General features: G+C 42.8%; 2 protein-coding genes across 4 annotated transcripts; one reads left to right on the forward strand and one right to left on the reverse strand.

The window, feature by feature from the left end:
• Positions 1-20,195: 20,195 nt before the first annotated feature.
• Positions 20,196-23,176, forward strand: LOC147432031 (pentatricopeptide repeat-containing protein At3g63370, chloroplastic-like). Of its 3 annotated transcripts, none has more exons than XM_086491841.1 (2): positions 20,427-20,607; positions 20,693-23,176. In XM_086491841.1, the coding sequence occupies exons 1-2, from the start codon at positions 20,579-20,581 to the stop codon at positions 23,076-23,078; spliced, it is 2,415 nt and encodes an 804-aa protein (XP_086347967.1). In that variant the 5' UTR covers positions 20,427-20,578; the 3' UTR covers positions 23,079-23,176. The 3 variants fall into 3 exon arrangements, with proteins under 3 accessions (XP_086347966.1, XP_086347967.1, XP_086347968.1); XM_086491842.1 differs by having other exon boundaries at positions 20,744-23,176; XM_086491840.1 differs by having other exon boundaries at positions 20,196-23,176.
• A 12,381-nt stretch (positions 23,177-35,557) lies between these two features.
• On the reverse strand, positions 35,558-102,036 carry LOC147432032 (3-hydroxyacyl-[acyl-carrier-protein] dehydratase FERN, mitochondrial-like). Its single transcript, XM_086491477.1, has 3 exons — positions 101,588-102,036; positions 36,584-36,699; positions 35,558-35,861 (listed from the first exon to the last, which is right to left on the reverse strand). Exons 1-3 carry the CDS (start codon positions 101,918-101,920, stop codon positions 35,753-35,755), a joined length of 558 nt encoding a protein of 185 aa, XP_086347603.1. The 5' UTR covers positions 101,921-102,036; the 3' UTR covers positions 35,558-35,752.
• Positions 102,037-144,179: the final 42,143 nt, after the last annotated feature.

Genomic DNA, 144,179 nt, shown 5'->3' on the forward strand with positions numbered 1-144,179 from the left:
TTTGATGATTGTCGACAATAGTACAAAGAAACCTATAGTTACATTGTCGAGCATGAAAGCAGAGTATAGAGGAACATCTACAGCTACATGTGAAGCAATGTATCACTTGGGGGTTGAAGCATTGTATGACTTGGGAGTTGAAGTGAAAGGCAAGGTGGTGAATTGTTGTGATAATATGAGCAACATTATGTTGACAAGAAATTTGGTTTATCATGCACATAGATTATCTATCATAATAATCAATGTCTAATTCTCCTAAATGATTTTCTCATGTTAAACTGATCATTTAATATGGGGAAGTGCCAGGGGAGAAAAAGCTAGAATATTGGTTAAGCTAGCAGACCGGCCACAGTAGGGATCCAAAGGGGGGTCCATCTGCAAAAGAGCCATGTGCAACAATGGGCTTAAAAAACCCTAAGGTTCAGCCCATTAAGACTTCCAAAATGCTAAGGTTCCAAAATTCAAAGGTTGTGTCCAAAGGTCAAGCATGGGGGGAATTGGATGCTTAGGGTGTGTCCCAAAAGACTTTATCAATCCCTACATAGGAGGGGGCGAGCCTTGGGAGTAGGGGATGAGAGAGAAACTCTCTCTCTCTCTCACACACACACACACACACACACATGCTCCCTTTACATAAAGGGAATGAGGGACACATGTCAGCGCCCTAGCCCAGATGCCCACAAGGTGTACCCGATTCCTATTGGATGGCCTTGGAGGTGGACCAATGAGAATTAGGCTAGAGTAGATCTAGTTTAACTAATTTAAAAACACTTAATAAAAGAACCAATGAGAATTAAGCTCTCTAGAAGACTATTGGATAGTCTCCCAAGGGGACCAATGAGCATTCAACAGCCCAATGGCTTGCCTGATTCCTATTGGCCAGGAGGCAAAGGGGTCCAATGAGATTTTAGTTGCATTTATTAATTAAATAAAGCTCTCACAAAAGGGGAAAGGGGGACACATGTCAGAAGGCTATCACTTATACTGCTTAATTATCATTGGCTAGCTCTAGGGAGGTCCAATGAGACTGTAGCATGAGCAAATAGCAAGAGGGGTCGAACAAGAGAGAGAGAGAGAGGGGGCTGATTTTTGCAACGCATTATCACACAAACACTCACACAATCTCATGTGTGAAGTAAAGAAGACTCTCTCTCCTTCTTAAGCTTTAATGGAAAGCTTACCACCTACTCCAAGCTTGTGAGAAGGGAGGCCTACACCAACAACTCTTTGGCTTTGTGATCCAAATCCAACCAAGAGCCAATCTTCAATGCATGCTCATCTCCTCTACCATGCTAATTACTAAGCTAATCTATGCTAATATGAGTGATTATGTGAGGAGATGTACATCTTTCTCGTAAGAATACTCCTTATTCCTCTCAATCTACTCTCATACCCCGCTAGCTCTCACCATCTTCGAAGGTGTGTGAGGTCTTGGGTCTGAGACCGGAGAGAATTGATGTTATGTTTGATAAGTGTTTTGCTTAGTGCATGAAGCTTTCATCTCCATTGCACTAGCTAGTCTTGAAGGAACACAAAGAATTATATTGTACAATGTCTCTCTAGATGGGACAAACCATAATACAAAGCCTTTTGGAGAGGGGACCGGCTCCATGTAAATCCGGTCCTCAATTGTTTTCAATAGCTTAATTTCTCTCTTTTGAAAGTATTGTTCATGCTATCTAACTAGGTGTTATGCTTTTTGTTGCTCTCTCCACCCAAGCACTCTTGTAATTCTCATTAGGAATCTATTCTAATGAAATGCCCACTATGTTCATGCTAATTTCCGCTACACACAAGTTTTTAGGCCATTAAATGTTACATTGGTATCAGAGCATAAGGTTTCTCTTTTCTTGCTCAAGAAGGGAGGTCCTCAAGCTAGCTATAAATGGTTGGTATCATTAATTGCCTCTGAGTAAGTAGAATAGGGATTTTTCAGCCTTGCAATGCGCCTGCCTTCGTGCAATTAACGGGGCATCACCGGGTCTTAATAGTGGAGTCCTATGGGGCTTGCCTATGGCTTAACCACTATTGAGCTATTAGAAGCTTGACAAGAGCCGATGCTGTTTTGGTGTTGAACGACCCTCTCTTCTATTCCTTGCAATTAATGTTATTCGAGCCACGGGTACAATAGCTTGAGTGCTTTTTCTAAAGGGGTAAAGAGGAGTAGCAACTAGGGCTTGAAGTGCCAAAGTACACCTAAAAAGTTTACACCTAAAAGTTGTTAGAATGGATGACAATAGTAAAGAGAGTGAAATTAATGTTAATAACTTTGATTTTGCTAATGAGCAAGCTACTAATGATGCCCCCATGCTTGTTAACTATCTTGCTTCTAGGCTTCAACAAGCCATGGGCAATCCATCTCTCCAAAGTGAAGTGCAACGGCAGCTCCGTGCTCATGGGATTCTCCAAGCTCACCACCACGAGAGAACACCTAGGAAGCCTCCTTGTGAGACTTCCAAAAGAGGCCTCTCTCCGATTTGGGAAGAAGAAGAGACTCCATATGAAGGGCTCAAGAATTTACCTCTTGATGATGCATCTCCTTCCCAAAGGAGAACTCAAGAGCCTCCACCGAAGGAACGAGAAAGAAGTGAGTCTCCCGCCACCTCGGCGGAGATGGCTCCACGAAGACGGCGGGCTAAACGCTCTCCATCACCTCCAAAACGGAGAAGACCATCGCACCCTTCTCCACACCATAATTCAAAGAGGGATGACAAAAAGCAAGAGAAGAAAAAGGCAAGAAAGAGGACACCCTCTTCTCCATCCTCTTCATCCTCTTCCTCTTATGAAAGTGATGGTGAAGACGATGAAGATCAAGACAAGAAAAAGGCGAGAAAGAGGTCACCCTCTTCTCCACCTTCCTCAAATTCTTCACCTTCTGAAGAAAGTGATGGTGCAACCTTTGAACCATAAAAAAGAAGAGGCCATAGGAAATCCTATGCCGCGTGGAAGAGGTCGTCCAAGCTCAAGAAGTTCAAAGAGGGAGGGAAGAGCATCTCTTTCCTTATCTATGATGGCACCTTTGGTGCTACGGACAAAGTCTTGGCCTTTATCCAACAATTTGATGCGGCATTTGGAGATGAGGGCTTCACGGAGTCCTCTAAGCTACGCCATGTAGCTATGCACTTTCAAAAGTCCGCCAGGCAATGGTGGTCTAGCCTACAAGCCAACGGTGAAGCTCCACGAACATGGAAAGCTTTAAGAGCTTCCATTATGAAGCAGTTTTTGGCCACCGATGCCAAAGACAAAGTACTCAACGAATGGCAAAGGTTAAAGCTCTCTCCGTATGAATCCATCCACAAATATGTAGACTAGTTTTGGGACCTACAACTCAAAGCCACTGTCTTCAAAAAGTTGGATTTTGGAGAGCAAAAGCAACAATTTTGTGCGGGCTTAACCAAAGAAATGGCGGAGTATGTCAACTCCCAAAGGCCACGTACCATATTGGCGGTAATACACCATACTATGGTGGCCTCTCGAATCAATTTCTAAACGGGGGCTAAAAGAAATAATAAGCCCACGGAAAACAAGGGTTCCAACGAGCCTAAGGGGAAGGACAATGTCCAAAAGTCTCCTAAGGGCAGCTCCAACAAAGCTAAAGAGAAGGGAGTTTACAAAGGTAAAAACAAACTCTCTTCTGAAGAGCTTGAGCGTTATCGCAAGGATAACCGGTGTTTCAAGTGCGGCGAACAAGGACATGCGTACCGCGCTTGTGCCCAAAAGAACACCCACCATGATCCTCCTAGAGCTACCTTGGTTGAAATCCAAGAGGAGGAGACTCACCAAACTCACCAGAAAGGATCTCCTCTATGCCATGCTTGGAGAAAGGTAAGAGAACATGATGCTTTTATTCTCTTTGCCATGTCGCTAGGCATACAAGCCTACGAGATGGGAGATGTTCTATCCGTAGACTGTGCTTTCAAGGGGCAAGAAGCTTCAGTCACTCCCTTAATCGGGAAATTGAGGCTCCATGTCCAAAGCTATGTGGACAAAGAGGACTTCTTTATCTCTCCTCTCAAGCATGAGGATGTAATCCTAGGGGCACCATGGTTTGATCACCTGGCTGCCAATGTTAAATTCCCTGAAAGGAGACTGTGTACATGATTTTTGTTAAAGATTCTCAAAATGAACCTAATGCTTTAGCAAAAGAAAATAAAAGCAACCAAGAGGAATTAGAGTTATCCAATTTTCTCAAGGGGTTTCAAGATGTTTTTATTGACGACATCCCTTGTGAGCTACCTCCTCAACGAGGTAATGATGACCATGCAATTGAACTTCTAACAGGAAGTTCACCGCCTAACAAACCTCCTTATAGAGTTTCTCAAGCTCAACAAGAGGAGATTATGCGCAAGTGCATGAGTTAGTTGAGAAGGGCATGGTTAGGCCTAGCTCATCTCCATTTTTCTCGCATGTGCTATTTGTGCAAAAGAAAGATGGCACATATCGTATGTGTGTCGACTATAGAGCACTAAATAGGATCACTATCAAGAATAGGTTTCCCGTTCCACGGGTAGAAGACCTATTTGATAAGCTACAAGGATCAACCTACTTCAGTAGGATTGACCTAAAAAGTGGCTATAATCAAATAAGGATAGTTGATCAAGACATTGTAAAGACCGCATTTCGTACCACGTTTGGTCTTTACAAATACATTGTCATGCCTTTTGCCTTGACCAATGCACCAGCCACATTCAACCGATTGATGGAGAAGCTGTTCAGGCCTCATCGAACCTTCACTGGAGTGTTCTTTGATGATATTATCATCTACTCTAATTCATTAGACGAACACAAGCAACACCTCCAGGTAATATTTAGTGAATTTTTCTTGCAAGAGATTCAATATTTAGGTCACATTATCTCTCAAGATGGCATCCAAATGGATCCATCAAAATTAGAGCTAATAAAAGGATGGCCTAAACCAAAGAATCTTCATGAACTAAGAAGCTTTATAGGTATGTGTGCATACTATAGGCGCTTCATAGAAAAGTTCTCACAAATTGCGGGACCATTACATGACCTAACAAAGAAAGCGTTAGGTATACATGGTCTGCTAAGGAGAACAATGCTTTTGAAAAGCTTATCTCTCAACCTGTGCTTACACTACCGGATCTCTCAAACATTTGAGGTCCAATGTGATGCTTGTGGTGATTGCCTTGGAGCTGTTTTGCTCCAAGAAGGGCACGCCATAGGCTATGAGAGCCGAAGGCTCGACCCTGTTGAGCAAGCTCTAGGCATATACGAAAAAGAACTCCTTGCAGTTCTACATGCCTTAGACTCATGGAAGCACTATTTATTGGGGACTCCTTTCATTCTGCGAACAGATCAACAAAGTCTTAAGTACTTCATGACGCAGACCAAGCTCTCCGACAAACAAATGAGGTGGGCAAATTTCCTTTCACAATTTCATTTTCATATTGCTCACATTGCTGGCAAGCATAATCAAGTAGCAGATGCACTCTCAAGACGGCCGAGAGTGAATGAGGTTTCCATAGAAACTCATAATGATCTATCTTCAATGATAGATGAGTATGCTATTGATCCCGATTTTAGAGATGCGATTTCAGCCCTTGCATTAGGGAAGAAAGAAGAACCATTTACTTTACAAGATGATTATCTTCTCTATGGCAATAGACTATGCGTTACTAACTCACTACGTGAGAAAGTAATGTATGAATCTCATGCTCCTCCTTATGTGGGGCATAGAGGGATTCAATCTACCCTAAAGGGAATTGAAACATATTTCTATTGGCCTACCATGAAAATGAACATACAAGAGTATGTCTCTAAATGTGTGGTATACCAAAAGACAAAATTTGATAGAGGGAAGCAACCTGGATTGCTTTAACCCTTGCCAATCCCTAATTCACCATGGGAGAGCATATCCATGAATTTTATCTTTGGATTGCGTAAGTCTATCCATGGGAATACGGGAATATGGATGATAGTAGACAGATTCAGTAAACAAGCTCAGTTTATACGTGTCAAAAAGACTATCAAAGCCCATCAAATGGCAACCCTCTTCATTTCACAAATTTTCAAGTACCATCCATGGCTTGCCAATGTCCATAGTGTCGGATAGAGAATGACCAGTAATTTCTGGAAGGGTCTCTTTGAGAATTTAGGGACAAGGCTAAACTTCTCTTCGGCCTATCATCCACAAACGGATGGCCAAAGTGAATAGCTAACCTAACAATTCTCGATCTACTAAAAGCCTATGTAACGGAAGTAGATTAAAGATCCCAATGGGAGAAGTACTTACCCTTAGTGGAGTATGCTTACAATAACACTGTACATACTTCCACAGGAAAAGCACCTTTCGAGGTAATTGAGGGAAGATCAAAAAGTCCCTTGCTACTTAAGGTACATGGGAAGATCTTTGCTGCAGATGAGTATAGCCGAGACCTACAAGAATCTTTTCAAAAGATTTAGGATGCTATCTCTATCTCATAAGAAAGGCGAAAGGCTGCTGCTGACAAGCACAAAAGATCCCAAGCCTTTACAGAAAACGATTGGGTCTTGTTAAAGTTTCCCAAGGCTCGATTAAGGCTCACGACGGTCAAGAATCCTACGGGACACCAAAAGTACTATGCTAAACTAGCAAAAAGGTACTATGGTCCCTTCCAAATTCTTAGGCCAATCAATGAGATGGCCTATCAACTCAAGTTGCTCAATCACTAGCTCATACACAATGCTTTCCATGTGAGCCTATTAAAGCCTTACAAATGAGAGACACCTTAAGAACCAACTACTGAAGACCCACCGGAGATCGAGGACCAAGAAGAGGTGTTGCAGCTCGAGTCCATTCTCCGACATGAAGACAAGGTACTAAGAGGCAGTAAGACTATCCGAGGATATCTTATTAAGTTTAAGAATTATCCTTTTGAAGATGCTAGATGGATGCAAGGCATACAATCAAAGGATAACCTAAACCTTGTCAATGCTTACAATGCTTCCCAAGAGTAAGCAAATGTACAAAAGAGTAATGCTTCCCAAGAGTAAGCAAATGTACAAAATGTAAAAAATGAACAAAGCTTTTGTCTTATAAGACTCTCTTTTTCTTTATTGTGCACAAAAATGAAGTAGTATGCATGCTTAGATCAAGTTTGTGGAGACGACGTCTCCCAAACACCAAGTAGAGCTTGTCACTCCACTAAGGAAGATTGATAGGACTAATGTGCATACATGCTTGCGGCAACCTCAGGCTCTCAAGCGCCAAATGGACTAGTCATCCATTGTGGAATGATGTCGTAGGGTAACATAGGGATCCTCTACCCACTAAGAAAAGGACTCATGAATATGCTTTATCTTCTCTACACCATAGTCGAGGACGACTATGATTTCAAGAGAGAGGTAATGTCATAATAATCAATATCTAATTCTCCTAAATGATTTTCTCATGTTAAACCGATCATTTAATATGGGGAAGTACCAGGGGAGAAAAAGCTAGAATATTGGTTAAGCTAGCAGACCAGCCACAGTAGGAATCCAAAGGAGGGAAAATAGGGATCCAAAGGGGGGGGCATATGCAAAAGATCCATGTGCAACAATGGGCTTAAAAAAACCTAAGGTTCAGCCCATTAAGACTTCCAAAATGCTAAGGTTCCAAATTTCAAAGGTTGTGTCCAAAGGTCAAGCATGGGGGTAATTGGATGCTTTGTGTGTGTCCCAAAAGTCTTTATCAATCCCTACATAGGAGGGGGCGAGCCTTGGGAGTAGGAGATGAGAGAGAAACTCACACACACACACACACACACACACACACACACACACACACAAGCTCCCTTTACACAAAGGGAATGAGGGACACAAGTGAGCTCCCTAGCCCAGATGCCCACAAGGTGTACCCAATTCCTATTGGATGGCCTTGGAGGTGGACCAATGAGAATTAGGCTAGAGTCAATCTAGTTTAATTAAATTAAAAACACTTAATGAAAGAATCAATGAGAATTAATCTCTCTAGAAGACTATTGGACAGTCTCCCAAGGGGACCAATGAGCATTCAACAACCCAATGGCTTGCCTGATTCCTATTGGCCAGGAGGCAAAGGGGTCCAATGAGAGTTTAGTTGCATTTTATTAATTACATAAAGCTCTCACAAAATGGGAAAGGGGGACACATGTCAGAAGGCTATCACTTATACTGCTTAATTATCATTGGCTAGCTCTAGGGAGGTCCAATGAGACTGTAGCATGAGCAAATAGCAAGAGGGGTCGACCAAGAGAGAGAGGGGGCTGATTTTTGCAACGCATTATCACACACACACACACACACACACACACACACACACACACAATCTCATGTGTGAAGTAAAGAATACTCTCTCTCCTTCTCAAGCTTTAATGGAAAGCTTACCACCTACTCCAAGCTTGTGAGAAGGGAGGCCTACACCAACAACTCTTGGCTTTGTGATGCAAATCCAACCAAGAGCCAAGCTTCAATGCATGCTCATCTCCTCTACCATGCTAATTACTAAGCTAAGCTATGCTAATATGAGTGATTATGTGAGGAGATGTACATCTTTCTCGTAAGAATACTCCTTCTTCCTCTCAATCTACTCTCATACCCCGCTAGCTCTCACCATCTTCGAAGGTGTGTGAGGTCTTGGGTCTGAGACCGGAGAGAATTGATGTTGTGTTTGATAAGTGTTTTGCTTAGTGCATGAAGCTTTCATCTTCATTGCACTAGCTAGTCTTGAAGGAACACAAATAATTGTATTGTACAATGTCTCTCTTGATGGGAGAAACCATAATACAAAGCATTTTGGAGGGGGGACCGGCTCCATGTAAATCTGGTCCTCAACTGTTGTCAATAGCTTAATTTGTCTCTCTTTTGAAAGTATTATTCATGCTATCTAACTAGGTGTTATGCTTTTTGTTGCTCTCTCTGTTGGGGTATAAAGCCAATCTGGTCGCCCAGGTAAGTGGGCGGGTCGCCGGTATGTACACATATTCTTTTGTAAAAACCTAATAAGAACTCACTATGCTATACACATTACAATAGAGCGAGTTCACCATATCGTCGTGCTCTTCTTCTCGCACTCTCTCTCGCGTCGCACTTCCGCTCGTACTCCTTCAACTGGTATCAGAGCTCAGATCGAGGCTCGGGGCAGCATTTGCAGGCAACTAGAGTCACCTGCTCAGATTGGAGTGAGATTCGACAGGCGAAGACACGGTCCCAAATCTTGTGGTCATCTAAATTTCATTATGAGGTCATCTCGGCCACCGTTCGGCTTCGACAAAGTTCTGCGCAAGCCATGTTTGACTACGTGGTACCGGCGGGTGCAGATTCGACTCTACAAATTTAAGGTTTCGGCCTACGACTGTAGGTGCTGAGGATATCGGCACTCCCAGAGGGTTGATTTGTGGTTGTCTACACATCGAAGGACGGCTCATAGTTCTTGGAGGCGTGTCACATACGACACGGGCGCATCTACACACAGACTGGAGGCGACATCCACTAGTTCATCAGGTAGCTTGTGTTTGCTGCTTGATATTCCAGATTTCATCCTGACATTGCAGGTACTTCCACATGGGATGTATTGTCAGAGATGATGTATGTCTGTTGAGGGTTTGATGGCTGTGAGTCACGCAGCAAACAACCGTCGCAGCGGTTGCAGCATATAGTGGGAAATTTGTGGATGTATGACTTTGTGGGAAGTCTATGTATTGTCAGATTTACTGCAACCTTTGTTGAGGGTCGAGTGAGGTTTTATTGAGCTGGGGGATTCTCGAATGTTGAGATCCTTTCGGTGATATAGGTCTTGGAGCGATCCCTCGAGCACCCTTAGATAGGCAGCTAGGATGTATTGATTGTGAGTTAGACAGTTGGGATTGCATCTTTGCTTTACTGTCGTTGAGGCATTGTCGAAGTCTATGCTTACAGGACAATGACAGGATAGTGAGAGACAGTACAGGTGCAGGACAGGTTTACCCACAACTTACAATGTCAGAGAGATAGTGGATTTTTGAGCTGTTTTTGGTCTGTTTTTTAGTACACCAGAGCCATTTTACAAAGGAGACTCTGCCAAAATTTTTGCAGAATCTGAAGCTTTCTTGGTTCATTTGACAGGTTGATATTGGTTCAGAGGTCAGTTTACAGGGGAAACTCTGCCGAATTTTTCCCAGGAAAGTAAACTACTGTGAAGCGTAGCTATGGCTGGATCACAGGACACTGCTCTTTACAATATCAAGAAGCTGGATGGAACCAATTTCCCATTGTGGAAGAAGCAGATTTGACACGTGTTGGTACAAAAGAAGCAGATAAAACCTATAAAGCTCAAGGGGATAAAAACACAAGATATGGACGAAGATGAATGGAGTGAAATGGATGAATTGGCACTACCATTATGCTGACTTTGGCAGAAAGCGTTTACTTCAATGTAGCAGATGAGATGTCGGCTTATGAAGCATGGACAAAGTTGAGTGATCTTTATGAGAAGCAGAGTGCAGCTTCACAGGTATACTGGCTTAAGAAGCTTGTTGACTTGAAGATGAAAGAAGGGACACCTATGTCCAATCATCTGAATGAATTCAACACCATCTACAATTAGTTGTCAGCTCAAGGTGTCAAGTTTGATGAACCTGTTAGAGCTATGTTCGTGTTGATCACATTGCCAGAAAGTTGGGACACTTTTCGCACAGCTTTGAGTAATTCTACACCTCCAGATGGTTTGACCATAGCAGGTGTAGAAGGCAGTCTGCTTACTGAAGAAACCAATAGAAAGACAATGGACAAAGGCAAAGGAACAGCCTTAGTTGTCAGGGGAAGGACCAAAGAAGTACAAAGGTGGAAAGAGGAATCAATCTCGTAGCAAGTCCCGCAGTGCTAAAGGCAAGAGTGACATAGAATGCTACCATTGTGGCAAGAAGGGTCACACGAAAAGAGACTGCAGAGAATGGAAAGCAGAAAAAGGCAAAGTGAAAGCTGAAGACCATGGTGAGAAGAACAAGTCCTCAGTGAAGATTCAAGAAATAAATGTGACAAACATTGTTGCAGAGGATGACAGTCTAGTGTCAGGAGACATCTACTTCTTGAAGAATACAATGGACTCAACTCTTCTTACAACATCTGATGGAAATGCACTGAGTGACTAGATTATAGACTCAGGGGCATCACTTCATGTGTCTCCAAACAAGGAGTGGTTTATCTCTTATGTGACCACTAAAGATCATGTTCGGCTAGGCAATGGGCAGACATGTGAGATCTTAGGTGTTGGAGATGTTCGATTGAAGTTTCAGAATGGCTCTTCTTTCACGCTGAAGAATGTGAGACATGTTCCCGCAATTACAAAGAGCTTGATCAGCACATGTTTACTTGATGATACTGGCTACATCACCACTTTTGGACAAAACATGTGGAAGATATCCAAGGGTTCTATGACAGTAGCACATGGAGTAAAGTCTGGAGGACTTTACATGATTTATGTATCAAATGTCTCTAAAAAGGTAATCAATGTAACCGAGCAGCCGAATGTTTCTTTGTGGCATAGCCGGTTAGGACATATCTCCAAGAAGGGAATGGAAATCTTGTCTCATTCTGGTTATTTGCCTGGCTTTTCATTTAATAATTTTGAATTCTGTGAACATTATCTGTATGGTAAGCAAACACAGCAGCCACATAAGCATAGAAGCAGTAGAAGAGATACACAATTGGCACTTGTTCATAGTGATTTGTGTGGACCTATGCCTAACCTATCTCTAGGGGGAGCTTCTTACTTTATGACATTTATAGATGATTACTCGAGGAAAGTATGGGTTTACTTTCTCAAGCACAAGGATGAAGCGTTCAGTGTTTTCAAAACATTTGTGACACTTGTGGAGAATCAGAGTGGCAAGAAGCTTAAATGCTTACGCACTGACAATGGTGGAGAGTATGTTTCAAAGGCCTTTCAGGACTTTTGTGAGTCAAAAGGTATAAAACATGAACTTACTGCTCCTTACAATCCTCCTCAAAATGGTGTTGCTGAGAGGATGAATAGGACCATACAAGAGAAGGTCAGAAGTACGTTGTCTAATGCACAGCTGCCAAATGGGTTTTGGGCTGAAGCTGTATCAACAGTTGTTCATCTTATAAATAGATCTCCTAGCAAGGTTTTGCAGAAGGATTCAGTGCCAGAGATGGTATGGTCAGGCAAAATGCCCTCATACAAGCATCTCAGAGTCTTTGGCTGTGAGGCATATACTCACGTTCCAAAGGAATTTAGGAACAAACTTGAGCCAAAGAGTAGAAAGTGCATCTTTCTAGGCTATGGTAATTCTGGTGAGATGGGGTACAGACTTTGGGATCCCAAATCCAGAAAGGTTATCCACAGCAATGATGTTCACTTTAATGAATCCAAATATCGTTCTAAATGATGTTCACTTTAATGAATCCAAATATCATTCTAAACCAGAGAGGGTTGAGGAGATTAGAAGAGTTGTCTTCCAAGAAGATGGACCTGCACGTGCAAGACCAAATGTCAGGGCTCAAGAGGAGCCAGGACAGGATAGATTGGAACCACAGGTTGTGGTTGAGCCTGAGCCACCTATTTTGCGTAGATCTGGACGTATCACGCGACCTCCTGATCGGTTTGTTCCATCTATGAACTATGTCATGCTGACTGATTGCAATGAGCCTTCATGTTACAAGGAAGCAGTGCAAATGAAGGACTCTGGGAATTGGCAATTGGCCATGCAGTCAGAGATGACAGCTCTACATAAAAACCAGACATGGAAGCTAGTTAAATTACCACAGGGCAAAAAGGCTCTACCTTGTAAATGGGTTTATAGGTATAAGATCACCACTCATGATAGTCAGCCAAAGTACAAAGCAAGGCTTGTTGCCAAGGGCTTTAATCAAGAACAAGGCATTGACTTTGATGAAGTCTTCTCTCCGGTGGTCAAGATGACTACATTGAGATGCTTTCTTGCATTGGTTGCCATATTAGATTTGGTGTTGCACCAAATGGATGTCAAGACAGCGTTCTTGCATGGTGATTTAGATGTGGAAATTTACATGCAGAAGCCAGAAGGGTTTGTTGAGAAAGGCAAGGAAGATTTGGTATGCCAGTTGTTAAAGAGTCTTTATGGCTTAAAACAATCACCGAGGGCATGGTACCATAAATTCCACAAGTTTATGCTTTCTCAAGGCTACAAACGTAGTGAGTTCGATCACTGTCTATATACAAAGAAGGCTAAGGATGGTAGTTGGCTGATCCTTATTTTGTATGTGGATGACATGTTGATTGCCGGCAAGCACTTGGAAGAAATTTCAGCTTTGAAGTCAAAGATGGAAAAATCGTTTGACATGAAAGACATGGGTGAGGCAAGTCATATACTTGGTAGGCGCATTGAGAGAGATAGATCAAAGAAGTTGATTTGGTTATCTCAAACAGAGTATATTGACAAGGTTTTGCAACGTTTCAATATGGAGAAGGGAAAGGCATTGAGTGTTGCATTGCCACCATATGTAAAACTTAGCAAACAAGATTGTCCTGTGTATGAGGGAGAATAGGCTGAAATGGATAAGATTCCATATGTGTCTGCAATGGGTAGTTTGATGTATGCAATGATTGCTACTCGCCCAGACATTGCATTTGCAGTGGGAGTAGTAAGTCGATACATGTCAAACCCAGGCAAGAAACATTGGGAGGCAGTGAAAGGAATATTGAGATACCTGAAAGCTACAAAGACTATGTGTATATGCTATGGGATTCAGGAGCTAAGTGTAAAGGGTTTTACAGACTCAGATTATGCACGTGACTTAGACAACCGAAGGTCTACGTCAGGGTATGTCTTTACATTGGCTGGTGGAGCAGTATCATGGTGTTCTAGATTACAAGATTGTGTTACTCAGTCTACTACAGAGGCTGAATATGTTGTAGCATCAGAGACATGAAAAGAATCAATTTGGCTTAATCAACTAGTAACAGATTTGGGAATCAAAGAAGAAATGCCTGTGTTATATTGTGATAGTCAGAGTGCTATACAATTGGCTCGTAATCCGGTTTATCACTCAAAGACAAAGCATGTGGATGTGAAGTATCATTTCATCAGGGAAATGCTCGAGGATAAGCAAATTCAGCTTGTCAAAGTTCACACCATAGAAAATGCTGCTGATCTACTTACAAAAGGACTTCCCTCAAAGAGCTTTGCGCATTTTCGCAAGCAGTTAGGTGTAGGGTAGTACATCACTTCTCTACATCTCTTGTATATTAGCTTGTATAGTAGCTTCTCTCACACTTAAAGTACCACATTGGACTTTAAGTGGGAGGTTGTTGGGGTATAAAGCCAATGTGGTCGCCCAGGTAAGTGGTGGGGCCGCCAGGTATGTACACATATTCTTTTGTAAAAACCTAATAAGAACTCACTATGCTCTACACATTACAGTAGAGCGAGTTCACCATATCGTAGTGCTCTTCTTCTCGCACTCTCTCTCGCGTCGCACTTCCACTCGTACTCCTTCACTCTCCACCCAAGCACTTTTGTAATTCTCATTAGGAATCTATTCTAATGAAGTGCCCACTATGTTCATGCTAATTTCCGCTACACACAAGTTTTTAGGCCATTAAATGTTACATTATCATTATGTACGTGAGAAGCTGATTGATGGTGAGATTGGCTTGGTTTATGTGAAGACGGATAGTCAAGTTGCAGATATCTTTACAAAGGCAGTTAAAAGAGAGAAGTTTGCATACTTTCGAGAAGCCTTAGGTTTGCATGATATACAATATCATTCTCAGCTTGAGGGGAAGAAATGAAGAACGGATTCTATGTGATACACTATGATCGATTCGACAAGCGACGGTGATGGATTGACAAAGATATAGGCTATAGTGGAGAGATTTCTACTTCAGCCATTGTGTATACTTGAAGGTCACTTAAATCAGTCATACAAGTAACATAAGTGATTCACATACTATGACTAACTTTAAATCTACCAACTAATCCACTATTAAGTGAAGAGTGTCTATTCTCTACTATCTTAATGATAAAGAAGTGAGTGCAACGTATGATTGATCTTCTTAGGTGTGTGTATGAGTGCATGGGCTCGCTTATTCTCTACATCTCTAACATCATGTTTCTCATGTCTACTGCGATATCCATTATCATCCTCATCATGTCTGCCGGTGCAATCTCCATTATCATATCTTTTACAAATTTTGCCAACATGTTGATTGTCATCATCATGTTCCTCAAGTTTACTGTGATGTTCATCTTCATGTCATCTGAGACCTCCGCCATCTTGTCAACTCTCGCATTCACATACGCAATCATCGTGCTCTTTGAGATCCCTTTAGTGGCCATCCCTAAATCCCTTGATATATATATTCCTCTATCATGGTCTCTTCATCTTTCATGCGTTCTCTCATGCCTACTTTGTCTATTGCGATTTCCATCATCATGTCAGTCGTGTTACTATGATGTCCATCCTGATCATCATCATGTCTATTGTGATCTCCAATATAACATCTTCTTCGATTTCTTCCAAAATGTCAATTACCATTGTCATGTCACTCATATCTACAGTGATGTCCATCTTCATCTCATTTGCGATCACTCCACCATCATGTCAGTTGTCACATTTGCCATTCCCTTTTCCTTTCATGTTCGCCATGTCTATTGCGGTTCCCATCAATGCAGCGATTGGTTGCAACATTCACTTCTGCTTTCATGTTGGCCATGTCTATCACGATTCCCATCAACGTGTCAATAATCTCTGCTATGAACTCCATCATCTTCTCTTTTGTGACTTTTGCTAGAATGTTGATTGACAACGACTCCATCATCATGTGTCAATCGAAAGGCTCACACATAGACACAAAGTCACACTCTTTGGGGGACTAGCAGGGTTGGCTATCGCATTCACTTCTGCTTTCATTTTTGTTATGTCTATCGCGATTCCCATCAACATGTCGATCATGTCTACTACGATCTCCATCATCTTATCTTCAACAACTTTTGCCAACATGTCGATTGACGTCTCCATCATCCTTTGTCAATCTAGACTCTCTCTCTCTCTCTCTCTCTCTCTCTCTCTCTCTCTCTCTCTCTCTCTCTCTCTCTCTCTCTCTCTCTCTCTCTCTCTCTCTCTCTCTCTCTCTCTCTCTCTATTAGGGCCAAGGCCTCAATACCACATGACATTGTTAGGGCGGAGCTCGCTGCTCCTCCATTGGTAGTGGAAGCACTCACTCGATCAATTTCATTTATGCATAGCACTTGGGATCTCCCTAGAGACAAATATGCTCGATTAGCACTAGAGTCTTCACGACAGCTAGCATTGCAGGGAGATAGATCATGTTGGTATGTAGAGATGGCATCTTGGTTTTAGTTACATGGCTTTAGTATGGACCGGCTACCCCCATTTCAGTACTCTCTAAATGCACCCTCCATCCCCCTCACAAGGGCAGAGATTACCAGGCTCATTAGATAGGACTTGATTCAGTTGGATACGAAGAGGACATGGATACAACTTACTCATGAGCTAGGTACGAAGATGAATTTCTATAGAGAGCATCTTCTCCAACTCCTGGAGGATGGTTTTGTGATCAAACCAGGATACATGGATACTCATCTATCTCACGGGATACGATGTGCTATTGGTCAGATACGGACATCCTCACATCAGTTAGAGATCGAGACATGCAGATTTAGAGGAGTACCCGCTGAGTCCAGGATTTTTTAGGTGTGCCAAATAGAGCCAGAGACAGAGCTACATACATATGTCACTGCCCAGTATACTATGAGATACGAGGCCACTTTCACTGTCTATTCAGAGAGGGTTTTGGGCCCGTTTTGAGCCACTTTCTAGAGTCATGAGATACCAGGATCAGAGATGCCTCGGATTATACTACCAGGACCTCTTGAAGAGGGGCACGATGAGAGAGATCCAGCGACAGCGGAAGATCACATATTTCTTTCAGTCACATACAGAGGAGTTCGAGCAGTCCCCATAGCATAACAACACCAGAGGCACCAGAGGCATACTGCTTGACTGGGCGATAGAGTTGGGGCGGTCTCGTCGCCCACGGATGAGAGGGCCCTCTCGATATCGACGCAGATTGCGAAAGAGGATCCATACCATACTGGCGCGACATAGGAGCCGTCCCGGATACTGATGATGCCTCAACTGTCAAAGAGCTCCATTGTATCAACTCACCCTTTGTCTTCCCTTTGTATCAGCTTTCACCCCACCCTACCCACTATTTTCTTTTCAGTTCTTTGTACTTTTTGTACCCATACCTGGTATTAGAATCACCACATGTAACCTTTTGGTCTCATAGGTCATTTTGGCCTTTTGAACACGTTAATATTACATTTCATTTCTTTTCATTTCTCTCTCTCTCTCTCTCTCTCTCTATATATATATATATATATATATATATATATATATATATATATATATATATATATATATATATATATATATATATATATATATATATATATATAAAACACATATTACCTGGCTGGATGTTTTCGCTGCTTTTTGCTACAATGTTGCGCTTCAATTTTCGCTGCTTTTTATTCCCAAGTTTGAGTTGCATTTTCCACCTTCAATAGAAGCCAATCTATTGCTGCCAGGTGGCATTGCTCTCTCCTTACAACATTTCAAAAATCGCTTTTACACAATCAAGGTAATAGTGCAGCCACATCATGGAGTAGAGTTTATGTGGAATCTGAGGTAATCCTCAGCTGAGAAATCCGTTTGAGTTTGCAAAATTGAAAGGGGAGAGAAGTTTCTATATTTTGCAAAAATAGAAGGCCGGGGAAAACTTAACCGCCCCCCAAACTGTTTTCCTCCTCTCTCTCTCTCTCTCTCCACAATACGCGCCCTCATGTTCCTGTGTCGAAGGCTCTCTTTCTCCCTCTCTCTCACACAGAGCAACGATGGAGAACGTGAGGAGCCTCTCTCTCTCTCTCTCTCTCTCTCTCTCTCTCTCTCTCTCTCTCTCTCTCTCTCTCTCTCTCTCTCTCTCTCTCTCTCTCTCTCGCTCTCGCAAGCGCGCGCGCGCGCACAGGCGTGCAAAATGTCGACAGCTGGTTGTTTGTCACGTGTTGACGCGCGCATGGTGGTGCCATCGACTATTGCTGGACCAGGACGACGAGTGGAAGCATTTAAAAAGGGCCACGACAGTGGCGCTTTTTAAATATATTGAACTTTAATATTAACCTCATGGTCTGCAACTACAAGTAATAAAAATGAGTCAACCCGCCATTAGACAATACAGACCATGAGGTTAATATATCAAGGTAATCGGAATGCAGGAATGGTTGATTGACATTCATATTCGATGCCCGTATGTTAACACTTAGAATTGCAGAATATCTCATGAAAATGTGGAGAATAAAATGGTGAAAAACTTCAGCGCAACAAAAACCACCTTTAATTTAAGAACAAAGTTTGCACCAATGTCTTTTTCGATGGCACCTATGAATCGTTGCTCAAGAATAAAAAAGGATTCCCCAATGAATAGGTACAAATCTCAACCCTTCCTGGATTTGGATGGACAAAGACGCGTTCAGTAGGCTACATTGAGAAGACATGTTTCATGGAAACCATAAGCACCTACAAAGACAGTTTCATATTTGATTATTGTTCAAAATTACAAAGTTTTATCACCTTCATAAGGTCAGCAAAATGCAATTATTAAGAATAAATAAATAAAAGAGTAAAGCAGGAAAAGTTAATCACTAAAATGGAGGATAGATTTACATGATTAAGTGAAACCAAGGAAGACACAACCTTGGGAACGAAAAAATGACTTCTTCCACATGGTCGGCATTAGAGTGCCGCGTGGAGAACTTCTTGAGCAGATAATGACAAGATTTGAAGCTATCTCTCGTTTGCCGCATATTGTTGGGGCACTTGATGAGACTCACATCCGTCTGCAAAGAAAGCCAGCACGAGAGTTCTATCCAACACAATACATCAACATGCATGGTTTTCCCAGCATCCTCCTACAGGGTATTGTCGACTCTAACAACTTTTTGGAGTGCAGTTTGTAGGGCTGCAGGAGCGGTGCATGATTCTTCTCACTTCAAAGAATGCGACTTGTATGGTCAGTTCAAACGAGGAGAAGCACTTGATCATCCACTATTGTACATTCAAGGAGCGATAGTACAAGCTTATTTGAGTGCAGACTCAACCTACAAAGCGAGGATATTCTTGGTAAAGCCATATCAATGAAGGCAGGGCGATTTTTACGTGAAAAGTGAGATTTTGACAGGAAAGTCTCAAAGGGGAGAGCAAAAGTGGACAATGCCTTTGGTCTTTTGAAGAATAGGTGGCGGATTTTGCGAGATCTCAATGTCAATCTTGCTTTCGCGTCGACTATGATAGGAGCATGTTGTTTCTTGCACAACTTTGTGTAAATCCGAGGCGAGACGGAGCCTCATGATCAGCGAGATCCACATCCCAACTTCCAAGAGCCACTTCCTAATGATGGCGGTAATCCTGCTCATCGTGAGATGGTCTTGCAGATAAGGGAAACCTTATTCCGCCATAGCAGCTTGAGGGTTCAAAACGCAGCAGGTCTAGGTGTAGCAGGTTGTGGATTTAGTAGTTATTCTTAGTTTTCAAAGTGATCTTGTCTTTTGTTTCAATCAAGGTTTTGAATATGTAACCACAAAGCTTATTTCTAATTTTGTGAAGTTGTGTTTTGCAGGGTTTGATGATGATTCGGACTTTGAGGATTGAGTCATGTCCTACATGGTTGTAGATTTTTTCACGTGAATTGCTTTATGGCTACAATGAGCAACACCTCTATTTATGTACTGCTACAGGGTTTTCATTATGGTTCTCAAGCATTTGCATTATGGCTGCCAATGAGTAGCAATGCTACGCGCTTATGTATCACATTCAATGATCCATTTTGATCTACTTAGAACAACTTATTTTATGGCTATCAATCTCTTGTTTATGTGGTTGTCAAACATTGAAATCTTTTTTTGTCATGTGTTTTTTCATGCATTCAGTGCAATGTTATTAGGCATGTTTTGTTGGAAAAGGCTATCTTTGTGATGTTGGTAATGCGTGGTTTGTTGGTTTGCACGTCAACTCCAACAACGAACAGACGTGAACGGACGACCACATGTGCGTACAAAACGTGACTGAACGGAACAAGTGGTTTTCTTTGATCGGACGGATGCATGTGCACAAAATGGCGAAAAGTTAGCATCCGTTTGTTACACTTTTCTAAGAAGGAATGGCCAAACGAAGGGCCTCATGTGGGCTTTACATCTCTCTCTCTCTCTCTCTCTCTCTGCATCTCCTAGTGTCTGCTGACATGGAGAGCAACGCTGTGTGGCATGACAGCAGGCAGGCTACGTCGCCCCGGCAGAATGCTTCCAGAAGAGCAGCTTCCTTGTCGACGACAGACATCTGTTGGCGCCCACCTTGATGTGGCTGAGGAGAATGAGCTCGATGTGCTAAGAGATATCTTCCCCCTGCCTGGACACCACGCGGAAGCCCCCTCATACACACCTCATATTGCGGCTTGCACCTCTTCCTCCAGATTGCGCATGCGTTCCCAAGAGTATCCCTCCTCCGCATTGTGCATCCATTCGCAAGAGGACTCACTTCTGAGTTTCCAGTTGGAATCATGTGCACTTGCGCGAAATGTCTCCACAGGTATGCTGCTTCATCATCATATAGTCGTTTCTGGGCTGGATAACAGCTCTTCTTTACGTGATGGCCTTGCACACATGTATGGCAGATGTGATTCCTGTAGTGATGCATACTACTGCTTTGATAACATGGGTGACAGGAGTGCTTCCATGTGGACCTTTATGATTAGCCTGCAATTTGAACAGAAGAGAGATGAGAGAACAGTGGTTCAGTTTTTTCAACAGTCGCTCCACTGTAATGCTCTTCCCAGTATTCCCATCTTTCTTATCCTCCTCTCTTCTTGCAAGACTAAAGAAGCCCTTCCCCGAGGCAAGCAAGTGCATGTTCTAGTCAAGAGTATGGCCTGCGAGACGAATGTAGCCGCAGGAACTGCATTGCTGAGCATGTACAGCAGATGCGATAATTTTCATGAGGCATGGACCCTGTTCGATAAGATCCTTGAAAAGAGTGTTGTTACCTGGAATGCTATGATTGCTGCATGTGTTCAACATGGGAATGCAAGGCTGCCCATTCAGCTGTTCTTGCAAATGCAACAAGAATCAGCAATACCAAATATTGTCACCTTTGTAAGTGCAGCTTCTTCTTGTGCTAGAGAGTTAGATTTGTCAATGGGCAAATCATTACACGTACAAGCTTTAAACAGAGGCCTTGAATCAAATGTTTCACTATCAGCTGCTTTTGTAAGTATGTACGGTAAATGTGGTAGCATAGAGAATGCCAGCAATGTTTTTCATCAGGTGCATGTGCCTTGTGTTGTTTTGTGGACAGGGATGCTAACAGTGTATTGCCAACTTGGTTGTACAGAAGAAGTGGTTTACATTTACAAGCAGATGCAAGAGATGGGGATTCTGCCTAATGAGGTAACTTTTCTGTGTGTACTCTCTGCTTGCAATACTAATGATCTTGTGACAACAGGCAGAAGGGTACATGCACAAATCAATTCTAGGAACATTGTCTCGAATACTGCCATGTCCACAGCGCTGGCAACTATGTACGGTAAGTTTGGCTTGACAGAAGAGTCAAACCAATTATTTAGTTCACTAACTGAAAAGAGCAACATTGCTTGGAACACAATGATACACATGTTTGCAGATAGTGGCAAAAGCGGTAAAGGCATTCAACTCTTCAATGATATGCTGCAGCAAGGTGTAGGCCCTGATAAGTTCACCTTTGTCAACGTTCTTCATGTTTGCGCATGCTCTCTGTCTGCATTTGAAGGGAAAAAAGTTCATATGCATGTGTCGTGGACCAAGTTCAAGCTTGATGTTGTTATATGCAATGTCCTCATTGACATGTACAGCAAGTGCAAGCTATTATGTCTAGCACAAATGGTGTTTGACGGAATGCATTTGAGGAATACCCTGTCTTGGAATACTTTGATTGCTGCATATGCACAAAGTGGCTATCATGAGAAGGCATTGATTTTGTTTAGTCAGATGCAATTAGAGAGAATGTGTCCTGATGCCATTACTTTTGCGAGTGTTCTTCCTGCATCGGCTCAAAGGGGTCAACTTTTCGATTGTTGGAGAATGCATACTGAAATCATTTGCAAGGGCTTCGACTTGGACCTTGTGGTTGCGACAGCAGTTATGACTAGTTACGGCAGGCATGGACATTTGCGGTCAGCAGAGCATGTATTCCATAGAAGCCACGAGAGAGATGATAACCTGTGGAATGCTTTCATAACATTGCTTGGCCAGCATGATAGTTCGCAGGCTTGTCAGCTTTTATATGACATGAAAAATCAAGGGTTTATTCCAAGCAGCATGACCTTAGCCTTCAGCCTTTCTGCGTGTCCTAGTTCTTACCCATTGGCAAGAGTTAGGCAGCTACATGTTAGCGTTCTACACTCAGGTATGGAGGTTAATGAGATAGAATTGTGCATTCTAGTTTGTGCATATGCAGAGTGTGGCGACTTACAGAAGGCATGTAGTCTCTTCAGTGTTCCTAATTGCAGCCGGATGTTATGCAACTGCATGGTTGGAGCTTTTGCAGGACATGGTAAGGGAAGACAAGTGCTCAGGTTTTTCAAAGAGATGAAACGGTGGGGAGTCTCACCGGATGAGGTAACTCTTCTAAACCTTTTGTCTGGTTGTAATCATTCGGGTTTGGGTTTGGTGGAAGATGCATTTGATGCTGTAATGTCGATGGAATATCTTAGCAGGAGCAGGTCACTACTAGCCATGTTTCATTGGGATTGTATAATAGACCTTCTTGGGAGGGTAGGGCAACTCAATGAGGCCATGTGTTTAACAAGCATCATGCCTTTCCAACCTACACTTGTGACTTGGACAAGCTTACTTGGTGCTTGTACAAATATGTTTGACATACAACGTGGAGAGTGCGCAGCAAACTATCTGTTTGAATTAAGCCAAGAACGTTTTGTGCCTCAATTTTCTTTTTATAGGAAACTTAAACACTCGGGGGACATGTGCGGCCGACCATGTTTCATGGCTAATATTTGGAAGGGATAAGCACCTCCCCTTGGGCCCTCTGGTGCGCCGAAAAAATAAATTCCAGCTGAATACATTGCCAGTAGAGTTTTGTTTGCAAAGCTCTTTTTTGTGCAGCTTCCTCAGTGTGTCAATTCGGTTTCTTGTATGCTCCCGGTTGAAGCTACCTCTAATCTCCCGATTTAGAGCAAAGACCAAATCTTCCCAATCTTTAGGGTGAAAAGAGTCGCAGGATAGTATACGTGCTTTTGTCATCCCATATAACTGGCGTTTCTCTCTGGCGCTTCATCCCTTTTGTGCTTGTGTTTGCATTGGTAATATTAGTATTGAATATGCAATGAAATTTTGGACTAGTTATGCCGATCCCATTTGTATACACACGTGAGGCCATGACCCAATTTGCCACTCAAAACCATGTCATGGCGAATGAGACGCTTTAAAGGATGATCGTATTTTGACAAACAAGAGCTTAGGAATGAAAAACATATTGCTATGTGTGTATAAAAGAAAAGGCAATGCAATTGCTCGTGTTTGTTCAGCATGTATGTGCGTGTGTGTAGCTGTTTTAACTAATATAATAAGATATAAATAAACTTTTATATTCAAAAGATAGTTGGCTTTAGAAAAAATGCAAAAATTAATACAAAAACAATTCAATCTTAGAATTATCTTTGTACATGACATATGAGAATGAAGCTACATTTTAGTATACAATGATAGTGATACAATAAAGAATTACTTATGTGGTAGGAGTAAGTACTATTTGACAAACAATAACTAGGCAAAAAAAAATCCAAGAAAGGATAGAGTTCTCTCCGGCATCCATCCAAACAAAACAACAAATACGTTAGTTTTGGATGTGTTTTACAGGTGTCAGTGGACTATATGAGGAGTTATCTATGTTCAACTTACAAAAAAAAAAAAAACAAACTTAAAACCACTGTTCAAAGTGTTCATGTATTTCAATCCTTTGTTTTTTGCAACCCCAAAGATTTTAAAGGAAGTTTTTATAAGTATGGTATTTATAAATTCTCATTTTCTTAATAAAATTAAGACCTTAAATAGATATTAGCATATATATTATTTAGATAAAAAAGGCCACCAACCTGCTAAACCAAGTGTCTTAATCTCCATAACATCTCTTAGATCATCTTTCAATACCAAAATAACTTTGTCAATTTTGTCAGCTCCAATTTCACTAGTCATAAAGTATCCAAAACACTAGCTACAGACACCTCCCAAAACTTATTTTAATTTAAAAAACTCGGCTTATGTTAACAAGCTAATTTAAATTTCTCATGCCCATTGTGCTTACGGAATTCATCTTACCTGAGTTGGTAAGCTAAATGAGAAAAAACACACTAAATGAGCCAAAGCCAAGAAGTTTAGTAAAAAGAATCTATTGATATCTTATCTATCAAAAAAGTAAAAACCTATATATGTTAACGGCTCTGTCAGCGTCATGCTATATAAGATAAGAAGCGAGATCCTTAGCAAGTATAACCATCCCATAAATGGCATAAGGAAAGAAAAAACCCCATTTACATTACGCAATAGTATGCAGATATTTTCAAGCGTCAAACAAAGAGGAAAACAATCCTGACTTTAGGTTGCGTATTATCCAGACACACAAGACAAACGATAGTACCAAGTACCAAAAGATCCCCTATTTTTTACTGTTCGAATATTGCCATACCAAGAACCACTACTTTGGTTATGCCTGGGATACTAAAAATCCTTATCTAAAATGAATTTAAGGCGCTATACAAGTTATCAAAAACCTTTTGTTACAAGAAACTAATCAACCTACCATAAAAAAACCAAAAAAACCCAACAGTCAACATAATTAGTTTCAACTATCACCATCTAAAATTGGGTACTGCAAGCTATATTTTTTCACCATCCATCCTATAAACAATTAGTTCTTGCATAGTTATGCAGTCGCGACATATTGACAACAAAAACCAGGTAAAGCCAGTTGATAATTGCGCGTAATAGCAGAAAATAACATAACCTCCTCATAGTAACAAAAAAAAAAAAACCTTATTGTATGTCATCAAGGTACTAGTATCAAGGTGAGTATCAACCTGAGATGGTAGTTCAACAATCTCCATAGCTGCACAGTATCTCACATCTCTCCTTGAAATACACATGCAGAGAAAAAATACCCACAAACTAAGTGAGGGGCCAAAGTACCCTCACCTTATATAGCGCATCCGGCTTGTTCAGGGTGGGAAGACGCCCCACTATCGATTACTCAGCGGCTACGATCTCCCAAGCCACCTTTATGGCCACTCATGCTTGCATACGGAGAGTTGAGAGGGAGAGGAAGCAAGTGTAGCATAGGCTACTGCGTGTTGTAGTGTAGGCAAGGGGGACAGAGAGAGCCAGCGAGCGTGAAGCTTAGGGTAATGAAGGCCACTATTTTTACAAAATCTCCTAAGGGGTGGGTACCCATGAGATATTATAACGAGGAGGGTTACCCCCCATTTTTTCCAAAAAAAACACACCGATTAGTTCAATAGTTTAGGTTTTTAAGGTAAATAGGGATCCGTGTATGAAAGGAAAAATATGTTTTAGTTTTTTATTTATAAAATAAAACTGTTGTATAGATATACATGTGTGTGTGTGTGTCCGCCCTGTCCCAGGCACCATACACAATGGGTCGATAGTAGGCCCATTGTGAATGGGCCTACTACCTAATCAGAGAAATGAGTTTAATGTGGTTGAAATGTAAGCCAGGCCAATCGTATTGAGAAAGGGATTGTGTGATTTTGTTAATTATGTCTTTTGTTTTGAAACCATTGAGGCAAAAATTTATGTATAAGAATCCTAATATCTTTCCAATCCAAGAAGCAGTTGGAAGGAGAGTATACTATAAGGTATAGGAGGCTGATATACGTACTAAGAGCAGCTTTATGTGGACAGCTATTGTTCTTTTTGAAGAATTCAATAGGTGGGATATCTAAAAGGCCTCTTTTCCAAGAGAACTTCTGGTCATAGTCTCCTAGACAAGGGTTATGTAGTCCAATTGAAAAGTTAAGGCATTGGATAGTAGTGGCAAAAAAGCCAGATGGTGAAGTAAACCCATGTTTAAAGGTTGGTTCAATCTTTAAGCAGTTGGGATAAACATGATTAATCTCATCCGAGAATAACCTATTGTTAATCCTTAATAAGTCATCCATATATTTGTAAGTATGATTAAAAAGTGAAAGTTTATGATAATTCCTTTTATCGCTCATGTTTTCTAGAAACCATTTGTATTCAAAGAAGGCTAAGTATAGATTACACATTACATATGAGCAGGAAAATCCCATGGGAATAACCTAGCTTTGATTAAAGCACTGTTCTCCGAAGAGAATGATACAGTTATCAAGTACCCAAGATATGTTATTGAATAGTTTTACTTCATTGAAGTGAAGGAGATGAGAAGATTGTAATTTTTTAATCCATCTAGGTTTTCTGGGGAGCGATATGTATAAGAAGCCATTAATCCTAGCATTCTCGAAGGCCAGCTTAATCATCTGGGATAGAACATCTTTAAGACCTAATTCACCTTCCAAAGGTATTTTCTCATAGCACTGAGTAATATCAATTGTGAAGAGATGAAAATTTGTTTAGAGAGGTTTAGAGTAACCTCATTGGCATTTTTTACCAACTAGAATGGGTTATAGTGAATTTGAAGAAAGTTAGAGCAAATTTTTGTTTAGAGACATATACATTTTCAAATTCTCAAAGAATAAGATCAAGGCAAAGGGTAATATCTTTGGTACTGTTAGAAAAAATACTATTTGAGGCATTAGATGGCCATCTAAACTTATGCTTGTGTAACTTATAGGTAGAAAAAAGTACAATAAGTTTGGTATTCTGAATAAAATACCCTATACTTTCAAGATGTTTTGACTTCGTAGGGGGAAGTATTAAGTGGTGTGAATTCCTTCCCAGAAATCCTAGTGAGCTGCATTCCAAGCCAAGTTTTTGCATATAAGAGTGGGACAATTGGAGTTTTTATCAAGTCCAACAATAAACCAATTATATGAAAGTTTTTGAAAATCTTCAGTTAGTTATGGTGTGATCCAAGAGCTGTTAGTAGACAACCATTGAAAAGGAATATGTGAGATCTTTTTAGAGAAGCATTTTTCAACCAATTTAACTAAGTCCAGGAGGATTGTCTTCTCCAGTCAGAGAGTACTGACAAAGTCAGTTAAACAACTAAACAAAGCTGTTAAAGCAAGATATGGGTTTTTAGGAAAAATGGATATGTGATTAAGCCTTAGCAAGGATTTTCCGGATTGTGATATTTTCAATGAGATCCAGATTTCAAGTGCAGACAGGTAAGCCATAAGTATCAAAAACTTTGCAGTATGGAATAAATTTATCATAGTCACAATTAGGCATAGTGTTGTGTCGTAAGAAATTATTACTGTAGACTACATTCTTAATGGGTTGTTGATATTTCTAACCAATAAGAACATTATCAAGTATCTCATGGTTTTCAAATAACAAGTCAAAACATTCACAAAAAGTGTTTTAGGGTGTACCCAATCCAAAAGTACATTTTGAAAAAGACAGTGTTTGTAAATATACTTTTTGTCAGATATCTTTTTCGTGAGAGACAATCTTCCACAAGGGCCAACAGTAACTAGCACAATCATAAGTGATCATAAGTCAAGAAGGTGCCTGATAGGGGTGTTTCTACCTCTTCCCCTAGTGAAGCTACGAGATTTTCCTCTAGTAAAATTAGAGGAGGAACTGGGTGTCAGGAATGAAGTGAAAGAATTAGGGGTGGCAAGAGAGTTGGGTCTTTTCAATGAGGGGAAATCATCATCATCAATACAAGGCTTGAGAAGACTGGTGATAATCTTAACACCCTTCTAATTTGCATAGGTAGTTAAATAAGTCCCTGGTTCATCAACTTTCAATTCTTTGAGGATATCTAGCATAAGCCCACGAAAAATGTTGAAAGCAATTTGAGTAATAACTAATTTTTTGGCATGGCCACCTAGCCAAGAGCAGATGAGAGACAGATAAAAGTTCATTGATTTTTCAAGAAAGAGCTGGTCCAAATGATTGAGGATAAACCAGATAGCATGGTCAAACAACATAATGTTGGATTCGCATGAAGCTTTAGGATCAAGAAATTTATAAACACATTTAACATAAGGTCGAAAAACATTCCAAATGGATTCTGTGTACAAATCACGATTACTTTTAGCAAACTCCATGTTTCCGTTTGTTCATATGTATAGATCTGTATTTGAGGAGCACTTGGAGTGGTCTATCAGGTTGAGATTGAAGGGGGCTTTAATGAGGTCTCCTTTGTCTAAGAACTGGTCTCCTTTCAAAGTTTTGAGTATATAATCCTCAATAGTGACAGTTGGGAGGTTAGCCAGATATACCCAAGTTTCACTAAGAATAGGTGCCAGAAAAGCTTTGTTAGGTAGAACCCAAAGCTGATGGTCCACATCAAAGGATTCAGTTTCAATTTGTCTAACAGGAAGGAAAGGAAAAACCTTTGGAAACCTTGGGTACCTTAAGGAGTAAAAATTGTTTTGGAATTCCTTCACAACCTCAAGTGCTGCACTATCTCTACAAAATATTCCGCTAGTTTAAGGAATAGATGGGGCAGCAAGGACCCTGATAAAAGATGGATTAAGCCCACATAATTTTTTCAAAAAGTTAGATAATTCTGCTCCAAAAGAAGAAAAGAAGGCAAGCTCTTGCTGATATTGTATACAAAGTATAGGCAATTGGGCTATGTAGTGGGAAATCATATTCACCCCATCGTTGGAGTCCTTGTCCAAGGTAGCCAAAATCTTGACCCATTACAGGACAACATGTGTAAGATAGACATATTTTTGTCAGAAGATAGAGTCGATTCATATATTAATTGAGAAGCATCCAAACTGCCAATACATATGAGGACAAGAGAGGTAGCCACAGAAAGGGGCTCAGAAGATAGTTCCAGGCGTTGCGAGAGAGCAAGGGTTTGCAATAGACAAAATTAGATAGTAAGTCATGGATTATTTGGGGTAATAAGTAACACAATATTTGGCCCATCTAGCCAAAAAAGGTCTAGTTCTAACAGTCAGGGCAGTTTTAAGAGATTGGTCCTTTAGGTAAAATCTAATTTGTTCTAAAATCCTTGTATGTTTCTTCGGGTCGTGGTTTACCCTCATGCGGGATGTCAACTTAAAATGTTTGTGATCCTGAAAGAAAGTATATATAAGATTAGTCCAGTAGTTTGGGCATGCAATCCTTAAACCGGCAAGGTCAAAGACCATAAAGCCGTGAGTAGGAAACCAAAATCTTAGCCTATGTAGGACCACCTAACACCAGCCAACCAATCAAGGATTTAAAGGCAGTGGATCCAAACATAAAACCAAGATTCAAGAAAGTTTCTAAAGCCAGTGTCCCGGTTTTTTTAAAAATGCAATGAATTTTTTTTATGTATAGGACGTGTGTGTAGTTGTTTTAACTTATATAAAAAGACATAAATGAACTTTTACATTCAAATTAGTATAAAAACAATTCAATCTTAGAATTATCTTTGTACATGGCATATGAGAATGAAGCCACATTCTAGTATACAATGATAGTGATACAATAAAGAATTACTTCCCAAATGTACTATCTGACAGACAATAGCTTTAAGCCAAAAAAAAAAATCCAAGAAAGGATAGAGTCCTTTCTTGCAAATGTACTATCTGACAGACAATAGCTTTAAGCCAAAAAAAAATCCAAGAAAGGATAGAGTCCTCTCTTGCATCCATCCAAACAAGACAACAAATATGTTAGTTTTTGGATGTGTTTTACAGGTGTCAATGGACTATATCAGTTGTTATCCATGTCCAACTTACAACTTTAAAAAAAAAAACTTAAAACCATTGTCCAAAGTGTTCATGTATTTCAGTCCTTTGTATTTTGCAACCCCAAAGATTTTAAAGGAAGTACTTATAAGTATGGTATTTATAAATCCCCATTTTTTTTTAAATTTAGACCTTAAATAGATATTAGCATATATATTATTTTAATAAAAGAAGCCACCAACCCACTGAACCAAGTGTCTTAATCCCCATAACATCTCTTAGATCAGTCTTTCAATACCAGAATAACTTTGCCAGTTTTGTCAAGCTCCAATTTCACTTTGGCTTTTTTAAGTACCATGAAGTCATAAAGTATCCAAAACACCAGTTACAGAACCTCCCAAAAAATATTCCAATTTCAAAAACTCGGCTTATGTTAATAAGCTAATTCAAATTTCTCATGCCCATTTGGGCTTACAGAATTCATCTTACCTGAGTTTGTAAGCTAAATGAGGAAAAACACGCTAAATGAGCCAAAGCCAAGAAGTGTAGTGAAAAGAATCTATTGATATCTTGTCTATCAAAAAAGAAAAAACCCATATATGTTAACGGCTCTGTTAGCGTCATGCTATATAAGATAATAAGCAAGATCCTTAGCAAGTATAACCATCCCATAAATGGCATAAGGGAAGAAAAAACCCCATTTACACTATGCAATAGTATGCGATTTTTCCAAGCGTCAGACAAAGAGTAAAACAAACCCGAATTTAGGTTGCGTATTATTAAGACAGACCAGACAAATGCCAGTACCAAGTACCAAAAGATCTCCCATTTTTTACTGTCCGAATACTGCCATATCGAGCACCACTACTTTGGTTATGCGTGGGATACCAAAAATCCTCATCTAAAATGAATTTAAGGCACTGTACAAGTTATCAAAACCCTTTTGTTACAAGAAACTAATCAACCTACCATAAAAAATCCAAAAAAAACCCAACAGTAATCAACATAATTAGTTCCAACTATCACCATCTAAAAATGGGTATTGCAAGCCATATTTTTTCACCATCCATCCTATAAACGATAAGTTCCTTCATAGTTATGCAGTCGCGGCATACTGACAACAAAAACCAAGTAAAGCCAGTTGATAATTGCGCATAATAGCAGAAAATAACCTAACCTCCTCATAGTTACAAAAAAACAAAACCTTATTGTATGTCATCAAGGTACTCTTATCAAGGTGAGTACTGACCTGAGACCGTAGTTCAACAACCTCCATAATTGCACATATATAAGTGAATGCTCTTCTTATTATGTATGCCCAGTGTGAGTTCCTAAGCTGGAGTGAGTGCTTTAGGTTTAGTTGGTGTCCGCCAGGTGTCTTTGGATGTTTGAAGAGAGGAGTGGAATACACCTTTGATAGGTAGCACCTTTGTTTTGTTTTATAACTTGATGCGTTTTGTTTACAACATTTAATCGTTTCTCGAAAAGTGGAGCTGAAAACAAGAAGGAGACTCCTGATACAAGCGCCCTTCAGAAATGTGCAAATGTGCAAAAGCGCCCTTGAGAACTATGGTTAGCAGGTTGGCCGAGAGATATTAATGGTTATGCATAGTGATTGCAAATGCCTTGTGTTATTTTCAATGGTTTTGTAAGCTACTGAGTTACTGGCGACTCTTATGTGGTATGACAACATGAGAATGCTTAAAGAAGAAAAAAAACAGGGGAGGCTGGTATGTTTAGGGGAAAGTGCATGAGTTGAGAGGTGGCATGTTCAAACCCTAATCTCTAATCCCCTTGCCATGTCAACATGCATCCAAGAAATAATGTTTATTAAATAACTTGTAACTCTCTTCTTACGTAAATAATTGACACGATCTCCCCATTATTATAGTGATTAAATAAATAGTTTTCATTAGCTCCTTTTCTCTCATACAGGTTTTCAATTGAAGACCAATCCATTTCTTTGCAATTTGTCTTTTTAAACCTTATGGTGTGATTTATTTTGGTCGAGTGAAACAACACCTTAGGCAAGGAGGAGATCTCGTTTTAGTGTATTCTTAGTCGAGTATATTTGAAATGCAAAGCATTCAAACTTTTCTTGTTCAGAAGGCTAAAGTGAATCTCATTATTTATATCGGACATAGTAATAGACCTCTCAAATTGTCGAGACATTTTCCATCACTTTCGCAAAAGCATGTGCAATTACATAGGTATAGAAAATACCACTGTAGGAATGAAATCTTAACAATCATTCCCCCAAAAAAACCAATGAAGTTTTCAAGCCATAACAATGATTTATCCACATTGCATGCCACAATTTATGCTACTAATTCAATCATGCCCTTTCCACAAACTAAGCAGCGAAGCCTTACAATCTTCCCCCCATTTGTCAACAAGAGAAATGCCCCTATTTTTTGCTACATATTGTTATAAACTACTACGCCTTTGCATATACATATTGTAACCTTGTCTCTTAACCTGCACCCTATTCACAAATGCTTACACTGGCTATATTTACTTACAACTTTTTGGCAAACCTTGCAATCAATGACATTCCATTTCCCTAAGCCATACCTTGCAATGCCTTAGCAATCGCTTGCATTGCCAATTACATGCACTGCTAGCTTCTATTTAGCATCAAGGCTTTAGTGTCCTTAAGGCACCCCGTCAAGATAACAATTGCTAATATGTCCTTGATTGTTTGTGCACAAAGAAATATTAAGCATGAGCAACGTGAGAATGAAATTCATTGGAGCCAAAAAATTAAATATCTATGTACAAGTCATTGTCATTCAATTGTGTGAACTAGAAGTAGATTTTGTATAATGGTGAGATAGGCAAATGCATATATGTGTGTGTGTGTGTGTGTGTGTGTGTGTGTGTGTGTGTGTGTGTGTGAGAGAGAGAGAGAGAGAGAGAGAGAGAGAGAGAGAGAGAGAGGATCAGTATAGTGTCACATACTATGTCTACACTACAATGCAAGAACATTGTATACTAGATCATGAGTGTTACATGTTTATGTAGCATCCACCAATAGTAAAGGTCATTAGTATCCAAACCTGTTACTAAGAAAGCATTCAACAAGAGGAGTAGAGGTCTCTTCACAATATATAGCTCCAGAGTGGAAACCATCAAACCTAGGGCTAACAATCACAGGTGTTATCTACTACATTGATCCATGAAGAGCAACACTAAACATAATTCAACAAGGTGAAAATTCACTATGGCCTACATAAGGCTATTGAGAAGAATTCTATAATAAGAGGCTTCTTTGCGAGAGAAAAATAGAAAGTGACATTTGTATTTTAAAACATGTGATATTGCTATAAAATATTACTTTTTATTGAAAAAAGTAACAATGAACTATTTGGAATACAATATATTCCAAAAGCATAAAAATAATGATTGAAAAACACTTGAAGCATTATAAGAAATTGAAAAGAAAACAAAGTGAAAGAGGATGTGTTTGACACAATACTCAATGCCCCTCTTTATAAGAGAAGTACACAAATCTCAGCACCCTCTCACAAAAGCCTAAAAAAAATAACTTTAAAAAAGTTTATTATCATTAGCTTGCCATGTGGCACTAATCCGCAAGCTTTATCCAATGGTCTAGATATGCACCCAAAATCCAACCCTTTACTAAGGACTACATATGTACTCCAGCAAATATTTAAAACCACTACACTTCAATACTTTCCAAAGTAAAATTGGTCAGTGACTAGTCACCATTTTGTACGTGTAGGGATCAGGGAGGTGGTTATCATACAAAAGAGGTTTAAAAGCAACACTGCTCATGTCATCCTAACTTTTATCAGACAATTGCAAAGGTTCACTCCTCTAATTGACCAAAAAGGATCCTAAGTTTTGTCTAAGTGTGAAAGGCTCGCTACTTTCCTCCAATTGACCAAAAAGAATATTACAGTTCCAAGTACAGAAATCTACCAAACCAAACCAGCTATGTGAGCTAAGAGCTGAAGTAGTTTTTTGTGTACAAGCTTATACCCCTTAGTTGACTTGATATTCTCACAAAAATTTTGCATGGAAAACCCTTCAGAAACCAACCGCAAGATGTCAAATTCCACGGTGCCTTGATAGTTTCCACGTGATTATACATCCTTGGTAGTTCCTTGATAAAGAATTGGTTCCCCTTTAGCTCTTGGCCCCCTTTCTTCTCCCATGTTTCAAAGTTTTGAGGATTGTTGCTCATTGTAACAAGATCCTCTTACAAGAATGTAGTTTTTCTCATGGAAAATAGCATGAATAATGATTTTTAAAATTAAGGTCATGGGGACACCAATGGACCTGATTATGAGCCGTGGAAAAGGGTCCCCATCAGCTGACAGGAACTCAGAACACACAAAAAAAAAACCAATCACATCAGAGTAATTCATATCTATTGCCTGAAAAATGAAATGAAAATAAATGATATATTAACATCTTCAACAGGCCAAAAATGACCTAACGAGACCAGTCCGTTACAAACTGGTGAATCTGATACCATGTCTGGGTACAAAAAAAGAAGAGATACTAAAGTGAATCTAAAAGTGCTACTAGCTGGAACTGTATCTGTGTGGGGTATGTGTGACCACTGATACAATATATGAATACAAGAGGGTGATATAATGGGTGATGAATCCGTACATTGAGAGAGAGAGAGAGAGAGAGAGAGAGAGAGAGAGAGAGATGAAATTCTATAGTAACGTCTTCAGAAGGCCAAAATGACCTATGAGACCACAAAGTTACACGGAGGAATCTAGTACAACGTCTAGTACAAAAAGATTAAAAGTGGAGTGCTGAAAAAAATATCAAAAATCCCTACCTACTAGATGAATATCTGATACACAAACTGATACATGACAGAGACAGAAGTGATACAAAGCCATACACAAGAGTGAGCATGATATACAATCCTCATCAGGATCACAGGAAGTCCATCATCAGTTGTTTCCGTCTTTGAGACTGGCTAGCCTCTCCTCTCAACAAGCTCTCTCTGTGTCTTCGTAGCTCCAGCAAGAACAATCCTAGACTCTATAAAGCGGTCCAAAACCCTCTCTGAACAAGCAATGGAAGCGACCTCGTATATCATAGTAAACTGGGCAATGACATACATAGTGCAGCTGTCTCAGCCTCCGTATGACATAGGGGACATGTCCTTGTCCTGGCCTCTATTGACACTCCGATGTATTTGCCTCTCCACCTGAAGCTGGTGTGAAGATGTGCATATCTGGCCAATAGCACACCGTATCCCGTGAGATAAGTGGGTGTCCATGTATCTGGGCCTCACACAAAACCGTCCCCAGTGAGTTGGAGAAAATGCTCCCTATAGAAAGCCATCTTCGTGCCCAACTCCTGTGCCAACGAAGTCATGTCCAAGCGAATGAGCGTGTTGATCTCGGACTTTGTAAGAGTCTGAGGGGGCATCCTATGAGAACTGGAAGGGGGGTAGTCTGTCCATGTTGAATCCATGTAGCTCAAACCATGATGTCATCTCTCCGTACCAGCATGAGAGAGAGAGAGAGAGAGAGAGAGAGAGGGAAAAGCAGTTTAGACAAACAATAAATTTTAGAGAGGCCAATAACACATCCAGAGAGACTTTCACCGAGAGAGAGAGAGAGAGAGAGAGAGAGAGAGAGAGAGAGGAGAAAACAGTTCCCAATTTCTATAGGGAAAAAATTGTAGAATCGGGTGTAGAGAGAAATCAACACTCTTAAAGAAGAAGGGAAAATCTAGAGAAAGAAAGTTCCTTATTTCATCGTCCAACACATCGAAACATGATCAAAAGAAGTTGAATCGACCACAGACATTCCTGGAACTCTATGTCTTTCGGTTTCCGTTCTATAAACTATTATTACAGAGAGTGTTTTTTGCATCCTCGTTTCACATTTAACACCTGCTCACTTTGCCCATTAGGCTTGGCAGCAAAGCAACTGCAACTCCCTCGACTGCAACAATGTTATTCTCCTCCTTCCAGCACGAGGTTGCAAATTCTACCCTGCACGGAAAAACTTCATTTCATAAGGAGCATTGCATAAAACATGACCGCAGATTGTTAGTCAACAACCAGGTTCTGGATCTACGAGTGAAAATATACAGAGTAACAAGCGACCTTGGATAGCAGTAATTTAAGCACATAACTACAAATCTCTACCAAACACGTTCTGTATTTCAAATTGAAAACATACATCTGAAGTGCAACCTTGCCAAAGAGAAACAAGCGACCTTGGATAGCATCAATTTAAACACACAACTACAAAATTCTAGAAAGACATTTCAAATTGGAACCCTTTGCCATAATCGCACTCAGAATACTCTCACCTCAGAATTAAAGACAGCTGGTGTACGTTATAGAGCGCTAAAAAAGAGGCACTTACAATACTAGGAGGACATGTTATGGGTGGTGTGGGTCAAACACTTTTAATGCACCAGCAAAGTGGAGGCAGAGTCACCATCTGTCACTTTTAATCAGCGAAAATATGCAGGCCAGCAGCTAACATCGCTTCTTTCAAGTAAAAACCCTACTCAACACATAGCTCATTCAGTTCATGCTAAATTCACCTACTTGGAACCCCCACCTTAGCTTTCCATTCCCTTAACATTCAAGGGATCAAAGTGGTGACCATGCAAAGAACTCCCCTTCCCTCCCCCACCCCCCAATGGGGGTAGACTGATTCATAAATTAATCAATTAACTTTTATTGAAAACAGAAAATTTCACCTGTGTTTATCCCGGAAATTTCTCAGATGAATTGCTTTGACTTGAGCCCGGAGGTTTTCTTCAACAAAAACCGGATTCCTGAAGTGTAGCGTCTGTGATATGTAAATTGACCCAGGCTGTTGCAAATGGACAGGAAGAACACAATTAAGCAAGCGTGTACAACTGCAGGAACAGATACTGAATGACTTATTAGTTGTACCAAAGCCAGATTTAAAATGACGTGCCTACAACATACAAAGAATTTATCTGGTCTGAGATGCACAAATGCACAGTTTTCCAGCAGTCCCTGACCCCATTCAGCTCCCAGTAAACACCTCTCTTCTGCTCTGCTGAGTCCACTTGCTTGTCAGTCCACCTCCTTCCTCGTCTCTTGATTTTCTAGACTCCTCATCTTCTTTCTTCCCCCTTTTCTTTCATCTCTTTCCTTGTCGACACCCCTCTTTCTCGCCGCCGCCACCCGTCTGCTTGCCCGCCCACACACACACAGGTTTGTCCACGTCCAGCGGAGTAGCGGACGCACCCTCGTGTGCTGGAGAAATGCCATTTGGGCCTTTCAATTTTGGTATCCTAAGCTCATTTCTAAACCCCCTCTTTCCTTCATCGTATATGTCGTACTAGCTTTGGCTTAGTTCATTTCGTACCGTACTAACATCAACCTGTACCAGCATCCGATGCTCGGACTTGTCAACCCTACACACACGTGCACCCCTCAACTCATTTGGCTCTCTTTCTGTCATGTACACAATGGCTGTGTGCCACGCACATGCTACACCTACATCCAGAGCCAAACTGTTCTATGCAAACCAGGGGATTGTGTACCTGCATCTTTGACCTCGCTCATAGGACCTGCATATTGGGGCACATCCATTCGAGTAGTGATGACTCCTACATAACCCTCTTTGCTCAAAGAGAAACAAGACGCTCGCTGCTGCTGCACCTCACGCCATCCATGCTCACTTCTCTCCCCTTGTGCTCCTCTTTCGCTCCCTCTCTACTCTTGCCTCTTTCGCCTCCACCTTCCCTCTTCCAGTGCTTTCCCCCTTTTTACACAACCGCCTGCACCCCCATCTCTCCCTAGACCCTCTCTAATTACTTTTCTCACTTCCTTACTCTCCCATCGCCTCCTTGCTTTCGAGCACCAGAAGCGATTGATGGTGAATGATAAGGATGAGTGCTCAATGCGCACTCACGGTTCCTTTTACTTCATGAGAGATATGTGCAATAGACTAGATAGAGAGAAGAGAATGGTACTTTGGGTGAAGGTTCTGTGAGTAATAGAGAGAGAAGAAGACTAACACCGGATGGGGTTCCAAACCTCCCTCCAACGGCCCCCTTCTCTATCGCTAGAGAGGTATTTGCTTTGGCTTGCACAAATGTTGATACAATGGTCCTAGATGTTGAGATGTTGATAAGATCTTGCGGTGAATGCTTGGATCTGCGAGGCTAAAGGCTGAAAACGCAAATCGCTAATCCTATAAATAAGACTTAAACTTCATATTTAAGATCAAACTGAGACTCAAGAGACTCAAGAGACTGAATGTGTGTTTGATTGATTGAATGAATGCTTGAAAACTGAGTACAATAGGCTACTTATATAGGAGACGAAGAGACACAAATGAAAAGACACATCTCATGGTGAAGAGACACGACTTTAGACGTAAAGACACATCCTTTCGGCGAAGAGCTACAACCATTGGACGAAGAGTCGCAACCGTAGAGCGAAGGGGTGTGAAGAGACAAACTGAGTACGATAGGCTACTTATATAGGAGATGAAAAGACACAAATGAAAAGACACGTCTCATGGTGAAGAGCGCAACTTTAGACGTAAAGACACATCCTTTCAGTGAAGAGCTACAACCATCGGACGAAGAGTCGCAACCGTAGAGCGAAGGGGTGTGACCAGTCGTCGAAGGAGTGTGGCTTTTGGAGAAGAGGCACATCTCTTGAGCGAAGGGTCATGACCATTCAAGCGTAGGGGTTCTCCTTGGCATGGCACTTTGTGTATCTCCAACTAGGAGTAGATGTAATACTGTAAGATAGTCACAATCGTGACATTCCCTCCCATTTAAAATGAGAGCCCGTGTCAAAGAAATGACTTTTGATGTTGATAGAACTTTGGAAAAACATTGAATCTCCGAAAATCTTCAATCTTTGAGTTATCTGAAACCTTTGTCTTGAACCTTTGCTTCTTGCAAAACCTTTTTGCTTTGACTGCTAAATCCCATGTCATTGCATTGTTCAAAGACTTTTTAGAGGAATCTGGCATAATGAGGTTGACTGCAACAAGGGATTGATCTTTCAAAATCCTTCACGTGATGTAAGATTTTTGGTTTAAGATCTTCCAATAACTGCGAAATATTTGGCGAAGAGGAATTTTTCTCAAGCCACTCTTCAGATGGAGTAACTTCAACTTTGTGAATCACTGAAGAGGATTTTAGATTGAGACTGCAATCGTCTTCCCGTAATAAATCCCAAAACTCTTCAGAATCGTCTTCAGAAACTGCCACTTCATGACTTGCAATTGGTATATCATCATCCAACAAAGAATCAAAGAAAGCATAATCATCTTCTAACTCAGAATCTACAATTATGTCCTTATCTTTTTCTGGTAGCGAAGTATCACTTGGAAAAACTTCTTGCTTAAAATCATCTTTGTCTTCATCAATTGGTTCAGGACAAGTTAATGAACAAAAATTCATCAATAATAATTTCTGCATCTGCTCGGAATTTTTTTTTCTACTTTTTACTTTTTTGGGCTAGAGCCGGCAAGCCAGCAAGGAACTGCCTTTGCTTCGCGTGCACGCAAACGAGTCAAAGACAAATTACCTTGCGGACTTGCCGACAAAGGGAAAAGCGCCTCCATGCCGTATCGTGGCATGTCAACGGGGAATGGAAGCAAGTTTCCCCCTCGGGGGAGTAAAAAGTCTTTTCATGCCATGTTAGTCAGTCCATGTTCCCTTGTTAGTCACGCCACCCGAGGGTAACGTCGGGAAATCACCAAACGAATTCAGTGATGCACTTAAGGACCAAGGCTGAGAGAGAGGGACAAACCCTTGTAACTCACAGACCGTACTGAATCATGCCCAGGTACTCCAGGATTTTCGCCTGGTAGAAAAAGGCCCCCGTCCAGCGGATGTCCGGTAGGACTGCCATACCCAAGGTGGGCGTCGGCTCAAAGGAGGCATCCCGATCCGGCCAACCATGATCACCAAGGCCCGCTCGGAAAGCCCCAGGACCATGTTAGGCGGGACCGCACCGTACGCAATAACTACAAGCCCTACGAGCTTTCAACACCCTCACGGGCCAGAGCATTGTAGTATCGCGGTACGGCCCCGCAGAGGAATGCTGCAACGTTATCCGCATAGGCACTCCTCAGCTGCGGTCCACGACGACCATTATGGGCCCCACGGGGGACAACCCATCCTGGCAATCGCTTTCCGCTAATCTCCCCTCCCAAGAGTAACACTTCGGTATCTTCACCGCTCGGATTGTTTAACAGCCATCTAGCATGTTCCAAACAGGGTCGTATTGTGCTTCTGAGATTGTCCAGTTCAGGGCACTGTACCAACAGGTGCGTAAGTGACCTTGAACCTTCTTTCATTCCGCATAACGGGCAAGTCCTCGACTGTGCCCGTTCAATCTTATCCTTAAGCCTTAAGCCATCCACTCTTGCTAGTAACAAGACTTTCTCCTCCATCCCACCGGGGTTCTTCCCAATGCTCTGCCTATAGAGGTATCCACGCGTGTCCTCATACTTCCTCTCGATATAAGGATCAAGGGAGACACATTGATGTGAGTGTTCCCAGAGCTTCCAGCTCTCCTGTCTTGCGGTTTCAACAGAAGCGCCGTTGATATACCTCTGCCCCCAAAACTTTGTCCTTTTACACCAGGTCCACTTCTTGAATTGGTTCCATTCTGGTATATTATTAACCAAATCTGCAATCCAAGTCTTTAGACCTGCGTACTTGGTAAAAGCTCGTACCCTCTGTCCTGCACAGTAAGCTGGTACGGGGGGGAGCCCTAACTCCCGGTGAAGAGTTGCTGCTGCCACAGAACTCGACTTCGCGGCCTTACCGACTACCCACCTCATTCCAGTTGCTATAAGCGTCTCTAATGGGTTCAACTTCCTCATGTCATGTGAGCCCATAATCTCCGCTCCATAAGTCGCCACTGGGAAGACGCACGCCTTGAGAAAGGCCAACCTTGACCACATCGGAATTTTCTTAGAGCATAGAAGATGTTTATGGGCATACAAAGACTTACGTGCGCTTTCAATCCTATCCTTAAGGATAGTATCGATCGAGACTTCGCTGTCTATTAAGATGCCCAAGTACCTATACTCCGAAGCTACCTGAATCTCCTCAGGTCCGATGTGGGGTTTGAAGGCAATAAGTTCCTCAAGGTCCCCGTTGAACACGGTCGCCTGGCATTTCTTTATGCCGAACTTCATCCCCCACTTCTCCGCCCAACTATGCAATCTATCTAAACTAGCCTGCAACTCCTCCTTAGACTCCGCAAATAAAACTAAATCATCTGCAAAAAGCAGGCCCTGGATCTTCAGGAGTAGGCCTGGAATAGCCACCCCAAGGTCAGTCGCACTCTCATCCAAGATGTCATTAATGAATATATTAAAGAGAGTAGGCGACGCGGGACACCCTTGACGCACGCCACGGGCGATTTGGACCTCCTCACTCAACTTCGCTCCCACCCGCACTCTGACCTTGGAAGATTGGTACAAGGCTCGAAAGAAATTCAAGCAACGACCTCCAATCCCTATGGCTTCCATCTTTAAAAAGAGCGCCTCGTGTGGCACTGTATCGTACGCCTTTTCAAAGTCAATATATGCCGCAAACGTCGGTTTCTTAACAACCTTTCGTCTGAGCACAATCTCTTTCAAGGCAATCACCTGTGCCACACACTCCTCCTGAGTCCGAAATCCGGCTTGACCACGCAAGAAGAAGTTTCTTTCCTCAAGTTTCACTGAGATCCTATTGATCACGAGTGAGGTCAAGAGCTTCAGAGAGATAGGAATTAGAGAAATCCCTCTGTAGTTGTCCGGATTAGAAAGATCACCCTTCTTCGGGATATACACCACTACCGAGGTAGATGATGCCTCCGGCAACTTCCCTGAATCAAACCAAGTACATAGCAGTTTGAAGACTGCTCTTCCCATGTCTATATTTGGTTTAAATCGATCCGATCTAGTTCCCTTGTCTTGCATAAGGATCTTGAAAAATTCAGGGGGAATGCCATCTATCCCAGCTGCTTTATGCCGCTTGATCTTGCAGCATACCTCTCGAACTTCAGTCCATCTAATAGAGTCATTGATGTCCTCTATTCTAGGCCAAAGTCGCACAGCATGGTTTTGCCAGTGTTCTGGGTCCTTGCTGTGCCCGGAGGGATCGGCGAAGACGCGAGAAGCATGATCCTTCCAAATGTCTCGGATCTTCTCTTCGTCCGCCTGCAGCTCGCCGTTCTGGTCTCTTAGGGGTTGAGCGGGCCCTCCTTTTCTGCTCCCCCCTAGAACGGCTTTCATATGCTTCCACCAAGCATACCATTCCTTGCGTCTTGCCAATTCGACGCTCTTGAGCATGAATCGTTTGAGAGCCTCTCTCTCGCTTCTCTTCGTTTCAGCTCGCGCCTCTTTTCGGCATTCAACAAACTTCCTCCACGCCCTATCTTCACTAGAGGAATCACTCTCTGCATCCCGCAGAGACTTCCACGCTTCCCGTCTTCGGTTGATGGATCTCCGGGCTCTCGGGTCTAGCCTAAAGCCTCTATTAGGCCTCTTGGGGGGCCTTACGGAGAACGCACCAACATCTCGAGAGACTCTTTCAGCTGCCTCCTCAAAGCTCTTCGACTGACGGTTCACCGCCGCCTGCGTGACTTCCCCCTCCTCCGCTGCTTCTGGTAGGGAATCCCAGAAGTTGTGGTGTAAAAAGAGTTGATCTGCTGGCTCAATTCTAGTCGCATCAATGGAGGGGGGGGGTGGTGGGGGAGGCTCCGCACACACCACATCACACACCAACTTCACCTTAACAGGCCAGTGGTCCGACACATCCACCGATCTCTGGACACTGGCATGGCCGAGGAATTGAAGGGCCAGATCATTGGCCAAAAAGAAGTCAATGTCTGATCGTCCTTTACCACGGGAAGAGTGATACGAGAGTCCAGAGCCTCTCGTTTGGACAATCTTAAAATCAAGGTCTTCATTCCCCAGCCATCTCTTCATCGGGCGCCGTCTAAGATTCCAATCCCCTCCGATCAAGAGAGGAAGGCCCTTTCTGCCCAACCTACGAAGCTTCGAAGCTAACGCGCTTAAGACATCTGCTCGTTCATCCACTAACTGCCTCTGCGGGACATAAACATTTCCATAAATCCAACCATCCTTCATATTCAAAGGGAAGAGTTGAACAAACAAGGAGTTTACGTCCGACATTCCCAACTCAAAGGCTCTGAGCTCCTGGGAGACCAAGGTCACAAGTCCCCCGGCACCTGGTTTATCAGACCCTGGCACTTGGAATGTCGAATACCCCGCCATTCTAAGGGGCCATGCACCCTGAAATAGTCGAGTCTCTTGGAGACCCACCACATTCCAAGTCTTTTGTAACATTATGTACTCCAACTCCCCCCGCTTCGACCGGAGTCCATTAATGTTAAGCTTGGCAAAGATCGGCGATTTCAGCACTTCCATCGCCGGCCTCAAACGGTTCCTATCTCTCCTAGCGAAAGGAAGCGAGATCTTAGCAAACCACCTAAGCCTACTCTCCGATTGGATGACCTGGAGGACATCTAGGGCTGCTTGTTTACTAGAAGTGAAAACATCAAAGCGGGTGCTCCCCGTCCGATTGTTAAGGAATCGATCCAAAAGCTCAATACTTGCAAACAGGGAGGTTGATCTCAGTGCGCGTTTCAAGGCCTTGCTGAATGACACTTCGGTGTGTTCATTAGCGCCCCAAATGCACAGCTTGCCAACCGTCCCTTCTGAAACACCCCTCCCAAGCCTGCCTCTCATCATTACCCGTTCCTCTCTAGCCGGTCTGCTTGGGGCGGCGACCGGGTCAATCTCGGGTATCGACAAGGATCTTAGCCTGGTGTTTTGAAGTTGATCGGCATTCATGACCTCAATGTACCGTACTTCCCTTGTTGAGTTCGTTCCATCTTGGTCTATGCCCCCGCCCTCCAGCTCCTCAGATGGTTGCCCTTCCGAGTTAACTGTGAGGCGTCCAGTCTCAGCCATAGTTAATGAGTTTTGCTGCCCCGCTACGCACTGGTTCATCCCGTCCTTCCCGGTTTCTGTGAGTTCAGGTTCACCGTAGCAGCGACCAGCGGGGCCCCACTCCCCATTTTCTGGGGTGCTGTCGCTCGCAATACTCGGGGAAGCTCCCAGCGCCCGCCTCCCCGAGGATACCTGGTAGCAGCCCTCTTCCACGTCAGCCCAGGTACCCTTAACTGGTGCTCTTGGATCGTTTATATAATATGGTTGTGAATTCATAGAAAATGTACGACTATACTTAATGAACAGGTTGTTCACCTTTAATTTGGAGGGGTCCGGGTTAGGTATGTCATTCCCGGGGGATCGACAACCCACTTTCCGGACTATGGTTATCCTGCATGTAAGATTTCATGGTCACAACTGCCAACGTGTTGACGAATCAACTCCATCCTCTAAGTTCGTGGATTCACGTGAAGTATCGGCACAATACGCACAGCGTTTTGCTTCTCAATCGGTGGGCGAGACCGAGGGACAAGCGGGTCCTTGATCTGGGTGTGGTCCATAACGGTCCCGTGTTTAGCAAGACTTTAGAATCCACACCCTACTGTAACTCATCACGTAGTTGGTACACTTGTGGGTGGATCACCAAGCCCGAGGGTCCATGGTTTTGGCTCGAAGTAGAGGGTGTTCCGTGAAATGGGATGGATCAGGGGAACTCGGCGCCTCACCTCACCCGTCTCCCGTTTCATGGCGCACCCACCCTTCCACAAGCATTGACTGTTCCGTGGAGGGTGACATTGGCACCGCCCCGAGGGAGGATGGATCGTGAAATGGAGTGGGTCAGGGGAACTCGTCGCCTCACCTCACCCGTCCCCCGTTTCACAACCCACCAGTCTGTCTCAGGACGTCACCGCCACCCCTTTAGTTTGGAGTTTACTCTCTCCGTGAGTCAAGGGGGGGACCAGCGGAAAGGTTACACAAGGAGCGCTTTCAACCCACCAACCTCAGCTGTATGAAACACCCATCCGCTGGTGGGTCGTGAAATGAAGTGGGTCAAGGGAACTCGTCGCCTCACCTCACCCGTCCCTCGTTTCACAGTCCACCAGTCTAGGTTCTGGTCTCAAGCCGTCACCGTCCCCCCTTCCACTGGGTAAGTGTTTCATACTGCTGGTGCGGAATTACGGCCAAAAGCCTCTCCCCCCAAGCGGTCCTCCAGGGATTGTGTCCCTCTTGGCTGCCACCGGTTGTGTCATGAGGTACATTCCTTCTCCCCTTGCATTCAAATATGAGAAGCCGAGCCTCTACACCTAGGGGGGTTGGTTGTAAACCGACGGAAAGTATCTGGGCGTTCAAGGTGTTCCCCCCTCGAGTCCGCTCGACATCCTTGTATGATTTTTACAGAACTTTCCCTGGGTGGGTCCGTTCGACATCCTCGGATGATTTTTACAGGGCTTTCCCTAGGTCCGACCATCCTTCTTGCCTTCCATACTCTCCCAGTCTCAACCCCACCCCGATCTAGCTTTGCAGCTCATACTCGTCTTTAAGGCATTATGATCCCTAATGTCCTCCCCCCTCCCCTTTGGGATTTTACTCCTACACACGGAGAGGGTTTTCCAACCGTACGTGGTCCCCCCATTGAGGTTTTGGAAAGCACTTAGTCGACATCCAGTCCCGCCACGTGGAGGCGGCTTCCCGTTGGGACCCTGCTCGGAAATCATATTCGCTTCATAATCCATTGTATCATGCCACTTGACTAGAACACGTGAGGCTTGAATCACTCGTTCCGTGCGATAAAGCCCGTGTAAAATCAGTTCACATCCATCTTTGAACAAATTGATAGTATGTCCTCGAAAGCTAATTGTTGGATCGTACTGGAATAACCAATGCTGACCAAGAATCATGTCGTAATAAGATAAAGGCATGACCTCAAAATCCAATTGATCTGCATAATCTTGAATACCGAACTGCAACTGTCGAACTATCTCATCACGAGTTAAAATTGATCCATCTGCTAATTCCACATCATATAAGTGAGATGTCTTCTGAGTTGGTAAGCCAAGTTGTCGAACTATTCGAGTGCTAACGAAATTATTAGAGCATCCGCTATCCACCAAAACATTGATACAGCGACCATTGAGAGTTCCAAGAAGGCTTAAAACTTGCTTTGAGAGAGGCTCCAAAATTGAAGAATTGCACTGAGCATGCTTTATAAGAATAGTCGTATCTTTTGAAACATGAATTGTATTGACCACAGAGTGTCCTTTATCTTGAGTAAAAGTTGGTTGTTCAACATTCGATGACGTTTCCCTGTCGGAATTTCTTTTCAAATTAGACAGATTTGGTTTCTTTGGACATTGATACCATCTATGGTCACCACCGCATTGTACATAAACCATCTTTCTTTGAAGTTGAAGAAGTGTTTGACGAAGAGCCTTGTTGAGTATTAGAATGCCGATCTTGAGAAAAATCACGTCCTTTACCACGATCAAGTGCAGCATTTGAAGAAGATATGCTTTGAGATTGTCGATCTTGAGAATAGAACCTTAAAGTTGAATAAGGCTCCGTTGCTTGCTGTGTGAACTGAGATTGTTGTTGTTGACTTTGGCTATAGCTTTCTTTGCGATCGCATTGTGAAAAGCGAGTGCTATTTGAAGATCTGGTACTAGGGGACAAAATTCCGTATAGGGCACCGATTATCGCCAAGACGCTCCACGTAGACAATTGCAGCATCCAAGGTGGTAGGGTTGTATTTGTACACATCGTCCTTCAAGTTGGATTCGAGTCCGTCGATAAAGCTGTGAAGTTTATCAGAGGACTAAGGGTCTCCATCTCTAGAGTTAGCCTTTGGAACTCTGTGATGTACGCGGCCAAGGAACTTGTCTGGCTCAGGCGGCGAAGAGAGGATCGGGTATGAAAATCTGCATTGGCAAGTTCGAACACCTTGCGCATAGCGCGCCGGAATTTATCCCAAGAAGATGTGTGTTTACCATCAGCGTTCCGTCGTTGCCACCAAAGAAATGCCGTGTCCTTAAGCAGAGAACTAGCAAGAGCAACTTTTTTACTCTCGACTAAGTCCGTGTTTGACGAGTAGACCTCCGTTTTAAATAGCCATTGGTCCAGCACGCGCTTGTCGCAGCGACCATTATGCGGTTCCGGCAGTTTAATATCAAGCTTCTTCTTCTTTGCATCATTAAAAATTTTATAAAGTAATTGAAGTTCGCGATTGTCTACCTCTTCAGTTGGATCTGGTTCGTTCGGTTCGTCGATGGTGGAGAAGCAGCATTAGTCGTCCGAGAAGTCGTAGGACGACTTCGAGAAGTGTTTTGCGTCTGCATCTCATCCAAGCGAGTGTGAAGTGATACGAGACTTGTGGAAAGTGTGGACATCTGCTCTTTGATAAGAGTAAGGGCATCCTCAGATTGGCCACCTCCGTCCTGAGAATTCGGCATGGTTACGCCTCAAAAGGAATAACGAACAGGTGCAGGTTTTGGGTCGAAAACAGGTTCTGTGTTGGGTGCTCTGTTATGTCCCGCTCACACGAGAGGGGATCTAGCCCAGATGCCGTCGGGATGGGCGTCCAGTGTTCGGGTGGACGTAGTGTGAACACAGCCAGTGTGGCCAGCCATTATTATAAAAGGGAGGCCAAGGCCTCGTTTGCAGTTATCGACCCCCATTGGCAGAGTGCCAGTGGTTAGCCCGCGAGGCTAGGAGTGCGCGAGGTCACCTCGAGGAGGTGAGGCCGGGTGGTATGGGACACCGGGTCTTACAGATGCACGCCTACGTCCTCGGACGCTAGCCCAATACGGGGGAGCTGCCGGATGGTGGCTATGGTCGGGTGGTTCGTCCGACGCGTGTCTGTAGGCGGTCCGTGTAGCAGGGAGATCCTCCCTCTTCGTTCGTTTCATGGTATCAGAGCCGGCTTGGCTGCACGAGGGACTGTGTGCACACCTACAGATCGGTTCGAGTCGGGGAACCTCAAGTTCGCGTATTTTTAGTAATTAACCGCTGAAATTGTGCATTTTTCTTCTCATGAGCATGTTTGCAGATGAAACTTAATGTACTTTTCGCTGATTTTTTATAAAATTCAGCAATTTAACAGGTGGAAGTGCTGAAAATCAGAGGATTTTTACTGAATTTACTGGTTTTCAATGAAAATCAGTGTATTTATCATTAACTTGCTCGTTTTAGATTAAAATTCATCATATAGTATTCTTTCAAATCTCTCTGTCAAGTTCTCTATGCGAAGCAGAGAGAGAGAGAGAGAGAGAGAGAGAGAGAGAGAGAGGGTTTTACCTCTCCCGGTTTACTGTGGGGTTCTGAGAGGAGTGGCAGGGAAGCCTTGCGCTGGTTGCACACAGAGGAAGGGAAGTGGAAGAGCAGCTTCTGGCGTGGCAAAAATTGCAACGCTGGCTCCTACGTGGGTAGCCTTCCGTAAGACGGACACAAGCAGCCACGAGCCTTAGCGCATCCTCTTTCACTCCATGCGTCTACTGCGCACTTCTCCAAGCGTTCGATTTTTTTAACGCTACCTCTCTCTATGCGTTGAGTTTTTTAACTCACTTAAGAGCTCTTTTATCAAGTACCCCTTTTATTTTTTTTAAGTGGCCAAGACCTTTTTTAAGGTACAGTTTGAAACCTATGCTTTATTAAAAACTCACTTACAGAGACTTGTAAGTTGCAGAGAATTGAGTTTTTAGACTCTCTTGCTTCTCTCTAGAGCCTGCTCTCCCTCACTTGCTCGTGCTTCCGCGCTCCCGCCATCACCTGCTCGCCTTCGGACGCTCATGCCGACGCGTAGAGCTCCTCTAAGTTCAACTTTTCGCGATCGAAAAGTGCAGAAAAGGCCCAGTTTCGCGTGAAACTTCCAGTTTTTCACGCACTTTGCCATGGATTCCTCCAGCTCGGATGTGCAGCGTGACGACGCGCCACGTAATGTTCAAATTCCATTCACGCATGCTCTCTACACATGGATTACAAGTACTTTCCAGAGTTTCGACCAGCGTGTTACCGCTATGGAAAACGCGAACGTTCAGATGAACCTTCGCTTGGCCTCTCTCGAAGGGGTCGTGCAAGGGCTTAGTTCCCGGCTTACTGCTTTAGAAAATACGGCGTGGCCAGCGACAGCCGATTTGCACGGAGGAGCGCCTACGGCAGCCCCTCGTCTGGAACCCCATGGTTAGCACTCAGAGAGGCCACTTGGTTGGTAGTCGACCTCATGTTTCCTGGGGTCCAATGGCAACAGGTCCAGCGCGCTCTCTAGGTGACTGGCTAGAGTTCACAGGTTTGTCAGAGGAGGTACAGGGTTTCCAGCTGCAGGGCATGAGAGGGGTACAGAGCATGTGTCGGGACATCTCAGAGTCAGTTCCAGCTGAGTGGCTCACGTCTCTCGAGCCAGTAGCACCCCGGTGGATGGGAGCCTTCACACGACTGGAGGTTCTCATTTCAGTCAGGGCCTGCTCAGAGACTGTCCCAGCCCTGTTCTTCGAGCTTCAAGGTGGGGGACGATTACAGCGAGTTGCAGTAGAGGCCCCGCAGGTAGCAGAGTGCTTTTTTCGGAGGATCCGAGTTGTGGGCATCTGTGGGAGGACTTGCGTCATAGACCCTGACCCAACAGCTCCTGAGACTGGACACTGGAGGCTTTGGGCTTGGGAGTGCTGTCCACTGGCACGAGTACAGTGGGATCCTGGTGAGTGGCTATGGAGGGATCGCTTCTCTTTTGCAGACCACCCAGGAGTCCCCTTCTTTCAGTACACTGTTCGGCTTGGACGGCATATACTAGCAGCACAGAGAGAGGCCCTCCCCGCTGCAGCACGTCATTGGCAGGAGAAGGGTCTCACACTCGAGTTCTTGGCAGACTTTTGGGAGAGGTTGTGGGACTCTAGACAGCTGAGGCGAGTCACCTTGTTTCAGTGGCTGGTCGCACATAGAGCCACAGCAGTAGGGAGCTGGCTAGTGCATAGTGGTCTCTCGGCCACATGTGCAGCTTGTGACCATTTGGTGGAGAGTCAGCGTCACTGTCTTTGGGACTGTCCCTCGGCCCAGCAGGTGTGGCTACGAGTTCTTCGGCCGATGCATGCTCTCTCCACGGCTCGACAGTACACTTGGGGGGCAGTGGCTTGGTCCACCCTCACGGGCCCGGCACTTCAGTTTGAGCTATCTTCCACCAGCACGATGATAGTGATGCAGGGGGGGCGTCCTACACTTCAGCCTGCTATAGAGCTTACTCCACACGAGTGGTGCAGTGAGAGAGAGGAGTGTTGGGAGCTCATCAGTGGCATGACAATTTGGTTCATCTGGCGGGCCTGCTGTTTCCGCATCTTTGAGGCTCGCCCTATGCCACCAGCAGAGACTGTTCGTGACTTCTGGCTAGAGCTGATCCATACTCTCAGAGGACAGCTTGAGGGACTACAGGGCAGCTCCGACCGCATGCAGGAGCACCGCGAGGCTTTCCTTCGACTCTGGCGCCCTGGGCCTTTCTACACCATAGTCCAGGGGGTGCTCAGATGGCACTACTGTCCACCTGTGTGGCTCTTCCCTCCTCCCATCTCTTGATTTAGCCTCATTGTATATATGTTGTTTTTTCATTGGGAGAGTCTCCCCATCATGCTTGTTGTAGCCCTCTCTTGTAGAGGTGGTTGTAGCCCTATGGGCAGTTTTCATTAACTAATAGAAGGATCTTTTTCTTGGAAAAAAAAAAAATACGGCCCAGTTGACGACTGCGCGCATTTTTGAGGGCGAAACCCATCTTCAGCAATTGCGGACACAGATTGCTGCTTTTGGGCGTTCACAGGGTGGTCCAACTGCCACGATTCCGTACAAAACTACAAATTTCTCAGGAGAAGAGAAGAGGAGTGTACGGAATTGGCGGTAAATAACTGGCTGCACCAGTGGACCACGTATTTTGATCTCCATGGGGAGCATGATGAACGGAGGATTCAGACGATTTTTTTTTTCTCTACTTGGGTAGTAAGGCGCTTACTTGGTGGCGCGACATGACAGAGAAGCCTACGACGTGGGCTGATTTTTGTGTGAAATTCAAGAGGAATTTCGCCAAAATGGACCCTTTGAAAGCTTATGCCAAACTGCAGAGTCTTTTCGATGAAAACTCTGTCTTTTGATAAGTATACGACAGCTTTCAAAGAGGCGCTCACCTTCTGCAAGGTGGATTCTACGCATGTTGTGCACATGTACTTGATGGGATCACATGAGGATTACGTTGGGCCTTAATCAAGGACAAAGCCCCGACTGACGTTGAGGATGCAGTGGCAAAGGCCAGGACGTTCCATTTGATAAATGGAGCAAACTATGAGAAGAAAAGAATTGCACACCATTAATCCGGTGACGGTGCTTCGAGGAAGTGACCCCGATTCCAGCATAAGTCCAAATCACCGCCGAGATCTTCTCAGGAGAAGAAGAAAGCCAAAAATGCTTCAATTGTTGATGCAGTGAAGAAGGGGGCTTGCTTCGGATGTGGTCAGACGGGTCACCAATTAAGGATTGCCCCAAGAAGAAGACAAAGAAACCGCAAGGTCGTCCTTCGGTTCAGATTCACAAGATCTCGGGTAACTCTGATGTTGTTCAAGTTGAAATCCATCATTTATAGCGCAGTTCATGCACTAACTGTACTTTTAGCACCAAAGTGTTTGATAAGCACGATCTTCTCTGTTCCCCCGGGAAGATCAATGGTCACGACGTGACCGTACTCCTTGATAATGGAAGCTCACACAATTTTGTGGATGCAAAATTGGTGTAGAAACTGAGCCTGCGGACGCGGGACAGTGACCATGAGTATCACATGAAGATGGCTCGTGGCGAGGATATGGATGTATGGAATCGGATGGTTCCAAACTTGTCGCTCGAGCTAGCTGATTACAAAGAGAACCTGGATTTCCACATCATGCGTCTCGACAGAGCAGATGTTATTTTAGAAATTCCATGGCTTTATGATAAACAAGACTCATTGTATATAGACTATGTACATCACTCTCTTGTTTTTGTTAAGCAAGACATGTTTCATGTATTTGTGTCGCTTTGTAATAAGAAGTCTGTAAATAATGGTTATGCAATACCAGTTGTTACTGCTTTGGAAATGTATAAAGAAATAAAGTCTTCTGATGTTGATTGTTATCAATGTGTACCATCTGCTTGGTTTGATTCATTAGTGCTTGGTACTTCTGTCACTGAATTTCGTAAAAATGTTTCATGTTCTTCTGTGGAACTTGGGATTCCGACGAATCCAACCTTATCCGAGAAATCATGACTGATTTCGCGGATATTTTTCCTGATGATCTACCTCCTCGCTTGCCGCCTTCAAGAGGAGTAGATCATGGCATTGAGTTGGTGGCTGGTAGCCAGCCCTTCTCAAAGCAACCCAATGGGTTTGGTAAAACCGAGGAGGGTGTCGCTGAAAGATTATCTCGACAAGGGTTTTGTTCGGCCAAGTAAATCTCCGTGGGGAGCGCCTGTGTTACTTTCCCGAAAGAAGGATAACACTATGTGCTTCTGCGTCAATTATAAAGGGTTGAACAAGCTCACTGTCAAGAACAAGTATCCGCTCCCGCGCATGGACGATCTGATAGATCGGCTCCACTGAACGTTATATTTTACGAAGATAGACCTACGATCAGGCTATCCACCAGAAACGGTGTATTTCTCGATGATATCTTGATCTACAGCCGAAGTTTGTCTGAGCACCTAGCCCATATACGCACTGTTCTCGAAGTCCCGAGAACTGAAAAGCTTTACGCTAAGGCTTCTAAGTGTGAATTCTTTAGGAAAAAGCTTCTGTACTTGGGTCACATCATTACTCGCGATGGAGTTCGCGTTGACCCTGAAAAGTTGGATAAAGTGCGAAATTGGCCCAATCTGAAGAATGTACGCCAAGTAAAGTCCTTTTTAGGCTTTACTGGATTCTTTCGCAAGTTTATCAAGGATTACTCTAAAGTTGATGCTCCACTTACGCAACTTTTAAAAGGAGGGGTGAAAGGGCCAAAGACTTCGGGTCCTCATCGTAAAGGTAATCCCCCTGTTGTCTGGAATGAGCGTCTCGACGAGAGCTTTTGGACACTAAAGCACTTGGTGACTACTGCGCCGATATTGCACATTGTGGATCCTACCAAACCGTTTCTGGTTGAAACGGATGCTAGTAATTATGCGATTGGTGCGGCATTATACCAGGATGGGCGTCCTGTTGCGTTTGAAAGTAGGAAGCTTTCTGACGCTGAGATGCGTTATCCAACGTATGAAAAGGAGCTTTACGCCGGTCCACGCCTCGAGGAAATGGCGGCACTACTTATATGGCTCTACGTTTGTTGCATGGACAGATCATCACTCCTTGCGCTATATCTGTGATCAGGGTGATCTCAGAGGCCGGAAGACTAGATGGGTTGAGCTTATGCAAGAGTTTGACTTTGAGATCCGTTATAGAAAAGGATCCAGCAATCGAGTTGCCGATGCGCTCAGCGGGATTCCTGAGGTCAATGCCTTGTCTATGGCTGAAATCTTGACGGATTTCTATCTCTCTCTCCGAGGGCTATGTCGTTCCGATGGCCATTTTGGCAAGATATGGAACGAGGTCGAAGCGGGGCATGACTCGCATACAGGCTTGAGTGGTCCGGAGACCCAAGTGAGTCGTGCTCGAGAGACGAGACAGCGACAATATTCCATTAGAGGTGGACTATTGTTCAGAAATGGTAAAGTCTGCGTGCCGGAAATCGATGAGATTCGACAAAGGATTTTGTGTGAATGCCACGATGTTCCTAGCGCTGGGCACCCAAGCATCCAGAGAACTTTGGCTTTGGTCAAGCGATCTTTCTATTGGCCAAGAATGCGCTCTTACATAGAGAGCTATGTGAAGAGATGCGCTCAGTGTCAGGTCAATAAGGCAGAGCGCCTTAGGAAAGCTTGCCTGCTACATCCATTGGAAATCCCAGATGCCAAGTGGCAGAGTATTTCCATGGACTTCATCGTTGGTTTGCCAAATACTAGTCGGGGCAATGACGCTATTTGGGTTGTGGTCGATAGACTCACAAAAATGGCGAAGTTTATACCAACAAAGTCGACAGTAAAAAGCCATGAGTTGGCGGTTTTATTTGTCGATCAGCTTTATAAGCTGTATGGTCTCCCTGAAGATATCGTCAGTGATCGAGATACTAAGTTGACTGGCCGATTTTGGCAAGATGTCTTTGCTCACCTTCAGACGAAGTTGAGTATGTCGTCTTCTGACCATCCTAAGTCCGACGGACAAACTGAGAGGATGAATTAGACGTTAGAGGACATGTTGAGAGCCTATGTCTCTCATAGGCAGTCTGACTGGGAAAGGTATCTTCCACAGTTAGAGTTTACCTATATTAGTAGCAAGCATTCTGCTACTGGATTTAGCCCATTCATGTTGATGTATGGATTCAAATCTAAATCCCCAATTGCTATTGGCTTAGAGAAAGTCAAGGAACGACAAGCTCGTGATTTCCTGTATGACATGTAAGAAATGCTCGAATTGGCTAAGGATAGTATAAGGACGGCTCGTGATCGAGTCACTAATTATGCTAATCAAAAGAGGTCTCCAAGGACTCTAGATGTGGGACAATGGGTCTATCTTTCACGTCAGCCGCCTTAAAGTGAAATTGGGTGAAGCCGATGTTGTTGTGCCTATCGAGGAAAATGTATGGCAAGATATGCAAACTGAGTATATTCCTCAAGAACCAGAAGCAGTCTTAGATCATTGTACCCGTCATTCACGTCAAAAGGCTTATGACGAGTACTTAATTAAATGGAAGGGTCGATCTGAAAGGTTTGCTACTTGGGAACCCGTTAGAGCTTTGAGGGCTCAATATCCCAATGGTTCTTAAGGGGAGAAGTATGTTATGTCCCGCTCACAGGAGAGGGGATCTAGCCCAGATGCCGTCGGGATGGGCGTCCAATGTCTGGGCGGACGTAGTGTGAACACGGCCAGTGTGGCCGGCCATTATTATGAAAGGGAGGCCAAGGCCTCATTTGCAGTTATCGACCCCCATTGGCAGAGTGCCACTAGTTAGCCCGCGAGGCTAGGAGTGTGCGATATCACCTCGAGGAGGTGAGGCCGGGTGGTATTACAGGTGCACGCCTACGTCCTCGGATGCTGGCCCCAACACGGGGGAGCTGCCGGATGGTGGCTATGGTCAGGTGGTTCGTCCGACGCGTGTCTGTAGGCACTTCGTGTAGCCAGGAGATACTCCCTCTTCGTTCGTTTCATGCTCCGAGAGCGAAAAGTCCTTTTGGAATAAGTTTGCGCTCTGGAGCTTGGGGAATCGAGAATAATTATAACGTCAGGATAATTATAACGTCCGGGCAATTACTGCATATCACTTTCATGCAAAGTATCCATCCCGCTTCTGGTGATGACCATACACTAAGTACTGGGGTACTTGAGGTACTTGGGTTCATTGGTATTGGGATGCTTGGGGTTCTTGGGTACTTGGGCTACTCTAGCACTTAGGGTGCTTCGGGTTCTTAAGAACTTGGTAGCAATCTACGTTGAAGAAAGCTTTTTTCTTACTCAAGCTCAACTCCTTTTTGCGGGTATATCCCTTGGCGGCCTTGCACTTACACCAAAGTTACTTTTTTCCACCTCACGTCGATTAGCCTGCCGCAATGTGCAAGGTCCGCTCTCGATGAGTGGAAAAGAGGAACGAGGGGAAGTTGGACAAGCCCTTCTTTTCCGGATGCGCCATTGACTAAGGGTAGGAGTTGCTAATAAGTTTGGGAGAAAAACTCGAAGATTCTTTAAGAAATAAATCTGCGAGAGGTACTTTACGTTCTTCTCTTGAGTGATGATACCGAACACTGCCAAAGAGCTCTGATATCAATGTAATGTGCAGCTGAAGTGATTGATGGTGAATGCTCAAGATGAGTACTCAGTGAGTATCAAGCATGAGAAAGATGTGCAACAGACTCGAGAGGAGATAGAATGGTATTGTGAGTGAAAGTTCTGTGAGTAATAGAGAGAGAAGAAGACTAACATTGGATGGGGTCCCAAAACCCCCTTCAAGGGCCCCCTCTCTATCGCTGAAGAGGTATTTGCTTTAGATTGCACAAATGCTAATACAATGGTCCTAGATGCTGAGATGCTGATGGGATCTTACCGTGGATGCTTGGATCCGCGAGGCTAAAGGCTGAAAATGCAACACGCTAGAGGAACTGCTAGAGATTTGCAAATTTGACGAGGCTATGGGCTGATCTGCTATTGCTGCTGTCGAGGGTGTTGATGATGATCATGGGAATGCGCTAAAATCTGAAAAGGCTGGCTGATCTGGACTGAATCTGCAAATTGCAGAAACGCTGGCTAATCTGCTGCCTAAAGCTGGAAAATGCTAACCCTATGGCTGATTTGGTACCGTGGGATGATGCTAAGCAAAAACGCCATGGTATTGGGGATGTTGGTGCTTGTACTGCGAGTCCTCGACTTATGCTTGAGAAGTGACCCTAAGGGTGTAACAAACTCAGACACCCCAAGTCTAAATTCTACCGCAACACAGTAGAGATTCACTTCAAAACAGATCACAAAAGACGACACGGCCCGACATAGTTCCGTGCCAAGAGGTATTGGCCCCAAAGACTGGCGCCCCTTTCGGTATTTCTTTTTATATTTATCTGTGTGCAAAGTACAAGAGCCCGCGGGTGCTCACTCTCAGTCTCTGCGTCTAAATGCCCAGAGAAGTGAGCCCCTGCAGCTTATTTATTCTTAGAAGGGATGCCCAATAGCACAGCCCCAAAAGTTAAACTCAAAAGCAATTGTAATCAAAAGATGCCCCAAATTCAGCCAGTGTAATTTTCGGAAATCTGTATGTACCGCCACGTCAGCCAGTCAACGCATTTTGAGGAAATCTGCCACGTCAGCATGTTAGCGGAAATTGTGGGCATCCATTCAAACCTTGCCACGTCAGCCTGTCGCCGCAATTCACGGGACTGCCAGCAGGGTGTGTGTGTGTGTCCGAGGGCCTGCCACGTCACCAATTTGTGACATACCCCCCTCTTGAAATAATTGTAATCGCCCTCGATTACACCTGCAAAACAGACACAGGCCATAAACTGTCTTAGTAGACACTGACTATTAGTACCGACGCACTAGGCACGACACATCTAGCACTTGTACAAGACAACAGTCACATCACCGCACATCACAGAACATCACTTGACATCACATGACAAATCACAAACAAATTCATTCCAAATCTCAGACCATGACCAATCGGCAACATATTTAGTAATCGCATCTAGATCCATTCCGGACCTCACGGATGCCCGATTATCTAATCCTTATTGTAATCATGTCTATAGAGATTTATGAGACCGAAACGCTGCAGTCATTTCTGTTAGACTTACACCACTCTGTTGCTTCACAGGTCTAGGGCATACATGTACGACTAGTATGTCTCCGGGCTAGCCACCCATAGTCTATGTTGCTCCTGGTCCGCCGGCCGCCCGAGTTTGGGGCCGGCCACCCACTTTGTCCGGGCACCCTCATATATTTCCATATATCATTTATGTTCGGTCGTGGGGATTTTTATCAGGCCTTGCCCTACCTCCCCTTGGGCACCTATTTATGGAGCCAGGGGGGTACCCACTTCCATTATATTAATTGTACTAAAGGTCTTCTGCTCATGGTAGTCATGGGGGGCTGATTGCCCCCTCTACACCATATCTTGCATTTGTGGTCTACTCTCTCTCTCTCTCTCTCTCTCTCTCTCTCTCTCTCTCTCTCTCGCACACACGCGCGCTTTTCCGCACACGCGTGCTCTCACATGGTATCAGATGCCAGTTCACACGGTATCAGCAGCTTCGGCTTTCCATGGCCTGGGACAGCGCTTCATCAACGTCAAGTACCCCTCCCAAGAAGCAGATCACCTTGCGTTTTTGGATCAGCTAGGGCAGCGTTTTTGCAGCTGGAGCCAGATCTGCCAGAGTTTTTTACATCAGCCTCAACCTGTGTTTTTTACAAGAAACATCAAATCTGCTGATTTCCCTGCTAGCGCTACCTTTTTTGGACATCTTTGTCGCAGAAAACCCCTCTAGATCCATTTGCATTTTTTACCTTCATCTGCGTTTTTGGGTTTTCAGCCCATTTTTGGCGGTTTTATTGGGGTCACTTGTGTCGTTGACACCATTCCACAAGTTGTTGGGCACCTAGGGTACCCATTAAGCCTTTGTTTTTTCAGCAAACAGAAGGTTTTTGGTGCCAAAAAGTGTAGCAAAAGAGGGCTGCAAATTGACCTGCGTTTTTGCAGAGCAGGAGAAAGCACTCAGCTTCTGGACCCCGGATCTTGCCACCACCTACCCGGCCTTGGCATCCGATGCCTTGCCGGCGAAGTTCCTCTTCAAATCTACAGATTTCAGCCATTACCCCTTGCTGTTTTCTCTGTTTTCAGCCCATCTGGCTTAGTGACAGTGATTCACCACCCCTCCCTACACCCTTTGCACCGCTCCGGACCCTGCCGGGAGCGTACGAGCATGTTGAAAATCGCTGGACAGCAGCATTTTCATCACCTCCCAGTTGCGTTTTTGGGTGGACAGCAGCCACATGGCTTGTGTTTTTCACAAAGGATGAAGTTACCTCTTGCCAGGACACCATTCGGTGGTGGTCCGTGCGGTCTCTCTGTGACTGCTATAGTACACGATATCTTCGACATCGGCTTGATCATCTACGGGCGTACGATCCTTGGGAGATCCATTCATTCCAGCCATCATTCGGCAGTTGCACACTCCAGAGGGGGTGGTGACTTGTGGTTTGCTATGGACACACCTATGCACTCATCAGAGGAGTTCACACGAGATATGGCCATGCTCATGGCATATGGGATTCCGACATTTCCAAAGAAGACACCACCATCTTGCGTGGACAGACACTCACCACTTGACCTCGACACGTCAGATCACTTGCTTACACAGGAGCATGGACTTAGGGAGAGGATCTTGGATCTCTTCTTGGACAGGTTCATTGCTTGGATCTACAAACTGGAGAGGGACTTCAGGCTTTGGACTCTCTTGGAGAGTTTACCCGCGAGATACAGGAAATCAGGCATCATTCCACGACTACATCCGGAGTCACCCGGAGCTTGGCTTGGATGGTAGTGCAGTTGCTCTCCTACACTCTTGATCATTTGGATTGCTACCTTCAGAGTTGCTTACACTCACCTTGGTAACCTTACAACAGACTTATCCCCCGACCTGGGCAGTAGGCCACTCCCAGCTCATTCACATTGAGAGCCACACCGAGTTGTGGTTTGGTGGCATTGTTGGCGTGGATTATGTTTTGGTTGACACCGAAGGATTGGAGGTAGGAGATACAGGCAAGATGGCGTAGACAGATTGGTCTGGCCTTTCCTCTTCTCAGAGAACCTTCACAGCGCAGACTCCTCATTTTGGCTTCCCTTCTTCATAGAGGATGATTACGATGCAGACAGCTTGGTCTGACCACACCTCTTCTCAGAGACCCTTCACAACGCAAACTGTTGAGTCTGGCTTTCTCCTCATCTTGGATTACCCTACCTACTGAACAGGACACCATCCGGTGGTGGTCCGTGCGGTCTCTCGGTTACTGTTACAACTTACGGTAGCTTCTACAGTGCACACTGCTCAGTCTGGCTTTCCTTGATTCGGAGGAGTTTATGGCGCAGATTACTACATCTTGCCTTCCTAGAGTTTTACACAGCTTAGCCACCTGGCCACACTAAGTTGCAGGTTCATGCATTGACACGCTTCCGTGCATTCTCATGACGGTTCATGGGCTTCTCCAATTTCTCCAGACGTTTTGACTACGGACACCACAGATCCTATTGGGCAGGACACTTGCAAGGTCTATTGGCTACGGCTTAACCACTATTGAGCTATTAGAAGCTTGACAGGAGCCGGTGTTGTTTTGGTGGTGAAAAAACCTCTCTTCTATTCCTTGCAATTAATGATATTCGAGCCACAAGTACAGGAGCTTGAGTGCTTTTCTAAAGGGGTTAAGAGGAGTAGCAACTAGGGCTTGAAGACTTCTTTTATCACCAAGGAGTTGTTTTCACACTCAGTTCGGGACCTTCACACAGTATCTTCACACTCTATCGGCGGAGTACAGCAATTGCTACACTGCTCGTGATGGCATCTTTCCACAGAGATTTCCTGGCGGTTGGGGCACCCTAGACTGCTACAGACATCGCAGCAGACATCTTCATCATTCGCCTCACATCTTCGGCTTCACGCGGTTTGTTCAGCATCAGTTGCTAAGAGGGGGTGTTAGACTTACACCACTCTGTTCCTTCACAGGTCTAGGGCATACATGTACGGCTAGTATGTCTCCGGGCTGGCCACCCATAGTCTATGTTGCTCCTAATCCGGCCGCCCAAGTTTGGGGCCGGCTTTGTCCAGGTGCCCTTATATATTTCCATACATCATTTTCTGTTGGGTCGTGGGGATTTTTATCAGACCTTGCCCTACCTCCCCTTGGGCACCTATTTATGGAGCAAGGGGGGTGCCCACTTCCATCATACTGATTGTACTGAGGGTCTTCTGCTCATGGTAGTCATGGGGGGTTGATCGCCCCCTCTTCACCATATCTTGCTTTTATGGTCCTCTCTCTCTCTCTCTCTCTCTCTCTCTCTCTCTCTCTCTCTCTCTCTCTCTCTCTCTCTCTTCCTCTCTTCCGCACACGCATTCTCTGACAATTTCGTCTTTCAATTCCTGCATTCAAACAAGTCAAGTACAAATCAATCATTTTCATTTTCCGAAATACCAGTTATGAAGTCATACAGCAAAATACTACTCAGCCCTTTAGTATCCTTGAAACCCAAAGGGGACATCATTGACTCTATTCAAAATCGGGGTAATCCGTTGACAAAGGAGAGGAGTGACTCCCCTCTTGTGCAAACCCGCTGCACTAGATTCACCCTCGCAAGTTAGGGTTCTATCGGAGTAGACTATGCTAAACCGAATGCTTCAAGGTAAAGTTCCAAAATCTGAGGAGTCTCTACTAGGTCCTTCTTCTCCATCCACTTTGCATCCAATGCATGATAGTTCTTGAACTTAACCAAGAACCGCCTAATCACTTTACCTTTTATTTTTCTGTCCTTGTGTGCCAAAATCTGTTTTGAAACGAGTATTTCCTCGCTTTCCACCAATTTGGGTTGCTCATCTGGCTCCCCGTCATCGGTCACATCGCCTTTTAAGGCTTCAATATACTCACATGAAAGGCATTGTGAATCTTCCAAGTATCGGGCAGCTTCATTCTAAAGGAGACATCATTTATCTTTTCTTTTATCTGGAAAGGGCCATAATACCTCATGTTAAGCTTTGGAAAAAGCCGCTTCTTTCCCCTTTTTCTTTCTTAGGCGTGTCTTCTCAAAATGTAAGAGCACCCAATCGTCTTCCTTTAATTTCAAATCGGGACGGTGTCGATTTACTGCCTTTTTGTGTCGTTCCTGAGATTTCACTAAAGCCTCCCGTACCTTGGCAAATGTAGTGTCCAAGTCCCTCGTGTACTCGTCGGCTTCAAAAATCTTATCTTTCGTGCTAAGGAAGGGTGGAACCTTTGGAGCACCTTCAATCATCTCAAGTGGCGCCTTCCCCGTCGAAGAGTTGATGGATCGTGTTATTGTTGGCAAATTCCACCAAGGGCAAAAAGTTTTCCCATTGAGTCTTTTGATCAGAAATGTAATACTTCAATAAATCCAGTACGACTGAATTTGCAATCTCAAATTGCCCATCTGTCTGCGGGTGGAAAGATGAGGAGAATTGCAACCGTGTACCAATGTTCTTCCAAATAGCCCTCCAAAACAAACTCATGAATCAGGGATCTCTGTCGGAGACTATTGTCTCAGGCATGCCATGTAGTCTGAAAATCTGAGCAATGAACAGTCTCGCTAAATGATCTGGCTTGACTGTTTTCTTCACTGGAATGAGCTTGCTTGCTAAATCTGTCGATGACATTCCAAATGCCATCATGCCCACTCTATGTCTTCGGGAGATAAAAAATGAAATCCATAGCAATACTTTCCCAGGGGCGGGTAGGAATGGGTAAAGGTTGTAACAATCCATGTGCCTTATGCCTGTCAAACTTGACCTTCTGGCATACTAAACAACTGCGTACAAAGTCGTCTACATCCTTCTTGAGTCTCGGCCAAAAGAAGTAACACTCCACACCTTTCAAGGTGGTGTGGATGCCGCCGTGACCTGTAAAAGGTGGACAATGGCACTCAATCAGAACCTTTTCCCACAAAGGCTGTGTAACACACAACATCGTTTTCTTCATCAAGTAGCCATCCCGTATGGAATATCCTGCTACTATATCCCCATTCATGTATTCAAGTGAATACATCCGAAATATCCGGATCTGTGGTGTACTGATCGACCATGTCTTCAAAGCTTCTATGATGGATCGCGAAAATAGCCAAGGCTAGCGGCTTCCGAGACAAAGCATCTACCACCAAGTTCTTTTGTCCCTGAACATGGACAATCTGGAAGTGAAACTGTGACAAGATGTTAGCCCACCGCATCTGCTTTTCCGAAAGCTGCTTCTGTGACAAGAACTAGCGTAAACTCTAATGAGCAGTGAAGACTGTGAAGTCGGCTCCAAGTAGGTAATGCCGCCACTGAGTAAGAGCATGGATCATTGCCAAAAGCTCTTTTTCATAAAACTGGCCTTGAAAACGATCGGCTTTCATAGGTAATCACATGGCCTTCTTGCATTAAGACCGCTCCCAGACTACGACCACAAGCATCACGATATAATTCAAATAAATTTTGCAAATCCGGCAAAGTCAATACTCGTTCAATAGTCAATTTCTCTTTCAGTGTCTGAAAGGAAGTCACCTCTGTGGGTCCCCACAAGAAAGGGACTCCTTTCTGTGTCCGAATGTGCAAAGGGGAAGCTACCTCTGCAAACTTTCGAATGAACTGCCAGTAATAAGAACACAAGCCCAAGAAGCTTCTAGCTTCATGAACATTCTTCAAATCGGGCCAATCGCGGATAGTCTCAATCTTGGTCGAGTCTATCTATACTCAAGCTGTTGAGACGATGTGTCCCAAGAAGTGTATCTCCGGCAAGAAAAATTCACTATTTTTGGCATTTATAACTAACTTGTGATCTCGAATGCTTGAAAGATCTGTAGCAGATGGTGTCTATGTTCTGCTCATCCTTGAAGAAGACTATAATGTCATCAAAGAAAGTGTCGACAAATGATCTATACTCTCTGAAAATCCTATCCATCATTCGGTTGAAAGTTGCTGGAGCATTGGTAAGGCCAAAAGGCATTACCAAAAATTCATACAAACCAAAGCTCGTTCGAAAGGCTGTCTTGTAGACATATCCCAAAGCGATTCGGATATGATGATATCCGCTTTTCAAATCAATCCTGCTAAAACAAGAGAATCCCTGAAGTCTGTCAAGAATATCATCGATCCTTGGAATCGAAAATCTGTTCTTTATGGTAATTTTATTGAGAGCTCTGTAATCAATGCACATTCTCCAAGATCCATCTTTCTTTAAGACCAACAACACGGGAGAGTAGTAGGGTGAAGTACTCGGCTGGATAAGACCCTTTTCTAGAAGGTCTTTCACTTGGTTCATGATCTCTTCATTCTGGGCTCAGCTAACACGGTAAGGTGGCCGGTTCGGTGACGTGCTTCCAGGAATCAGATCAATGGTGTGATCCTCAGGACGAGATGGGGGCAACTCGCCTAGCAGGCCCTCAGAGAAGTAATCGGCATGAGTGTGGAGAAAACCTTGGCGTTCTCTATCAAGTTCAGACATGTTCGATCTGTGTTCATTATTTAACTCTTTCAAGTAGATTGATGTAAGGTGCAGCAGAAGTGAATGTTGAACTTTGCTCAAGATGAGTGCTCTGAACTGTGCTCAAGGGTTCCTTTTACTTACGGAAGGGAGAGCCTTCCATTCCTTTAGTGAGAGAGTGCAAATGATCACAAACAAAGTGGTAAACACTGTGAATGAAGGTGTTGAGACTGAGAGATAGAGAGAGAAGAATACGACACCAGAAAAGTTGTCAAACCCTCCTCCAAGGGCCCCTCTCTCGATGGCGAGAGAAGTCTTTGCTATTGATTGCACAAATCTCTACAATGGCCTAAATGCAATGGTCTTGCCGACGATGTCGACGACGACGAGACGGGCTGAAAACTGAAAACGCTAGGGGCTGAATTCTGCAAATATGCTATCTAGTAAATTATGACTCTATGTCAGTGACGACGGCGATGACAATGATGCGACGATGACGTGCTGAAAACGCAAATGCTGAAATCTGCGAATAGCAGGCTGAATCTGCATTTCATCCTACAAAGTCTGCATCAAACTAGTGGTATATCATAGAGGTAGCCCCTTGTAGTGCACAGATGCTGGCTGATTTGACCGTGCGGCAAGGATCTGCTGCTGCGGGAAGGTGAGATCTGCGAGGTTTGGGGGCTACGATACGGAGTCGGATTGCTGAAAATTGAAAACGTTGATGCAAAAATGGGTCTTGTCGCCAAGGAATTGCAGAGGGTAGGGCTGATCTGCTGTTAATAAAACGCTAGGGCTGATGAGGCATCTGCTGCAAAAACGCTATGGAATCTGCTATCGCCACGCTGATCTGCAACTTGCAAAATGCTGGGCTTGTTCTGCAGTTGATGAAAAACACTGGCTGGTCTTGGTAGCTGAAAACGCTAGGTTCCCTTGCCGGTCTTGCTGAGAAGGTGCACTGCCAGATGCTATCTGCTGCCTCTTCTCCAAGATACTGCTAGCACTAGCTTTCTTATATATCTGCTTAGCCAATTTGCCCTACCCAGTTTCCCAACAAAGTCACTTATTAATAATAAGTGAAAAATGGCTAAAATAGGGAAAATGGGTTTTGTGCACTGTAAAATGCCCTTGATGGGTACTGACTGTAATCTGATGATCATGCTGTGTGCAACCAAAGGAAATGCAACTACTCCAAGTGCCTAGACATGCACGGCCTACGAACAACCTGTACGATTTACGCTGATAGCTTTTGAACGCCTGCTTTTGGACCAGATACTTTTGAGTTTACTGCTTTTCATGTAATTACTTTTGAGGCCAAGGGCCTTTAAATGTGTAGAGGGCTCATTCCCTGGCATGCTTCTTGGAGAAGCTACGGAAGATGGAGTAAAGGCGTTGTACAGAGTTCAAGTAATATAAAGAAAAACCGAAAGCGGCGCCAAGGTTTGGGGCTAGTACTTTCTGGGGTGGAATTCCGCCACTTCGTATCGCGGTGCTCTCTCTGTTTCAATTCAGTTATTGAAGTGCTAAAAGTTTGTTCAGTCTGTTCTTCTCTAGTGGCACCTTGTAATAGGACTAATCTTTTAAGTTCTTAAAGTCGAAAAGAATATAGTAGGGCATATCTTTCGTTTAGCGCGATTTGAAAGATTGTTGAATAGTCTATTAAATAGAGCTTATATGAATGAGTTGAGATATTAAGAGAGAACATATATTCTTTTTTTTAAATAATACACTAAAGACGGATTTGATAAAGATTAATGAATAACAGATAGTCTGTCTATGAACAGTAAAATTGAGATTTTTATTAATATCAATGTTTTATATTTATGTGTTTTAGTTCAAAATGCATAATAGTCTTAAAATAAGTTGAAAAATTAGTGGAGACCCAAAAATAGAGCTTTTAAGAGTCGCGACCTAAAAGTTGCGTTTTTAGCCAAACAAAGACGTTTTTCGCAATTCTGTCCGCGTTGCCTTATAGACCAGACCTATTCCCGTCGTTTTGAGTACCTGGATTGCTCTGTTCTGAGTTCGTTTGTAAAAGTTATGATCAAAACAAACAGAAGGCAGCAGCAATGTAGTATACACAGGGACAGGCAGACATACAACATCATACAGCTCTCCTTGCTATCAACCAAGAAGTGGATTGTTTCTACATGGTAGAGTATTGCAATTGAGATTATGAAGGTATATAATTATGTTTTTTTACTTTGATTATCATGTTGAATTGATTGCACGAGTATGTTCTTTTGGCTATTTTGTAGGCGATGCAGAAATCAATGTGTGAAACAGGATCTGTGCAAAGTTTCATGATAAAAATCTAACCTTCACGGATCGCTTAGCGATCACGTTCTTATATTATTCTCGCAGGTATACTTGGTGCGAAAATCGTTGTAGGCTTTTCGAGGAAAAGAAGAATAGAAGGACGGGTGGTGCGTTTTGGGGATCATTCACCGATCTCTCTTCTGCGAGTGCGAGTGCGAGTGAGACACTGCATGCAAGCGAATTGAAGCTCAAGGGTGGTCGGGAGGTTCGAGCTCCGTACAACGGAGTGCGCCCATATATTTTATTGCTCCTCTGTTGTATCAAAACTCTGCAAAAGAAATTCATCAATACAAAGATCTCTTTCTCTACCTTCTGGTGCCTATCTCTATTATTCCGTTCCCGTGACAAGTATTAAACAAACAGACCATTAAGAAAAAATATCCTCTTCCTCACATAGATGAATTGCTTAGCCAATTGAGTGATGCCACAATATTTTCAAAGATTGACCTTCGTTCTGGCTACCATCAAATCCGCATTAAGGCCGAGGACATTCCAAAGACTGCTCTCCGTACACGTTATGGGCATTATGAATTTACAGTTCTTGCTTTTGGTTTGACTAATGCACCAGCAACTTTCATGTGCTTAATGAATAATATTTTTCACCCGTATCTTGATGACTCTGGTATTCTTGGATGATATTTTTGTGTATTCTAAGAATGAAGAAGATCATGCATTGCATTTAAAGAAAAAAATTGAGGTTTTGCGTGAACATAAATTGTATGCCAAAGCAAGTAAGTGTTCTTTCGCAAAGGATCAGATTGTGTATTTGGGAAGAGTGATTTCTAAAGAGGGGATTCACATTGATCTTGACAAAGTTAAGACTATTGTGGAGTGGCCAACACCTAAGTCATTAAGGGATGTGAGAAGCTTTATGAGTCTAGCACAATATGAGAGAGTACACATTAAAGATTTCTCTAAGATAGCAAGTCCTTTGACCGAATTGACCAAGAAAGACAAGGGTTTTGTGTGGACTTCTAGCTGTGAGATTGCTTTTGAGACCTTGAAGGCTAACATAGCGGAAAATTGTGTTTTAAAAGTTCCTGAGATGGGCAAACCATTTGTTGTGTCCTATGACGCTAGTGGTGAACAATTAGGTTGTGTTTTGACACAAGAAGGAAAAGTGGTTGCATATGAGTCTAAGAAATTAAGATAACATGAATTGAACTATGCAACACATGATCTAGAATTGCTTGCTATTGTTCATGCATTGAAGCATTGGCGTCATCTTTTGCTTGGTGTAAAATTTGAATTGCGTACTAATCATCAAAGCTTGAAGTATATTTTCACTCAGCCATTGTTAAATAACAGACAAAGAAGATGGATTGATTTGATGGCTGAGTATGACTTTGATTTAAAGTATTTGTGTGCAAAAGAATATAAAGTTGCAGATGCATTGAGTCGTAGGCCTATGTGTAATTTGTTGACTGTTGTGCAGTCTAATTTGATTGATGATATACATGTTGAAGTTGAAAATGATTCATTTTATATGTCTATTTTGAAATTCTTGCGTGAAAATATTGGTGAGATGTATGAGAACAGATATCACTTGTATAAGGGAAATCTGTATTATTATGACCGCTTGTGTATTCCTGCAAATTCTGCTTTTAAGAGTCAAATGCTGCATGAGTGTCATAATTCACCTCTTTCTGGTCATCCTAGATTGAATAAGACATATGAAAAGATTAAAAGTTAATTCTTTTGGCCGTGTATGAAATTGGATGTTAAGAATTATGTGCGTGACTGCTTTCAATGTCAACAAGTTAAAATTGAACATAAGAGGATGCCTGGTGACCTTCAACCCTTAGACATTCCTTTACATAAGTGGGAGTCTATATCCATGGACTTTATCATTAGACTTCCTACTACTCGTGGAGGGTATGACTCAATCTTTGTGGTGGTAGATAGACTCACAAAACAAGCTCACTTCTTTCCTGTAAAAATAACTGATACTGCTTTGACCATTGCACGCTTGTTTGTGAAAGAGATATTTCGTTTGCATGGCATGCCCAAGAGCATAGTGTCTGACAGAGATTCTAAGTTCACTTCTCGTTTCTGGAGATCGACTTTTGACTCTATAAGTACACAGTTACGCATGTCTACTGCTTTTCATCCTCAAACAGATGGGAAAACGGAGAGAGTCAATCGTATTTTAGAAAATATGTTACGAATGTATGTCAATGAAAACCAATCTAATTGGAATGAATATTTGCCTTTAGTTGAATTTGCATACAACAGTTCATATCATTCATCTATTAGGATGACTCCGTTTGAGGCAATGTATGGCTATAACTGTCCCACACCTATTCATTTCCTTAACTCGAGGAATAAGGTAGAACTGTCACGTGAGATGCTTGAGGAAAGGGATAGCGAGTTCGTCAAAATCAGGGGGAATATTAGAGAAGCTCAAAAGAGACATAAATTGTATTATGACAAAAAAACATCGTGTTGTGGAGTATAAAACTGGTGATATGGTTTTTTTTTAAGGTTATTACTGAGAAGTCTCATTTGATTCTTGGAAAGGATAGAAGATTGTCTCCACGATTTGCTAGGCCATTTAAAATTTTGAAGCGCATTGATTCATTAGATTACAAATCGGAATTGCCTTCTCATGTTAAAGTGCATCCTGTATTTCATGTGAGTTAATTAAAAAAAGTATATTCGTAATGTGCATCATGTTTTACAGGACAACTCTAAGCTGAAAGATGACGGAACATTGACTGTAGAACCAGACTTAGTGCTAGATAGGAGTGTTAAATATCTAAGAAATAGAGACATTGTGGAAGTTTTGGTTAAGTGGCAGAACTATCCAGTAGAGGACGCATCATGGGTTGATCTTAGTGTTTTGCAAAGAGAATTTCCCTCTTTCCAACTCTGAGGACAGAGTTAATTTTGATAAGGGGAGAATGTAATAGGACTAATCTTTTAAGTTCTTAAAGTCGAAAAGAATATAGTAGGGCATATCTTTCATTTAGCGCGATTTAAAAGATTGTTGAATAGTCTATTAAATAGAGCTTATATGCATGAGTTGAGATATTAAGAGAGAACATATATTCTTTTTTTTAAATAATACACTAAAGACGGATTTGATAAAGATTAATGAATAACAGATAGTCTGTCTATGAACAGTAAAATTGAGATTTTTATTAATATCAATGTTTTATATTTATGTGTTTTAGTTCAAAATGCATAATAGTCTTAAAATAAGTTGAAAAATTAGTGGAGACCCAAAAATAGAGCTTTTAAGAGTCGCGACCTAAAAGTTGCGTTTTTAGCCAAACAAAGACGTTTTTCGCAATTCTGTCCGCGTTGCCTTATAGACCAGACCTATTCCCGTCGTTTTGAGTACCTGGATTGCTCTGTTCTGAGTTCGTTTGTAAAAGTTATGATCAAAACAAACAGAAGGCAGCAGCAATGTAGTATACACAAGGACAGGCAGACATACAACATCATACAGCTCTCCTTGCTATCAACCAAGAAGTGGATTGTTTCTTCATGGTAGAGTATTGTAATTGAGATTATGAAGGTATATAATTCTGTTTTTTTACTTTGATTATCATGTTGAATTGGTTGCATGAGTATAAGCTTTGGCTATTTTGTAGGCGATGCAGAAATCAATGTGTGAAACAGGATCTGTGCAAAGTTTCATGATAAAAATCTAACCTTCACGGATCGCTTAGCGATCACGTTCTTATATTATTCTCGCAGGTATACTTGGTGCGAAAATCGTTGTAGGCTTTTCGAGGAAAAGAAGAATAGAAGGACGGGTGGTGCGTTTTGGGGATCATTTACCGATCTCTCTTCTGCGAGTGCGAGTGAGAGTGCGAGTGAGAGTGCAAGTGCGAGTGCGAGTGAGATGTTGCATACAAGCAAATTGAAGCTCGAGGGTGGTCGGGAGGTTCGAGCTCCGTACAACGGAGTGCGCCCATATATTTTATTGCTCCTCTGTTGTATCAAAACTCTGCAAAAGAAATTCATCAATACAAAGATCTCTTTCTCTACCTTCTGGTGCCTATCTCTATTATTCCGTTCCCGTGACACACCTGGTGTCCGTCTTGTGACAGGGTACTAATGCAATTGCATGGGAACACTCCCTAGTGCCTATATCTAGCAAAAAGACACCAGTTGTGCTCATGTGCAATCAAAGTGTATGCAACTACTCTAATGTGCCTAGACATGCACGTCCTGTGTACAGGCTCACAAGGGTGCTAGAACACTGCCTAGGTTGTCCTAAACCCTAGAGGTAGGAGTTAGCTTGTCCACGTGCACATAGGGTTAAATGTACACGTGACATTTTTCTTGGCAACAACAAATCACAAATTCAGCTCCAGCCCCACAGAGGGACTCTGACATAGCGACCTCAACTATAATCACTGCCAGCGAAGGATTGAACGGAAACACAAAGACAACTAAAATATGCAACACTTTGGAACACTATCACGTTAAACAACTTGAAACAAATGAACTAGAACAGAGAGCAAAAGAAGAGAGAGAAGATGTTGGAGCGGGATGCCTCTGTACACAGTTGGTGGCCCAAAACTGTCACTATCCGTGCCGCCGTTCGGGTATCTTGTTATTAATTGGACTCTTCTCGTACATTGAGTTAGAGGGCTTAAATCCGAGAGTGGCGTCAATCTGCAAGTGCTTTGTGTGCAAGTGAGGTCCTAGAGGGTTGCTTTTATAGGTCCAGAGGACCCACAACAACAACAGGTCCTCCCAAAAAGCTGGGCGCTCCAAATCAGCCCCCCTCCGGCCCTTCTTGTTTTTTCAGCGCTAAAGTTTTTCCCTAAAAAAGAAGAAAAAGTGTTTTTTTTTAAAACTTGTGCACCTGTACAAAAACTCCATGCCAATCTATGGATAAGGGAAATAGGTGTGCCTTGAAGGCAAGTGCTTTGTGTGCAAGTGAGGCCCCAAAGAATTGCTTTTATAGGCCCAAAGGACCCGCAACAATAGCAGGTCCTCCAAAAGAGTTGGGTGCTCCAAACTAGATTCCCCCCCCCACCCGCGCGGCCCTTCTTGTTTTTTCAACACTCTGGTTTTTCCCTAAAAAGAGAAGAAAAAGTTCTTTTTAAGAAAACTTGTATACCTATACAAAAACTCCATGTTAATCTACGGATAAGGGAAATAGGCGTGTCTTGAAGGGTACAGCTTACAGTGATCAAACTGGAAGACAAAACATAAGTTTTGCTCGGATGCACTAGGAAGAGCAACTGACACACCACAAATCCAAAGCCCAAGCAACCACCAAAGTGGCTCAAGAAGACATCCACAATGATACTAACTACAATCTGCGTAAAGTACACAATCCACAAGCCACAAGAAGCGGGCAAGGAAACCAAGGATGAGAAGGACCGTGCATGGTACTTTGTTGAAAGAGGAGTATCCTCAAGAGTACACTGCGGTAAACACCACCTCAACCCCACGTCGGAATGGACCAACCACTGCCACTAGAAGTTTCCAAAGCCAGCCAGAAGCCCCCCTTTGAAGATAGGAAGCCCCCTTCCCGCTCAATCTTGGGAAAAGAGAATAAGTACCACCAAAAAGAAATCTGAAACAACCTTTTTTCTTTGTAATTAAATAGCAAAACCTCAGTCGCATAAAACTTAGACTTGAAGAGGATATCACCATCGGTAAACCCGATATGCTAAGAAAGTAAAGACCACAAAGGTCGCCACCTGAGGATCATGTTTGCCAAAGACAGATCCCACACGTGCTACTAAAGGAAACTCCCTACGATAACTTCATATGTCCACCACTCTTCGACATCTGTCAAGATCAAGCTTGTAGGGACAATCCAACATAATACGCTGCACTCCATACAGACTTGGAAGAGCTCATATACTCCCACTGTTATAACTTGCTCCCTTGGAATCTTCATCAAAACTATGTCCTTTCTACTTGTGCTTCAGAGAATATACCCACTCGAGTAACCACCTAGGGGACCTAAAACATGCCCATAAAGATTTGAATGGGCTGCCCCAAGGTTGAGCTCTCAAAAGGGAGAAGCCTCCATATGTTGCTAGCTGCAAAAGTAGGAACTATGTGCCCACCAGCTGTTGACATTGCGCACAATGTAGGCACCCCGTGCTGAAAAGAACAAAACTAGAACATTCAAGTTTCAACAGACTTTCGCACTTCAACAAAGTTGAAACACACACAAAGAGAGAGAGAGAGAGAGAGAGAGAGAGAGAGAGAGAGAGCGAGAGAGATTCCACACAATAGACACGGAGTGGCAGAGTTCCACTCCCAATTGCTTTGGCCGCAAAACCTTGGTGCCCCTTTCGGTATTTCTTTTTTATTGATCTTCAGAATGTACGACTGCTTGGGAGAGAGCGCTCTGCAAATCTGCAATTGTCTGAATGCCAAAAAACTCCGCCAAGGCTCATATTTAAAGACCCTTGGCTTGAAAAGCATCAAATACAAAAAAGGTTGGCAGTATTCTAAAGCTAATGCCAAACTTGCTGCTCAATTTTACATTCTAGGAGATTCAGTTATTCAAATGTAACAACCTATATTCAAGAGATTGAAGAAGAACACTTGGTGTTAGTACCAGAATTTATACTTGATGTTCATCATAAGGAGACAAGACTGAAAATTAAAAATAATTATGGAGTTCCTAATCAAGTGGATGGATCTTGATGAGTCAAATTCTACTTGGCAAACGGACAAAGAAATGCAACAGTAGCCTGACAACCTTCAAGAGTTTTTGATAAACAAATGTCTATAATTTCACACATAGGGTTTTATTTTAAATGGGAGGGAATGTCACAAGTGTGACGTATTCTTTGTCTTTGTATCACCTTCCCTGCTTGTTCCTATTGCAAATACATTGACACACCAGATTAGAGACCCCTATTCTTGAATGTGTCTCTTCGCTCAAGGGTCGTATACATTCAGTAAAAACCATGCCTCTTCAACGAATGGCTGCATCTCTACGCCGAATGGTCGTGACTAAAGCGGTGGAAGAAGACAACTAAATGGTCTAGAGTCATGTCTCTCGACCTATGGTGATGTCTATTCACATGTGTCTCTTCGTCTCCTATATAAGGTGCCTCTTGTAATAGTTTGAAGCAATCAACACACATTCAGTATCTTGAGTCTCTTGTCTTCAAGTTCTGTTCAGAGTTCAGTTTTTATTTAAGTCTGTATGAATAAACACGCACAGTAAAAAGCGCGTTCTTCACAAATACCATCGACTTGATTCTAGGGAGTACCCTGCCAAACCGACCACCATACAAAGTGGGTAGAGCCCAACAAAAAAATCATCGAACAAGTCAACGACAACTTAATGGAAAAGTGCTTCATCCAACCAAGTTCGTCACCTTTTTGTTCACCAATGCTACATGTGCTCAAGAAAGACGGATCTTGGGGATGTGTATAGACTACATGGCTCTTCATAAGATTAGAGTTTATCAACTCTACGGCTCGTCCTTGCGGAGCAGCAAATGCCCCAATATCTACCAGGGGCTAATCATAGGGAGTGAGGGATGTTTTGTGGCTTGTGAGATAATTTGCTTCTTATCGGCATGTTCCCCCTATGGTTTTGCATGCCTTGTACTATTGGAACTTTCATACAATTTGCCTCTTAGTGGGCCAGTGAAACCGGCCCATGGGGCAGTAGGCTTTGGCTTTCACCCGAAATTCTTTACTTAGACGTACACAGAGAGAACGTGCAAAGGAAACCTGCGACGGGAATTAACACTTAAGCACACACACGGCTCGGCGAGCAGACGCCGACGACCTGTATGCCCCAAAATTGGCACCCCTTTCGGTAGGTATTTCTTTATTCTTTAGGAGGGTAAATTACAAAGAAGAGTCCTGGGAATCCTTTATCTGTATCGAGCTAGATAGCACCTCTTTTGACCAAATTTTGGCAACATAACAACCCCAAAACTTACTCGAAATCAATTCCCCTGATGGAACTCTCTTCCACCGGCATAAACCCTCTCATTCCTGCCCAAAAACAGTAAATTCAGCACGCTGTATTTACTGGTTTTTGCACTGTTTTCAGTCCCAAACAGTCTCCTATCTGTCCCAAACTATTCCCAAGGGTTCTGTCGTCCGTATGGCTGAAAAACAGTCAATTTACAGCGCATACACAGCACTGAAAACATGTCACGTGACACATCCAAACCTATGTGTCCGTGGACAAGCTACAGCACGACCAGGGTTCAGTCAGTCTAGAATAGGAAGTGATCTGGCACTTTTGTGAGTCTGTTCGCAAACCGTGCATGACCAGTCACTTAGATTAGATTCGTATCCTCTGGTTGCACACAGCATGACTGTCATGAGGACGTGGCAGTTATTAACTATGTCACAAAGATGTGGCAATTGCTAACCTTGGTTGTTGGTTTCTTTCCAATGGGGTTTATTTTATTTGTTTTGAGACCCTCTTTTTGAAGTAGCAAACGGTCGGACATTGTATGGCCAATGTGAACGGTAGTTTCACCCGCAGACAGAAAGTGGTCGGCACTGGAATTCATATGGAAGAGGATGTCTAGGCTCAGAGCAAGATCAAATAGGTTCCCCCGTCGCACTTAGCAAGTTGGTGGATACTAGGAAGTGAACTCAATTAAGGCGTAAAGTCAAGGTGGGACTACCAACAAAAAGTATCCGACATTTGGGCCACATTGCACTTTTGGATGCGGTCCCAATGAGGATAGATGGTCAGAAGACTAGTGGGAGCCCAACGGAAGCATCTCCTAAAATTTAGGTAACTGCTATTTTGGGCCGTGAAATGTGTTCGCGTCATTACCTCCGGTATGACTAGGGGAACATTTTACAACTCTGCCGCGAAGTCAACTGGGCAACCAGTCAGGATATTTTTAAGCGGCGAACCTGAATCGGGGAAATGCTTGTAAATGCGCCAAGTGTCACATTTTCATAGACTTTCCTCTTGCAGAAGAATTGGCGTTGAATTTAGAGAAGGGAGAGGCTTCATTTGCAAATTGTCACAGGTTAAGAGCTATGGAGTGCTTCCTTTCCCTCTCATGTACAATGTGGTGCTAGGAGTGATGCCCTGCACACTACACACTGCTCTCTCTCTCCTACGTGCAGTTATGTGATGCCACACAAGAGGGCTCCTCATTTGACTGATGTACAGCTGTGTGGGTTCATGCTTTTGTGTTGAGGCAAGAGTCTCCTTGAGCAGGAACAGGGGTAGCTAGCTGCTACTCCAAAGCAGGCACTGGTGAGGGTCATAACCTCACCATACAGGTGCAAAATCAACGTTGTGTATGCGCTGTAAGTTTATTGTTTTGTAGCCATACGGACGCTAGAACCTTTGGGAATCGTGCCCCACTGGCAGAGGACAGTTAAGGGACTGTTTGGGGCTGAAAACAGGGCAAAAACCAGTAAATACAGCGTGCAGGAATCAAAGGGCAGGAATCAAAGGATATACGCCAGTGCAAGTGAGTTCTCGCAGGGGAATTGGTTTCGCGCAAGTTTTGGGGCTGTTATGCTGCCGAAATTTGGCCAAATCAAATGGTATCTAGGTGGATACACGTGAAGGATTCCCAGGACCTTACCTTGTAATTTACCCTCCTAAAGAATAAAGAAATACCGAAAGGGGCGCCAATTTTGGGGCCTACAGGTTGTCGGCGTCTGCTCGGAGCATTTTAGCTTTCGAGCCGTGTGTGTGATTAAGTGTTAATTCTCGTTACAGGTCTCCTTTGCAAAGTGCTCTGTGTGTGTGTCTAAAGTAAAGAATTTTTGGGTGAAAGCCAACGCCTACCGCCCTACGGGTCGGTTTCAATGACCATCAGATTCCAATCAAAAACCATCAGTAGCATTTTTAATGTGCATAGACCTATTTCCCCTATTTTTGACATTTTTCACTTATTATTTTTAAGTGACTTTTGTTGGAAAGTAGGTAGGGCAATTTTGCTAAGTTGTATATAAGAAAACCTAGCGCTAGCACTTTTTGGCAGAAGAGGCAGCAGGAGCTTCGATTCAACAGGCACCTTCTCAGCAGGAACCCCAGCAAGGCCTAGCGTTTTTGCTACACAACAGCGAGGCTAGCGTTTTGCATCAAGAACCCAGATCAGCCAGCGTTTTTGCACTTGCAGATTCCCGACGATAGTAGAACCACACCTAGACTTGCATCAGTCACATGCATTCAGTTTGTACCAGTTTGTGCAATCAATAGAAGACCACTCTTGCCGACGAGAGTGGGGCCTTCGGAGGAGGGTTTTACAACGTCTCTGGTGTCGTATCTCTCTTCTCTCTCTATCTCTCATCTCATTCACTTGCACGCACAGTGTCCATTCACTTTGTTTGTGATCATAGCATTCTCTCATTAAGAACAAAAGGTTCTCCCTTCCATAAGAACAAAAAGAACCTTGAGCATAGTTCGGAGCACTCATCTTGAGCAAAGCGCAAACATTCATTCCGCTGCACCTAACAAGCAAGGCCTAGCGTTTTTGCTACACAGCAACGAGGCTAGCGGTTTGCATCAAGAACCCAGATCAGCCAACGTTTTTGCACTTGCAGATTCCCGGTGATAGTAGAACCACAGATCAGCCTAGCGTTTTGCATTTGCAACACATCCGGCAACAGCAGAACCAGCAAAAGCCCTAGCGTTTTTGCAAGAAGACTTCAAATCCGCAAATCGAGTCCCGAACCTTGCAGATCTTACCTTCCTGCAACAGACACTCACCGCACGGTCAGATCCAGTGAAGTTTGCAGATTTAGCCCGGAAAACGCAGATTTCAGCATCTGCGTTTTCAGCGCGTCATCGTCGCATCGTCGCCATCAACATCGTCATCGACATAGAGTCAGAATTCAGCAGATAAAGATTTGCAGATTTCAGCCATTAGCATTTTCAGATTTCAGCCCGTCTCGTTGTCGTCCTCATCGTCGTCGACATCGTTGGCAAGTCCAAGCATTGTAGAGATTTGTGCAATCATAAGTAGACCGCTCTCGCCATAGAGAGTGGGACCTTCGGAGGAGGGTTTTACAACGTCTCTGGTGTCGTATTCTCTTCTCTCTCTATCTCTCAATCTCATGCACTTTCACGCACAGTGTCCATTCACTTTGTTTGTGTTCAATGCACTCTCTCATTAAGAACGGAAGGCTCTCCCCTCCATAAGAACAAAAGGAACCTTGAGCACAGTTCGGAGCACTCATCTTGAGCAAAGTTCAAACATTCATTCCGCTGCACCTTACAAAACGCACCTATACGGTGAGGTTATGACCCTCGCCGGTGCCTGCTTTGGAGTAGCAGTTAGCTACCCTTGTTCCTGCTCAAGGAGGCTCTTGCCTCAGCACAAAAGCATGAACCCACACGGCTGTACATCAGTCAAATGAAGAGCCCTCTTGTGGGGCATCATATAACTGCACGTAGGGAAGAGAGAGAGCAGTGTGTAGTATGCAGGGCATCCCTCCTAGCACCACATTGTACATGAGAGGGAAAGAAAGCACTCCATAGCTCTTAACCTGTGATAGTTGCATAATGAGGCCTCTCCCAGCTTAAATTTCAGCGCCACCTCTTGATGGAGGAGGAAAGTGCACAGAAATGTGCCACTTGGCGCATTTACAAGCATTTGCCCATTTCGGGGTTGCCGCCTAAAAATCTCCCGATTGGTTGCCCAATTAACTTCACGGCAGAGTTGTGAAATGTTCCCCTTGCCATACCGGAGATAATGACGCGAACACATTTCACGGCCCAAAATAGCAGTTCCCTAATTTTTAGAAGATGCTTCCGTTGGGCTCCCACTGGTCATCTGACCATCTATCCTCATTGGGACCGCATCCAAAAGTGCAATGTGGCCCAACTGTCGGATACTTTCTGTTGGTAGTCCCACCTTGACTTTATGCCTTTATTGAGTTCACTTCCTAGTATCCACCAACTTGCTAAGTGCAACGGGGGGACCTACATGATCTTGCTTTGAGCCTAGACATCCTCTTACTATATGAATTCAAGTGCCGACCACTTCCCGTCTGCGGGTGAAACTACCGTTCACATTGGCCATACAATGTCCGACCGTTTGCTACTTCAAAAAGAGGGTCTCAAAAATAAAACAAAAATCATTGTAAAGAAACCAACAACTAAGGTTAGCAGTTGCCACGTCCTCGTGACATAGTTAATAGTTGCCACGTCCTCGTGACATACCCCCTCTTGAAATAGCAAACGTCCTCGATTGCATACCATAAATACACGCCACGGATGATCTTGTGCCACCAACACTCTTTTATCATCGCATGTATCCGCAAGAAAGGTATTACACATAGATACAAATGACTTAATGAGACCTTCATACTTATGTCATTTCCATCTATTACACTAAATTCATATATACATTTGATGTGCTAGCTCTATCATTACCCCTCCTTTGCACACGTTTGGTTGGGACATAAGTAGGTTGTAACCCAAAGGCTTCAAGGTAAAGCTGCAATATATTTGGTGACTCTGAGAGTTCATGCTCTTCCATCCACTTTGCATCCATATAGTTCTAGAACTTCACCAAATAGCATCTTGTAACCTGTCCTTTAACTTTTCTATCCTTATGTGCCAAAACTTGCTCAGGTACCAGGATCTCATCAAGTTCCTCAACTTTTGGTTGATCCTCATCTGGCATATCTTCTGGCACGAAGGGTCTTAGAAGACTCACGTGAAACGCATTATGAATCTTCCACGCATCAGGCATTTTCAGCCCATAAGCCACATCGCTGATCTTGTCAAGCACTTGAAAAGGCCCATAGTAAGGCATGCTGAGCTTAGGAAACAGCCGTTCCTTGCCCTTCATCTTCTTTAACCTTGCCTTTTCGCACCTTAACAGAACCCAATCACCAGGTGACAATAGCAATTCACGACGGTGACCATCAGCAACCTTTTCTGCTTTGCCCGAGTCTTCTCCAAGGCAACTTTAATTTTCTTATATATTTCATCCATGTTCTCAACATATCAATCTGCCTCAAAGATCTTGTCCTTTGTATGCAAAATGGGAGGAACTTTTTTGCCGCCTTCAACAATCTCAAAAGGTCTTTTGCTAGTTGACGAATGCACCGTATTATTGTACGCATACTCAAGCATAGGCAAATATTGTTCCCACTTGCCCTTATTATCTGACACATAGCATTTCAACATATCTAGGACAGTAGGATTAGCCTCTTCTGACTGTCCATCAGTTTGTGGATGAAACGAAGACGAGAACTTGAGCGTAGAGCCCATGTTCTCAAACAATCCTCTCCTGAACAAACTGGTCATGCGAGGATCGCGATCACTGACAATCGATTGTGGCATACCATGGTACTTAAACACATTGTACATGAACAAGCATGCCATCTGATCAGATTTTATCTTCTTCCTCTTCCTGACAGGGATAAAATGGGCCTGCTTGCTGAACCTACAGATAATGGTCCATATACCATCATTCCCTATTGGCGTTCTTGGAAGATCAAAGATAAAGTCCATAGCAATGCTTTTCCATGGCTTATCCGGAATCAGGAGTGGTTGTAACAACCCTGGTGCCTTTTGCCTGTCAAACTTGACCTTTTGGCAAATTATGCATGCTCGCACAAAGGCATCCACATCTCTCCTCAAGGTAGGCCAATAGAAGAATATCTCTACCACTTTAACTGTCGCATCAATACCATGATGCCCTGCATACGGTGGGACATGACTCTCTTCCATGACCTTATGTCACAATGGCCTAGTGACACAAAGTTTGCCATGCATCATCATAAAACCATCTTTGAGAGGAAGTGCTCATGATGTTGCCACTCTTGCAACTGTTCAAAGATCCTTGCAAAATCTTCACTAGTAGCATAGTGTTCCTTCATGTCATCTAACTCATGATGATAAGGAATTGGCACAGCTGAAATCTGTGCGTTTCTTGATAACGCATCAGCCACAACATTCTTCTTGCCTTCCACATGCATAATCTGGAAGTGGAACATAGAAAGAATGTTTGTCCATCGCATATGCGTTTCGGATAGCTTTGACTGTGTCAAGAAGTCTCGCAAGGTCGGATTATCTGTTTGGACAACAAAATCAGCACCTAAGAGGTAGTGCTTCCAGCTAGACAGCGCATGAATCACGGCCAAGAGCTCTTTCTCATAGACTTGCATAGTCCTCTCTCGCCCTTGCAAAATTCGGCTTTTATAAGCTACTACCCGTCCATCTTGCATTAGCACTGCTCCGATGCTACTGCCACACGCGTCACACTGAACCACAAATGACTTCCTGAGATATGGCAAAACAATTACTGGATCTGAAGTCAAGTTTTCTTTTAAGAGACTAAAAGCTGAAATCTCTTTTTGGGTCCATCTGAAAGTGACCTCTTTCTTTTGCAATGCGTAAAGAGGTGATGCTATCTCAACAAAATTCTTGACCTTCTATAGTAGGAACACAATCCCAAGAAGCTTCTGACATCGTGCACAGTCTTCAAGTCTGGCCATCTCTTAATAGCTTCTACCTTTGCGGGATCCATTCTGACACCATCCTTTGAGACTATGTGGCCAAGAAAGTGGATCTCTTCCAGGAAGAATTCACTTTTCTTAGGATTGACAAGTAGCCTGTGACTGTGCAGCTCTTCGAACACAATGGTGAAGTGACGCCTATGCTCCTCTTCATTCTTCGAATAGACTATCATGTCATCGAATAACATCCCAACAAGCTGTTGATGCGAGCGGAAAATCCAATCCATCATTTTGTTGAATGTGGCAGGAGCATTTATTAGCCCAAACGGCATCACTAGAAACTCACAGAGACCAAATGTCGTTCTAAACGCAGTCTTGTGCACATCCTCGGGCCTTATACGAATCTGATGGTACCCACTCTTAAGGTCTATCCTACTGAAAATTGCAGCACCCTCTAAACGATCGAGAATATCATCAATTTGAGGATAGGAAACCTATTCTTGATGGTATTCTTATTCAACGCACGGTAATCAATACACATGCGCCATGGGCCACCCTTCTTCTGCACTAGGAGCACTGGGGAGCAAAAGGATGAAGAACTAGGCTGAATCAGCCCCTTCTCTAATAACTCCTGAACCTGGCCCATAATCTCTTTCTGTTGCGCCGCACTAACCCTATAGGGAGGTCTATTTGGTGGGCTACACCTTGGCACCAAATCTATTTCGATGGTCCTCAGGTCTCTCTGGCGGAAATTGCGACAGTAATGAATCAGAAAAATAGTCACTAAACTTTTGCAAAAATGCTGACCTTTCTTTATCTAACACGGATAAATTGACTGATCATTATATGAGACATCACGTGCAAAAATCAAGTACACAGAAAGATGATCCTTTATTACAGAAGTGATAGCAGAAGCAGATACAATAGGGACAGACTCCCCTTTGAGCTTTGCATCCAAAACATGAGTTTTGCCCCTATGTTGAAGGGTGGTCGTCTTGCCAAAGACATCCAGCATGCCATGTACTTTGAACATCCAGGGAATCCCAAGTAGCGCATCGCACCCTTCCAATGGCATGATATAGAACTCTTCTGTGTCCACATACGACTGAATATGCAGACGCGGCTTTCCAATAATGGGAGTAACACTCTGAGTGGCCAGGACATGCCAACCCTGCCTCTGCTGTGTACCCCATCTCTTCAGCTCTGATGCCCAGCTTCATAGCTAACTCTGGTGAGATAAAGTTGGCTTTGGCACCTGGATCAAAGAAGATGAGTGTTGTTTGACCCCTAACATTATCCCATGCCCTACATAGTCACTGGTATCTGTGCTGGGCCTGTCACCCACCATATCTGACACCAAACCTGCCGTGGATTTAGGCTTCTTGCCTTTCTGGTCCTCTTTATCATCTGAGTCAGCTGGTCTTTTCCTTTGTGGACAATTGGTAGCAAAGTGACTAGGTTGCTCGCATATGAAGCGTTTATTTTCAATCATTAGGACCTTCTTTTCCTCAAGCGACTTGAGCACAAAAGGCTTCCTTTTCTGTTTCTTTGTATGCGCTCTAGGAGTCCCGGCTGAATCCTTCTCTTTGGTGGCCTTTTCTGACCCCTGTGACGCTTCAAGAGCTGTTTTCACAAAGGGCTTCTTCGCTGAATTTTTCTTTTGCTTCCCTCCTTTCTCATTGCTCGGAAACCCACTGGCCTCTCCTTTCAACAAGGCAAGACCAATGTTAGCAACTTCCATAAGCTGAGTGAGGGTAGCCACTCTGTTCTTGGTATAGTAATCGCGAAGTTCTTTAGGCAGCCCACAACAGTAGTACTCTATCTGCTCTGTCAGTGGCATAAATCTGTAGGAGGTCACTGAGAGTAACGCTTTACAAAACCTCCGGTTGTACTCCAGCAAGCTCTTGCATGTAGCCGAAGCAAGCTGCTGCCAATCTGTCATGACGTCGGCTTCAAATTCATTTGACAGCCAAGCAGATGCAAACATTTTCTTGAAGTAAACCCAAGTGGCGGGTGCATGTCCTTGCATTAACAATGTCGTCCACCATGTAAGCGCATTGTCCTTTAAGAAAGTGGCAGCTTTCCTTACTTTAGAGGCCTCTGTAAAATTCCCTCCTGCATAAGCTATATCAACCTATGAAGGAAAGTGAGAGCCTTTGCTTTATCCTCGAAGCCACTACAGGTGCTGAACTTCACAACTGCACCACCCTCTTTGTAAGCTTTCGGCTTATCTAGTGCCCCCAAGTTGTCATAAGGAATGGTTTGCAACATGGGCACTGTAGTAGGCATGATCGGCACATATTGGCCATTAACATTTTGTGTCGGAGGTGCAATATCTGGCTGCTGTCCAGAAAAACCAGCCATGCCAAAATGCCCCTGTGGCACCCCAAACTAGCCCTAATTGCAGTGAAAACCTTGTTGCATGCCGATACTACCATACATGGGGTTTGGCACCATGCCTTGCATAGCCCCAAACACTGTTCCTGGCATGTACGGCTGACTTTGAAACCGGCCTGTTCAATCCAAAAAGGGCGGTAGACTTTACTTCAAACCTTGATTTAGCTTTCACCCATTATTAGTCGTCTATTCTACCTGTACTTTCAAGACACAACAAAGGGGAAAGGGATATAGGCTGCTAGATTGCACCTGTATGAAAAGACCGACACCACATTGGCCCCTAACTTAGGCGCCCCTTTCGGTATTTCTTTATTGCTTAAAAGAGGGAATAAACGTTGTGATTCCCTATAAGTCGTCTATTCTACCTGTACTTTCAAGACACAACAAAGGGGAAAGGGATATAGGCTGCTAGATTGCACCTGTATGAAAAGACCGACACCAGATTGGCCCCTAACTTAGGCGCCCCTTTCGGTATTTCTTTATTGCTTAAAAGAGGGAATAAACGTTGTGATTCCCTATAAGCTGCCCCGCACAAGCTTGGCTGAATTTCAACTGTTCCGGCCCGATTTCAGCAGCATAACTGTACTAGGACCCTTCACAGTCAGTATTCCCACGCATTGAACGACTTTCCCGACGCATACGGGCACTTTGCAAAACCTGGCGAGAATCTGCAGCACACTGAATTCTCTGTTTTCAGCCCCGAAAATGCGCCAGATCACCTGTACAGCGGTCCCCTCGCGTCCCCGAACCTCCTGGGGGTATTAGGGACCGTTTAGGGCCAAAACCCTAAACCTGCAAAAATACACAGCAGGCTGTGATTTACTGTTTCGGGCTCCGTTTTGCGTGCCAGTCGCATCCATAGCAAGTCCTCGAGCTCCCGCACCTGTAGGGCTACTTGCCCTTTGAATCGGACGAGATTTCTGGCGTGAAACCTCTCCGAATTCACCTGTACCTGCGGGGGATTAGCCGCTAGCTAATCCAGTACCTGTGCAAGAGGCTCTTGCCTCGGCAATCGCGCATGAACCCACACAAATGTACATTGGTCAAATGAAAAGCCCACTAAAGGGGCATAACATACTGCCATAGGGGAGAGAGAGTGCAGTGCGTAGCGTGAAGGGCATCACTCCTGCAACCGCACTGTACATAGGAGGGAAAGCAAGCACTCCATAGCTCTTAACCTGTGACAAAATCTGAAAATGAGCGCCTCCCAGCTTAAAATTCAGCGCCACCTTCTCTTGCATGAGGAAAGTGCACCAGAATGTGCCACTAGGCGCATTTACAAGTATTTTCCCGTTTCGGGGTTGCCGCCTAAAAATCTCCCAACCGGTTGCCAAGTTGACTTCACGGCAGAGTAAGAAAATGTTCTCCTTGTCATTCCGGAGGTAATGACGCCAACACATTTTCAGGTCCCAAAATAGCAGTTCCCTAAATTTTAGGAGATGCTGCCATTGTATCTTTCTAGGTCATCTGACCCCCTTTGTACACTGCAGCCACACCCACAACTGAAATGTAGCCTCTGTAGCAAAGGATTCCACTTTGGCTAGTCAATGACCCCACTTTGGCTAACCATAGTCTTTGTCCAACCTTAGCGCTCTCTTGCCCTCAGGCCTGGACTCCCTCTGGACAGTTCCACACTAGCTATGCAATGCAGGGCAGTTAGATTTCCCGAGGGGTGTTTCCAAAAAGTGAAAGTAAATAAATAATAAGAAAGAAATCAACAAAAAGGTAGATAGTAGTCACACGCTGGTGACATACCCCCCTCTTGAAATTTCAAATGTCCTCGTTTGCATCTATGTCGTACATGCTCACAGTCAACACTGATGTATTCAACACTTGTCGACACATGTACGACACATACATGCTCATTGTCAACCCTGGTGTATTCAACACTTCGTCGACACATGTATTGCCTGCGTGTGAACCCTGTCCCAATGACATAGTGGTAGCTTCGCACTCTGCCATTGCTTTGAGTCACTAACTTTCCAATGACAAAATGGTAGCTACGCATTTTGCCACTGTCTTATAGTACACGTTGGGCCCAATAACACTTTCGAGCATACCCAAACCGACAGTTTAAGAATGTAGTTACACATGTACCCTTTAATAGAAGCAATTAGTGTATCCTCGACAAACTGACAAGAAATACTCACTTCTATAGCACTAACCAAACTTTTGGACATTCCATAAGAGCAATTGCCAAACTGACAATCTGTACAGCTCTAAGCGAAATTTCGGATAAACCGTTTGTAATAGGAGCATAATCCCAAGAAACTTCGGACATCGTGCATCGTCTTCAAATCTGGCCAGGACTTGATCGCTTCAACTATAGCAGGATCCATTCTGACACCATCCTTTGACACAATGTGTCCGAGAAAATGAATCTCTTCCAGAAAAAATTCACTTTTCTTTGCATTGATGAGCAACCTATGACTGCGTAGCTCTTTGAACACAATGGCCAAGTGATGCCTATGCTCCTCTTCATTCTTTGAGTAGACTATCATGTCATCAAAGAATGTACCAACAAACTGCTGGTGTAAACGGAAAATTCTGTCCATCATCCTATTGAACGTAGCAGGAGCATTTGTGAGACCAAAGGGCATCACTAAAAATTCGTAAAGGCCAAACGTCGTTCTAAAAGCAGTCTTGTGCACATCCTCTGATCTAATGCGAATCTGATGGTACCCACTCTTTAGATCTATCCTGCTAAACATAGCTGCTCCTTCTAATTTGTCCAGAATATCATCAATTCTAGGTATAGGGAACCTATTCTTGATGGTATTCTTGTTCAGTGCACGGTAGTCGATGCACATACGCCATGAGCCATCCTTTTTCTGCACCACCAACACTGGAGAACAGAATGGAGATGAACTCGGCTGAATCAGCCCCTTTTCTAACAGCTCCTGTACTTGGCCCATTATCTCTTTCTGCTGAGCCGCACTAACCCTGTACGGAGGCTTATTTGGTGGGCTACTGCCTGGCACCTAATCTATCGCATGGTCCTCGGGTCTCTCTGGCGGTAATTGAGACGGTAATGAATTGGAGAAACAGTCACTATACTATTGTAAAAACATTGACCTTTCTTTATCTAGCACAGATAAATTTGATTCATCATAATCTGACACTTCACGTGCAAAAACCAAGTACGCAGAAAGATGTTTTTTCATTACAGAAGTAATAGCAGAAGCTGATACAGTGGGAATAGACTCCCCTTTAAGCTTTACGTCCAGAATGTGAGTCTTTCCCCTGCTCTGTACAGTGATCTTTTTGTTGTAGGCATCCATGATTCCCTGTACACGAAATAACCAAGGAATACCTAACAACACATCACATCCGTCCAGTGGCATGATGTAAAATTCTTCAGCATCTACATAGGACTGGATATGTAGGCGCAACTTTCCAATGATGGGTATCACAGCCTCTGTATGGCCAGGACATGTCAAACCTGCCTCTGCTGTATACCCGATCTCTTCAGGTCTGATTCCCAACTTTGAAGCCAATTCTGGGGAAATGAAATTGGCTTTGGCACCTGGATCAAAGAAGATAAGCATTGTTTGATCCTTGACCTTTCCCCATGCTCTGCAAAGCTCACTTGCATCTGAATTTGGCTTGTCGCCCACCATATCTGGCACTAGACCAGCCATGGGCTTCTTTCCTTTCTTGTCCTCCTTGTCTTCAGAATCAGCTGGCCTTTTCTTTGTGGGACAATTGTAAGCATTGTGGCCAGGTTGCTCACAAATGAAGCATTTGTTCTCTGACCTCAGGACCTTCTTTTGCTCTTCCGATTTGCGAGGAAAACGTCTTTTCCATTTCTTCGTTGGTCCCTTTTCTGATTCAGCCATAGCTTTGTCTTTCCCTGCGTTGGCTGGCTCCTGAGTCCCTTTCGGAGCCTCCTTGGGAACATACTTCTTCGCTGAATTTTTCTTGGCTGATCCTTCCTTGACGCCAGTATTGAATTCACAATCTTCTCCCTTGAGCAAACCATTGCTAGTGTTTGCTACCTCGATGAGCTGCGTCAAAGTAGTGACTTTAGTCTTTGTACAGTACTTTCTCAATCCTTTGGGTAGGCCACAACAGTATTTTTCAATCTGTTCTGTCAGTGGCACAAACCTATAGGAAGTTACTGGAAGTAGAGCTTTCCAAAACTTCCGATTGTAGTCATCGAGATTCTTGCAAGTGACAGCATTAAGCTGGTGCCATTTTGTCATGACATCTGCTTCAAAGTCATCAGATAACCATGCTGCTGCAAAATAAAGTTGTCCACCATTGTCCCGCATTCCCTATCAAGAAAGTGACTGCCTTGCGGACCTTTGAAGCCTCTGTAAAGTTTCCCCCTGCATAGGCCTTGTCAAACTGCTGGAAAAATGAGAGAGCCTTCTTCCTGTCATCAAACCCTGTAAAGGTCGTGAATGTCACACCTTTGCCACCTTCTTTGTACGGAGTTGGCCTCTCCAGCGGCGTTAAGTTGTCATATGGAAGTGACTGAAACATGGGAACACTGTTAGGGTTCATTTGTGTTCCTTGACCGCAATTAAGTTGACCTAGAAATGCCATATTTGGCTGCTGATTTGTAATTCCAACCATACCAAAATTTGCCTGTGGCATCCCAAATTGGCCCTGAGTACTTTGAAATCCTGGTAGCATGCCCGTGACACCATACATAGGGTTAGGCATCATCGTTTGAGCACCCCCGAACATTGTTCCTGGCGTGTAAAACTGATTTCCAGGTGCATGACCAGCCATGCTCTGGAATACCGATTCACCTCCAAAATAGCCAAGGTGTACTGAAGGTGGTGGGAAGACTTGTTGCATAGCCTATAGGTTGCTTCCCTGCCCATTAGAACCAGCTATAGGCTGCTGAAAAGTGGCTGGCTGAACTGGTACAGCTTGAAAGACTGGCATCTCAGCCACCTGTTCTTGCACCTTAGGCACAGGTTGTGGAGACTGCATGTTCTCCGTCAAGTGTACAGGTGTTTCCATTGACTGTGCACTATGAATCACCTGTGCTCGAACCTTAACAGGCTTTTGAATATGATCCAGTGACCCAACTTGCTGAGACGGAACAGGAGGTTGCAGAAAGGCTAAAAACCTCGGGTTCTGCATTACTTGTGTGAACATAGCCACAGTAGTAGCCAACTAGGTCCTGAATATATCATCATCCGTCTATGGTGGTCTTGAAGACTCACCCTGTCTGTTTACCCTGTGAAGAGAAAACCTCTTCAGTCACATCATCTGGTCTGTCAGCCATAATTACAATTTCTTGTGTCTGGTCTATAATCCCCTCTGTCTTCAAGCCCAACCTGACCAAGGCTCACTTCTATGGGAAAAAAGTGATTTAATCCCGTCGATGGAACCATGAAACCGGCCTGTTCAATCCAAAAAGGGCGGTAGACTTTACTTCAAACCTTGATTTAGCTTTCACCCATTATTAGTCGTCTATTCTACCTGTACTTTCAAGACACAACAAAGGGGAAAGGGATACAGGCTGCTAGATTGCACCTGTATGAAAAGACCGACACCAGATTGGCCCCTAACTTAGACGCCCCTTTCGGTATTTCTTTATTGCTTAAAAGAGGGAATAAACGCTGTGGTTCCCTATAAGCTGCCCCGCACAAGCTTGGCTGAATTTCAACTGTTCCGGCCTGATTTCAGCAACATCACTGTACTAGGACCCTTCACAGTCAGTATTCCCACGCATTGAACGACTTTCCCGACGCATACGGGCACTTTGCAAAACCTGGCGAGAATCTGCAGCACGCTGAATTCTCTGTTTTGAGCCCCGAAAATGCGCCAGATCACTTGTACAGCGGTCCCCTCGCGTCCCCGAACCTCTTGGGGGTATTAGGGACCGTTTAGGGCCAAAACCCTAAACCTGCAAAAATACACAGCAGGCTGTAATTTACTGTTTCGGGCTCCGTTTCGCGTGCCGATCGCATCCGTAGCAAGTCCTCGAGCTCCCGCACCTGTAGGGCTACTTGCCCTTTGAATCGGACGAGATTTCTAGCATGAAACCTCTCCGAATTCACCTGTACCTGCGGGGGATTAGCCGCTAGCTAATCCAGTACCTGTGCAAGAGGAGGCTCTTGCCTCGGCAATCGCGCATGAACCCACACAAATGTACATTGATCAAATGAAAAGCCCACTAGAGGGGCATAACATACTGCCATAGGGGAGAGAGAGGGCAGTGCGTAGCGAGCAGGGCATCACTCCTGGCACCGCACTGTACATAGGAGGGAAAGCAAGCACTCCATAGCTCTTAACCTGTGACAAAATCTGAAAATGAGCCTCTCCCAGCTTAGAATTCAGCGCCACCTTCTCTTGCATGAGGAAAGTGCACCAGAATGTGCCACTAGGCGCATTTACAAGTATTTTCCCGTTTCGGGGTTGCCGCCTAAAAATCTCCCAACCGATTGCCCAGTTGACTTCACGGCAGAGTAAGAAAATGTTCTCCTTGTCATTCCGGAGGTAATGACGCCAACACATTTTCAGGTCCCAAAATAGCAGTTCCCTAAATTTTAGGAGATGCTGCCATTGTATCTTTCTAGGTCATCTGACCCCCTTTGTACACTGCAGCCACACCCACAACTGAAATGTAGCCTCTGTAGCAAAGGATTCCACTTTGGCTAGTCAATGACCCCACTTTGGCTAACCATAGTCTTTGTCCAACCTTAGTGCTCTCTTGCCCTCAGGCCTGGACTCCCTCTGGACAGTTCCACACTAGCTATGCAATGCAGGGCAGTTAGATTTCCAGAGGGGTGTTTCCAAAAAGTGAAAGTAAATAAATAATAAGAAAGAAATCAACAAAAAGGATAGATAGTAGTCACACGCTGGTGACAGACTTCCAGGCGCATAACCAGCCATACTTCAGAACACTGATCCACCCCCGAAATACCAAGAATGTACCGTGGGTGGTGGAAAAACTGGGTGCATTGCCTGGTAACCAGTTCCCTCAGCCCTGTCCATTCAAGACAGCATGCGGGCTCTGAAAGGTGGTGGGCTGAACTGGCATAACCTGTGGAATAGACGTTCTAGCCACATGTTCAAGCACGGGAGGAACCTATTTTGGAGCCCCTGACTCCGCAACATGCGAGTGTTCCCTGTCCTACTGAGTCGCATGAAGTATCTGGGCTTGAGCCTAAACGAGCTTTGTACGCGGTGTAGGTTGCCTATTTTGCTGTTGCACCGATGGCGCTTGCAAGAACTCCATAAACCTTGGATTCTGCACCAATTGCGAAAAGACATTCACCGCGGCAACTAACTGAGTCCTGAACGCATCATCCTCAAGTTGCCCAGTCATAAAGCCCTATACTACTAGAGGGACATTCACATCGATAGGAGATATAGACTGACGGGGCCGTGAGCTCTCGCCAATCTCAAAAACCATAGGGATTTCCTGTCTGTCCTTTGAAGAGGAACCCTCTTCCATAATGCCTTTCCCTTTGTCAGCCATAGTGTAATCCCGCATTCCTGTACTCTGTGTCTTTACCCAAAACAACCGAGGCTCACTTCTTGAGGAAAAAGTGATTGATGTCCCAGCAACGGAACCTTGAAACCTGCCCGTGGGGCGGTAGGCTTTGACTTTCACCCAAAAATTCTTTACTTTAGACACACACACAGAGAACGTGAAAAGGAAACCTACGACGGGAATTAATACTTGAGCGCACACACGGCTCGGAAGCTAGAATGCTCCGATCAGACGCCGACAACCTATAGGTCCCAAAATTGGCGTCCCTTTTGGTATTTCTTTATTCTTTAGGAGGGTAAATTACAAACTAGAGTCCTAGGAATCCCTTTACTTGTATCCCGCTAGATACCATATGTTTTGGCCAAATTTCGGTATCATAACAACCCCAAAACTTGCACGAAAACAATTCCCCTGCTAGAACTCACTTCCACTAGCGTATACCCTCGAATTCCTGCCCAAAAACAGTAAATTCAGCACGCTGTATTTACTAATTTTTGTCATGTTTTCAGCCCCAAACAGTCCCCTAGCTGTCCTCTACCAGTGGGGCACGATTCCCAAGGGTTCTGGCGTCCGTATGGCTGAAAAACAGTCAATTTACAGTGCATACACAGCGCTGAATTCGCACCTGTACGGTGAGGTTATGACCCTCCCCGGTGCCTGCTTTGGAGTAGCAGCTAGCTACCCCTGTTCTTGCTCAAGGAGGCTCTTGCCTTAGCACAAAAGCATGAAACCACACAGTTGTACATCAGTCAAATGAAGAGCCCTCTTGTGGGGCATCACATAACAGCACGTAGGGGAGAGAGAGCAATGTGTGGCGTGCAGGGCATCACTCCTAGCACCACACTGTACATGAGAGGGAAAGAAAGCACTCCATAGCTCTTAACCTGTGACAAATTGCAAATGAGGCCTCTCCCAGCTTAAAATTCAGCACCCTTTTTCCTTTAGGAGGCAAGTGCATGAAAAAGTGTCACTTGGCGCGATTACAAGCCATTTTCCGTTACGGGGTTGCCGCCTAAAAATCTCCCGACTGGTTGCCCAGTTGACTTCGCGGCAGAGTTGTTAACTGTTCCCCTAGTTATACCGAAGGTAATGACGCGAACACATTTCATGGCCCAAAATAGCAGTTCCCTAATTTTTAGGAGATGCTTCCGTTGGGCTCTCACTTGCCATCTGACCATCTATCTTCATTGGGACCACATCCAAAAGTGCAATGTGGCCCAACTATCGGATACTTTCTGTTGGTAGCCTCACCTTGACTTTATGCCTTTATTGAGTTCACTTCCTAGTATCCACCAACTTGCTAAGTGCGACAGGGGGACCTACATGATCTTGCTCTGAGCCTAGACATCCTCTTACTATACGAATTCCAGTGCCGACCACTTCCCGTCTGCGGGTGAAACTACCGTTCACATTGGCCATACAATGTCCCACCGTTTGCTACTTCAAAAAGAGGGTCTCAAAAATAAAACAAAAATCATTCGAAAGAAACCAACAACTAAGGTTAGCAGTTGCCACGTCCTCGTGACATAGTTAACAGCTGCCACGTCCTCGTGACAGCCAATGGATCTCAGATCTATTGTGACAGATCTCCTCGTAAATGACCTCCTACCGCGTACCGCCCACCGAATGGGCAGATCGCTAGCAGATAGGTAGAGAGAGAAAACGTTGGTGCCAAAAACGCTAGAGAGAGGAGAGAGAAACGTTAGACTCACGACAGAGCACTAGACAAAAAACGCTAGAGAGAGAATGGCCCAAATGCTAGAAGCTCTACTCATTGATCACGTGCCTTATAGTACAAGGGAAGAGGGGGGGGGCGGTTGTTGCATATATAGGAAAATCTCACATTTTCCCTACTCAACCTGAAACCCTACAACTTGCATAAAAAATGGATCCTACTGCTAATAAATATGAACACACTGAAAGTGACGTAGTACACACAATTAGTAGTGGAACTACAGAACACTGAAGACTCTCACCCTAAGAAACCCTAGGATCGGGGTCCCGCCTCATGCCAGCCTATTGGGTGGGCAACACCATGGAATGCACCGCCGAGAAAGTATGTCTACCTCAGGTATGGTCAGGCACAATCACAAAACAGTCCTCACTTCCTAATCTGCTCCTGGCAGATACTAGAGCCACCATTGGAATCTGTCTCTATTGCTTGGTTCGGGCATGAAAAATTGGGTTCTTCACAATGGCTATAGAACTCTGGTTGTCAAAGTAGATCGTGGTTGTTTGTTGTGGCAACCCAACCTCTGAAAGTCGCCTCCATAACCACATTGACTCACATATAGCATTGCAAACAACCCTATATTCCGCCTCTGTGGATGATAAGGCAACTGTAGGTTGTTTCTTATTGCTCCTAAGCCAAAAGAAAGGTGTGACCTATAGTCGATCGTTGTCTATCTGGATCTCCACCCCAATCTAAATCACTCCATCCTTAAGAATGATCTTGGAGTCCGTACCTCCACCCACATAGAAAATGCCTAATGATTTGGCCGCCTTTAAATGCCGCAAAGTCCAAAGAGCCTACTCCATATGTGGCTCGGTAGGTCTCTGCATGAAAGAGCTGAGAAGTCCCACCGAGAAACTTACATCAAACCGGGTGTTGAGTACCCAAATAAGAGAACCAACCAGCTTCCGATACTTTGTAGCACTTGCTACATCTAAGCGGTCATACTGTGACAGCTTTCGATTGGAATCCATAGGGAATGAGATGGGTTTGCACTCAGTCGTACCAAATGCTTCTAACATAGCATTGTTGAGAGAGAAGATACCCCCATCTATGTGCCATACCTCCAATCCTAGAAAGTAATAAAGCAAGCCCAGATTTGTCATCTCAAACTCCTTAGCCTAGGTCTCCATAGTACTATGGATGTACTCACCATGGCTACTTGCAATCACAAGATCGTCCACATAGAGGATGATAAGAGTCACCAATCCTGCCTCGCTGTAAATATACAAATCTGGGTCTGCAGAAGAACGTCATAAGAAGGCAGAGTCTACCTTCTAGTACCACCCTCGAGACGCTTGCTTCAGGCCATCCTGCAAACCATGTCATTGAAATCTGAATCCAAGAACCCTAGAGGTTACTTTACATAAACCTCCTCCTGCAAGTCGCCGTTGAGAAAAGCCGACACTACATCCATCTGGTAAACGAGCCACCCCAAAAAGGCAACAAAGGCAAAAATTGTTTGTATGGTCGCCAATCTCACAGTCGAAGCAGAGGTCTCGTCATAGTCCATACCACATAGTTACCAAGAACGGGGAACACAGAACCGCAACGAGCATGAAATGCCATTCCCTGTTACACATACTCGATTCTGGATCACGAAAAGGGAATTCGAAACGGGAACCTAGAATGGGAACAGGGAATGGAGACCTCAAAATGGCCATCTCGTGTATCTATGCTAGACCATCTCTTTCAGAAAATCCCTTGGCAACAAGTTGTGCCTTGTGCTTAAATAAGAACCATCAGATTTTTACTTGGTCTTGTAGACCTATTTGACACCAATCACCTTCTACTTAGTAGGCCGCGGAACCAACTCCTAAGCGTTGTTCTTCTTAATGGAATCAAGCTCTTTCTGCATGGCCAACTTCCACTTCAGTTGTGAAAGTGTCTCCTCAACTGTCAAAGGATCTCAATCACTGTAGACATCAAAGCACAGTTCACTTGTAATAAAGTCCTAGCAATCTGAAGTCGTTGAGATTGTCGCGTCGTATCGCTTCAAAAATTTGAAGTAGTTGTGTCTCGCAAGGTCTCCAATAGCCTCTTCAGTAACTTTTTTGACTTACTCTTCGTGGGGGAACTACTGTTACATCTGGCTCTACCTCAGCACTATGGTGAGAACCCCAGTAATTTACATCATCTAGAATGGATGCAATCTCCTCCGTGGCCTAAGGGACAAGAACAAGAGAAGAGGGTTCATCGACCTCAAGAGGAACATCACTATCAAGATCTCGTAGTATCGGCAAATTTGGGGTTGTCGTGGAAAACTTGGGAGCGGAAGCCCTTCTCGAGGAATATGCTCGTCGAAGACCACATCACAGTTGAGTACAACGTTGTAAGGTGCAGCGGAATGAATGTTGCTCTTTCTCAAGATGAGTGATCCATATTTGCTCAAGGTTCCTTTTAGTTCTTATGGAAGGGAGAGCCTTCCGTTCTTAATGGAGAGTGCTATAATCACGAACAAAGTGAGTGGACACTGTGCGTGCAAGTGTATGAGACTGAGAGATAGAGAGAAGAGAGATACGACACCAGAGACGTAAAACCCTCCTCCGAAGGCCCCACTCTCGTTGGCAAGAGTGGTCTACGATTGATTGCACAAACGGGTACAATGATGATGCATAAAACTAATGCAGATCTAGGCTATGTCGGCGTCGACAACCGGGATGGCGATGACGACAATAGGGCTGAAAATGGGATGGTTCTAACTGCTGTCCAAAAACGCTAACTACTGAAATCTGTTGCGGGTGATTTGCTGATTTTTCAGGGCTGTTTTGGGCTGCTGAAAAACGCTGCAGTAGCCTGATAAAAACGTTGATGACTGCTGTGATCTATGGCTGAAAACGCTACTATACTGCTGCGATTTGATGCTGATAACGCCAGGGAACAAGGCCTTCTCGCGATCATGAAAAACGCTAGGTGCAAGGAGGGGCTGCGGTCAAGTATCTGCTGAAAACGCCAAGGCAGAAGGGGACTGCTGGCGATGATGCAAAACGCTAGGTCTTGGGTGAGGAAAAACGCCAAGAGGTTCTTGGAGAGTCTTGTTGAGAGAGGAGGGAACCTGTCGCCGATGGCCTGCTGTTCTCCTTGCTCATCTGCCATTTAGTGCTAACTTTGGTTTGCTTATATATTTTCTTACCCAAATTGCCCTACCTACTTTTGTTGGAAAGTCACTTAAATTAATAAGTGAAAAATGTCAAAAATAGGGAAAATAGGCTAAATGCACTGAAAGATTCCCCTGATGGAATCTTCCCCTGATGGAATCTGATGGATTTTGATGGGAATACTGATGATCATGCTGTGTGCAACCAAAGGATATGCATCTATACTAAGTGACTAAGCATGCAGGGTCTACGAATATACTCACAAAAGTGTCAGATCACTTCTAATCTAGATTGACTGGACTGACTGAACCCTGTTATGTTGTAGCTTGTCCACGGACACAGGGTTGAATATGTCACGTGACATCCCCTCCTTTTCAAAGTGAGGTACTGGTACCGAACTGTATGGCGTCGAGGGAGATCGCCAATAGCATCCGGAATCCTAGAAGGGACTCTTCGCTGGCCCACTCTGATATGTGGGTCGTGCGGTACTTGAACTTCATAAAGGTCTGCAACGCTTGCTTCTTTGGGCCGCGAGCGACAAAGTCTTCTGTGGCTCCTTCAATGCTTCAACTTCGTCTAGAGTCGTGCTTCGTCCTTCTTCAAGAATCTCCATGGCTGAAAATTCCTGAAACCATTTCCAACACAAAACCATGAACATACCCATTCCATGTAAAGTGAGTGGAAAAAATCTTGTCTTCTCTAAAGACTGTGCATGCAATGTAAATGAACCAATAGACGGAATGCCAAAGCGTTCACCACATACACGCAAACAATGAGATCGAATCTTTCTCTTATGATCTACAGCAATCAACTGTGGCAATTCACAACGGACATGCCCATGCTTAGTGCTCATACTTTCATGTGCTCATTCTACGAACGTGTCATGCCAAGGAAGAGACAGGGAATGTGACTTCCTTACATACATACTTTTCAGCTTTTCATGAGAAATCCGCATATATTCGTGCACATCCATGAGAGAAACGTGCTCAACGTACAATATGTCATGCCTAGAAAAAGGCATCACATAAAGATGCTGACTAAAATACAGGAAACGATAACGAATGAAACACTCGAACAATGCGTGCGTATCAATCATGCGAACACATAATACTTCCTATGAGGATTCTGTGAACCTAAGCTCGAAAGCCAAGATCGGTTCTTCGTGATTGATCGAATCTACAACGAGGTTAGCTTCGCTAGAAAAAGCATCAACTAACACATCATCCTTGTGAACAATCACATCTTCTTCATGCAACTCATCATGCTTGTGAGAAATCACATCTTGATCATGCAAATCATCATGCTCGTGAGAAATCACATCTTGATTATGCAAATCATCATGCTTGTCTTTATCATCCAAATCATCATGTTAATCATTGTCAATCAAATCATCATGCTGCTCACAATCATGCAAATCCTGTGTGTCATGATTTGGAGAAAAAGAGACTGAGAGAGTCTCCTTCACATAAATCCGTTCAATCTTGTCCTGCATATTAGCAATGAGAGATGATCAATGGGAGGGTCATGAGAAACTTGGGGCACACTCGTGTTATCATTAATTGCATGGACAGAGGAAGTGGGTTCTGTGGATTTTTTAGATTCATTCGATTCAAGCTTAGGACATGTTCTTTTTATGTGACCCTTAATGTGACAATGAAAACAACGACCTTCCTTAGAATAAGTGCTTTGCTCTTCCAACGTGATGTATCCTCCTACAATTCCTTGTGCTACCTTTTCATCTGGAGTAAGCTTAGGTTTAGCAATTGTGTTAGCCTTACCCTTAGATTCATTGGAAGAATCCTTTTCTGAGAGACTGTTGTAAGATTGGTTAGAAGAGTTACCATTCTTAACGTTCTGAGGGTTCTGAGAAATCTGCGAGGTACTTGTGGACGTCTTGTTCTTCTTAGGCTTTCCCTTGTTGTGCTTCATCTCCTGTGCGAGAGCAATCGCTACCGCCTTGTTGAGATCGATTGAATCGAGCACCTCGACGTCGTACTTGATATACTCGTCCAATCCATAAAGGAATGCCTCTTTGCGTTCATCATCCGACTTGCGTAATTGGATACCTAGCTGCAAAACACGATTAGAAAAAGACATAACTGGCATACCATTTTGCTTGAGAGCGCGCCAATCATCCTTCAATCGTGCGAGATACTAAGGTGGCATAAACCGCGCCTTGAGCTTGTCTTGGAAATCAACCCAATTGAAGGAAAGGGGAGTGAGTTCGTCGGCTTCCTCTAGGTGCGCAGCTAACTGTGCCTCTTGCCATGCGTGGTACCAATTAATGGCATCACCGGCAAGGTACATGACTGCCGTCAAAACTTTGCTATTTCCTGTCTTCTTAGTTGTCGCAAAATAAGCATTAAATTGATGCAACCAAGAATGAATAACCGTAGCATCCATCTTACCATCATACTTACTGAAAATCAACTTCTCTGTGATTGGGTAGTTGGAATCCGCATCGTGGCTTGCGCCACTTGAGGAACTCCCACGATCTTTGGCAGGTTCGGATTTCGAGGCAAGTACTTGTCGAATCAACTCTTGAGTGCGTAGTTCTCTTTGAGCCTCTCACTCGATCTCCAAGGCCACTCTTTGAGTGGCACGCTCAGCCTCCAAGGTAGCGCTTCGTGCTACCGCTTCCTCCTTTCTTTGTTCTTTTCTTTCTTTCCGTCGCGCTCGCATTCTAAAGCAATGCGATTTGCTTCTTGTTGTGCAGCAATTCTTTCGGTTCTTTCGTCGCGCTCGCGGTCCTTAGCTTCCTGTTGTTCTGCTTTGCTTGCCAGTTGTGCCAACGCAACTCGATTTGTTTCTTGTTGTTGTGCCATCATGTCCAACATCGACTTGACCATCGCCTCCATAGAAGTTGGTACAACTCGTTGCGTAGATGGCGAAGGGGGAGGGTCGAAAAAATATCTTGGTGGGGAGAACTCTTCGTTGCCTCGCTCATCACCTGTATACGAAGTATCCATTCCGCTTCGGGTGACGACCATGCACTATGATCTTTGGTTCTTAAGTTCACGAGGAACTTGGGTTCTTGAGGGTCTTGGGTTCTTGGGTTCTTAAGGTTCTTGAGTTCCTGAGGGTCTTGAGGTTCTTGAGGTTCTTGAGGTTTTCTTTCGCTTGCAAACCGTGTTTGAGAAGAATCTTCTCTTCACCCGAGTTCTACTCCTTTCCGCGGGCGCACCCCTTGGCGGCCTTGCGCTCGCACCAAGGTTGCTTTTTCCCACCTCACGTCGATTGGCTGGCCACTAAGTGCATGGTCCGCTCTCAATGAGTGAAAAGAGACACATGGGGAGACTGGACAAGTCCTTCTTTCCTGGGATTCCTGTCACTCTTCAAATACACGATTAGGAATCGACACGCCCAAGCGAACTTGGATTCGTGCGACCACAACAAGCAAAAAAAAATTCTTGTGATTCTTGTGGTTCTTTCCTTGAGTGATACAAAACACTGTCAAAGCTCTGATACCAATGTAAGGTGCAGCGGAATGAATGTTGTTCTTTCTCAAGATGAGTGATCCATATTTGCTCGAGGTTCCTTTTAGTTCTTATGGAAGGGAGAGCCTTCCGTTCTTAACGAGGAGTGCTATGATCACGAACAAAGTGAGTGGACACTGTGCGTGCAAGTGTATGAGACTAAGAGATAGAGAAAGAGAGATACGACACCAGAGACATCGTAAAACCCTCCTCCGAAGGCCCCACTCTCGTTGGCGAGAGTGGTCTACGATTAATTGCACAAACGGATACAATGATGATGCATAAAACTGATGCAGATCTAGGCTATGTCGGCGACGACAACCGGGATGGCGATGACGACAATAGGGCTGAAATGGGATGGTTCTAACTGCTGTCCAAAAACGCTAATTGCTGAAATCTGCTACGGGTGATTTGCTGATTTTTCGGGGCTGTTTTGGGCTGCTGAAAAACGCTGCAATAGCCTGATAAAAACGCTGATGACTGCTGTGATCTATGGCTGAAAACGCTGTTGTACTGCTGCGATCTGATGCTGAAAACGCCAGGGAACAAGGCCTTCTCGCGATCATGAAAAACGCTAGGTGCAAGGGGGGGCTGCGGTCAAGTATCTGCTGAAAACGCCAAGGCAGGAGGGGGCTGCTGGCGATGATGCAAAATGCTAGGTCTTGGGTGAGGAAAAACACCAAGAGGTTCTTGAAGAGTCTTGCTGAGAGAGGGGGGAACCTGTCGCCAATGGCCTGCTGTTCTCCTTGCTCATCTGCCATTTAGTGCTAGCTTTGGTTTGCTTATATATTTTCTTACCCAAATTGCCCTACCTACTTTTGTTGGAAAGTCACTTAAATTAATAAGTGAAAAATGTCAAAAATAGGGAAAATAGGCTAAATGCACTGAAAAATTCCCCTGATGGAATCTGATGGATTCTGATGGGAATACTGATGATCATGCTGTGTGCAACCAGAGGATATGCATCTATACTAAGTGACTGGGCATGCACGGTCTACGAATATACTCACAAAAGTGCCAGATCACTTCTAATCTAGATTGACTGGACTGACTGAACCCTGTTATGCTGTAGCTTATCCACAGATACATAGGGTTGGATGTGTCATGTGACAAACGTCCTTCTTCACTAGATTATAGAGTCGATATCCCGAAAAGACTTGTAGCGGACAAAAAACATTCTTTTGGACTTGAAGTCAAACTTCCTCCGCTCCTTCGATACATGGACGTATACGTCGCTCCCAAATATCTGAAAATGAGAGACATCGGGCTTTCTACCAAAGTAAGCCTCCTTCCGCCCATGATGACTTTGGCAAATCTCAATGCTCAAGCGTAGTCAACGCCATCTCAACCACTATCCTATTCTTTCACTCCACAACTCCATTCTCTAAGGGCGATCCGGCAATCCCAACCTCCCACTTGATGCCAAGGTCCGCACAAAACTAAATAAATGCTTTACTCTCCCACTTTGTCTGATCGAATTGTCTTCAACACTTCATTGCTCTCCTTCTCCACAAGAGCACGCCAATTCTTGAAAGAATCACATGCCTTTGACTTGTGCTGTAGAAAATATACTCAAGTAAAGCCGTTGAAATCATTCACTAGCAACATGAAATAAAGAGCTCTACCTAGGGAAGGATTCTGCATAGGTCCACAAAGGTCGGTGTGGACCAACTCCAAAGCGGCGTTAGCTCGGCGCATAAAGTACTTCTGAAGAACCTCTCTATGTTGCTTCCCATGAATGTAAGTGAAGCATTTCCCATGCTTACTCCCAACATCTGGTAAGCCTTCAATCATTTGATCACAAAAAGCACGAAGAAGTGTGATAGACTTGGACACTCCAAGTCAAAGATCTACAGCAACACACATGAGAAAACTACAAACAACTGACTCTCTCTCTCTCTCTCTCTCTCTCTCTCTCTCTCTCTCTCTCTCTCTCAGACGTCCTGTCTCTTCCTATCTCAGTGATCTCTCTTCTACACAGGTGTGCCTTGTTCATGTGTTTGGCATTGCAGGTGTTCTAGATCGGAGTCGAGGTGTCCACCGAATCACAAGCCAATTCTTGTCTTCATTGCATCTTCCGCTGCCACCTTTGACAACTCCTCGGTAGTTGTACTCTATGACTATCAATATAAAAAGGAGCACCGTGTGAGACACCTGACTTGGAGCTAGTGCATCTCGGTAGAGAACTGCGGTCTACCATGTCTTGTCTCGAGTGCGCTTTTCACCTAAAGTGTAAAAATTTTCAAGTTCGATTGTGTGTCTGCTGCTGTTTCACTGCCTCAAGCAGCTAGCTGAGAGATCCAAGCACCACATCAGCTGGATAAGACAGAAGTGGTGATGGGATCCTCAATCCCTATCCACCCATGCATGATATCCCACATCCCCAATCCGATACTGGATGGAGCTAGCAAGATACATTAATATCATGCTTGCACTACTTGACCATATAGTTTCGTACCCCGTCCTCATCATTCTCCTCCACACACATGTATGTACCACCTCGCACTGTTTTACATCGCTTTTATTTGGCACCTTTTGTCTTTTTTTTTTGGATAGCGAGGACACACTCCTAACTACATACATACTGGTAGCTTCTCATTTATATTGTTATAGAATCTCCAGAGATTCGTCAACATTCTCTTCTCCCAAGACGGCGCACAATAAGCAAAATTCAAGATGACGACTTGATTTGAACTCTGGTGCTCGCACTCGCAGTCAGACGATCTTGCTAACCAACTCGACCAACTGGTCACAACGTCAGAACTTAAGCCCCTTTTATATATAAAAAAAACATCTTCCGTCCTTTACCCCCTCATCCAGCGGCGTGGATTCCCTCTGTCGATGCATACTTACGCAGTCAAAGCTCCCTTCTCCTGTTGTCCTGCGCCCCTGCTCCTGCCGCCGCTGTGTAATAGCAGAGGGCGCATCTCTCGAGATTCCTGTAATGAAATGAATTTTTAAGGATCGTAGGGACATACTCATGTATATTGATTTTCTCATAGGTCGACTTTGTCCTCTAGCAGAGGATGATAAAGCCTTCTTTCTTTCTTTCTTGTCTCTCGTAGCCCAATTTTATTTGGCCTCTACAGGACAAAATGACCTTCCTTTTTTCCCCTCTCATAAAACGCTTGCTTTTTGTTTCAAAGTTGAATGTGTCTAGATAACAATGTACATGCGTACCTATCGAAAAACTGGACAACTTACAAAATGTGTGCCGATAATTGCAGGGAAGAGCCCGGCATAGAGCAATTCAGGCACCCGGCAAGCACGCAGTCCATGTCTATGGGCCTCTTGGAGGTCCAAGTGAATAGGGTCTGACACATTGCAGAGCTGGCAGCAAGAAAGCATGTCACTGAGCGAAAAGCAACGTTTCAAGGAGAAGACGTTTCCCAGGAAGACCTTGTTGGCTTCATCTTCAAAAGATGTGTGAGAGCGACAGTGGACTGGGGCTTTCAGAGGAAGGCGGGGCTCCAAAGAAATGGGTTGCTGAAGATTAACATGGCTCTGGCTCACCCTTCTGAACCCTGAAGAAAGCATAACATCCACAACCAATCACATCCTCAGGAATGTGCAGGCAGCTAGGCCGCTCCACAAACGGCAAATGAGCAATTATAACCTTTAGCCTAGTAGTCTATAGCAGTCCAAAGATTTGGTATTGGCGGCACGAGCTAAATGGTTAGTAGACGCCGCACGCACGTACTTTTTGGCCCCCCTCTCTCTCTCTCTCTCTCTCTCACGCCGTCACACACCACAAAAGTTCCATAGTCCAAATCATACGTTGAGAGAGGGGAAATGAAAAATTTGACATCTCACACGTCCCAATGCACCTCTTTTGGAGTTGGGTATTTTGTTGTATCAGCTAACTTCCGCGTACCTCTTATGGAATTAGATATTTAATTTTTTTATTGATTAAATAGAGACCCTTCTTTACACTTGAGTTCATGGGTGGTACGTATCACTTATTGAGTGAACCTTCATAGATAAAAGTTCCCCACTAAATTTGTACACGAACCATATAGACTTATTAGAAAACTAACTACAACACTTTGAAAAAGTAGATGACCAATAAGCATTATTGGTTATATGACTAACGTCTTCTCTTCAGTTTCGAGAATTCCAATCTACCCAACATCAACTCACTATTAGTGAAAAATAAAGACCACACCAATTGATCATTACACGTCAGCTATCCGATTGTAATGCTAACCACATACAACAGAAGAATACCCAATATCATGACAAACATTTTCTTGTGTCCATCAACAAGGTAAAGTAAAATTGTGATGAGATTATGAGGCGGAGTTTTTTGAAGCATATTGTTGTTTTAGGTGGGACTCTTTTATGGATATATATGCCAAGTATAGTTTTGTTTTCAAGATGCAAAGTGTCCTTGTAAAGTAAGGCCAACAAGCCGTGGATACAAGACAAGGCCATTGTAGTGATGTTTATTTGCCATACAACTTTGTGTACTCATAGTTGTGAGTGCGCGAATGCAGTGCGTTTGTGGAGAGTGAGAAGAGGAGAGAGAGCAAGAACACAGGATGTGGGTGAAGCAACCTCAGGAATTAGTGAGTGAGGTGCTCCTTATTCATATATGTATAATGAATAAAGACATGTACATATGTGGGCAGGCGATCGGACACCGAACGTTTGGCCCCGGACAAAGGTGTAGCGCATTTACCTCAACAATCTCCCACTTAAAAGCGATGCGTCGATAAGTGAGACCTACTAGGTAAACTACTAATATGTACAAGAAACTAAGTGAGAAACTCTCTCAACCTATGCCCACTTGCTCACTCTATCGCTCTACACACAGTCGTATTGGCTCTGGTAGTAGGCGAGTGTGTTTACCCACGCTATAGCTTGCATGTAAATCCCGCAGATAACTCTGTATGGTCTGCAAAGCTCTAGAAAGCGTCATGCTAGCGTCAGCCACTGTACGATTGACTATCGTTGCTACAAATGCTCCCACTGCAGACAGCTACTAGATCGAGCCTTGACACTAACAAGTCGAACATGAGACACCCAAACGCTGACAAAATCTACACAAACCTGGTTGTACTCGCCTCCCCTGCACTATCTACAATCACTACATCATTAAGACTATCCATCATGTATGGATGTGTCAACACCGACACTGGGGAAGCTATGTCCCTCACACCCATAGGCAAAAGTGTGTGTCCCGGTACCAACTCATCAGCCTCTAACATGAGCATATCAAAGAACTTCATATATATCAGTTATGTCTATGTCTCTAGGGAGCAGACCTACTCTACCTCTGCCTGCACAAAGTCTGACAACACCTGCTATGTCTCACTAGAGCACTGCCGCTCTATCTTTGTCTCTACAAAATCTATTGGCACGTCATGCACAGTGAAATGCTCTGTCTCGTGAGCATGGTGGAGCTCACCTGCGAAAGAGACACGTCTGGTCTCTCACTCAAAGCATGTCAGCAACAAAACCGAGACTATGTTGTCTCGAACCTCAAACACATGCATAGGATATACCAGGCCGCTGCGGGCTCCTCTCACAATCACTAGTGAACCGCAATGCATCTGGAAAGACTGCTCTCTAAGTAGTACCTGACAACCAAAAGTTGCCAACTGTCTCACTGAGATCAAGCTATGTCTCAGCTGAGGAACATAGCGCACATGTTGTAGCGTGTATGATGCACCACTGGGAAAAGACAAACAAACGTCTCATGCACCCTCTATGTCACATGTCGAACCATCGGCCAAGTGCAAACAGCCAAGTCTCCCACTAGAAAAAGTGTTAAACCAGTCACGATACGATGTAACATGGAAAGCAACATCGCTATCTAGTAACCACTATGGAAAAAGTGTGTTATCTATAAACAAATTTACAAGAGGTACATTGGAGGCAAGGGTGACATCACCGTCATTGGCATAGACTGCCATTGGAACTGCCTCTCTAACATGTGTCAAAGCCGTATCTGCATCTCGCATACATCTCCGCTACTATCTCATACGTCTGAAACAACAACGCCTAATGTGCCATGTGTGAGCACAATGCCAACAACGCAAGTATTAGCAAGATCGAGACCTTCGTCTCTCATGAGTCGTTACTGTAGAGTCAATTGTGCCACACATCATGTCAATGCATACACGTCAAAAGTGGGAGATCACTTGACCACTGCGCTAATCAAGCATAAACCAACCAATAGCTCAATAGTGAAAACCTATAACCTTCATGATGTAGTCTCACGCTCATAATATGAGTTGATGTGAGAACATGAAGCAAAATCAAAGGAAACATGTAACCACTACAAGCATACCATAAATGCACTCCTGCGAGAGTGGATACAAGAACACTAAACCTGTGTCCAAGTGTCAACGTGAGAGTAAATACTTGATATATTCCCACTTTGATCACTATCAAATTGGGAATATATCAATTACTATACAAAATGGCATAGCACTGCAAACTTTTATGGCAAGAAGACGGGGGAAAACGGACAGAGTTTCCTTTGCAAATGAGTCAAAACTCGACACAAACCGCAAGCCAAAAAATTGCAGATAACTGCCAGAGTGGGAATCAACTTGACCACTAAACCATCGGAGAGTAAATTGCGAATACGCATAAACCATGGCGAGAATCTAAGAAAAATTCGAGAGAGTTTCCCCTGAAAACTGAGCAAAAACTCAAGGTATAATCTCTACCGTAAACCATAACGCTACTCAATGCCAATGAGTAGAAATGCCAAAATGGCTCCACATTTTTACATACAATGGTAATCCGCACTCAACGTACATTGCGAAAACAATGCTCTCAAGAGAGCTCACCCGCACTTGAAAGTGCTCACCAAAATGCATGTACAATGGGCACCAACTATGTGCCATCACCATATGCAAACCATCCGCAAAGACCATGAATCCAAGCACAAAATCGTTGCCAAAGTATCCTATGAAAACCTGTGAAAGAAGCTCCACCTGTGTGCTCCAAAAATCGTGTCTCTCAAGAGAACGTTTCGATGGTATGTAAACGCCTTCGTGACTCTTTGTCCAAGTCTACAACCATCAAACCACAAGCTCTACACAAGCTGAAATTGCATCTTCAGCTCAGAATTTATGCACCTAACTTCTAGCACCTGCCGTGCTTCCAAAAGTGCATCAAACTCGCACACTATGCGAAAAACAGAAAACCTGCAATTTCTGTATAAAGTCAGTCTGAGCTGAATATCAGCAAAACGGTGAGGAATTTGCAAAAACTTTCTTCTGCAAAGTTGTAGACCGCGTCGAAATAGGTGGGCAACCATTGGGCAGAATTCTCAGATCAACATTCTAAAAGGAGAAAATTGAATCTGAAAACAATGCTACTGCACACTCAATTTTTAGGGCAGCACACACAATCTTCCACACTCCTTTCTGAGCTTCCACAAGAGCATACATCACTCTCAACTGATCTCACAAGCTCCCATCGCATTCTCACAAAGCTTTCAAGCTTTCTTAATCTCTCCAATGCCGAGAGAGAGCGAGTTATCGCCTCGAAGCTCTCAACGCCATCATGCTCTCCGCGATCACCATGAGCTCTTATACCAATTGTGAGTGCGCGAATGCGGTGCGTGTGCGCACAGAGAGAGAGAGAGAGAGAGAGAGAGAGAGAGAGAGAGAACACAGGATGTGGGTGGAGCAACCTCAGGAACTAGTGAGTGAGGTGCTCGTTATTCATATATGTATAACGAATAAGGGCATGTACACATGTGGGCAGGCGGTCGGACACTCGACCGCGGGCAAAGGTGTAGCACCTCTACCCCAACAATAGCCTTAACATAGAGTCTTGCACATTGCAAAAATAAATAAAAAATTATTGGCCTTGCCTTTTAAAGGCAAACTAGTTGACTGACAGCCGGGATTATGTTGAAATGTAGGGTATTTGTTACGGTTTATAACTTAAATGCCAAATTTTTTGCCTTGAAAATCAAGGTACAATTGAATTACTATCGGGATTTTTCATCTTCAACCAAGAAATTTATGATACATGCCACATTATGAGCATTGTTTCTCTTGTGTGCTCTCCTTGGACGTGTTGTGGGCACCTAATGAAAGTCTCTACATAAGAGATGCCCTTTTTTGCGAATTTTATCAATATTAACATCTCTCTCTCTCTCCCTCTGTGTGTGTGTGTGTGTCTCTCTCTCTCTCTCTATCTATCTATCTCTATCTCTATCTCTCTCTCTCTCTCTCTCTCTCTCTCTCTCTCTCTCTCTCTCTCTCTCTCTCTCTCTCATGGATCTGTGAGGTCTCTTAGGTTGTCTCTACTAGGTTAAAAGTTCTCTCCTCTTTATTCTTCTTCTTCTTCTCTCTTTTCTCTATCTCTCTCTCTTGCTCGCTCATTGGCTAGGTTATTGAGGTCTCTTAAATTTGCTCTCTTGTTTGAAAGATCTTTGAGTTTTCTTTGGTTCTCCTTATAATTATAATTTTATTTTCTCTCTATATATAAACGGTACAAGTTGTACGCACACACACACACACACACCATAGAGAGAGAGAGAGAGAAGAAGAAGAAGAAGCAACAATTCGGGGGGGGGAGAGAGAGAGAGGAGAAGAAAAAGACAACTTCTAACATGGTAGGAACCAAGGCTCACCAAAAACTTTTTCCAAACAGGGAGAAAAAGGGCACACTTGAAACTCTTTCGGTTTTTTGGTCAAAGTTTGAAGGATTTCTCGATTTTAACACAAACTTGTAAAAATTTATTTGTTTTCTTCAAGGAAAGCTCACACCCTAGCTAGGGTTCTAGAATTTTAATGGCTAAGAATACTAAAGACCAGTTTTTTTTCGAAGAGTGGTAGGGACAATCCACACACACACACAGGCCAAGCCTTCTGTAGCTTTGCAACCATCTAAAACCTTGAGATTGAGACCGCTCTAGAAATTACCAGACGATGGTCAAAAAGATGCATGACTTTTTAGCAAATGGCAGTTGCCCAAAACAAGCATTCGTAGAATTCTTGCATCAATACATCTCAACATTAATAATGAGGGAAGTAGAATGACCAAATCTACCGCGTTTTGAAATGCGATATGTTTGAGGTAGAGATTCTCTAGTTAGCAAACTTGTGAGGCGTACACAAATAGTTGACATATCTCATGCCCACAACAAAAGGATGGAGGACTATCAATCCCCACTCTGATGAAGCGTTGTTGCATGTGTGAAAAATAATAAAATAGTGGATGCAAACTATGGCCGGTGCCTGCTTTTGCCCATCTTGGCCTCCAGGGTTTCCTACATCATAGAACAAGTTCCCCTTTAGAGAAGCAAAACAACATGAGTGTCACGCCATCTATAGCATTGGTCCTCCTAGGACCAAGCCATTCCTAAAGAAGAGTACCTTCCACATCCTTTGCACCCATTTGTAGATTAGCTACAAGTCACCGTAAGGAAGGGCAATCTTTCAACAAATGCAAGAGATCGTCTATGGCAAGAATCTTATTCCCAATAGGGATAGCCCCCCATGACACCTTCCAATATCTTCATTGAGCTTGGCCATTTAAGTTCCCAAATGTTGTTTGTACTTTTTAGTTACTTCTCTTCTAACCAATTCACCCTCCACAATTTGATGAGCGGAGTAAATCATTCCACTTTATAAATCAGTTGGTTCTATGTTATCATTGTTTTTGGAAGTTCAAAAATTCTATGTTTGGGCCAATGCCAAGCTTTCCAATCAAGCTCTGTTCTGGCAACTCGCATTGGACAATTGTAGAGAACTTATGAGACTCTATTGATCAATAGCCTTTCATTTGGATTCAAACTATGTTGTACCACCAATAGGTCCATCTCCTTCCAACCGAAGTGTGCATCATCCCAAAAATGTGCCAACTTCGAGACCCCTTTTTTATTCACCTTTTTGGCAACTTCCCTCCAAAAGTTATTCAAGGATCCTCCTTCTAGCTTAGAAAGCCAAGGGGACCAATGTAAGATGGAGCACTTGAAGCATCTAAAGGTCTCCCCCATTCCAATGACTATGCCACTATGATGCACTTTCTTACAATGTCCTTCATGCAGCCCCCAAGCTTAAAAAAAGTCGATGAAAAAAAGACATATAAAAGAGACATTATAGCAAACTAAAAAAAAGATGACCAAAAGGTAGAAAACGTTGCATTTTTTACAAGGTGTTTATGTTTTTTGTAACTAACATCCTTTTGTTGCATTACTTCTTTAGGAGGGATCAAAGGTGCACAATCATCAAACATATATGGACCATTTGATTGATCTTGAGGAAAAAAGAAAATGGGCGATCAATTGTGCCCTTGGGCCTTGAACCCACCACATCGCACTCACAAGGCACTTAACCTATCACTAAGCTATCATGCATTTGTTGAGATGTTAGTGATAGGATCAAATGGTGAAAAGGTTGGGATGGAGTTTGCATGGTATGCACATGGTGTTCACTTTGCAATCAATGTGTTCACCGGGGAATAAGTGTGTTCACGTGGTATTTCACAGCTCATAAGGTGTTCACAAGGGTTTCACACGGTGCTTATATTAAGTTTATTGGACACTCGCTTTAATGGGGTTCACTTGGTGTACTTTGGGTTACATTCTGAAGCAAATGGTAGAGAACCAATCCCACCATCCCCAACTCTTGGGAACCATTGATCCCACTTGAAAAATGGGGTATCAAATTACTCATGAGATCTTTTCTTGGAGGGTGCCAAAATAACCTCCATTAAGCATACTCATTTGTAATATCTAAACTACATAGAGAGTACCCATGGCAAGGAGCTTAACTTTGAGTGAAACCATAATAGTGAGCAATATGATGTTGGCAGTCAATCAAGGTGGGAGTCCTCCTAGTCGGCCCCTTCTTCATGAGCCCTTAAATTTTGAATATCCATCATAATTTTTATGGAAATCCTTGTAATTATGAGAGAGCCTTTGATCTTAATCAAATATTTGATGAGTCTGTCTATGCAAAATCTGAGTTGTAAAGTTTATAATTGGGTATGAGCCTTGTAAAGCCGGCCATTGGCCAAGAAGCCTTAGGTATAAAGCTCATTTTTGTAAGTGGAAAAAGGACTAATCATTATCACAAGGTTTTGAGTTTTGAGTGTACGACTGAGAGCGGCTACTCTCACGCGCTTTGTAATCATCATATCTTGAGCTCTAGTAATCACATGTTGATTCTGAAACTTGCATTGTGTTCCTTGTTTAATGCTCTTTCATTTAAGTGTAATCATTGTCAATCCTGTTATGAATTGTGAGTACATGTTAACAAGCTAAATCGGATGTTTTGAGTGCGTTAATGATTGTTTTTTTATGTTTCAACCATAGGGTGACCTTTCTGGTATGTTTTGTTGCATTTTTCAGGACCTTGATCATGATGGATCCTGATTTTGGTACCTCATACGATTGCAACCAAACTTGGTAGGATTGTGCCAGATAGCTATGCTACAGATGTCTGATCATGAAAATCCACTAACATTGTGTCATTTTCAAAGATAGTGATCCTTAGGTGGTGAATGACATAGTCGTAGCTTTTTACTTAAAGACCTTTGATTCGAGGACTTGCTAGGTCTATTCTTGAGAGGTATTGGGAGTTGTGAGTGAGATCTGAGAGCATTTCATTTTGCATCTTTTTCTATGCTTTGAAAGTACTGTTCCATATTTTGTATCTCTTCCAGTTTTGCACCATTGTTGGTTTTTTAGTCATAGGATTCACTTCAATACTTAGGAGTAGCTTAGTAACATTTACAACCATCAAATTGAGCAAAAAAGGTCAGGGGAAAAACTATCAAGACCTTGTTTTGGTAGCCGAGACTATAAACTCTGAAATTTAGAAAATTTGATGGTCAGAGCTCAAAAGCAAATACAAACCCAAACATAAGTGCAAAAAGGGGTAAACTAAGCAAGGGATAACTGACCTGGAAAGTTTGAAGCTAGAATGTGTAGGAACATGGATCGTGATCCATGACCCCCTGAGTCATTTTGGGTAGAAACTTATACCAAAAGATCTTATGAGGTTCCGGATCACTAGACATATACTTTTGGTGGAAAATTGACATGTCAAATCTATCCAAATCAAGAAATTGGGCAAAAATCACAAATACCTTAGAAATAGACCAAAGATTGGGCCTTTTTGACTTTTTGGTGTCCAAACTCAAAAATAAGTGGAGATCTAACACCTACAGGGTACATGCATACAGTTGACCAAATTTCATGTCCAGATGAGGTGGAACATGGATCGCGATCCATGACCCCCAGAGACATCTGGAGTTGAGATTGGGGCAGTGAGTAGCTGACACTAGTTGGGACAACTTTTGTAAAGGGGATCATAGCAAAAAACAACAAAAAGTTGGCCAAATCACCAAAATACCAATTGCAAGTCAAAAAACCCACAAGACAGACACAAAAACTTGTTTTTGATAACGAAAAAGTTTTTCAAATCCAAAAATAAGTGGTGGGGTAGACTCCATAGAGTGCACGTAATCACCCAATTAAGTTTGGGGTTCAAATTTAATGGAACATGGATCGTGATCAATGTCTCCCCGCTAAATTTTTAAGTAGAGACCATACAGCCTTGTAGCAGAGACCAACACAAACAACTTATCCAAAAGCAAGGGTACCAAAAACCTCCAAGAAGTGGGTCAAAACAGGGCAAGAGTCATTCAAAGCTAAAAACTACCAAACATACCTAGAAAGTGACTTTTGGGTGATCTAAGGGGAATCAAATCACATAACAAAGAGCAAGAGACTGATAGAGATGTGTGTGCCAAGTTTCAAAAGATTCTGACACTGGGGTACATGGATCGCAATCCATGACCCCCTGTCACAAAGTGAACTCTGAAAGATACCAGGCTAGCAGTAGGCCTTAGGAGCATAGTGGTCTTCTCAAAATTTAATTTGGACTTAATTTGTGCATATTACAAGTAAAATAGGATTTTGTGTCGAAAGTGCAATAAATATGATTCGAGCAGATTTTGACTAATTGAACAGCTCTAAAGTTATAGCCACCAAGGTATTTTTGTACAGGTTGTGGAAATCATAGTCCAACACCATTTGCTATTGATCGGAGGGATGGATGCATCATAAAAAGTAATAGGTCATGCAAGTGTAACTTTCTTGATGTATTTGCAATCAGGCAAGTTTTATCAGAATAGAGACCCTACTACTAGAGACCAGTCAAGTCACATTTCTACAAAGGAAAGTGTGAACCAAGGAACTTTACCGGCCTTAAAGACAATTTTGGAGGAAAGTCTTTTCTATACTTCTTTGGAGAGTCTTATACCTATATGGTCAAGGTTTCCAAAAGTGTGAGTTTAAAGGAGGAAACCAAAATAGGAGAGGGACCATCACATTCAACACCAACCATGAAACTTTTGCACTTACAGGAAGAGTTTGATAATGAACAGGGTGCCAAAATCTACGACGACGGTATGGATCGTTATTGCATTAAAATAGAAGAGAGACCTAGTGACCTGAAGCTCATAGTGCCAGTAAATTACATTGGTGATTGATACCTTGATGAGGAAGGAAAGATGTATTTAGTTGTGCATAATCCCCTTATTGCAGACGAGTGGGGATTAACAAGCACAAAGGAGAAGGTTGATGTCCAACCTGAGGAATGAAGCCACCAAAGCTAAACATTCATAATGCCAAGCTTATGCGAGTAAATGTGGCTACTCATGTCAACACAGACAATATGCATGTGGGTTTATATAGGTATGATAATGGAGAGAAAATGCTTTATTACAGGTGTGATGAACCCAATGTAAGGGAGTTAAAAGAACAAAAATGTTTATATGTGTTTGTGTATGAAGTGGGAAGAGATACACAGATAATCTTGCTAGACAAGTATGGTCAGGGATATTCGGTGGTGAGCCGCAACGAGCTTGAAGGATATACGTATTTTGGAGGGCCACTCCATTCGTACTATGTCACCCCTAGCACGCACAGACCTTCTGTTTTTGTAACAACAACTTGACTTGAAACTACAAGAGTGAGTCCTTTGAGAATTCATGTGGATGATTCTTTCAGTTGACCACATCAATTTGAGCCGAGACCGATGGGATCCTTGAGTTCTAGGGTTCCTATGTCCACGCATCGAGGGAGTGATATTCCAGACACAATTTTCAGCACAAGGGTGTGTGATATCAGAACTGAGAGTAGAGATGCAAGACCGAAGGAGAGGGTAACTGACCGAATTTCCTCGAGAGCACCTATTAGTGGGTATGAGACGAGAGATGTTATGGTAGGAGAACCTAGAATGATGAGAATGGTATCAAAAACTCAAAGATGAGACCTTATCAAGTGGCTAAATGTGTACAAAAGAAGTATACATTTAGTGGATCGAGAGATTCATACGCACATGTTTCCATATTAAAGAAAGTCTAACTGTTAAGTATGGAGCTTGATTTACCCCTTGTAATTTTTTGTTTAAAAAATGTACATTTGTAAGGCCCCCATTATAAGAAGAAGCCATCATGCATAAAGAAAAACCACTCGTCGAAATATTCCTTTTTTGCAGAAATATTATGGCCGGACGACGGTCAGAAAGTGGTCAAAAAACGGCCGGTCGTTTGGCCTGTTGGCTGGTGGCCGGTTAGTCAATGGTGGCCGGTGGCCGATTTCAAATTCGAACTTGTCTTCTCAAGGGCGACCACACATGGGCGGATTTAGGGGTCCAATTTGGACTTGTCTACACAAGGACGGCTACACACGGCTGCCTCTCATGAGAGAGGACAACCCTTTTGGCCTATAAAAGGAAGCCATTTGCAACAAGGTGGGTGTGAGGTGGTGAGAGTGAAGCAAGGTGGGAGCTCTATTAAGGGTATAATCCCTTTGTAACCTACTTCTTATTTGAAGTACTAAAGCCATTAAGTGGCTGCTTTCCCGTGGATGTAGATCACATTGTGTGAACCACGTATATAGTGTGTGCTCTCTCTCTTTCTCTACTCTATAATCTCTCACATGTGAAAATTTCTCTCTCTCCATTAAGTAAGCTACTCAAATATCTATTTAGCTACGTCATATTTCCTAACAGGAACAAGTCCTGGATTTTCATACCCAATATGAAGGCTTTGGGTTGACCTTGGAAGGGGCGGTGTTGACTTGGTTCTAGCCACTAAACAATAAATATTTCCTAAATATTGATCAACTCTTGTGAGAATTTTTTGGGGAACTCTCTAAGAGGGGAATCAAACACAACAAGGTTTTTTGAATCTATGCTTTTAAGCAGAAGGAGAATGAAAAGGTAAAGGAAGCTTTGCTTTGCTTCTAGCAATACATTGAAAGATGTCCAGTGCAAGAGTTATCACAGGATGACGCTTATGAGTTCTCTTTATAGAGGGCTTGAGAAATGAAACTCTAAAAAAGGACTTACACATGAAAGCATGCACTTCATTTGAGCAAGTCACTAAGGAAGCATTGTATTAATCAATAACTATAAGACGTACAGGGAGGTAACGGAGGACGTAGAAACAAACACCAATAGTGCCTCTTCTACAACCATCGAGTCAACTACAAAATGTAGTGCTCCTACTTCAATCACACAAAACGTGGATCAAGTCATTGACGAAGTGGTCCGCAAAATGAATCAAACGTACCAACAACAAAATCCCAATATGAGACCGTAGCAGCCACAAGTTGTCAAATGCTCCAAGAGTATTGAAGTGGTGTACCATTGAGAAAAAATACACCGATCATGATACTAATGAGTGCTTTTATATTTGGAATTATGTGAGGGAAAGGCCATATGGACCTCTAGTGGCGCAACAATTGCCACCACCTTCGAGGTACCAGATTGGATCCAATAATGTAGCGCAAGGTGGAGACAAACTGCAACCTGTGTTGGGCCAGCAACCACCTTTTCCTCATGACAATAGGGCCATCATGCGGTACACACAACCAGTCAAGTCACTCATAATTTAGCCAATGATGACACCCAATGTTTACTATGAGGAACATGCAAAAATCCATGTGAGAGAAATTGAGGGTGCAACTTATGCTAATGAGGATAGTCCATTTGGGATAGCACTCATAAAGCTATTGAACCTCCTTATGTGGCTCAAACTGCTAGAGATCAATTCACAATGGATGAAAGTACGCTTATGTTCATAGAAAACCAGAACTATAAACGTAGAGGATATCCGTCTAGGATAGGATAGCCAGTGGGGGCACCATCAACTGCTCAACCAGAAGGCCCATGCTTTGAATGTTGAGGTAACCATTGGGCATGAGGTTGTCCACACAAGGGTCAACGAATGAAGATTTTTGGATTAAACCCCCTAATTTCACTAATTTCATACTAACCATTACTAATTTTGCTTCATCTTCATTCTAATTTTGACTAATTCCATGCTAACAATCACTAATTTCTACTAACATTTGATTAATTTTGCTAACCTAACCACTCAACTTTGATGTGTAATGTATGTTTAATCCCCTTATAAGAGGTGGATCGTCACTCTAATCAAGTTGAATTTGCTAACTTGTGCCTAATTTGATGATTTGAGTGTTTGATATTTTACCTACATTGGTCAATTTTGGAGCCGATTTAGTGGTGCACAGACTTGTGTGTGCAATGATGAGCCTTTGTGTGGAGAAAAGGAATATCTTGGAGTGTAATTACAATGTAAGTGCGCTCACTTGCTCATTTCAATTCTTAATTGATTAATGTGGTTCAATGTGTGCTAATCTCTTGCTAAAATTAGGTGTGTAAATCAATTTATTTACACTTTGCACCTTTGATTCACTTGGGATGAAATTAATGTTCAATTTTGATTAATGAACCTTGTGTGTGTCAAGATAATGCTTAATTCTCATCAAGAATTCATGCGTGTACATAAAGATCAATGTGTGTGTGTAATGCACTAAAGAGGAAAAAAATACTGCCATAAAATTCAAATGTGTGTGCACCTAAATCTTGTGTGTGCATGTATAGAAATTGAAGAATTGATTATGTGAATATAAAATCATGTATTTGATGTGAATGTTAGGTTAATCCAATCATTGGATATGCCTAACTTCCAAAAAATTGGGCAAAGATTGAGTGTGTGTGTCCAATTGAAGACCACTTGATTTAATGATTGATGGTCAATTAGGGTACCCAAATGCTTGTTGATTGTAAAATGTGTATCAAATGTGTGTGCAAGCATTAGGGAAAAGTTTAATTGCATTGCTAATTAAGCTAAATTTGAACTTTTGTGCTTAAATTTTTAGTGTGTGCATTGCTTGATTGGGTCAAAAAGTAGTGTTAATTTTTGAGAAATTAAGCATGCATGTGCATTCATATGCTTGATCAAGTATGCAATTGGAAAAATTCAATGTGAAATTGACGATCGATTGCATAAATTTTTGGTCTAAATTTGGGTGTATGTGCCTACTTAATGGCATTCGGTATCCAAGTTGTGCCTACTTAATGGCATTTGGGTGCATGTGCCTACTTAATGGCATTCGGTATCCAAGTTGGGTATGAATGATTGGTCTTGGTTACCCATTGCGACGATTAAAAGACCTAAAGATCAGTGTGTGCATCATTTGGAAGTCAGTGTGGATGACCCAAATGCACACAATTGAAGATGATTTTATGTATTACCATTGAGGAGTATGCCGGATTGAGTGGATATGGTAAACAAAATTCATTACATTGTGCATTTGCAAGTGCCATAATCAAATGTGTGTAGCCTCACAAACCATAATGATAGACCTAATTAGGTTTGGATGATTAGGCCTATAGAATATGAGCAACTTCAAAATATCATCATGGTTTCAAAGAGTGATGTGTGTGTATATAAACGGAGAAATAGGAAACATTGAAAGACACTGTGAAGGTTTTAAACATTTTTTGTGTACATGATTGAATGTTGCAAGGAAATCTGTATAGCTCATTCAAAATCTTCAAAAAACATTGGGTTTGGCATGCACAAGGAGAGAAATTCACCCATGCACATGATCCCTAGCTGGCCTGAACACCCGCACGACTTTCTTTGGGCAAGGGCCGGCAGTCCCCTGCCCCCAATTGTACCTAGCTCAAAAGAGAAAAAACATACTCTCACTTTTAGCATTCCAGGCTCCAACTCACCCTTGGCCGTTTCCACTACTATCCCTTATTTTTCTACTACTCGTTAAGTTAGTGCCTACCCTACAATTTCTCGGCAGGTAGACTGCATGCAAAGGGATATTTTGCAAGTGGGCATGCCAGCTCATTCAAGACCCCGCCACCCTTCTAGCCAAGTGAGTTGATTCACTGTAATGATTATACATTACACAGAGCAAAGTCCCTTTATGAAAATCTAGAAAAAATGGTCATCGCTCCCAATCAACGAGTGTCGACTAACAGTCTCTCACGTGATCACTTTTCTACCCTCCTGTGCACGTCACATATATGGTTAAAGATCACCTTTGCAATTGACAATGAATCACAATTGCAAGACCCTTGCTACAGCTACTGTATTTTTTGCCTGTTAACAACAACTTGCAAAACCACTTGTTTTTGCCTCAACCAATCCTCATGCACAACCGCTGCCCCTGCCCGCTGCCCTGGGGCTTGTATCCCACTTGGGCTTGCAACTCACACACTATACACACACTCTTCTTCCAAGATTTGTGCCAGAACTCTCTCTATACACACTCACACACACATTTGCTACGGTTGTCCCACTTCCCTTGACTTGCTTGGCTCAATCACTCATCCGAGTCATCTCTTATTGGCTCGCTTTGATCACCATCTGGCCCTTTGTTTATTGCAACACACACACTCGTAGTTTTACCTCTTGTAGTGCTGCACCACCACACACCTTCTCTCTCTCTGACTTTCTCTCAGTTGCCCACAAAAGCTATCGATACTAGTCATTGCGCACATGTGAACCTCTGCAAGTAGCTTCCCCACTTAGCGGCCTCAACCGACTCACTCTCTCTATACACATAACCCAATCTCCCATGGTCCCACCTTCCTTGGGTGCATCTGCTCACAATACTACGCAGATGCCTCACCTTTATATAGTTGCTGACGATTTATTGTCATGACTCGTAAATTTGTTGCCCACAGTGCCACATTGATGTGGGCTCTCAATCCCCGCCTCTATTGCCGATTCTGCACATGCATCTTTTTTTTTGGACAATACTGAATTAAATTAGAGAAAAGTGAAGAGTACAAAGGAACCTAAGGCAGGAGAGGGGTAGTCCTGGCTCCAAAAAGGAGAGCATGCAGGGAACATTAGGAAGAGGGAGAAAAGAGGGAACAATATCTTTTGTTTACATACAATCTAAAAGGCTCATAAAGGGAAAGGATAAATTTCCTCCATTGTTGCCATCTGAGAGATCTTTGCAACACCTTGACATCTACCTGTGGAGCTTCCTTGATGTGTCCCTTGATCTCCTTCACTGTGTTGAGGAAGCTCAATGAAAGGGGCATTGGTGAGGGGAAAAGTGAGAGCCCAACGGTCGCCTTATCCTTTTTGTCCATACATGCCAAAGACAAACTCCCCTAAGACAGGTCCATAGAGGAATATCACAAAAGCTGCACTTCCCTATCGATAATGCCCTCCAAGAGAATGGAGTAGCCTTCATAGTGCAAGCCTTGTGAAGCTCTTCCTTATACAACAAATTGTGTTTACAAGTGACAAAAAGGTGACAGAGGGATTCTTCATGTTCATTACACCTCCTGCAGATACCATCAGATACCCCTATTCTTTTTGCCTTGGAGACAGACCAAATGCTTTGATGCAAGATGAGCCACATCAGACAACTATGTTTACTTGGTAAGGATAGGCCCATATACACTTGAATTTGTAAGACCATTTCTTTGAGTTCCATGAGACCCCCCATTTCCTATTCAGCTTAGCCAGCTGAATAGACCTTAAAAGTGGGGGGGGGGGGGGGGGGGGGGGGGGGGAGTGTTCTAGGGCACTGGTTCTGCATAAACCTTTGCAAATCTGAAACTTTTCCCAGCACCAGGGTTGTACATCCTTGAGATAGGTTAAATAGTTGCAGCAGTTCCTGCTGTGTTTCCCAGACACCATCCTTGTATACATCCTTCTAGGTTTTGATACCTGCTTTATGTTTCTATGACCTTTCCTAGTGAGTTGAATCCTTTGGGGCAAGTTAAACTTGCCAAACCATATAGAATCCTGTAACCAGAAGCCTGATGAGAGGATCCACTAATCAGAAGGAGACCATTCCCATTTTTTGCACATCCACGCATTCCAAAATCTACAAGATAGATCAGAACCCTTAGGGTAAAGTTAGCATTGAGGTGAAAACTTCTTGCATGAAAAGCCTTGTCCAAGCCTTGTAGTCCTTGAGGATGAACTTGATGACGTTCCTCTTGAGCAGAGTAGCCCAAAAATCAGTAGAATGAACAGATCTTAGTATCCGTTTACTAGCCAACTTGGTTGATAGGTTCTGGAGATTGAGGATCCCCAAACAAACCTCCATTCTCCTTGGATTCACAGCAAGTTTGCCAAGCAACTTTAAGTATTTTGTTGATTTCTTCAGAACTGCCCCATAAAAACCTTATGGCTAGTGAGAAGACTTCATTGAGCTAAAATTGAGAAGGTTTCCAAAAGGACAGAAAAAAGACTCGAGAAGACAATAAGTAATGGTTAAGAACAAAAATTCTAGCAGAAAAATTAGGCTGGTGATTTTGCCAGGTAAATAACTTTCTTTTGAACTTGTCCAATATCTAGTTCCACCTTTGATTTAAAGAAACCTTGAAACCCATTGGCATACCTAAAAGCCTAAAAATTTGCCCATCTACAAGTTTTTTTATCCAGCTTGAGTGATGATTGAAGAACATGCAATCTTTGGAGACTTTAAAACCTGTTTTGGAGTGATTGATTATGGATCCACTTGCCAGATAGAAGACTTCAATACATTGCCAAAAATGCTTCATCGATTGGTCATCATTCCTCACTAGGGCATTATTGTCATCTGCAAATTGTTGTAGACACAGCTAGTCCTCAGAGTCTTCAACCTTGATAGATTTCATTTTACCTTGTTGCAACAGATCCTTAGCCAACTAGCCAAGGGCATCAGACAATATAGCATACAACAAAGGTGACAAAGGGCATCCATGTCTAATGGATTTATGTAAAGGTATAGCCTCAATAAGAGTGCCATTGATAGGAATCTTGGTAGCAGCATTACAAAATAGAATGTGCACAAATCTTATAAAGACTTTTCCCAATCCCATGTCCTGCAGACTTTGAAGAATGAACTCCCATTCAATCTTGTCATAACCCTTGTCAAAGTCTATTTTAAAGTCTTGCTCTGATTCCTCTACATATTCCATTCTTTCCTAGAGTGAGATGATAGCATCTAGGATAAACCTTCCCTTTATGAAGCCTTTTTGTTCTTTAAGAATTAATTGATTCATTAAGGGACTGGGCCTTCTAGCTAGGGTGAGGGCAATATCTTGTATACAAAATTCAGACATGTGATTGGCTTCCAATTAGACAAATCCTCTCTTGAGCCCTTGTTATGTATAAGTTTTACCACTCCTGCATTAATTGAGGGAGAGAGAGCTCTTGAACCCAAGGTTTCTTGCCAAACCAGCATAAGGTATGGGGCCAAGAAATCTTGATACAAACAATAAAACTCATTAGGTATGCCATGTAGTCCAGTACTTTTGCTAATAGATTCTCTTAACTCCCTTTCAGTGAGAGGGAGGTCTAGCAACTGATCCAGGTGTGAGGGCACTGTTTTCTTTCTAATAGATGCTATCCTTGCCCTCCCCTGGATCTAGTAATTTTATTACTTCTCACAGGGAGTTAGGAGAATATATTGGAAAAAAGGTCTTGGCGATTTCCATATTGTCCTTGTTGGAAGAGGCTAGCACCCCATCTTTATTGAGAAGAGGAGGTTGTTAGAAGCTGGACACACCCCACGGCATCTAACTATTCAGAGGATTATTATTTTGTAACTATTCATTCATTGAGGAAAACCTGAATTATCACCTTGTAAATATTGGGACTTACAGAAGTTTCCAGATTGTATCCCAGTTTTGATAGTTAGATCGAGTAGATGGTTGATTTTGGAACTTTAGGGTTTGAGAATTGTGAGGTATATATACCACTTTTTGACCTTAATGAAAAAACCTTTTGTCATTTTTAAAACAAGTTTTGAAGTCTGTGAGTGAGCGTATTGAGTACGAGAGAGAGAGAGTGTGAGCTTCATCTTGACGCTATGCGTGCTCAGGTGGTCGGAATTGAGTGCGGAGAAGTGCAGCGTGTTGCCCCCGATGAGAGATACGCGCCGATCCCTACATTGCGCGCGTACGGTCCGGTTTTGCGAGTTCCTTCTACGAGCTTCATCGGGTGTTTGGGTGAGCATACGTTGTCCGATTTTGCATTGCAGCATATCCACACATTCACATTGAGTAGAACTACACATTAGGCACTTTAGATTTCGGAAACGAAGACCTGCAGATTTCGGCCAGACATCCTACGTGTTTCTGTACCAGGTGTTTTGGATCGGGATTTTGGTTCATAGACCTTAGGGAGAGCGACCTATTGGTATTAGCAGGGTCTCCTTCAAGTTCTATGGTGTTTCGAGATTGTTTGATGGGTGTTCGACTCTAGAAAGCGTTGTAGGAAGTTTCCTCTTATGTACTCTTGAAGGCTGTGACTTAGACAATTGGTAGAGACCTCTGTAGGAATTAGTTAGGAGTCGGTCGAGTGTAGGTTGACACCTTATGCTTGCTTCCACGTGCATGCGGGTCGAGCTTCGTCCTTAGCTGACATTACATGTTAGGTGTGTTCTCGCTGTGCTGACGTTCGTCGCGGCGTATCCGTCCAACATTGACGCCGCTGTCGGGGACGAAAACCTTAGGTAGGTGACCGAGACTAATCCTTGAGGATTGGGATTTTTGGCTTGCCAAGAGTTTCGCATTACATCTAGATAGGATTAGAGGGTGGAGGACTCTCTAGGTCTTAGAGGGAGTCTAGGAAGCGTGTGTCTGGCCTAGATCCTTCTACTTAGGTAGATTAGGTAGACCAAGGTAGTTTTAGGTAGTAGTCGAGTTCTAGAGTAGGAGTTGGGGTGGTAGAAGTGGTGAGAGGAGAGCTTGAGAGTCCGGAGAGGCCAAAAAGCAACCAAAAACACCATTAACACCATTTCACATGATAAGTAGGAGTAGAGTAAGTAGGACATCATGATTCAAGATCCAAAGCATTTCATGCATGTACACTTGCTTGGTAAAGTCATCACAAGTTTGTAAAAGACGCAAAAAGACGCAAAAGTGTGTTTTAAAGCCTAATTGAAGTCCAAAAGTTACTGTGAGGGTTTCTGATAGATCTACAGAGCATCAGAAGCATTTCTGTCAGAAAAAAATTTAATTTTAAGCCAGGAGACATCCTACGTGTAGGATGTCTACATGCTAATCTAGGAGGAATTTTGGGATTTTGAGTTGACCAGTGTGTTCAGAAGGTAGGGTTTACCCTAATTTCAACTGGAAAGTCGAAATTTGGTCATATCTTGACAGGATAAGGCCAGATAGACTGAAATTGCCAGACATCCTACCCAAATAGTGCCAAAACATTATTTTGAGACCAAAACCATAAGATGGATGCATGAGCATGTCTTGCATGATATATTGAGTGACTGAAAGGGGTTTCACCTCATTTGGGTGAGAAAATTGGGTTTAAAGCGGACTTTAGCACTTTTGACTGAAAAAGGCAAGAACAGCTGAAATTTGGGACTTTTGAAATCCAAACCAAAATCTAAGCATACCACTGGGTTACTGACATCAAGGGGAAGCTGTGGGACAAGTCTGGGGTCAAACAGGCCAAAAAGACATCCTACGCGTAGGATGTCTTCTGAGTGATTTTGGACTCCAAACCAAATTTTGAGTATACCAAAGTGATCAGCAACTCAAGGGGAGCCTGGGCTTTGAGTTTGAAGCCATTCTGATGAAAAAGACATCCTACGTGTAGGATGTCTAAAGCAAGAAATTGAAGCCAGACTTTGACAGTGAGCATAGCCAGGTGTTGTATAGCCTAAGGCAAGCCTCCTAGTCAATTTTGATTCAAATTGGAGTTGATTAGACTAATCAATATTAGCAACAGGCTGTCGGAACAGATTTCTGATTCATTGACCAGCTAATAGGTGTCCAAATCAAAAAGTAAAAACAGCTGTAGGCTCAACACAACAAGGGGAAACCACAGTGCAAAAATCCAGGCAAAACACAGCAGGAGACATCCTACGTGTAGGATGTCTATTGGGGCATACTACAAAGAAAATTTGACCTGGCATAGACAGTGAGATTCCATTTGGCTTAAGGGTTCCAGAACTTCTTTCAGAAGTGAATTTGGACCTTGTTTGCCCATTTGACGAAGCAAACACTGAATTCAGACTTTTTCGCGTAAATTGACCAACATCCTAGGGAAGTACAGTTTCAGATTAGCAAACCTAATCTAGAACATCAGCAATGTATAAAATACAGTAGTGGTTGAGATTAACTCTCCAGTTGTACAAGTCATTACTAAGATAAACTCTAGCAGATAATTCCTTTAATTCAATTGCCGAAATTAAAACGCTTGTGTACAGGTATATTCAGCAACAAAGCAAGAAGTTGTGCAGAAACTGACCATTTGCCAGGTGAGTGGTTGGATTTGTGATAAATTGCATTGATAAGTTTGATGAATTTAAGATCAGGAAGATACATTGTTAGAGACCAGAAGGTGGCAGGTGACCAAGGTAGCTTAGTGTCCACCGAAGAGAGTGTAACTCGCCAAGGCTAGATCCGCTAGCACCGATTATTGAGGAAGGTAGTGATACCGACACTTCGTCAGACAAATCTTTCTTCATGATGGGTAGTCAACAGCTAGGAGGTTTCACCTATGATGGACCTATGCGAGGAGGAAGCACCTCCCAAAATCCTTTGAATGATTCCAAGCTCACGGTGATCTTCTTAGAGGGAACAAACTCGAGAGGAGCCCTAGTCTATTCTGACTATCGAGGACGCAAGTGCATTTGTATCGAAGAGAGACCAGCCCAAAGATTGGAGATAATCCGAGTATATGATGATGGAGATAGATTCCGAGATGAAAAGGGGAACCACTATCTAATAGTTAGTAACCCTGAAGATTACAACAGATATGGAGATAACGTGGCGAAAGGGAAAATGGTTTCAGAAACTCAAGAACCGCCACCAAACATTGATCGGCCTGGAGCTATTTTTATGTATGATAAGAAAACAACCAGGGTTCTAACTTATAACGAGAACGTGGGAATCTACAAACATGAGAGTGAGGGTATAGTCTCGTACTTTCGTAGCAAAGAACCATATGTAAACGAATTAAGCAAAGACAAGGTTCTTTACTTATTCTCTTATGAAACTGCTACGGGGAAGGGTATAGTTTTTGTTGATAGATACGGGCGAGAATACCAGCGTATTCTCCCAGAGGAGGTAGAGAGAGCAACAGAGCCAGGAGCATCAGCATATGCCCGTGAGGAAGTGACAAGAGCCACCTACACCCCAAGCAAGTTAACGAATCCTTTTTCAGATGAGTATGACGCTACCTCACATTCCACCCGACCACAAGCATTCAACAGCCAAGACCAACCGGCAAACCAGCCATCATTGCAGGCATGGCTTCGACAGAGTGCAACAATGGAACCAGACCGAAACCGAGATGGTTATCAAGCCGCACGAGGGCTAAGGGATTTGCAAGAACCACCACTCCATTCAAGGTATAATGAGAGAGTAAGCCAAAGACTCAAGGGCCAACAGAGCCTGGAGGACCACCCATAGAATGAGTTCGAAGAGAAGAACCACCTCCAGCGAGAACCGTTAGAAATTATGGCTTAGGAGCACCACTGGGAGAGGAACCAACCTATTACAGAAGGCCTGAGGAGGTATATCGGTTAGGACGGGGAGATCCAATAATGAGGTTTGTAGACCATCGAAGAATTAGACCTTCTCAAGTGCAAAAATGGGTAAACAAGAAATACATAGGAAGCAGAGACCCAAGAGATCATGTAGCAGCCTTTGTGCGTGTAATAAGAGCCGAAGAGGTGTTAGACTTTCCTACCCAATTTGCAGGGTTTGATCTAACTCTAGAGGATGATGCTGCCACTTGGTTTAACTCTGTAGAGCGTAGAGACTTTGAGTCTATGGAGGAAGTGTTTGACGAGTTTATCGAGGAATTATCACAAAGGGGAATAGCTCATAATACCGTCTCACAGATCCATAAATTCAAACAGAAAGATGGAAAATCTGTACGAAAGGCAGCCCTAAGACTAAAAAGATATGTCAAGTTCTGTCCTGTTGAAGAACTGCCAACTCAGTCCAGACTTATGCTGATATTCATCCAAGGACTAAGGAATGCAGATCTCCAGAAAGACTTACATATGAAGAGGAGCACGACGTTGAATGAGTTGACCAAGGAAGCTCTTTACCTAGTGGACAATTGTGCGGTCTACAAAGAGGGGGAGTTCAAAGACCTTGATGACGATTCGTCTTCACAACAAAGTGGAAGCAAGTCTTCTAAGACAGCACCGAAAGGAGAAGTGGCTGTAAACCAGGAGGATCTCGTAGATGAAGTGCTAAAAAAGATCAACTTATACGCCAAACCCCAGGCTAAACAACCCAAGTGGTGTGCTATTGAACAAAAATTGACAAACCATGGGACCGATGAATGTTATTATAACAAGGGACATGTGAGAGAGAGACCCTTACACTCCCCAAGCTCTGGTAGCTTCTCCTCAAGTTCCACCGATGCCTAGATATCAAGCAAGCAACCTACCAGGACCTGTAGGTGTAGAAAGACCACAACCGGTGTTGGGGCAACAGCCACCCCTACCAGGATTACGACCAGTTGGTATGAGATACACACCAACAGTAACTGAATTAGAGGATAAGGCTTTGGTGCCTATGCATGCATATTATGAAGATCCCAATGGATATGCAGCAAACCCTATCTATTATCCACCGGAAGAACCCCCGACACCAGAACCATGGAGTATGATAGGAAATACAGGACCACCAACTGCTGCACAGGCAGCAGGAGAAGGAAGATACAGCTTAGATGAACGAACATTGATGTTCATAGCCAATGGAGGCATGGGCGGACAGAGACATGCTTACCAACAAAGAGGAGCTCAAGGAGCACCTCAACAACCTACGGGACCCTGCTACAAGTGTGGTGGAGACCATTGGCTGAGAGACTGTCCTCATGATGAAATCATTAGAGTCAATGCGTATTGCCCAGAATGTGGAATTACTCATTTGATTCCCGATTGCCCCAAAAACCCGAGCAAAGGAGCAAAAACCACCTTGAACATGTTAGAAACAGTACCTTCCAGTGGAGGATCGGAAAATGAAACAATCATACCTATTTAGGTGGTAACACGAACCCAAGCTCAAAGAAGGACGAACGAACCCATAGTTGAAGAACCAAAAACCGATGCCCAAAGTTCAGAAATGAGAAATCAAAGAAGCACTTGGAAAGCTAGAAAGGCGCGTAGGAAAGCCAGGAAGGAACGAGAGCAAACAGCTCTATCCGAGGAGTTGAAACATACAAAGGATAGATTGGAGCGGTTAGAGGATCTAGCTAGCTTAAGCTCACACACCACAGCAACCATAGCACCCAAGGAAATAGCAGAGCCCAAAAGTGCGAGATCAGGAGGATCTGTACTAGCTGACAAGGTAAATGAGCATTTGGATGCACTTCTAAAAGCTTATGAAGCTAGATTTAAAAAAAATAACAAACCCAGGAGCAAAGGTGGATGACTTATCCATATGCAGAAATAGAAAAATAGAGATTGGATATGTGTAAAAAGATGATCGAAACAGCTCAATCATTGATGGAAGACCTGCTGGGTAAATCTGCGAATTGGCATGAGGCACCAACTCCAACCCCTATCCAACCAACTTTAGAGAAACATGTAGAAACGAAAGAAAGACTCACTAATGCCTATGAGTTCAGAGGAGAGCCTATCATAGTGCCAAATACCACAGATGGGACAAGTGACGAGTTCCGGCCTAAAATATTGGCAGAAATAGGTAAGGACTGTAACGGTCTAGACGATCTGTGGAAGCAAATCCATGAGGCCAACGAGGCTAATAGAATGAGTAACCACATGAGTAGCACGAGAAAAGAAAAGAATGTGATCTTACCTCCTATTGAAGAATTTGAGGCAAGATCGCAAATGAACTTTGAGATACATTCACAAGGGGGAGACTAAGGATCAATTAGTTCAGGGCACAGCCAACCAAACTCACTGAGAACTTTACTCTCTTACCTAGGAGAGTATGAAGCTAAATCGGAAGTGAGAGCAATTCCATCTCAAAGACTTTCTTCTAACAAGGTGATGGATTCGCAAGGATTGATTGAGTTGTTGTTCACTGTGGTGGCATGCACAATCACATTGGCAAAACTCCTAAGGTTACGGCAAAACATGTGGACCACAATAGGTAAATGCCTAGAAAAATTTGGAGTAAAAGACCCCACCTTGAAGCTACACGAAGGGGTCAGAGAGTTGGACAGGCCTCAACTAAACACTAGGCCAGTGCCATTGAACAAGGTTGGAGAATATTGCGAGGGAGAAGATGGAAACACCACGCTACCAGTAGAATTCCAAGGAGTAGTTTCCAAAGCTATTCTTGACAGTGGAGCGGGGGTTGCTATCGCCACCAAGGAAATCTGAAAAAAAAGGGAAAAACCAGCTTTGAGGGCTACCAGAATGAAACTGCAATTGGAAGATGGGTTCATGGAGAAGCCATTAGGACTCTTAGAAAAAGTGATTGTCACTTCGTGTGGAATCGAGTATGAGCATACATTCGCAATAGTCGATTTCGACAAAAAGAACAATTATGAGATCATCTTAGGACGACCATTCATGCGACAATTGAAGATGGTCCAAGATTGGGGTTATGACCACATATACCTCAGACATGGCGAGACAACAATTAAAATCCACGTGAAAGACCATAGTTACAAAGATGTGAACCAAACACCTGTGGAAGAGTTTGATTCAGCTACAGTAGCAGGATCAAAAATCCCAGCATGGTTAGGGAAACCAAAAGAGCTATGGATGTGCGGAGCTTCACATTGTGGAAGCTTAAGAAGAGAGGAATGCGTCTTAGAAAGAGAAATTGAGGACAAAGAGCATATTCCGGAACCTTTCCCTGAAGATGCCTTGGAACCTCTCGAATGGGAACACATACTAGCAACATTGGATGTTTGTGCCATTATCGACAGTCCAACAACAAAATTTTGCGATAAGGATGGCTATGATGTATTACCCTATTACATGGTAAACGTTATACCAGAAAAAGAGACAGTAGAAACACCAAAACAAGAAGAGTTTTACAACTCCTCTGAACATTTGGAAGTAAATGATGATGCAGATAATGAGCGTTCAGACACCTCAAGCGAGTGAGGAAATGAAACCGAGAATATCAAGTTTTATGATTTTGCTAATCAACACCCTAAACGCCAGGAACGCTATAGGAGGAAACGAGCAGAAAACAAAGCGAGAGAGAACCTGATGCCCAGGACTAAAGGTAAAACTCACTATTTGATGCTTATAAAAGCAGAGGATTGTGTAAAAGATCAAATATCAGGAAGATTTTCAAAAAATCAAAAAGAAAGAACGCGAGAGGAAATAAAACAGTTACAAAAAGCTAACATTGAAACAAAATCACAAAAATCTCAAAAATAAAAAAAAGAAACAACAAAAGACCAAGAGTGTACCAAATTGGAGCGTAAACAGAAATACCAAGAACTGAAACGGTCTTTACGTGAGATATGGACTACTGAAGAAGATAGTGATGGGGAGTTAGAAAGATAGTAAAGGGGAGTCAAAAAAGGGGAACATGAATGTACCATCACACTATCGAAAATTTACTATCCAGGACAGAAAAATCATCATGACACCACCAATCAGGGAAAGAACCAACCAAGAATCTTATGATGGGCCTGAAAATGCAAAAAAGATAGATCTCCCAGAACCACGTGAAAAGCCTCAGCCGATCTATATAGCTAACGATTTAAAGTCTGAAGAAGAAGAATGGCTAACACAACTTCTCAAGAAGTGCAAAGATGTGTTCGCTTGGTCCTATAAAGACCTCAAAGGAGTTGATCCATCGATATGCCAACATACAATTCCTTTGAAATCGGATGCAAAACCTAGCAAACAACGTCCTTATACATATAATGACACATTTGCTAAACGAATCAAAGAAGAGATTGATAAACTGATGAAAGCTGAATTCATCTATGAGATTGAACATACAGATTGGGTGTCACCCATTGTGGTAGTTCCCAAAAAGAATGGAAAACTGCGAGTGTGTGTAAACCTCAAAAAGGTAAATGCAGCAACCATAAGGGATAATTATCCCTTACCAATCACAGAACATGTACTTGAGCGAGTGGCGAGGAAACGGGCTTATTCCTTTTCTGGATGGGTTTGCAGGATACAACCAACTGGCAATAGCAAGGGAAGATCAACACAAAACAGTGTTTGCCACAGAATGGGGGATTTATGCGTATCGAGTTATGCCATTTGGCTTAACTAATGCCCCAGCCACTTTCCAAAGGTTAATGACTCACGCATTCAAGGAATACCTAAGAATATTCTTAGAAATTTACATGGACGATCTTTGTGTACACTCTCTTCTACGAGAGGAGCATATCGACCATTTGCAAAAGGTCTTTGAAAAATTCAGGACGTATCGAATCTGTCTTAACCCGAAAAAGTGTGTATTCATGGTTAAGCAAGGCCGCATCTTAGGACACATTGTCTCACGAAATGGCATAACCACCGACCTAGACAAAGTCAAAGTCATTGTAGACCTACCCAGGCCTACTAATGAGAAACAAGTGCAATCCTTCATGGGACACTGCGGATATTATCGAAGATTCATATACATGTATGTGGTTATCGTACAACCTCTGTATCGTTTGCTAGTCAATTTTGAGTGAACCGAGGAGTGTGAAACTTCATTCCAAAAGCTGAAGGAAAACCTTATATCAGCACCTGTACTAAAAGCACCACATTGGGAAAAGATATTCCATGTGCACATTGATGCTTCAGCATATGCCATTGGAAGTATTCTGGCTCAACCTGGAGACGGAACAATGGATTTTCCGGTTTGCTATGCGAGTCGACAGTTAAACAATGCAGAAAAGAACTACACAACCATCGAGCGGGAAGGGTTAGGAATGATTTATGCTGTAAAGAAATTTTGGCATTATTTGCTTGCAAATAAATTTGTGTTCTTCACAGATCATCAAGCTCTTTTGTATGTGGTAAATAAACCTTGCAACACAGGGATAATCGTACGATGGTTTATTATATTGCTAGAATTTGACTTCACAGTGGTGGTCAAAAAGGGTAAAACCCATCTACGAGTGGATCATCTTTCAAGGATACACAACGGGGAAGCTCCTGAAGGAGTAGATGATGACATACCAGATACGTATCTTTTCAATATTGAAATGGTACCCAAATGGTCTCAGGAAATTGTTAGCATTCTTTCCTTTGGAAGTAGGTTTGATAATACGGAATGCAGATCCAAACAACAAACAATTCGATAAACAAAAAACTTCCAGTTGATAGCAGGACGGCTGTATCATCTTGGATCGGACCTAATCCTACGATTATGTATAAATCCGGAAGAATTTGAGTGCTACCTTGAAGAGGCACATGTCCAGGGTTGTGCATTTCATTGTTCAACAGTGAAGACACACCAGAGACCGAAACAATTAGGGGTTTATTGGCCAACTATGTATGCGGACACAATTGTACTATATGTAGTGCCAAACGACCTGTGGATCACGCAACTTTGTTTTAGGTAAATATAGCACCTGCATGGAGTCAATATATCATTGACTTCTTAACCACCAGGACGTTCCCTTAGAACATCACAAGAGCACGGAAAAAAGCTATAGAGCTGGAAGCTCGTGACTTTCAGTTAATTGGGAACCAACTCTATAAGCGGGGGAAGGACAATCAACTTAGAATCTGTGCAAGTGAAAGCGAATACCTGCTGATTCTAGAACATGCACATGGCGGAATAAGTGGAGGCCATTTTTCAGGCGATAAGACGATAAAAATTGTCTTAACCGCAGGAATTTGGTGGCCTACATTGCACATGGATGCTGAAGAGTTTGTAAAGCGTTGTGACACATGTCAACGCACCAAGGTGCCAATAAAAAGAGATGAGATGCCATTACGACCAATGATGGGAGCAAGAGCATTTGCAAAATGGGGCATTGATTTTGTGGGACCTATATCACCCCCTGCATATCGCACCCATACCCAATATATCATTGTGGCTACGGACTATCTCACAAAATGGGTCGAAGCCAAGGCAACACAAAAAGCTGATGCACGCACCACTGCACAATTTTTGTATGAGAATGTTTTTGTATGTTACGGGTTACCAATAGAAATTGTCAGTGATTGTGGGACACATTTTCTTAATGAAGTCATTGAATATCTGCTAGAGGAATTCATGGTCATACATAGAAAATCTGCACCATACCATCCACAGGCCAATGGGCAAGCTGAGGCCACAAATAAAACACTATGCACGGTTCTCACGAAAATAGTGTTAGACTCAAGAATAGATTGGGAGCAACAGCTACACTCAACACTATGGGCATACAGGGTAGCTTACAAAACATCAATCGGAACAACACCATACAACATGGTGTTTGGCCTAAATGCTATACTACCCATAGAGTTTTTAATTCCAACTCTACGAGTAGCAAAAAGCTTAGAATGGACAGGGCATGAACTCTCTTCAAGAATAGATGATCTTGAAAAGCTAGATGAACTCCGCTTATGAGCTGTGGCTTCAATCTATGCTAAAAAGAGAAGACAAAAAGAACTTTTTGACAAACATGTGCTTACCAAAGAATTCAAAACAGGTGATTACGTACTTGTTTATACCTTGAAGCAACATGCCAAGAAACTTAAAAAGCAAGGGATGGGACCATTTGTGATTAGTGATCTATCACAAAGTGGAGCTGTCAAGCTTGCTACATTAGTAGGTGAAGAAATGTCAAACTGGATTAGTGGATGTAGACTGAAGAGATATCATCTACCACTCACACAGGAGATGCTTCAACAAATTCATCAAGGAAAACAAAGAATGAAGGAAAAATGAAGAGTACGAGAGGAAGCTCAAGCAGAAGCACAAGAGCGCATTGCAAAAAGAAGACTTCTGCGACAACAACAACAAAATGGACCACCATTGCGAATCAATGCCATTCGACTGACGAAGTTGGATGAAGAAACATTGGAGCCAATAATTACGATCAAAGTGGGCAGCAATCAAGTTGAATCAACAACCTTGCTTGATTCTGGGGCTCAAGCAAATTTGATCTCTTACGGATTATACCAACATCTCAAAGTCACAGGTCAACTTCATCCTACTCCTCAAGTGCTGGAAAGTAGCACATCACACCCATTGAAAACATTGGGATGGACTATATTGCATGTATAGATATATCAATATATTTATCCACATAAATTCTATGTGGTGGCAGCTGAAAGCACACAGCACCCAATGATGTTGGGGCAACCTTGGCAAAAAGAGTACAATGTGCAAATAGATTGGAAAGCAAAGGCAGTCAAAATTCAGCATGAACATGAACAACAGGTGATATGTAAGGTCTCTACTTTCGAATTTCACACAAGTTCTATTACGCATTTGAATTTTTTTAAACCATCACTCATTATTTAAGATATTCGAGTTCAAATTATGAATCGTAGGTTGAGAAAACCTAGAATTTAAAATTTACGCTACAAAATTCTGACATGTTTAGCTATATGAATCAATAACTAACTTATTGCAAGACTTATTTACCGATTGTAGAATTTTCTTTTACTACTGTAGAGTTAATATAAGACTGTAAAGTTTAACTTAAAAATGTAAAGTAAAGTATCTTTAAGGAAATAAATAAAATAATTATAAAGACAAAAGAATACACAGGGATGACAAATGAAGGCACATGGACTCACTTGGACTCACATAGGAGGGGACAAAGTGGGACACACTGTCACATGAAAAGGAGAGGCTAGTCTTGACTAATCTTAATGAGGGGAGGCTGTGTGGCCTTATCATTTGATGATAATGACAAAGTCGTCAAGCTGATGGGTACCACAAGGGTACCAAAAACGCGAGTATGATTTTTGAGAAAAAAAATATTTTTAATTTTTTTAAAAAATACTTTTTTTTGAGAAAAAAAATTTGGACGTTTTCTTTTCTGCTATAAATAGAGCATCCATGCTCACACTTTAGACATAGAGATTGCGTCTATAGCGCTCACGAAGTGCTGCCACTTCACTTAGAGAGAAGGCGTTCACAAACCACTAAGAGAGCAAAAACTCTAGTGGACTAATAAGGTGCGTATTAATTAAGCATTCAATTAACTTTAGGAATGATGTATGTGTGCTGTCTCTTACTCTAATCTCTCTAATAGATTAGTCAGATTCAATTAGCTATGTGTGTGTGTGTGCTATCTCTTAATCTAATCTCTCTAATAGATTAGTAAGATTCAATTAGTTTTAAGAAGGATATGTGTGTGTGGTGCTATCTCTTACTCTAATTTCTCTAATAGATTAGTAAGATTCAATTAGTTTTAAGAAGGATATATGTGTGTGTGTGTGCTATCTCTTACTCTAATTTTCCTAATAGATTAGTAAGATTCAATTAGTTTTAAGAAGGATATGTGTGTGTGTGTGTGTGCGCTATCTCTTACTCTAATTTCTCTAATAGATTAGTAAGATTCAATTAGTTTTAAGAAGGATATGTGTGTGTGTGTGTGTGCGCTATCTCTTACTCTAATCTCTCTAATAAATTGGTGAGATTCAATTAGCTTTAGAAAAGGATGTGTGTGTGTTCTTTTTTACTCTAATCTTCTAATGGATTAGTAAGATTCAATTAACTTTAGAAAAGATATGTGTGTATGTTTTCTATTACTCTAATCTCTCTAAGTATACCTACTCTCGCTAGTTAATACATCTTCACTATTAACTTATGCATAGTTAATTGAAAGTTAATACATAAGAGAACTCATCATATTCTTATTATACATGATGAAATTATCATATAACAATTTTATTGTCAATTAGATTAAGTAGAATTTTGAATAATACTAAAAATTGATTTAGTTGAAGTATAGAAATGGAAGTTAGAATTGGATTAGAAATGTCATGCATAAAATTAATGCAGTCCTAAACTTTCACTCGTAGTTTACACACTTAATTTTTGATTAATTACGATTAGCAAATATTTGATGTATAGAAATTAGATGTAGAACAACAACACTAAGTGTGAATCCGAGTTGGCGAGGGTTCAAATTATAGACTCTCTTTGGAAACAAGGAGATTACTAGAGAAATTGACCAATTTAAAGTTCTAAGTGTATAATAGAAGTGTAGTACAAAAAAATGGCTCCAAAGCGTGCTCGAACCCAAGGCGCTAATGATCATGAAGCTGGTACAAGTAACGGTGGAACTCCTGCGAAACATGCTATGTCTCCACCAATCGGATTAATCGGAGCTATGGTACAGGTTAGTATTGCAGTTTCAAGTTATGCATCATTGCATATGCGAGACCATAGAAATATAATATTTACCTTATGAAAAGAAAACACGGACCGAAACCACGGAGCTTCACCCCAAGAAACTCGGCATATGTTTGACAAGTAGGAAAGAATGTCTGGTTAAACTGGTTGCTATAGGAAAGAATGTTTGTCCAAAACCTTCGGTATGGTTTCTCTCAAGTCTCTCTACTTATTAGCGCTGGTATTATGTGGCAGTTGTCGAGGCGTGAGATGACGCCCAGGATGGCACCGCTGATGCTGTGGTGGGAGTACACCTAGATTAGCACAGCTGGATACTGCAGTTTTGTTTTGCCGTGGCGTGAGGATGACACCCAGATTGGCATCGTTGTTGCTGTGACGGGAGTACGTCCAGATTAGCACAACGAGTACTTGTCAAGCGGTATGGGACGCTCATGAGGACAAGGGTTTTTATAAATAATGTATATACCGATCGGACATAATAGCGCCAGTAGAGATTCTTGAGTGAACCTAATCCAAGGGTTGTTGGTTTAAAATTGGACGACTTCTTGTTTGACTATTGTTTGTAATACTGTTTGAAGGGTTGTTTTAACGAACCAGTATCATAAATAAAGTAAAGGAACATGTATGTTTAAACAGTGTGGTAGTAATTAGATAAAAAAAGAAGGGTGAGTGTGGTGTGGAAAGTGGGAGAATGATACCCCGACGGTATCATTCTATGGACGGGTGGACCCGATGAGTCGGGTAACTTTCCAATGCTAGAAATTATTTTTTTAAGTCATAAATCTTAAAAGAGACAAACCTTGGTGGCTGTGCTTCTGAAACATGGGGAAAAAAGCGCACAGGTTGGTCACTCTAAGATTTATACTTTTAGGTATAATTGATTATAGATAGTTTTTAGATAGGGTTATGGTGGTCACTCTCCGCCATAGCGAGATAGGACCAATCCTTCACTAACGGTTCATGCCAGTGGCTACGTAGTAGCTAAGGCAATATTGTCCGTTGGCTTTTCCTTCTCAGGATTGGAGACCTATCAAAGGTACTCCGCTCCTCTCATAAAGGGGCAGGGACCTCACACTGGTATCAGAGCCTAGGTTAAAGCTTGGGGAGACTTTTAGATTGATGTTTGGATATTGAAGGATGCGAATGTTTGAAATAATAGAAGAACCTAGATTTTTTTTTTTGAGTTTTTATATGGTATTGAAGACTGAACTTTCCTGGTACAGGAAAATGTTCATTCAGCCTACTAGAAATTCCAGGTGTTTACCATCATGTTTGAAAATGCATGCCAATCACCAAATTATCAGTTTCGAAAAAGGGTGATGATGATTTTGGATAGGGTGTTTGCACCACCTATCCCAAGGGTGCATAGAGGATGGGCATCAACTGGAGTCCATCTGGAGGAATCTATACCATCGATGCTGACAAGATATGGTGCATGGATACCAATCTCAAGAAATTTCGATGGGCAGAGGAGTTAAAAGTCATCGAAGTTTATCTTTTCATTGGTACTAAGAATCCGGATGCTACCATTACCTTGGGAGGGGAAAAGATATCTCAGACTCAATGGGTCTATAACCAAGTTACAAAAGTTATCCATGGTGGTAGGATTCGACCCATATGTGTATCTCGTAGCTTTTCAAGGGTCAAAGGAAACTTATTATTTTGATCCTTTAGCCTATCCTTTTGTAGTCACTAAACTCAAAATATAGAGACATTACAATCCTTGTACCTAACGACTACCAAACTTGGTAGCAAATAATGTGTATATAAAGAAAGTTTGGATTAATATTATCTTTTGTTTGTATTATTGTCTGATCAAGTTTTGCGTTAAAGTGGATTAAAGTTAGAGTATCCAATAAAGTTTCACTTAATCTATATGGTACAGAGTGCGGTGTACACATCTCTTCAAGAGAAAAAGCTACTTCTCAAGCAAGCTAAACTTCCCTCTTTCAAAGGGGAAGGAGCCCTAGTTGAGCGCGATGCAGAAGTGTGGCTCAAAGAGATGGAGGATTATTTTGCTGCTCTGCTTGTACTACTCCCGATAACCAAGCAATGTTGGCTATGTTTCGTCTCACGGGGGATGCCAAGCTTTGGTGAAAACAACACTGCAAAGATAATCAAGTAGCTCAAAACACTCAAAATTGGGAAGATATTAAGTATGCTGTCAAAGGACGTTATCTTCCACGTGCACACGAATCCCTTAAGATGAATGAATTCTTCAACTTACGTCAGTTTCATCTTACAGTGGAAGAATACTACTCCAAATTTGTAACTCTTAGGCGCTATGCTCTGCCAATGACCGCAGATCAACAAGTAGCCCGTTTGTGCCAAGGGCTAAATGCTCCTTTAAATACACGTCTAGAAGCCATGAGGCCTGTAAATTTGCAAGATGCTCTTTTAAGAGCTAAACCCTTAGCTAAAGAGATGTCAAACTCTCAAGGGTACGAAATGGAAATTTAAGGAATGCTGGAAGGAGAGGATGGCCTATGATGTGGAAACAAAGGCAAGTTCACCCAGTTCACCAAACTCATACAATAGTTGTAGGTTCAGCAAATGGAGCTCAAAATGCAGATCTTAGATGCTATGAATGCAACGAGCTAGGACATTTCAAGAATGTATGTCCTAGGCGAGTCTCCGCAACAAATACACCTAATCGAGCTAGAGGACGAGGCCAAATAATAAATCGTGGAGGAAGAAATGGAGGACGAGGTCGAGGGCGCGGAATGGCTGCCAGAGTCAATGCTATCATAGGAGAACCAACATTGGGAGAAGAACAAGAGGAAAGAGCAACTCTACATGCTGTAATTGATAACCCATGAGCAAGACAACAATATGCTGTCATTCAAACACCTGCAAATCACCAAGGTGAAAAATTTGAGCTTCTTATTGATTGTGGCAATACTCATTCTTTCTTGTCACCTAAATGTTTAAGGAGGTTAGGACTTAATCAACACCCTACAAGAAAGATGAGAGGTTAACTAGCCAATGGAAAGGAGGTGTTATCTCAGTACAAGGTGGGAAAAATAGATTTCAAGTTGAGAGAATACTCTACTTCTGCTACTTTTCGAACCTTACCCATAGGAATCTATGACGGAATTCTTGGAATGGATTGGTTAACTAGTCATAATGCCAATATCCATTGTGCCCAAGGAAGTGTTACTTTTGTGGACAACCAAGGTCAAGAAGTCACTATTCAAGGCCATAATGGACGACCAAAAGCTTACTTAGTCAAAGCTAATCATCTTTTGAAAGGGTTACGCAAGGGTCAACAAATTTTTGTAGTCAAGCTAAACAAAGTAGAAAAATCTTCTTCCAACCCGAACCAATGTGGCTAGAAGAATTTTTGGATGTTTTCCCCACTGAACTTTCTGAACTACCACCACCTAGGGAGGTAGACCATGAAATCAAAAATTTTCCAGGTAGTGAACCAGTCTCAAGAGCGCCGTACAAGATGTCACTTCCAGAGGCTATAGAACTCAAGGAGCAGCTCAAGCAGTTGATTGAGCAAGGGTTTATCCGACCTAGTACATCTCCATGGGGTGCACCTGTTCTCTTCCAAAAGAAAAAGGATGGCCCTCTTCGACTTTGCATAGATTATAGGGGCTTAAATCAGGTTACCATCAAGAATAAATATCCAATTCCTCGTATTGATGAGATGCTGGACAAATTACATGGAGCAAAAATATTCACAAAGATCGATCTTCGATCTGGCTATCATCAAATTGGAATCCAGGAGGCTGATATCTTTAAAACAGCTTTCAACACTCGTTATGGTCATTACGAATTTACAGTGATGGCTTTCGGACTTACGAATGCTCCTACAACTTTCAATCGCCTGATTCATGATATCTTTAGAGAATTCTTGGATGATTTTGTCCTAGTATTCTTTGACGATATCTTAATTTATTCCAAATCAGAGGAAGAGCATGAAGGACATGTTAGGAAAGTGTTAGAGCTTTTACGCCAAAATAAGCCGTATGCAAAGAAAAGCAAATGTACCTTCTTTACCCCTAAGGTCTGTTACTTAGGGTTTATCATTTCACCTAAAGGAGTCTCTGTTGACCCTGACAAAGTCAAAGATATTGTGGAATGGCCTCAACCCACTTCACAAACCGAAGTCAGAGGGTTCTTAGGTATCACAGGGTGGTACAGGATCTTTGTAAAGGACTATGCTCTTAAAGCTGCAACACTAACCGACTTGCTAAAGAAAGGATCTACGATACTTTGGGAAGAAAAACATGAATCTTGCTTCAAACAGCTTAAGGAGTATCTTGCTTCAGAACCTCTCTTAAAACTTCCAGACTTCACCCAAGAATTCGAGGTGATCACAGATGCTAGTAACCTTGCATTAGGAGGAGTCCTTACTCAAGAAGGAAGGCCTGTAGCTTATACTTCTCGAAAGCTTAGGATTCATGAAGTGAATTATGCTACACATGATTTAGAATTGCTAGCAGTTATTCATGCTCTCAAGCTATGGAGACATTATCTATTGGGATGCAAATTCCAGTTGGTAACAGATCACAAGAGCCTTAAGTGGATTTTTACCCAACCTAACCTTAACATGAGACAGAGGAGATGGATAGAACTCATGCACGAATATGATTTTGATATTAAATTTAGACCAGGTAAGGATAATGTTGTGGCAGATGCCCTAAGCTGTAAAGCTTTTCTGGGGGAAATTTCCATGGCTAACAACCCTATCTTAGACAAGGTCTCGGATGCTGCTGTCAGAGATGCAGATTACCAGATGCTTGCTAGTATCCTACGTGAAGAGAGGGTATCATCAAATCAGCCTAAACCTCTACATTACTCCTTAGAAGATGGGAAAATTTACTATAGGAATCGACTATGTATACCTAAGGATTCTACCCTAAGGAATGCTATCCTATATGAAGCACATGATGGCCCAACTTCAGGACATCCACGTTATGCCAAAACCATCAATGCAATTCGCAGAAGTTACTATTGGCAAGGTATGAAGGGTGATGTTCTTCGCTATGTCAAGCAGTGTTTGTCTTGTCAAAGGATTGAGTCAGAAAGACTAAAGATGCCAGGTAAATTACATCCTTTAGATATTCCCCAAATGAAATGGGAATGTATTAGCATGGAATTTATCACCGGGTTTCCTTCTGTTCAAGCTGGCTATGATTCAATCATGGTCATAGTCGACTTGCTTACTAAAGTGGCTCAATTAATCCCAGTCAAGACAACCTTTACAGCTTTAGATATTGCTCATTTGTTTGTGAAGGAGGTTTTTAGAATTCATGGTTTACCCAAGAGGATTGTCAGCGATCGTGATGCCAAGTTTACTTCAAAGTTTTGGGTATCATTGTTTCAAGCTATTGGAACCCAGTTATGTTTTAGTACTGCTTATCATCCTCAAACTGATGGCCAAACTGAAAGAGTTAATCAAGTAATTGAAGACATTCTCAGAGCCTACTGCAATAGAGAACCTTGCAAGTGGATTCAATACCTACCCTTGGTAAAGTATGCATACAATTCCTCTACTCATAGATGAATTGGAATGACATCTTTTAATGCTCTTTATGGTCAAGAATGTTTATCACCTCTTAACTTTTTTGACCCCACTATAAGGGTAGAAGCCTCAAAGAAAATGCTTGAAGAAATGGAAGCTCAAACCAAAGCTATTCAAAGGGATATTCAAGCGGCTCAAGATCGACAAAAGAAGTACGCCGACTTAAAAAGATTTGATCGGATTTTCAAAGAAGGTGACAAAGTTTTCTTACGAGTAAAGCCCAAAAAGAGCAATCTGTCTCTTGGAAGGTATAAGAAGCTTAGCTACCGATATTGTGGACCTTACGAAATAATCAAGGTTGTAAGTGATCAAGCTTATAGACTAAAACTCCCTTCTCATCTCAAAGTGCATGATGTATTTCATGTAAGTCTGTTAAAACCTTATGTATATAACCCTGACCATGTCCTTGATGATGAGCAAATCATTTTACCTTCTCAAGATGTTCTACAACTCCAACTTGATACTATCCTAGAAACTCGGGAGAGAAAGCTTAGGAATAGATCCATCAAAGAACATCTTATCTTATGGAAGGATTTCCCTATAGAAGATGCTACTTGGGAAGATGAGACAACCCTTCTTAAGAATTACCCTTCACTATTTTTGAGATGAGGGCATCTCAAATTCTAAGTTGGGGAGATTGTAAGGTCTCTACTTTCGAATTTCACACAAGTTCTATTACGCATTTGAATTTTTTTTAACCATCACTCATTATTTAAGATATTCGAGTTCAAATTATGAATCGTAGGTTGAGAAAACCTAGAATTTAAAATTTACGCTACAAAATTCTGACATGTTTAGCTATATGAATCAATAACTAACTTATTGCAAGACTTATTTACTGATTGTAGAATTTTCTTTTACTACTGTAGAGTTAATATAAGACTGTAAAGTTTAACTTAAAAATGTAAAGTAAAGTATCTTTAAGGAAATAAATAAAATAATTATAAAGACAAAAGAATACACAGGGATGACAAATGAAGGCACATGGACTCACTTGGACTCACATAGGAGGGGACAAAGTGGGACACACTGTCACATGAAAAGGAGAGGCTAGTCTTGACTAATCTTAATGAGGGGAGGCTGTGTGGCCTTATCATTTGATGATAATGACAAAGTCGTCAAGCTGATGGGTACCACAAGGGTACCAAAAACGCGAGTATGATTTTTGAGAAAAAAAAAATATTTTTAATTTTTTTTTAAAAATACTTTTTTTTTGGGAAAAAAAATTTGGACGTTTTCTTTTCTGCTATAAATAGAGCATCCATGCTCACACTTTAGACATAGAGATTGCGTCTATAGCGCTCACGAAGTGCTGCCACTTCACTTAGAGAGAAGGCGTTCACAAACCACTAAGAGAGCAAAAACTCTAGTGGACTAATAAGGTGCGTATTAATTAAGCATTCAATTAACTTTAGGAATGATGTATGTGTGCTATCTCTTACTCTAATCTCTCTAATAGATTAGTCAGATTCAATTAGCTATGTGTGTGTGTGTGCTATCTCTTACTCTAATCTCTCTAATAGACTAGTAAGATTCAATTAGTTTTAAGAAGGATATGTGTGTGTGGTGCTATCTCTTACTCTAATTTCTCTAATAGATTAGTAAGATTCAATTAGTTTTAAGAAGGATATGTGTGTGTGTGTGCTATCTCTTACTCTAATTTCCCTAATAGATTAGTAAGATTCAATTAGTTTTAAGAAGGATATGTGTGTGTGTGTGTGTGCGCTATCTCTTACTCTAATTTCTCTAATAGATTAGTAAGATTCAATTAGTTTTAAGAAGGATGTGTGTGTGTGTGTGTGCGCTATCTCTTACTCTAATCTCTCTAATAAATTGGTGAGATTCAATTAGCTTTAGAAAAGGATGTGTGTGTGTTCTCTTTTACTCTAATCTTCTAATGGATTAGTAAGATTCAATTAACTTTAGAAAAGATGTGTGTGTATGTTTTCTCTTACTCTAATCTCTCTAAGTATACCTACTCTCGCTAGTTAATACATCTTCACTATTAACTTATGCATAGTTAATTGAAAGTTAATACATAAGAGAACTCATCATATTCTTATTATACATGATGAAATTATCATTCAACAATTTTATTGTCAATTAGATTAAGTAGAATTTTGAATAATACTAAAAATTGATTTAGTTGAAGTATAGAAATGGAAGTTAGAATTGGATTAGAAATGTCATGCATAAAATTAATGCAGTCCTAAACTTTCACTCGTAGTTTACACACTTAATTTTTGATTAATTACGATTAGCAAATATTTGATGTATAGAAATTAGATGTAGAACAACAACACTAAGTGTGAATCCGAGTTGGCGAGGGTTCAAATTACAGACTCTCTTTGGAAATAAGGAGATTACTAGGAAAATTGACCAATTTAAAGTTCTAAGTGTATAATATAAGTGTAGTACAAAAAAATGGCTCCAAAGTGTGCTCGAACCCATGGCGCTAATGATCATGAAGCTGGTACAAGTAACGGTGGAACTCCTGCGGAACATGCTATGTCTCCACAAGCGGACCAATCGGAGCTATGGTACAGGTTAGTATTGCAGTTTCAAGTTATGCATCATTGCATATGCGAGACCATAGAAATATAATATTTACCTTATGAAAAGAAAACACGGACCGAAACCACGGAGCTTCACCCCAAGAAACTCGGCATATGTTTGACAAGTAGGAAAGAATGTCTGGTTAAACTGGTTGCTATAGGAAAGAATGCTTGTTCAAAACCTTCGGTATGGTTTCTCTCAAGTCTCTCTACTTATTAGTGCTGATATTATGTGGCAGTTGCTGAGGCGTGAGATGATGCCTAGGATGGCACCGCTGATGCTTTGGTGGGAGTACACTTAGATTAGCACAGCTGGATATTGTAGTTTTGTTTTGGCGTGGAGTGAGGATGACACCCAGATTGGCATCGTTGTTGCTGTGGCGGGAGTACGTCCAGATTAGCACAACGAGTACTTGTGGAGCGGTGTGGGACGCTCATGAGGACAAGGGTTTTTATAAATAATGTATATACCGATCGGACATAATAGCGCCAGTAGAGATTCTTGAGTGAACCTAATCCAAGGGTTGTTGGTTTAAAATTGGATGACTTCTTGTTTGACTATTGTTTGTAATACTGTTTGAAGGGTTGTTTTAACGAACCGGTATCATAAATAAAGTAAAGGAACATGTATGTTTAAACAGTGTGGTAGTAATTAGATAACAAAAGAAGGGTGAGTGTGGTGTGGAAAGTGGGAGAATGAAACCTCGACGGTATCATTCTATGGACGGGTGGACCCGATGAGTCGGGTAACTTTCCAATGCTAGAAATTATTTTTTTAAGTCATAAATCTTAAAAGAGACAAACCTTGGCGGCTGTGCTTCTGAAACATGGGGAAAAAAGTGCACAGGTTGGTCACTCTAAGATTTATACTTTTAGGTATAATTGATTATAAATAGTTTTTAGATAGGGTTATGGTGGTCACGCTCCGCCATAGCGAGATAAGACCAATCCTTCACTAACAGTTCATGCCCGTGGCTACGTAGTAGCTAAGGCAATGTTCGTTGGTTTTTCCTTCTCAGGATTGGAGACCTATCAAAGGTACTCCGCTCCTCTCAGAAAGGGGCATGGACCTCACATGATAGCCTTTGCTCAGCAATACCATAATGATAAGCTGCAAGCCATGCAATCACTGGAACAGAAGCCAAAAGTAAAAATGCCATCAAAGAACTACCTGATAACCGAGACCAACAGTCAAGTAAAAGCCAACCATTCTAATTACAGACATATGCAGTCACCAGCCGCAATGCAAATATCTAGGTTAGCAAAACAAAGAAAACAAGTATGGATGCGGAAGGATAGAAATGATATGGCGGACAAACAACAATTCACCAACAAAGCACATGGTTCAACCACAAACCAAGGGCATAAAACAGATATGGATCCCAAAGAAAATGCTTAGCCATAACCCAAATGTCACTCACATTTGCATACCAAAGGAAAAGCAAAAGGAACTCCCTTCAGTACAAGCACCAACGGAAGGCAGACAATTGCATTTCAAAAAGGAAAACCGCTTTATGTGGATGCCAATCAACAACAAACCAATGGCAAACAAGAAAGTGCCAAAACATCTACAAAAACCGGCAGCAACTAAATACCAATGGAAAGCAAAGGCAATACGGCCCATCACCATTACGGCCCAGCCAATTCTCTCCTTAGACACAGCTACGACTCTGCCTTTTGCAAAAAAGACAATTAAATAGAGAGCAGTAGAGTTACAGCTGTTACTTGCAAAGAAAACAGGAAACCTCGATGGCGAATGCCAATAAGCATCTTGCTTATTCCCTTCTCTTGCACAACATTAATTTTTCCATGCATTGACCGAGTATGCATAAAATAGGGCCACATTATTAGGCCAGGCATTAACACAACTTTTTCAACCTATGCACGGCACATACTCCGAGGCGATACCTTGTCGTTCGGGAGGACTCCGGCTACGAGGGGGGGAGGCATTCTAGAGGCACTCTCAAATGCGGAACCAATAACAGAAACAACAAAAAAGGGCATGATTTTCGACTATTTTAAGGGTTGTTGTTTGATTGCAAAATTTTCTGGAGTAACCCAAGTATACATGCCTTTATACAGCATGTATCTACAGGTATATGGGGCCAAACGCTAAATCAAGCCCCCAGGTGTGTGTATATAAGTAGAACTAGCCATTTTTTTGGGCAAAATATTGATAAAATGGAGAAATCCGGCCATAA

This window comes from Adiantum capillus-veneris, chromosome 20, assembly GCF_014529385.1.
Source record: "Adiantum capillus-veneris isolate H3 chromosome 20, ASM1452938v2, whole genome shotgun sequence".
NCBI classification, from domain to species: Eukaryota; Viridiplantae; Streptophyta; class Polypodiopsida; order Polypodiales; family Pteridaceae; genus Adiantum; species Adiantum capillus-veneris.

Bases quoted from the DNA above. Each gene is read 5' to 3' on its own strand.
- LOC147432032 (XM_086491477.1), bottom strand. From the start codon at position 101,920: ATGCTTTCTTCAGGGTTCAGAAGGGTGAGCCAGAGCCATGTTAATCTT. The intron at 36,700-101,587 runs GTAAGTTGTCCA...CATTTGCAACAG, and splicing joins CAATTATCGGCACACATTTT to CCTGGGTCAATTTACATATC. The intron at 35,862-36,583 runs GTGAAATTTTCT...TTTTCCGTGCAG, and splicing joins AATTTCCGGGATAAACACAG to GGTAGAATTTGCAACCTCGT.
- LOC147432031 (XM_086491840.1), top strand. From the start codon at position 20,286: ATGACAGCAGGCAGGCTACGTCGCCCCGGCAGAATGCTTCCAGAAGAG.